General features: G+C 40.2%; 9 protein-coding genes and 2 long non-coding RNA genes across 21 annotated transcripts; 2 read left to right on the top strand and 9 right to left on the bottom strand.

The window, feature by feature from the left end:
- Positions 1–12,198: 12,198 nt before the first annotated feature.
- On the bottom strand, positions 12,199–13,700 carry LOC116054397 (GPI-linked NAD(P)(+)--arginine ADP-ribosyltransferase 1-like). Of its 2 annotated transcripts, XM_031305938.1 has the most exons (4): positions 13,537–13,700; positions 12,687–13,439; positions 12,543–12,544; positions 12,199–12,208 (listed from the first exon to the last, which is right to left on the bottom strand). In XM_031305938.1, the coding sequence occupies exons 1-2, from the start codon at positions 13,600–13,602 to the stop codon at positions 12,690–12,692; spliced, it is 816 nt and encodes a 271-aa protein (XP_031161798.1). In that variant the 5' UTR covers positions 13,603–13,700; the 3' UTR covers positions 12,199–12,208; positions 12,543–12,544; positions 12,687–12,689. The 2 variants fall into 2 exon arrangements, with proteins under 2 accessions (XP_031161798.1, XP_035852907.1); XM_035997014.1 differs by lacking the exon at positions 12,199–12,208 and having other exon boundaries at positions 12,292–13,439.
- Positions 13,701–17,083: 3,383 nt separating this feature from the next.
- Positions 17,084–33,131, top strand: LOC116054401. Its single transcript, XR_004106056.2, has 4 exons — positions 17,084–17,522; positions 28,727–28,738; positions 32,823–32,827; positions 33,120–33,131. It is a non-coding gene; the product is annotated as an uncharacterized LOC116054401 (long non-coding RNA).
- Positions 19,682–20,978, bottom strand: LOC116054400 (ecto-ADP-ribosyltransferase 5-like). The gene is made up of 2 exons (XM_031305942.1): positions 20,893–20,978; positions 19,682–20,826 (listed from the first exon to the last, which is right to left on the bottom strand). Exons 1-2 carry the CDS (start codon positions 20,956–20,958, stop codon positions 20,086–20,088), a joined length of 807 nt encoding a protein of 268 aa, XP_031161802.1. The 5' UTR covers positions 20,959–20,978; the 3' UTR covers positions 19,682–20,085.
- Positions 33,132–39,046: 5,915 nt separating the features above from the next.
- On the bottom strand, positions 39,047–55,059 carry LOC116054402. The gene is made up of 3 exons (XR_004106057.1): positions 54,924–55,059; positions 51,485–51,486; positions 39,047–39,058 (listed from the first exon to the last, which is right to left on the bottom strand). It is a non-coding gene; the product is annotated as an uncharacterized LOC116054402 (long non-coding RNA).
- LOC116054399 (GPI-linked NAD(P)(+)--arginine ADP-ribosyltransferase 1-like) lies at positions 44,397–45,699 on the bottom strand. The gene is made up of 2 exons (XM_035997024.1): positions 45,536–45,699; positions 44,397–45,438 (listed from the first exon to the last, which is right to left on the bottom strand). Exons 1-2 carry the CDS (start codon positions 45,599–45,601, stop codon positions 44,695–44,697), a joined length of 810 nt encoding a protein of 269 aa, XP_035852917.1. The 5' UTR covers positions 45,602–45,699; the 3' UTR covers positions 44,397–44,694.
- LOC116054394 (interleukin-6 receptor subunit beta) lies at positions 48,388–72,263 on the top strand. 3 transcript variants are annotated; one of them, XM_031305927.2, is made up of 15 exons: positions 61,478–61,733; positions 62,485–62,589; positions 63,872–63,983; positions 64,216–64,349; positions 64,557–64,690; positions 65,404–65,563; positions 65,779–65,861; positions 66,310–66,532; positions 67,462–67,662; positions 68,027–68,128; positions 69,244–69,384; positions 69,499–69,624; positions 70,110–70,194; positions 70,631–70,712; positions 71,332–72,263. In XM_031305927.2, exons 1-15 carry the CDS (start codon positions 61,661–61,663, stop codon positions 71,830–71,832), a joined length of 2,262 nt encoding a protein of 753 aa, XP_031161787.2. In that variant the 5' UTR covers positions 61,478–61,660; the 3' UTR covers positions 71,833–72,263. The 3 variants fall into 3 exon arrangements, with proteins under 3 accessions (XP_031161788.1, XP_035852887.1, XP_031161787.2); XM_035996994.1 differs by lacking the exon at positions 68,027–68,128 and having other exon boundaries at positions 61,477–61,733; XM_031305928.2 differs by lacking the exons at positions 61,478–61,733; positions 62,485–62,589; positions 63,872–63,983 and adding an exon at positions 48,388–48,617 and having other exon boundaries at positions 64,213–64,349.
- LOC116054398 (GPI-linked NAD(P)(+)--arginine ADP-ribosyltransferase 1-like) lies at positions 58,313–59,616 on the bottom strand. The gene is made up of 2 exons (XM_031305941.2): positions 59,508–59,616; positions 58,313–59,410 (listed from the first exon to the last, which is right to left on the bottom strand). Exons 1-2 carry the CDS (start codon positions 59,571–59,573, stop codon positions 58,661–58,663), a joined length of 816 nt encoding a protein of 271 aa, XP_031161801.2. The 5' UTR covers positions 59,574–59,616; the 3' UTR covers positions 58,313–58,660.
- Positions 72,264–74,294: 2,031 nt separating the features above from the next.
- Positions 74,295–81,813, bottom strand: nudt12 (nudix (nucleoside diphosphate linked moiety X)-type motif 12). 3 transcript variants are annotated; one of them, XM_031305930.1, is made up of 9 exons: positions 81,696–81,813; positions 81,568–81,606; positions 79,349–79,566; positions 77,728–78,031; positions 76,685–76,964; positions 76,381–76,548; positions 75,379–75,492; positions 75,079–75,278; positions 74,295–74,975 (listed from the first exon to the last, which is right to left on the bottom strand). In XM_031305930.1, the coding sequence occupies exons 3-9, from the start codon at positions 79,552–79,554 to the stop codon at positions 74,868–74,870; spliced, it is 1,380 nt and encodes a 459-aa protein (XP_031161790.1). In that variant the 5' UTR covers positions 79,555–79,566; positions 81,568–81,606; positions 81,696–81,813; the 3' UTR covers positions 74,295–74,867. The 3 variants fall into 3 exon arrangements, with proteins under 3 accessions (XP_031161790.1, XP_031161789.1, XP_035852893.1); XM_031305929.1 differs by lacking the exon at positions 81,568–81,606 and having other exon boundaries at positions 79,349–79,563; XM_035997000.1 differs by lacking the exon at positions 81,568–81,606 and having other exon boundaries at positions 79,349–79,559.
- A 2,546-nt stretch (positions 81,814–84,359) lies between these two features.
- On the bottom strand, positions 84,360–106,898 carry LOC116054393 (solute carrier family 12 member 2-like). 3 transcript variants are annotated; one of them, XR_004896252.1, is made up of 28 exons: positions 106,092–106,529; positions 104,640–104,765; positions 104,331–104,406; positions 102,880–102,975; positions 102,298–102,437; positions 102,095–102,205; positions 100,793–100,901; positions 100,535–100,662; positions 99,449–99,533; positions 98,604–98,752; positions 96,175–96,282; positions 95,488–95,611; positions 95,303–95,404; positions 94,045–94,200; positions 93,596–93,695; positions 92,984–93,095; positions 92,747–92,887; positions 92,121–92,227; positions 90,438–90,517; positions 90,213–90,353; positions 88,882–88,995; positions 87,997–88,108; positions 87,819–87,905; positions 85,950–86,085; positions 85,755–85,822; positions 85,011–85,216; positions 84,783–84,793; positions 84,360–84,748 (listed from the first exon to the last, which is right to left on the bottom strand). XR_004896252.1 is itself a non-coding variant. In XM_031305926.2 (27 exons), the coding sequence occupies exons 1-26, from the start codon at positions 106,527–106,529 to the stop codon at positions 85,081–85,083; spliced, it is 3,282 nt and encodes a 1,093-aa protein (XP_031161786.1). In that variant the 5' UTR covers positions 106,530–106,898; the 3' UTR covers positions 84,360–84,822; positions 85,062–85,080. The 3 variants fall into 3 exon arrangements, 1 of the variants encoding a protein (XP_031161786.1); XR_004896251.1 differs by having other exon boundaries at positions 84,360–84,793; XM_031305926.2 differs by having other exon boundaries at positions 84,360–84,822; positions 85,062–85,216; positions 106,092–106,898.
- Positions 106,899–107,875: 977 nt separating this feature from the next.
- On the bottom strand, positions 107,876–109,684 carry LOC116054183 (testis-expressed protein 43). The gene is made up of 4 exons (XM_031305555.2): positions 109,436–109,684; positions 108,891–108,999; positions 108,271–108,437; positions 107,876–108,115 (listed from the first exon to the last, which is right to left on the bottom strand). The coding sequence occupies exons 1-4, from the start codon at positions 109,468–109,470 to the stop codon at positions 108,070–108,072; spliced, it is 357 nt and encodes a 118-aa protein (XP_031161415.1). The 5' UTR covers positions 109,471–109,684; the 3' UTR covers positions 107,876–108,069.
- A 708-nt stretch (positions 109,685–110,392) lies between these two features.
- Positions 110,393–134,361, bottom strand: LOC116054200 (GRAM domain-containing protein 2B). 4 transcript variants are annotated; one of them, XM_031305628.2, is made up of 14 exons: positions 134,116–134,361; positions 126,500–126,616; positions 126,255–126,342; positions 124,591–124,660; positions 123,879–123,982; positions 122,763–122,858; positions 122,402–122,527; positions 121,059–121,148; positions 118,976–119,087; positions 116,199–116,357; positions 115,273–115,348; positions 114,856–114,960; positions 114,199–114,280; positions 110,393–112,007 (listed from the first exon to the last, which is right to left on the bottom strand). In XM_031305628.2, the coding sequence occupies exons 1-14, from the start codon at positions 134,160–134,162 to the stop codon at positions 111,966–111,968; spliced, it is 1,314 nt and encodes a 437-aa protein (XP_031161488.1). In that variant the 5' UTR covers positions 134,163–134,361; the 3' UTR covers positions 110,393–111,965. The 4 variants fall into 4 exon arrangements, with proteins under 4 accessions (XP_031161488.1, XP_031161487.1, XP_031161489.1 ...); XM_031305627.2 differs by lacking the exon at positions 134,116–134,361 and adding an exon at positions 129,307–129,534; XM_031305629.2 differs by lacking the exon at positions 134,116–134,361 and adding an exon at positions 129,307–129,534 and having other exon boundaries at positions 122,456–122,527.
- Positions 134,362–137,118: the final 2,757 nt, after the last annotated feature.

Below are 137,118 nucleotides of genomic sequence, written 5' to 3'. Positions count from 1 at the left end.
TATTTTTCCCTGTTTCTGGAAATACTTCACCTGCTGACAACCACTGCCTTGCAGGTAATCTTGAAGTTGAAGGCAGTGTTTGCCAGATTTGGCTGTCCAGACGAGGTTGTGTCTGACAATGGGCCTCAATTTTCATGCCAAGAATTTAAAGACTTTGCGAGAGAGTTTGACTTTACACACATCACCTCAAGTCCACACAACCCTCAAGGGATTGGACATGCAGAGAGAAGTGTTCAGACCGCTAAAAGAATCTTGAAGCAGAAAGACCCTCTGCTCGCCCTAATGTGCTTTCGGTCAACGCCTTGCACCACCACAGGCGTGAGCCCAGCAGAGCTACTCATGGGCCGGAAGATAAAGACAACCCTTCCAACACTGGAGGCAAATCTACAGTCCCGATGGCCTGATCTGGACCCGTCAGGACTAACGATGCATTGGAAAAAGGAAAGCAAGCGTTCTACTTTAATCAGCGCCATGGAGCTAGGCCTTTGCCTTCTTTACAGCCAGGCGATCCTGTCCTCATGAAGCTGGACCATCAGAAAGCCTGTAGAACACCTGCCTTTGTCTCTGGAGACAGCGTCACACCACCACGCTCCTTTGTCATTGAAACACCCCAGTGAGCAACTTTGAGACGCAACCGGCAGCTGGAGCCACACATCCTCTCTCATCCTCTGCATCACCAACCCCCAGTGTCGAACCGCCTGACACACAGACTGGACTGTTCCATACCCGGTCTGGTAGACTGAGTAAACCTGTTGACAGGTTGAATCTGTGAAGGAAAATCACATGTTCGCTGTGATGGTGTGGCTGTTTTGTTCATTTTTTGAGCCATGGATTATGGGGAGGGGAAAAGACAAATTAAGGGAAATGTTTATTAATTTTGTGGACTGACAAGTTTATTGACACTGTGAAGAGAGCTGATGTTCTAATGCTCGTTAATATAATGCACAGAGTTATGTTTGATGAGTTAAGTCAACTGATACTAGTGCCTTACTGTTTAATCAAATGTAGTACCTTTCAAATGTTCAGTTATAGGAACAGTCAGGATATCTTTTGATTCTTGTTTATCCTCAGAGAAAGAAACAAAACTTAAAAAGGGGAGATGTCATATAATGTGCCCATGTAAATGTGGCTGTATACCTTTAAGGGCATTCTGCTATGTCCCTACGTACGTACGCATGTGGCGCCTGTAACGTAAGACTTACGCAGTTGTGGAGAGTTAAGTTTTAGCACCTGCCTGTATGTTATCTGCACGTTTGCTTAATACAAAAGATTCTTTGAAGTCTAAGACTCGTATGGACATTTGAATTCTTTACACCATGAGACAACACTTCATAACAAAAGCCTTATATTTAATTTAGCTACTTATTCTGGGGCGGCCTCTAGCTCACCCAGTGAGAGCGTGCGCCCCATATAGGCTGAGTCCTGTGCAGCGGGCCTGCTGCCCTTTGCTGCGTGTCGTCCCCCGTCTCTCTCCCACTTTCCTGTTTATCCACTGTCAGTGTCTTATAAAGGGAAAAGCCCCAAATATAAAAAATAAATAAAAAAAAATATTATTCAATTGTGCGGGAGGTAGAGCGCTGTGTGGGGCTTACCTCTACGCACAGTCTTGGTTCTGGCACCATACTCCTGGATAGGGGTTGGACTCTTTTCTTTTCCGGAGTTGCCCAGGGTGTGACGTGCCGGGCGGGTGTGGGGATACTCACAAGCCCCCGGCTGAGCGCCGCTACGTTGGAGTTTAACTCGGTGGACGAGAGGGTCGCCTCCCTACGCCTGCGGGTTGTGGAGGGGAAAACTCTGACTGTTGTTTGTGCGTATGCACCAAACAAGAGCTCGGAGTATTCGGCCTTCTTGGAGACCTTGAATGGAGTCCTGTATGGGGCTCCAGTGGGGGACTCCATAGTTCTGCTGGGGGACTTCAACGCGCACGTGGGCAATGATGGAGACACATGGAGAGGCGTGATTGGGAGGAACGGCCTCCCTGATCTAAACCAGAGTGGTTGTTTGTTGTTGGACTTCTGTGCTAGTCATGGATTGTCTATAACGAACACCATGTTCGAACATAGGGATGCTCATAAGTGTACTTGGTACCAGAGCACCCTAGGCCAAAGGTCAATGATCGATTTTATAATTGTTTCATCTGATCTGAGGCCGCATGTTTTGGACACTCGGGTGAAGAGAGGGGCAGAGCTGTCAACTGATCACCATCTGGTGGTGAGTTGGGTCAGAGGGTGGGGGAAGACTCTGGACAGACCTGGTAAGCCCAAACGGGTAGTGCGGGTAAATTGGGAACGTCTGGAGGAGGCCCCTGTCTGACAGACTTTCAACTCACACCTCCGGCGGAGCTTTTCGTGCATCCCTGTGGAGGCTGGGGGCATTGAACCCGAGTGGACAATGTTCAAAGTTTCCATTGCTGAAGCTGTGGCGGTGAGCTGTGGTCTTAGGGTCTTGCCTCAAGGGGCGGTAACCCATGAACACCGTGGTGGACACCGGTGGTCAGGGAAGCCGTCCGACTGAAGGAGTCTTTCCGGGATATGTTATCCCAGAGGACTCCGGAGGCAGTTGCAAGGTACCGAAGGGCCCGAAGGGCTGCAGCCTCTGCCGTAAAAGAGGCAAAGCAGCGGGTGTGGGAGAAGTTTGGTGAAGACATGGAGAAGGACTTTTGGTCGGCACCAAGGTGCTTCTGGAAAACCGTTCGCCACCTCAGGAGGGGGAAGCGGGGAACCATCCAAGCTGTGTACAGCAAGGATGGGACACTGTTGACCTCAACTGAGGAGGTAATAGGGCGGTGGAAGGAGCACTTTGAGGAACTCCTAAAGCTGACTAATACGCTCTCTATGGTAGAGGCAGAGCTGGAGGATGATGGGGGATTGTCGTCAATTTCCCTGGTGGAAGTTGCTGAGGTAGTTAAACAACTCCACAGTGGCAAAGCCCCAGGGATTGATGAGATCCGTCCAGAAATGCTTAAAGCTCTGGGTGTGGAGGGGTTGTCTTGGTTGACACGCCTCTTCAACATTGCGTGGAAGTCGGGGACGGTGCCTAAGGAGTGGCAGACCGGGGTGGTGGTTCCCCTTTTCAAAAAGGGGGACCAGAGGGTGTGTGCCAATTACAGGGGTATCACACTTCTCAGCCTCCCCGGTAAAGTCTACTCCAAGGTGCTGGAAAGGAGGGTTCGGTCGATAGTCGAACCTCAGGTTGAAGAAGAACAATGCGGATTCTGTCCTGGTCGTGGAACAACGGACCAGATCTTTACTCTCGCAAGGATCCTGGAGGGAGCCTGGGAGTATGCCGGTCTACATGTGCTTTGTGGATCTGGAGAAGGCGTATGACCGGGTCCCCCGGGAGATACTGTGGGAGGTGCTGCGGGAGTATGGGGTGAGGGGGTCCCTTCTCAGGGCCATCCAATCTCTGTACGACCAAAGCGAGAGCTGTGTCTGGGTTCTCGGCAGTAATTGTTGTGAAAACACAATAAGCATGGAAACAAAATGCACACTTCATGCATTACTGCATTACTTCAAATACTAAGTTACTCCTCTAGTAAACTAGTATTCACATGAAATAAAACAATAAAACATAGAGACCATTCAGCCAAGGACAATGGGAAATAACAATTCAACACTGGTTGCTATGGACTTGTCACTAGGCTTCGTCATTGTATATTTTAGCACATAGGTAAAGCTGCCGAAGCTGAACATTATATTCCAAAACACATATGTTTATTTTTAAAGCAGATTTTAAGTTACATTGTAACAATTTAACAAATCGCCCTTATGAAATCCAATCACGGCACGGCTGTTTTGGAATGCAATAGACAGACGCTTAAGTTCAACTAAAATGTAACGGTGAACAATCAGTGTTGGACCTACAGTCTGTTGAGATGCCTCTCCAAACTCACCATAAAATGTTAAGACGCGTTGAGAAAAAAGATCCGTATTTTGCCGTAATCCAATGACACGAAAAAAAGTAATTCACAGCGTGTTTAACCAAGTACTTAAGTTAGAGAGGTGTTTTGTTTAATCTTTTGTTTTCATTTAGATTTAGAAATAGTCTTCCTTTTGAAGATCTCCTTTTGTTATATTCTGTTTTTGTTTTCCGCAGCACCCATCGGCCCACTTGTCCTTTTGTTTGAGCACTGTTTGTTGTCATTTGCCTGATTCTGGAATAAATTTCCTTTCTAATACCAATTTCATCTGGTTTTATGTTATGTCCTGATACCCCTAGCTACGGGGCGTAACAGATGCAAAAAGAAAAGCACACAAACCCAGAAAACAAATGCAACAATAAAACGCAGCATCAAAACGCAGCATCCAGATTACACAACGGAAGTTCTCCAGGCCTCTAGAGGGAGCAGCTAGTGAAACAGCTGGATTTTCGACGGTCGGCCCGTGTGGTTGGTGTGTCAGGGCCTTTTTTTTTAAAAGTGACAATGCAAATGCCAAAATGTGAAGTCACAACGAAGAAGATAATCAAATGTATAACCCCACTGGAATTTAAATTTAAATTCTGAAATACAAGATGGACCTCTGGAAAACAAAGTGGGTTTAAATGATGCACTTTGCCTCACTTTCACTGCATAGTTCAGCCCTACTCGACTCACCTTTGGTACCAGAACTTTTCTCTATTTCAGTTTTCATTTGGAAACCGCTAAATTCAATAAAACTTCCTCAACTGAGCAAAAAGTTTTAACGCTTGCTTCCACAACCCACAACTTTTGCTAATAGAAAACCAAATCAGAGCTCGAGTTGAGTTGAGCTGCACCATGCAGTGGAAATGCAGCGTTTGTGTCACTTTACTCAAAGAGCACTTGGAGCATTTCAGATGGTAGAAAATGTGTTAGTGCACAAACAGGAAGCACAGCAGCCAATTGTGCATTGTGACTAAAAATCAAATGAGAACTTAGTTAACATGAACACAATGCCAGACTTAATAACAAAGTAAAAAAAAAAAAAAACTATTAGGTGATGCAGGAATGTGTATCAGTCACATCTCGAACTGCAACAATGTTAGACATCAGTAAAAGTTGTCGATACTAATGTCATTTTGAACAGTTTGATGTAGTTTCATCAATTGTTACACACAATGTAATACTTTTTTTTTTAAACAAGATGATCAAACAAGGGTCTAACATAATAGGCGGACTTAATAAGTCCCATTTGTATTGTGTTGGGTGAATAAATTTAGAACCAAGCTCCTTTATCATGACATCTCAGATTATATATTTACTGTATTCCACATTCTCCTGCCTGCCTGCAGGTGTTGCTGAAACACTCAGAAATAATTATTTTTCTTCTTAATACACACAGGTTTTATAAAACGTCAACAGTGAGTCCTCTGATCTGCAGAGACTTGGAACATTTGACTGTAAACTTGTGCCACAGTCCCATACAGACACGTTCATTGTGAATATCAGTAGCTGCTCGAGGAAAATATGCTTATGTGAGCCTTCCTGAAAGCAAAAATGGTCAATTTTCAAGATATATTACTGTATGTGTATCAAACAGGCCTCCTGTCTAGTATGTGTTCTAGTTTCACCACATGCAAAGCTTTTTTTTTTTTACTGATAAATCACACAAAAGAATTTGCCAGTTAAAACGTGGGATCGTTTTGAAATGATATGAACGTTTCAAAGAGGCCCAGTGGAGACATGGTATATAGACATTATTTGGTCTCTTTCATTTCTTGTTTCTTGTCCCTTGTAAATAACAACATGCTAATGTGTGTGTGTGTGTGTGTGTGTGTGTGTGTGTGTGTGTGTGAGCATGCAGTAGCGAGTTCAGAACAAAGAGTAGCGACGAGACAAATCCTCCAGTTACTTGCAACGTTCCGGTCTGCAACACTCTGAAAGCTGCCAGTTCGCGGTGCAAACATAAACAATTCACTTCTCTTTTTTATTGCACTATAATCATCTCAACATAGACAATCATTTTCTCTTTCTATTGCACTATTTGCACATTAACATTAACACTGTACGTTTCATGTTTTATTTATTATTACTGTATATTTGTTTTTATTATATATGTTAAAAGTCTGGATAATATATGTTGTTTGTATATGTTGTGTGTGTGTGTGTGTGTGTGTGTGTGTGTGTTTGAGCTTAAGAAGCGTGTTTATTGCTGTATTTGACTGCACAGTGTGGAGAGCAGCACTGAGGCAGAGGGGAAGAACTCATCTTTCTTTACCAATCTGTACAGCATTACTTTCTTTCAATTCTTTTTTTTTGCTGTTAGTCATTTTTTAAATGTTTGTACAAGGCAATTTTTCGTTTCCATTTTCTATAAGAAAAAGAAAAAATTAGTGGAGATGAGCTGAAATTTAGCTTTTGAAAAAAGAAAGTGAAAAACTAAATAAATGAGGAACAGTTGGGTTTTGGTAATTTCCTCTCTGGTTATTTCTTAAGTGTGTGTGAACAAGAGAAAGTGTGAGACAGCAGATGGGGGTTAAATGAAGATAATATGAAAGAAGAGCCTTTCAACTACCAAACAGGTGATGTTATTTGTGCGACACAGATCACACTGTATAAAATCAAAAGATAGAGTTAAATATGAATTTGTGTGTGAGGCTTCTTACTGGAGCTCTGCTATTTTTACTTTTGACTTAATCCATGTGACAATATGCCAAGTTAATGTGCCATATTCTTTAAAGATGTACCAGTGAACTCAGGATTTATTCTGCATTCTCCCTCACTTTGAATCTTGTGAAATGCTACTCTTCATCATTTGTATTGTTTTCTACGGAAGCCCTGAGAGGCAAGTGAGAAAAAAAATTCTGGTCATTTTCTACGTCTAATCTAAATCGTTTTCCTTCTTGTGTTTATAACTTAAGAACAGGTGGGGGAAAGTTTTGCAAGGATAATTTTTCTAAGTTACTTTTATCTGTGAAAACAGTAGTTTTGATACTCATTTCAGCCACAAGAGGCTGAAGTGCACCATTGTTTTCACCTGCTGAAAGATGAAAAGTAAGGAACTCCAAATGATTATCCTGGCAAATCCTTCTTTACCTGTTGCTTAATCAGCAGAAAAAAACAAATCAGATCAGACTTAGAAATAGATCACCCACATTTTCTCACATCCATACATATTCCATAGTTTTAATTTGCATCAGTATGAGACATATCACTACCTTTGAAAAGTTAGAATTAGTTTTGGCCCCAAAAGAAGATGAATGATATGATTCAAACTTCCAGTTAGTTGATGTCCCCACAGTGTTGCATGACACGGAAGAATACTGTTGGATCTTGGATTTTTTTTTTCCAGTCCAGAAAAGTGTAGGCCTAAGTGACCCTCGATCATTACTGAAGCAAAACGGTGCAATGTTGCTCTAAATATTGAGTCGGTGTGTTTTCTTTGGGCACTCCACAGTCTACTCAGTGGTTAGATTGAAGAGGTTTAAACTGTGATTTGTAAGTCCATAGTCCACAACACATTTCCTGTTAAAGTGCTCATATTATGCTAATTTTCAGGTTGATAATTGTATCTAGAGGTTGTACCAGTATAGGTTTACATGGTTTAATTTTCAAAAAACACCATATTTTTGTTGTACTGCACATTGCTGCAGCTCCTCTTTTCACCCTGTGTGTTGAGCTCTCTGTTTTAGCTACAGAGTGAGGCATCTCACTTCTGTATCATCTTTGTTGGGAGTCGCAAATGTGCAGTAGCTTGGTAAGGACTACTAGCCAGTCAGAAGCAGAGTATGAGGGCATGCCACGCTAGCAGCTAGGCGAGCATTATAACGTGTTACAAAGTGACACACGTTCATTATGGAAGTAAAGGCTGGACTACAATAGAGCTGTTTGGAGCAGTTTGTGAACAGTGTTTTCTGTTGGAGATGGTAAGTCCCTTTGGGGTGGACTTTGGGCTTTTTTACTTTGTAAACCAATAACATGCACAAAAAAGATATATAACACTATAAAGAATAAGGAAAAAGCCAAACAGCATAATATGAGCACTTTAATTCCAGCTTGGTATATGGCTGCATTATTGTGAACTTGACACTGGAACAAGAACTTGTTCCTATTTAAATTTGCACACATTTTGATGCTATGGTTCCATGTTTCTTTTACCGATGACTGCTGATTTCTTATTTTCTTATTCATCTGTTGCTCAGACATAGGTTTACACTGGGGGCGCTGGGCTAGCTATATATAAAAAAAATAGAACACTAAAAACAGATATGTGGAATATATTTTGAATGTTAAGCAAAAGTTTTGAACATGAGCAAAACAACTTGCTCAAACACATCTGAGGGAGTCAAGGGCTTTATACATTCATTGAAATACTGTACCCAGAGCCATATAGATAGTAATTATAATTATTAAGTAAAATGTATTTCTCTATCACTCTGACTGTACCTAATTATTGATGTCAACAGGCATATTTAAAGAGGTTATTTCCACAAACAAAACACAAAGGGGAGGGAAGAGTAATGCCTTCATGTTGACTCTGCAGGGATAACATTAAATGAGAAAAGTTGCTCTACAGATGAATTAATATTTGAAAGCAACACAGAATGCCTGAGAGCCACGGCATTATATAATCCATTATATTGTTATATATTGAATTGTTACCTGCTGCATACACTTTGTGTTTCCCTTTATATTACTAAAGACATTTCCACCATAAATGTTCGCATAAAAAATCACCGGAATGCAGGAAATGAGTTTGTAACGCTAAAAATGTCCTGGAGAAGGACCCACAGACCCCCGCATAAAATGTGTCCTCCCCAATGTTGACGGTAAATCTGCGCACTTGTATGGATAACTGTTACTTTTGTATTTGGCATGTTGTGCGCGTTTAGGCCTGTTTTTGTTATGGTTTTGTACATTTTCTGTTTTTTTGTATTATTATTCTGTATATTTCTGTTCCCTGTTGTGTCGTTGTATCTTGTTGTGTCAAGTCTCTGTGTTTAGTTTATTTCTTGTTTCCTGTCGTTCCTGTTTCCTGTTTTATTTTGATATTCTGTTTTCTGTCTTGTCTTGTCTAGCTTTACTTTGTGTTTTCTCGCCTGTGTGATTGTCTAATGTGCTCCACCTGTTCCCCAGCCCTGGTGTCACCTGTCTTGCGTCTTCTCATTACCTAGTTTATTTAGCCCCTGTGTTTCCGTTGTCTGGTGTCAGATCGTTTTGTATTCTGTTGTGTCCTGTCCCTGTAAGTTTGCTCCTTTTGTTTCCTGCCCGAGTTGCCGTCAGCCTGTGTTTTTCCTGTTGCTTTTGTATTTTTCTCTGAGTTTCTTTGTGTGGTTTTTCCAGCCTCTGAGCTGCCGTTTTTTGTTAACCAATAAATCCCTGAACTCAAGCCATCTCCTGCCTGCCTGCCTCTCCCTGCATTTGGGTCCACTATTCCTCACTTCACGTAACAGTTTTTTTATATTTTTTTTATAAATGTAATTAATTATTATAATTATTATTAATTTTGAATTAGTCTTCGATCTTTGAGCTGGTTCATGACAGTGAACATGAGGTCTTATCTTCACAGTTCTGCAAGCTTAGCGTACCCATTACAATCACATTTAAATTCAAAACAAATTTGCAGCGCTCCATGTGAGACAAAGTCTCCTCCTGTTGAGAAAAGCTTGACCTGAACACATCAAATGATATGCAACCTTACTAACGGCTCTTTAAAGCTGTTTTAAATGCACAAACAGTTTCCAGCAAAGTGCAGTTAAATATTAAATATGTTTTAGTGTTTAAATGTCATGTGTTCTGGCTCCATCCGTCTTTTTACAGTCTTTTATTTCTTTTGTGCGCAGTATCCAATTAAATTTTATTTATAGTATCAAATCATAACGAGTTATCTCAAGACACTTAGAGTACAGATAGAGTAGGTCTAGACCACACTCTATAATTTGCAAAGACCCAACAATTCCAGTAATTCCCCCAAGAGCAAGCATTTAGTGTGACAGTGGCAAGGAAAAAACTCCCTTTTAGGAAGAAACCTCAGACAGACCCAGGCTCTTGGTAGGCGGTGTCTGACGGTGCCGGTTGGGGGTGTAATGAACAATGGCAATAATAGTCACAATAAAGATAATGGAACAGTAACTAGCAATAGTAGTCGTAGTAGTTCATGGCATAGCATCATGGCATAGCAGGGCACCGCAGGGTGTTACAGGATGTAGCATGACACAGCAGAGCATAGCTGGATGCAGCAGGACGCAGCAGGACACTGCAGGGCACCGCAGGGTGTAGCAGGGAGTGCAGCAGGACCACGGCGACAGCTGCAACCATGATTTTGGTGCCATCCTAATCCAATAAGCTCCCCAGAGCTAGGTTAGTAACAAGTGTGGCAGGATGAGGTTTTTCGTGAATTTTTTCGAGACGTGAATTGGTTGCCTCATGCCCAAGTATGAATGTCTATTGGTGGTGTGGTTGTTTCCTGTCTGGTGGAGACTGGGTCCATGGTGTCCATCATGACTGAGTCTCTCTTCATGGGGCAGTTTTCACCTTGGGGCCAGGATTGCCTTCACCCTTGTAACTGGCTTCAGCCTCAAGTGGCAAATGGTCTTGCAATTCTCTACATCGGCTATGTAGAATTGGATGTAGAGTTGTGCGTAAAGGTCATGCCCCGTTTGGAATTCTTGTGGTGAGGGATCCTCCCTGGTGCGGTTTTCTGCCCCTTGCATCTGGATGATGAATGTTATTTGTTGGTGCTATAGAGAAGTTTTTGGTGAGTTTAGACCTCTTTTTCTAATCACCTGCAGTTTTATAGGCACCTTGTCCTGTTGTTGTGGCATTACAGAAGTGCCAGGAGTCTGTTAATCAAGAATCAGAGTCCACTGCCGGACATCATTCAAATGTCCATCGGCTTCCTCAGCCTGCAAGTAATCAGGCTAGTGGTCTGGTCGGGAGACCTCCAGACCAAACTTTTAATTTTCAAACTGCCTTGGTCGTGACCTAAAAGGCTTTATTTATCGTCGGGACTACGATACAAAAGCGGGGGGTAGATGTGGCAGGATGAGGTTTTTCCCCTCCCCTTTACCTGTACACAGGAGCGCGTATCAGTACACCTGGGATTCACCTTGCTTGATTCAGAGAGGTGGGGGTCATTACTTAAGCCTGTGTGTGGACTTGTTCAGTTTCTGTCTTCTCCCCGTTGGATCTGTGGAGACGTGTCTGGGCTGGCATGCTGCACGTTGTCGCCGCTGCCCTCTTGGTCGTCAGTTTGCTGTGGTTTTGAGCCGACCCTGCTTTCGGCATTGGATGTCCCCTTGGAGGTTGAGATACACCTGGGCGGCTGGCGTTGGATGTCTGGTGTGGGCCGCTGTGTGCGTGCACGGAGTGCGTGCCTCCACCGGGGTCTGAGGGCGGCGTGTCCTGGAAATCGCTGGACCGGGCTGCAGCCTCGTGCATGCTGCTGTGGGGCTACCATGGTGCCACAGGTAATTAAAAGGGCCAGTACTCCCGGCGCGTTCTCCTCCCACTTCTGCTGTTCTGGATGTGTAAAGAGTGTCTGGATGGTTAGAGGGATGTCCTGGATGTTGTGGATAAATAGAGAGCCGTTCTGGAGTGATACGGCTAAGTGTTCGACCACCCAGACCTTGTTTTGTGTAAATACTGTATCTTAACTGTTGTACATATTGCTTGTGTTGATTTTGGTTGATTCTGCTATTTTAATATAATATTTATAGTAAATAAAATTGTATATTTTCATAATTACTTTATTGTCTCTGACCCCTAATTTTGGTAAACGAACCTGTGTGCTCTAAAGGTCTTGGGCCTATCCCAAGTGGCGTTGTCGGAAATCTTAAATTCCCTGAGTGTCATTTAGCCCAGTATTGCCACACAAGCATTTCTGGGACATGGATGCACACAAATGAAAGAGAGAGGAGAGAGAAGCTCAGTGTGTCAAAGGAAGTCCCCTGGCAGTCTAAAACTATAACAGCATAGCTAAGAGCTGCAGAGAAGCAGAGATAGGGAGGGGACTGTGGCTACACACCCTCCCCCGCCGGTCTAGGCGAAACGCTGCAACTCCTCACTCTTTAGTGTAAGCTTTCTATGAAGAGAAGCTGCAATTCCTCACTGCCTAACTATAAGCTTTATCAAAGAGGAGAGTTTTAAGTTTACTCTTAAACTATATTTGCTCTCCATGTACAAAACTAAATATCATCGACTTTCTACAACCTAAAAGCATCAAAGACCATTCAAACATATAGACAGTCCTCTCAGAAATCTGACTGGACACAATCAAGCTTTGTGACAGGAGACTCATCAACATGTGAACTTTTTGATGAACTCAGAGCTTCTCCTGTTTTGGCTGTTAGACACCGAGATGTTTAAACATTCAATAAACATGCACAACTTGTGAAACACGAGTGTTTAATTATTTTTTAAGACATTTTCATACAGTAACTTTGTATATATGACAGGTTATGCATCCAATTTAAATACAGATGACATGGGCAATAATACAATGTATTCCAACATTTAAATTCTTGTTATTCATTTAAACATTTTCATACAGATCCAGTTTAACAATGACACAATTGTAAGGGTCCATGTTTATGCAGCTAGTGTTAATTTCTCTTAAACACTTGTTGCACAGTAGAAAATCTACAGCTCAATTTGAGATTGTCGAGAAATGTCATTGGTAACAAATAAATCCACATTCACATTAATCTTGATTACAGATCATTTGCAGTACTTAAAATGGTGCATCCTAAATGTTACATGTTTTGTTAACTGTATGTAAAACGTTTACTGTTTACTTTGGAAAAAGAGCACAATTCAACTTGGAAATATAGCCTGTACTCTTCACTTTATAGACCACCTCACATGGAAGATCTGGCGCCATTGTTGACCTATTCTTTATCTCTATGACGTTAAAGACCTCATAGGGAGGAATCAGCACTTCTCTTTCATGCGGGTATTTAGAATAGCGGGAGATATCTGCTCCCATGCACGTGAAAATCTGAAAGCATGACTTTTCTCCGAACGTCTTTGCATCGCTGTAATGACCTTTTGAGGCTGAGGTGAAAGAGCCAAATCGAATATGTCTGTTTTTAACATCTTGGCTAAAGTACCTGTTGACTCTACGGTAGCCAGTGAGACATCGTTTTTTCCTATTGGCTCTTTTAGCTTGAATGGCAGTAGTCAAGAGAAAGTGAAGTGCGTGATACCCGAATGTGGTCTCGTACTCAGGTCCCTGGGTTCGAACTGCATTGTTGAAATCACGATAGACTTTGTCAGAGGTGTAAGAATAAATAGCTACAATCTGATCTTTTTTCAGGACTTTGGTAGACCATTTCTTAAATTTTGTGTGGACAATTTCCTCTGAGCTGTCCCAGACCGCTTTGAAGTTTGGGTTTATGTTCTTCTCATTCTCCAGGTCTTTTGTTACTCTCTTCTTCATTTTATCTTTGCACCCATTGTAGCTGTCGTCAACAGAGTTTTCAGCCATGTCCAGTGGAAGCACACTGTTTTTCCCAGGTACAGCACCAGATCGACCAGCCTTCTTCAAAGAAATAATAGACATTTTGAGAACAATTAATCTTGTTTTCTGATCATCTTACAGATGTTAGTGCACAGCAGTTACAATGAAGCAACCCTACCATTGCAATTCCTGTAGAGACTCCATAAGTGAGAAGCACTGCTGCCAAAACGACCATCATTGCCATCTTCCACCAAAGCAGAACCCGGGGACACAGCTGTTAGATAAAATAATCTCTAGCAACTTGTTGAGTCGAGCAGAAAGACCCGTCAATGGAACAACATGGTCTGGGTACAGTACACTTAAGAAGCAATTGAGGAAGTTAAAAAGTGGGTGTTAGTGTAAAGGGTGGGTTACAGTAAGACAGGTTATTAGTGTCCTTTAATAAGGAAGAGGTGGTTGTTGAAGATAGACATGACCAAAAATGGTAAAGTAATGGCTTCACAACTCTGTGACGAAAGAGAGCCAAAAAGACTCCTCTTGTTGAGAACAGCTGCCTTGAACTGGATCAAAACATAATATTAATAATGTTTTATTTTGTGAAGATGAAAGTAGGCTAGTATCTCTCAAAAAGCAGCTTCCAAAAGAGTTTCCAGTGAAGTGCATGTAAACATTGAACAAGTATTCAGATCTTTTACAGCAGTAAAAGCAGGGACGTCGTTAGGCCTATTCTACGGGTGCTGAAGCTACCGTAAAATGTTCCTAAGCCCCCCTAAATAATAATAACAACAATAATAATTTTTTTTTTTTTACAGTGCACTCTGTATCTAACTAGGATGAATAAATCTTCCTTCACTATTCATCTGTGTGTGTCGGTGTGTAGTGTGTATGTTTTAATTATATTTTACAACTGTCAGCTGGTCGAAATTAGAGGCTCAATGAGCGCCCACTTGCATGGTAACGGTATGTGGACGAGCGAGGTGATACACCGCGAACTGGCAGCTTTCAGAGTGTTGCAGACCGGAGCGTTGCAAGTAACTGGAGGATTCGTCTCGTCGCTACTCTTTGTTCTGAACTCGATACTGCATGCACACACACACACACACACACACACACACACACACACACACACACACACACACACGCACAGAGTTGTGTTTCTTTTCATCTCTTTAGAGGACATAACATTGACTTACATTCATTTCCTGGAACCTTACTTAGCTAACCCTAACCATAACTGCTACTTGCTAGTCCTAACACACACACACACACACACACACACACACACACACACACACACACACACACACACACACACACACACACACACACACACACACACACACACAAACACACACTCACTTGATGAGTTGATGGGTGTCACTTATGAAGCCACTTCCTGATCACACAGACCTCGGCTGCTCAGTCTGAGTTTATCTGCTGGCTTCCTCCTCCACCGCTCACATCTTAATCACATCACACATGAAAATAACATGTTCTCTGTCTTTAGTTCTTTAGAGGGAAAACAGCAGGTATAGAAAAGGGATGGAAGCTTTTGGATGTTTAAAATGAGCTGGTCTTTTGAGTATATTGTCATTTTCACCGTTACAGTAAGATGGACATTTGGTCTCCTAAACTGCACCTTGCTACGTGGACTGTGATGAGCTTCCTCTGTGTGTTGTCTCATGGTGAGTTGCCCACACCATGAGACAACACTTCATAACAAAAGCCTTATATTTAATTTAGCTACTTATTCTGGGGTGGCCTCTAGCTCACCCAGTGAGAGCGTGCGCCCCATGTAGGCTGTCCTTTGCAGTGGCGCGGGTTCGAGTCTGGCCTGCTGCCCTTTGCTGCGTGTCGTCCCCTGTCTCTCTCCCACTTTTCTGTTTATCCACTGTCAGTGTCTAATAAAGGGAAAAGCCCCAAATATGAAATTCGAAATTATTCAAATGTTAAATCTTCAGGGCGGTTTTCCGTTTCCCAGATATGTTTTGTGGTCGATCTGGATTCGATTAAAGGAAGGGATTTAGATTAAGCTTCCAAACATGGCGCACACATACACACACACACACACACACACACACACACACACACACACACACACACACCAGCCATTTCCTGACCACACAGACCTCGGACTAAATGAGTGTCCTTTGAACTGTGTTCTTCAAGCTTTATATTTAAAAATCCAAATTTTAAACAGTTCTAATACTAATAATATAATAATAAGACCTCTGTCTTCACAGAATGGGAAAGCAGAGAAAAATGTCTTTGCCAATCGTGAGTTGATGTTATTACAAGGACTACAAGGCTGGGAACTTTCTTAAACAACTGGCTATTTAAGTCAGCAGCATTACCTAACTCATTAGCAGACTCATTACTAGTCAAGTTAAAAAGCATGTATACTGAAGAAAAAAATAAACAGTTTTGTTTCAAATAAAAAATCTAGGACTGTTTCAATGCACACGAAAGGCTTATTTGTCTTTAATCTTGTGCACAAATGTTTAAAATCTGTGTTAGTGAGAACCTTTGCCAGGATAATCCATCAGGTGTGGCATATCAAGATTGTGGCATTTCAAGATTGCTGATTAAACAGCATATTATTACACAGGTGTGCTGGTCACAACAAAAGGCCACTCTAAAATATGCAGTTTTATCACTCAACACAATACCACAGACGTCCCAAGTTTTGAGGGAGTATGCCACTGGCGTGCTGACTATAGGAATGTCCACTAGAGGTGTTGCCTGTGAATTGAATTTTCCTTTCATTCCCAAAAGCTCTCTGTTGTTTTCTTGCAGAGACACTGAACATGTCCTGTTGCTACCAGATATCACACAGATCCACAACATGTGAGTGGAGTCAGGAGTCAAACAGCTACACTGAGTCTGACGTCTCTCTCATCTTCAGCAGCTAAACACTGACCAAAGGGAGACGGCTTACTAATGAAATTCATTTTAGAGGTTATACTCTCCAGCAGTTGGCTTTGTAGCTACTATAGCTTACTCCAGTCTTAAGAGCTGGTAAAGTGCATTTAGTAAAGTGTTTGAATAAAGATTAAGCAACAGATGTGTTAAGTGCGCTGCTTAATTCTCACACCTGTTGCAAGAAATGCTGACTCAGAATAGGCCATCTTCCTCCCTGCATCTGATTGTTTTCAAACTGTGATAATATTTCACTGGTCCCTCATATTGTGAACATTGTAGTCCTGTTTCAACCTGTGCGAACAAAGCTAATAGCTAATACATTTAGCCCTCGCTAGCTCTGCCACCACAATAACTGTAACATGTTGCTAACTGTTTGTTTCCTGTGTTAAGGGTCTACGTAAACGTGAGTTGCTGCGGGAGGTTTTACCCGTCATCGTTGAAAACCTGCGATTCCAGAGACTGTTCACTGAATACCAGGACCAGCTGGAGCTGCTGCACAACAAATAACACACACTGCTACAAACACACACACAGACTGACACAAACACACACACTCAAACTCATCATGAAATCAGTTTGGTTTGTCCCGGCTCGGCTCGGGTAAACTCTGACTGCTTTTTCTCAACTTGGGAAGCTTGAAACGCTTTTCTGGCTGAAAGCTGAAAAACACATCCTGGGTGTTTATGAGAACTTTACTAACAGCCAGTCCACAGCTTTTCAAGTGCTGGGACTTTTCAGTGCTGTTGCTCACTGGGGAGAAGTGGTGGATGCTTAGTTTTATTTTTTTCTAATCACGATCTCAGTCAAGTTCAAGTCTCGATCAAGTTTTTCTGACCTATGACCCTCTCCTGCACTCCTAATTATGAACATAAAAAGATTAACTTAAGAGAGGCGCAGATAGAAAGTTTGCAGGTTGGATTCCTGCCACGTGTGAATCCTTCTTAAGTCTGTTTCCCTCCTCAGAGAGAGAGAGAGCAGAGGTGAGACACTCATACAAATCAGAATGGATGTAAAAGAGCAATATTGTACCAAAGCGATGCCTTTAAGTGTAGAAATAACCGCACGCCTCTATCTGCAAGGTGAAGGAAATGAGGGGAATCCAGACAAAATGGTTCAACCGGCTTTTTAAAGGCTAAATCTGCCAACGGGGGATTTTTTCTGAGCGTATTGTCTTTAAAAGTGACAATGCGAATGCCAAAATGTGAAGTCACAGCGAAGGAGATAATCAAATGTATAACCCCTGTTCTGGTTGAGAAATGTAAATGTGAATTTAATTGTTCTGAGTCTGCTTTGCCAAGCTGCTGTGCATCATTGGTGGTGCGAGTGTGTCGCCTAGTGGCGAAAAACTGGTAGTGCATTTTGCAGGGACATCACTAGGATTGAAAGACGGGGGGGCTTAGCCCCCAGGGTATTTGTAACTTGCGTTTGCAAAATCTTTGCACTCACATCTTTCGTTACTGTATTAGAGCTACACTTATGTCAACCACTAGTCAAGAAACCAATATGTTATTATATTAACAAGTAAAAAGTGACAGATATATCCTTTTCTTCCATTTCTACTCTGTTCTTTCTGTCTTATCCTTTAAGATAAAACAAAATCCTGATGCTAATTTCATGACTTCGAAATGTAAATTGGTCACATGAAACAACATTAAAAATGTCCAAAAACAGACAAACAGAGGCCAGACTGCTAATAAGTTGGTAAGTTAAACAAATATGACAAATAGCAGTACAAGATAAAGAAAAAAATAGGCATCACTGCATACTTTATCATGTAAGATATTAATACGGATCCTATTTAAAGTGGCTACTGTCTAAATACAATAACCTGATGGCGGAAGGAATAAAAGATTTGGAGTAATGATTACTGTATATATGTACTGTATGTAGGATTGCTTTCATTTTATTTTCACATGTGTATCTGTGGGCATGTGCTCTCTTTAGTCTAGCCTACATTTAGGCAACATCTACATATTTATTTAAATTATCACAGCCAATGAATGCAGAAAGTTAAATTGGTTAGAATATAGCTAGCATATATAATAAATATAATGAAATAATTTAGTTTAGGCTATGCATAGTGCCTAGACCTGCCAACAAATGCTTATTGTTACAAAACAATCCTTAGACTTATAGACCACTACTAACCTCAATCACACCGGCTCCCTCAGAATCAACTGCTCTGCCAATCTCCTGCTTCTCTTTCTCTCTGCTGAAATATCTTCCAATATCCATCTCATCTGCTCAATTAATTGAAAGATACAATGGTACAATAGCATTAACAGGGACCCTATGACTTTAGTTTTCAGTGACAACAACATTCTATGGGGATTGATATTGTTTTAGAATATGCCTACTATAGGGATAGGCTATATTATTGGCAATGAATATGAATATGCAAAGCGAGTTCAGACCAAAGAGTGGCGACGAGACGAGATGAATCCCTCAGTTACTTGCAACGCTCCGGTCTGCAACGCTCTGAAAGCTGACAGTTCACACCAATGCAACGAGATGGTGCGGTGTATCATCTTGATAGCACAACGACTCTCTGTACTTCTGTCTAACTTCCGACTTTTCGGCTATATATATCATTTGTTGCGTCTAAATATCAATGAGGATAAATGGAGTTGTTATTGTTGTTCTTATTATTATTTAGGGTGGCTTAGGAACATTTTAGGGTAGCTTCAGCCCCCCTAAAATAGGCCTAACGACGTCCCTGCACGCTGCAAAGGGCGGCGTGTCGGATTGGAACCCGCGGCGCTGCAGGACCGCAGGCCAACTCAGCTAACGCTCTTACTGGGTGAGCTAGAGGCTGCCCCATCAAATCCTTCTTTACCTGTTGCTTAATCAGCAGAGAAAACAATTCAGATCAGACTTAGAACTAGATCACCCAAATTTTCTCACATGCCTCTCAGGGCTTCCATAGTTTTAATTTGCATCAGTATGAGACATATCACCTTAGCAGTTAGAATTAGTTTTGGCCCCCAAAGAAGATGAATGCTATGGTTTTTTTTAAGCTGTTTTAAATGCACAAACCGTTTCAAGCCGTTTGCAGGTAAATATTAAATATATTTTAGTGTTTAAATGTCATGTGTTCTGGCTCCATCCATCTTTTTACAGTCAGAGTCTTTCATATGAGTTTATTTCTTTTTGCGTGCAGTATCTCAAACTATATTTGCTCTCCATGTACAAAACTAAATATCATCGACTGTCTACAACCTAAAAGCATCAAAGACCATTCAAACATATAGACAGTCCTCTCAGAAATCTGACTGGACACAATCAAGCTTTGTGACAGGAGACTCATCAACATGTGAACTTTTTGATGAACTCAGAGCTTCTCCTGTTTTGGCTGTTAGACACCGAGGTGTTTAAACATTCAATAAACATGCACAACTTGTGAAACACGAGTGTGTTTAATTATTTTTTAAGACAGTTTTCATACAGTAACTTTGTATATATGACAGGTTATGCATCCAATTTAAATACAGATGACATGGGTAATAATACAATGTATTACAACATTTAAATTCTTGTTATTCATTTAAACATTTTAATACAGATCCAGTTTAACAATGACACAATTGTAAGGGTTCATGTTTATGCAGCTAGTGTTTATTTCTCTTAAACACTTGTTGCACAGTAGAAAATCTACACCTCAATTTGAGATTGTCGAGAAACGTCATTGTTAACAAATAAATCCACATTCACATTCATCTTGATTACACATCATTTGCAGTACTTAAAATGGTGCATCCTAAATTTTACATGTTTTGTTAACTGTATGTAAAACATGTGAAAGTGTTTACCGAGGAAAAAAAGCACAATTCAACTTGGAATCATTGCGTGTATGCTTCACTGTATAGACCACCTCACATGGAAGTTTTTGCTTCATAGTTGACCTCTCTATCTTTACGACTTTAAAGACTTCATAGGGAGGAATCAGCACTTCTCTTTCGTTCTGAAATTTAGAATAGTTGGAGATATCTGCTCCCATGCACGTAATAATCTTAAAGCATGACTTGTCTCCGAACCTCTCAGCTTTGCTGTAATCACCCTGTGAGGCTGAGGTGAAAGAGCCAAAGCGAATCTCTTTGTTTTGAACATCTTGGCTAAAGTACTCGTTGACTCTACGGTAGACAGTGAGGCATTTATCTTCCTTAGAGGCTCTTAAAGCTTGAATGGCAGTAGTCAGGAGAAAGTGAAGTGCGTGATACCCAAATTCGGTCTTGTACTGAGGTCCCTGGGTTCGAACTTTGTCGTTGAAATCAAGATACGCATTGTCTTCACCAAAGATGTAATAATAAATAGCTACAATCTGATCTTTATCTAGTATTTTATTTTTTATCTGTTTCTTTTTCTCTGAGCTGTCCCAGACCGCTTTGAAGATTTTGTTTTTGTTCTTCTCATTCTCCAGGTATGTTGCTACCATCTTCGTCATTTCTTGTTTGCACCCATCATACATGTCGTCAACAGAGTTTTTAGCCATGTCCAGTGGAAGCACACTGTTTTTCCCAGCTACAGCACCAGATTCATCAGCCTTCATCTAAGAAATAATAGACATTTTGAGAACAACAAAAGCAGTAGTACAGCAGTAATGAAGCAACCCTACCATTGCAATTCCTGGAGAGACTCCATAAGTGAGAAGCACTGCTGCCAAAACGACCATCATTGCCATCTTCCACCAAAGCAGAAACCTGGAGATCTAACACAGCTGTTAGATAAAATAATCTCTGGCAACTTGTTGAGTGGAGCAGAAAGACCCGTCAATGGAACAACATGGTCTGGGTACAGTACACTTATATAAGAAGCAATTAAGGAAGTTAAAAAGTGGGTGTGAGATACAGTACAACATGTCATTAGTGTCCTTTAATAAGGAAGAGGTGGTTGTTGAAGATAGACATGACCAAAAATGGTAAAGTAATGGCTTCACAACTCTGTGACGAAAGAGAGCCAAAAAGTCTCCTCCTGTTGAGAACAGCTGCCTTGAACTGGATCAAAACATAATATTAATAATGTTTTATTTTGTGAAGATGAAAGTAGGCTAGGATCTCTCAAAAAGCAGCTTCCAAAACAGTTTCCAGTGAAGTGCAGGTAAACATTCAACAAGTATTCAGATCTTTTACAGCAGTAAAAGCAGGGACGTCGTTAGGCCTATTTTAGGGGTGCTGAAGCTACCCTAAAATGTTCCTAAGCCCCCCTAAATAATAAGAACAACAATAATAATCAGATTTTTTTGTTGTTGTTCTGAACTCGCTACTGCATGATCACACACACACACACACACACACACACACACACACACACACACACACACACACACACCGATACACGTGCAGATGAATGAAGGAAGATTGATTACACTAGTGAGTGATACGGAGTGAAATTGTAAGTTGTTTTTACGACCTGCTTACCTTTAGCTTCGTTTTCTTGAGGTAAAGAAAAGGGGATATTTTGGTTTGCTATAGAAAACAATAGTCTAGCTAGAGTCAACGAGCGAAATAGAAGAAATAGTTAACCTAGCAAGCTATCCACAGCTCTTTATTCATTGCCAATTATATAGCCTATCACTATAGTATTCTAAAACAATATCAGTCCCCATAGAAAGTTGTTGTCACTGGAAACTAAAAGTACAACATTTATCTCTGAGATGTAGAGTAGTACTCGTATAAACGTGCATAACATGCAAATACTCAAGTAAAGTAGAGATCTGTTTGAGGTAATTTAGAAGTAGTGTCTTCATTACATAGTTTATCCACCAGAGAGTACTGACGACAACACAAACTTTATTCATAACTTCTTTCCTGCACACACGTAGCTCAGTGTTTTACAAAACAAAACAGATTTAAACACTGTAAAATGTCCTACTCAGTCTCAGTGCATGTCTTTAATAACATTTCAACTGTTTGTTTTCTTACATGCTTATGTAAAAGGGAGGAAAATCAGTTGAGATGTTTAATAAACTATTTACATTTTATACTAACGACTGCACTATACTCCACACTGACAATTATATTATTAAATTCTCAGATGATACAGCAATCCTCTGTCTTATGCACAAAGATAAAAGCCCAGCAGCATATCATACGGAAATTGAAGAATTTGTCCAGTGGTCCTCTCCTGGAACCATCACCTTATCGTGGTGGAGAGGTTTGTGTGTCCCTATGAACCTGAGGGCTGTGTTGTCTGGAGCTTTGTGCTCCTGGTAGGGTCTCCGAAGGCAAAGTGGTCTCAGGTGAGGGGCCAGACAAAGAATGGTTCAAAAACCCTATGAGTGACCGAGGAAGAGATGGAGTGACCCTGCCCGGAGGAAGCCCGGGGCCCCCGTCTGGAGCCAGGCCCAGATGGAGGGCTCGTCAGCGAGCGTCTGGTGGCCGGGTTTGCCACGGAGCCCGGCCGGGCACAGCCCGAAAAAGCTACATGGCATCCATCTCTCCATCCCATGGGCCCACCACCTGTGGGAGGAACCGCTGGGGTCGGGTGCGCTGCCACATGGGTGGCAGTGAAGGTCAGGGGCCTCGACGGACCAGACCCGGGCAGCAGACGCTGGCTCTGGGGACGTGGAATGTCACCTCTCTGTGGGGGAAGGAGCCGGAACTGGTGCGGGAGGTGGAGCGCTACCGGTTAGATCTGGTGGGGCTTACCTCTACGCACAGTCTCGGTTCTGGAACCATACTCCTGGATAGGGGTTGGACTCTTTTCTTCTCCGGAGTTGCCCAGGGTGTGAGGCGCCGGGCGGGTGTGGGGATACTCACAAGCCCCCGGCTGAGCGCCGCTACGTTGGAGTTTACCCCGGTGGACGAGAGGGTCGCCTCCCTACGCCTGCGGGTTGTGGGGGGGAAAACTCTGACTGTTGTTTGTGCATATGCACCAAACAAGAGTTCGGAGTATTCGGCCTTCTTGGAGACCTTGAGTGGAGTCCTATATGGGGCTCCAGTGGGGGACTCCATAGTTCTGCTGGGGGACTTCAACGCGCACGTGGGCAATGATGGAGACACATGGAGAGGCGTGATTGGGAGGAACGGCCTCCCTGATCTAAACCAGAGTGGTTGTTTGTTGTTGGACTTCTGTGCTAGTCATGGATTGTCTATAACGAACACCATGTTCGAACATAGGGATGCTCATAAGTGTACTTGGTACCAGAGCACCCTAGGCCAAAGGTCAATGATCGATTTTATAATCGTTTCATCTGATCTGAGGCCGCATGTTTTGGACACTTGGGTGAAGAAAGGGGCAGAGCTGTCAACCGATCACCATCTGGTGGTGAGTTGGGTCAGGGGGTGGGGGAAGATTCTGGACAGACCTGGTAAGCCCAAACGGGTAGTGCGGGTAAATTGGGAACGTCTGGAGGAGGCCCCTGTCCGACAGACTTTCAACTCACACCTCCGGTGGAGCTTTTCGTGCATCCCTGTGGAGGCTGGGGGCATTGAACCCGAGTGGACAATGTTCAAAGTTTCCATTGCTGAAGCTGCGGCGAGGAGCTGTGGTCTTAGGGTCTTAGGTGCCTCAAGGGGCGGTAACCCACGAACACCGTGGTGGACACCGGTGGTCAGGGAAGCCGTCCGACTGAAGAAGGAGTCTTTCCGGGATATGTTATCCCGAAGGGCTGCAGCCTCTGCTGTGAAAGAGGCAAAGCAGCGGGTGTGGGAGAAGTTCGGAGAAGACATGGAGAAGGACTTTCGGTCGGCACCAAGGTGCTTCTGGAAAACCGTTCGCCACCTCAGGAGGGGGAAGCAGGGAACCATCCAAGCTGTGTACAGTAAGGATGGGACGCTGTTGACCTCAACTGAGGAGGTAATAGGGCGGTGGAAGGAGCACTTTGAGGAACTCCTAAATCCGACTAATACGCCCTCTATGGTAGAGGCAGAGCTGGAGGATGATGGGGGATTGTCGTCAATTTCCCGGGTGGAAGTTGCTGAGGTAGTTAAACAACTCCACAGTGGCAAAGCCCCAGGGATTGATGAGATCCGTCCAGAAATGCTTAAAGCTCTGGGTGTGGAGGGGTTGTCTTGGTTGACACGCCTCTTCAACATTGCGTGGAAGTCTGGGACAGTGCCTAAGGAGTGGCAGACCGGGGTGGTGGTTCCGCTTTTCAAAAAGGGGGACCAGAGGGTGTGTGCCAATTATAGGGGTATCACACTTCTCAGCCTCCCTGGTAAAGTCTTCTCCAAGGTGCTGGAAAGGAGGGTTCGGTCGATAGTCGAACCTCAGGTTGAAGAGGAACAATGCGGATTCCGTCCTGGTCGTGGAACAACGGACCAGATCTTTACTCTCGCAAGGATCCTGGAGGGAGCCTGGGAGTATGCCCAACCGGTCTACATGTGCTTTGTGGATCTGGAGAAGGCCTATGACCGGGTCCCCCGGGAGATACTGTGGGAGGTGCTGCGGGAGTATGGGGTGAGGGGGTCCCTTCTCAGGGCCATCCAATCTCTGTACAACCAAAGCGAGAGCTGTGTCCGGGTTCTCGGCAGTAAGTCGGACTCGTTTCAGGTGAGAGTTGGCCTCCGCCAGGGCTGCGCTTTGTCACCAATCCTGTTTGTAGTATTTATTGACAGGATATCGAGGCGTAGTCGGGGTGGAGAGGGGTTGCAGTTCGGTGGGCTGGGGATCTCATCGCTGCTCTTTGCAGATGATGTGGTCCTGATGGCATCATCGGTCTGTGACCTTCAGCACTCACTGGATCGGTTCGCAGCCGAGTGTGAAGCGGCTGGGATGAGGATCAGCACCTCTAAATCGGAGGCCATGGTTCTCAGCAGGAAATCGATGGAGTGCCTTCTCCAGGTAGGGAATGAGTCCTTACCCCAAGTGAAGGAGTTCAAGTACCTTGGAGTCTTGTTCGCGAGTGAGGGAACAATGGAGCGGGAGATTGGTCGGAGAATCGGCGTAGCGGGTGCGGTATTACATTCAATTTATCGCACCGTTGTGACGAAAAGAGAGCTGAGCCAGAAGGCAAAGCTCTCGATCTACCGGTCAGTTTTCGTTCCTACCCTCACCTATGGTCATGAAGGTTGGGTCATGACCGAAAGAACGAGATCCAGGGTACAAGCGGCCGAAATGGGTTTCCTCAGGAGGGTGGCTGGTGTCTCCCTTAGAGATAGGGTGAGAAGCTCAGTCATCCGTGAGGAGCGCGGAGTAGAGCCGCTGCTCCTTTGCGTCGAAAGGAGCCAGTTGAGGTGGTTCGGGCATCTGGTAAGGATGCCCCCTGGGCGCCTCCCTAGGGAGGTGTTCCAGGCACGTCCAGCTGGGAGGAGGCCTCGGGGAAGACCCAGGACTAGGTGGAGGGATTATATCTCCAACCTGGCCTGGGAACGCCTTGGGATCCCCCAGTCGGAGCTGGTTAATGTGGCTCGGGAAAGGGAAGTTTGGGGTCCCCTGCTGGAGCTGCTACCCCCGCGACCCGAGACCGGATAAGCGGACGAAGATGGATGGATGGATGGATGTCCAGTGGTGCAATGGTGCAACTATCTTGTGCTAAATGTGACCAAAGCTGTGCATTATGTCATTGTTCAATATGTAGGCTATTGGGGTTGTGTATTGTCAGTGCATTGTGTAATTTGTGCGATATGTAGGCTTTGGGGTTGTGCAATATGTTAGTTGTGCAACACATGGGCTATTTCGGTTGTGCATTATGTCAGTACATTGTGTACATTGTGTAATTTTAACAATATGTAGGCTATTGGGGTTGGGCGATGTGTTAGCTGTGCAATATCGTATTGTGCAAGGGCTGTGCTACACTTATTGCGGAGAATGCAGCCGACAGGGTTGGTCAATTAGAAGTGCCAATGAAAGGAGTAGTTAATGTGCTTACTATATGCATTTGGAAGCATATTTGTGTTGCATGAGAGTATGTGTTGAGATGCTTTTTTTTTCTTTTCTTTTTTCTCTGTATTTTGTGTGTCTTTGTGATGTGGAGACAGGGAATAATTGACCCAAAAGCAGAGATGAGGCAGGCAGGAGATGAATGCAACTCAGGGATTTAATACAACAAAAAGCGGCAGTACATAGACTGGAAAACAGGCAAAAACACAGGCAGGAACACAAGCTGAAACAAGGCACGAGGGAGCAAAACACAGGACTCGGCAACGAACACAAGACGATCTAACAAGAGACAAAGGGAACACAGAGGCTAAATACATGAGGTGATAATCAGGAACAGGTGAGACAACAGGTGAAACACATCAGGGCGGGGCAGGACAATCAACAAAGGAGGGAAAACACAGAAAGTAAAACTAGACAAGACAAGACCGAAAACAGACTATCAAAATAAAACAGGAAGCAGAACATACACAGGGAAATGCAAAACCGAAAAATACAACAAAATATACACAGACCACAATACACAAAATACATTTACAAGACAGGGAACAGAACCTACAGAAAAAAAAGAGGGAGATAACTAAACAGAAATATACACAACAGAAATATACATACAAAAATTTAAAAACAAGGCAACTGAAATGTCCAAACCATCACAGTCTTTCCTGTATTTAGTGTTGTCTTTGTAACGCTGCAGAACGGACAGAGTCCAAAACTAATTTCCCTTCGGGGACAATAAAGTATATATTATATTATCTTATATTTAACCTCGGTAGAATCATAGCTGTTAGATAAAATAATCCAGGCAATGTGTGGAGTCGAATAAAAACCCGTCAATGGGACAACATGGTCTGGGTACAGTACACCCATATAGCAAGCAATTAAGGAAGTTAAACAGTGGGTGTAAGATACAGTAGAACAGGAAGAGAGAGGTGGTTGTGAAAGATAGACATGATCAAATACGGGAAAGTAATGGCTTATCTTCACAACTCTGTGACAAAAGAGCGCCAAAAAGTCTCCTCCTGTTCAGAACAGCTTGAACTGAAACAAAGCATAATATTAGTAACATTTTATTTTGTGAAGATGAAAGTAGTATCTCTCAAAAAGCAGCTTCCAAAACAGTTTCCAGCGAAGTGCAGGTAAACATTGAACAAGTATTCAGATCTTTTACAGCAGTAAAAGTAATACCACACTGTATAATTACTCCACTACAAGTGAAAGTCTCACTGCACTCAAAACCTTACTCAGGTAAAAGTATTTCAGTATAATCAAATAATTAAATATATTTAAAGTACTTAAAGTACAAGTATTGTTCAGTAAAGTGTTCCCTGTCAGTGTTTATTATAGCTGATGTTTCTGGATTAATATTACTGCTGCATTAATGTGTATGTTGCATTTCATTGCTGTAGATGTTAAAAGTTGTGCTAATGTTAACTCCTTATAAATACTGTTGGGTAGTTTATTCTACAGCAGCGCATCACATTCTATAAGATCATGTTTGGAGCGTTGCTGTCCTGTGAGAACCACGTATCTCTAAAATAAGGCCCTGTTTTCAGCTTTGTTACGATGCATGTGTCAGCTGATCCAAGAGGCTTTTTACAGACATTGTTTAGTTTAAGAGGTAGGAGAATTTTCTCAAAACTTAAAGGAACACTTCATCCTTCAGTTTATCACAAACTTTCAACATTAACACATCTGGAGATACATGGTTTACACTGGACTGGAAGGGGATGGAAAACTGTCATCTGAGAAGTAACTAAAGCTGTCAGACAAATTTACATTGTAAGAAAAAAATCTGTAGGAAAACGGATAATGTCCTGGCAGAAAATGACCAGTACCTTTTCTGTTTAAGTTTACTGACATTTCTGTTAATCCAAAAAATCAGAATACGGAAAAACACCTGTGAAAAATCAATACAGATTTATATCCTTATATTAACATTATATTAACACAGAATTTTAGCCCATATTTCTACAGACTTTTCTAACAGTGTAGTAGAGTAAAAAGTACAACATTTATCTCTGAGATGTAGAGTAGTACAAGTATAAAGGTGCATAACATGCAAATACTCAAGTAAAGTACAAGTACCTTAACTTTGGCAGAGATATGTTTGAGGTAATTTGAAAGTAGTGTCTTCATTACATAGTTTATCCACCAGAGAGTACTGACGACAACACAAACTTTATTCATAGCTTCTTTCCTGCACACACGTAGCTCAGTGTTTTACAAAACACAACAGATTTAAACACTTTTTTTATGTGTACACTGTAAAATGTCCTACTCAGTCTCAGTGCATGTCTTTAATAACATTTAAAATGTTTGTTTTCTTACATGCTTATGTAAAAGGGAGGAAAATCAGTCGAGATGTTTTATAAACTCTAAAATGCAGATATGTTTAAATGATCTGGTCATTCCAGTGCAGTTCAGGTTAATTGTCATGGGAGGCTGTGTGGACAAACAAAACACAGACCTCAGCTGCTCAGTCTGAGTTTATCTGCTGGCTTCCTCCTCCACCGCTCACATCTTAATCACATCACACATGAAAATAACATGTTCTCTGTCTTTAGTTCTTTAGAGGGAAAATAGCAGGTGTAGAAAAGAGATGGACGCTTTTGGATGTTTAAAATGAGCTGGTCTTTTGAGTATATTGTCATTTTCACCGTTACAGTAAGATGGACAATTGGTCTCCTAAACTGCACCTTGCTACGTGGACTGTGATGAGCTTCCTCTATGTGTTGTCTCATGGTGAGTTGCCCACACCATGAGACAACACTTCATAACAAAAGCCTTATATTTAATTTAGTTACTTATTCCGGGGCGGCCTCTAGCTCACCCAGTGAGAGCGTGCGCCCCATGTAGGCTGAGTCCTTTGCAGCGGCGCAGGTTGGAGTCCGGCCTGCTGCCCTTTGCTGCGTGTCATCCCCCGTCTCTCGCCCCCTTTCCTGTTTATCCACTGTCAATGTCTAATAAAGGGAAAAGCCCCAAATATAAAAAATAAATACAAAAAAACATTATTCAAATGTTAAATCTTCCTGGCGGTTTTCTGTTTTCCAGATATGTTTTATGGTCGATCTGGATTCGTTTAAAGGAAGGGCCTTAGATTAAGCTTCCAAACATGCCGAGTTTACTGTAACTTCAAATATTTAGTTGTATGTCAGTGTTATTTGAGGGAGGTCCAGTGGTGAAGATAATTTACTTCAGTAAAAATAACAATGCCACACTGTAAACGTATATCTTGGTTCCCAAACTTCAGGACTTCTGTCACCTTAAAACAAAACAATATGTACATGCGATCCCTTATCAGCTTAATGTGGTATGTGTCAACCAAGTGATTTTCCCTTCTAGGATTGGTACATTTAAAGTAAATATTAGAGGCTTGAAAAGCTGAGTGAACTGTACCCCTCGACCTCCTGCATCTATACAGAGTGACTGAACACACACACACACACACACACACACACACACACACACACACACACACACACACACACACACACACACACACAGACCTCGGACTAAATGAGTGTCCTTTGAACTGTGTTCTTCAAGCTTTATATTTAAAAATCCAAATTTTAAACAGTTCTAATACTAATAATATAATAATAAGACCTCTGTCTTCACAGAATGGGAAAGCAGAGAAAAATGTCTTTGCCAATCACGAGTTGATGTTATTACAAGGACTACAAGGCTGGGAACTTTCTTAAACAACTGGCTATTTAAGTCAGCAGCATTACCTAACTCATTAGCAGACTCATTACTAGTCAAGTTAAAAAGCATGTATACTGAAGAAAAATATAAACAGTTTTGTTTCAAATAAAAAATCTAGGACTGTTTCAATGCACACGAAAGGCTTATTTGTCTTTAATCTTGTGCACAAATGTTTAAAATCTGTGTTAGTGAGAACCTTTGCCAGGATAATCCATCAGGTGTGGCATATCAAGATTGTGGCATTTCAAGATTGCTGATTAAACACCATATTATTACACAGGTGTGCTGGTCACAACAAAAGGCCACTCTGAAATATGCAGTTTTATCACTCAACACAATACCACAGACGTCCCAAGTTTTGAGGGAGTATGCCACTGGCGTGCTGACTATAGGAATGTCCACTAGAGGTGTTGCCTGTGAATTGAATTTTCTTTTCACTGCCAAAAGCTCTCTGTTGTTTTCCTGCAGAGACACTGAACATGTCCTGTTGCTACCAGATATCACACAGATCCACAACATGTGAGTGGAGTCAGGAGTCAAACAGCTACACTGAGTCTGACGTCTCTCTCATCTTCAGCAGCTAAACACTGACCAAAGGGAGACGGCTTACTAATGAAATTCATTTTAGAGGTTATACTCTCCAGCAGTTGGCTTTGTAGCTACTATAGCTTACTCCAGTCTTAAGAGCTGGTAAAGTGCATTTAGTAAAGTGTTTGAATAAGGTGTAAAGATTAAGCAACAGATGTGTTAAGTGAGCTGCTTAATTCTCACACCTGTTGCAAGAAATGCTGACTCATATTAGGCCATCTTCCTCCCTGCATGTGATTGTTTTCAAACTGTGAAAATATTTCACTGGTCCCTCATATTGTGAACATTGTAGTCCTGTTTCAACCTGTGCCAACAAAGCTAATGGCTATAAATGGCCTGACTGTATTGCTTCACTTTATTGAAAATTATTTCTCCCTGTTTTATTTATAGTTTTGTTACTATGGTGTTATTTTTGTTGGTTCATTTGTAGATGATCATTTCTATACTTGAATAAGTAAGAGACTAAGTATATTGTTTGTCATAGAATCTGAAAAATTTAAATAGGTGTATGTGAGATTCTGAACACTAATAAAATACAAATTAAAAAAAAAAGAAAATAACACGTTCTCTGTCTTTAGTTAATTGGTTCGACAATAGTGGATGTAGAAAAAGGATGGATGTTTTTAGATGTTTACAATTGGCTGATCTTTTGAGTATACTGTAATGTTTACCAGTTAAGATGGACTCCTAAGCTGCACCAATTCTTAATTATGTGTGGTTTCCTTTATGTTGTCAGATCTTTGAACTGGTTCATGACAGTGACCATGAGGTCTTATCTTCACAGTTCTGCAAGCTTAGCGTACAACATTCAAATCACATTTAAATTCAAAGCTAATTTGCAGCGCTCCATTTAAGAGAGACAAAAAGTCTCCTGTTGAGAAAAGCTTGAACTGAACACATCAAATGATATGCAACCTTACTAATGCCTCTTTAAAACTGTTTTAAATGCACAAACAGTTTCCAGCAAAGTGCAGTTAAATATTAAATATGTTTTATCATGCGTCTTTTTAGAGTCAGTCTTTCATATGAGTTTATTTCTTTTTGCGCGCAATATCTCAAACTGTATTTGCTCTCCTAAAAACATCAAAGACCATTCAAACATATAGACAGTCCTCTCAGAAATCTGACTGGACACAATCAAGCTTTGTGACAGGAGACTCATCAACATGTGAACTTTTTGATGAACTCAGAGCTTCTCCTGTTTTGGCTGTTAGACACCGAGGTGTTTAAACATTCAATAAACATGCACAACTTGTGAAACACGAGTGTGTTTAATTAGTTTTTCAGACGGTTTTCATACAGTAACTTTGTATATAGGACAGGTTATGCATCCTATTTAAATACAGATGACATGATAGATGACATATAGCACGTTTAAAAACAACCATAGTTGACCAAAGTGCTTAACAAAGTTCAAAATCAAAGAGATAATAAACAGAAACAATACACAATGTACAATACAAAATAACCAACAGCACAACAATAAGGTCAAGATATCAAAGCTCAACTTGATTTGAAAGCCAAAGCATAGTAATGGGTCTTAAGCAAGGACTTGAATGTTTCAATGGTCCGAGTCTGGGTCTGGGTACAGTACACTTAAGAAGCAATTAAGGAAGTTAAAAAGTGGGTGTGAGATACAGTAAAACTGGTCATTAGTGTCCTTTAATAAGGAAGAGGTGGTTGTTGAACATAGACATGACCAAAAATGGTAAAGTAATGGCTTCACAACTCTGTGACGAAAGAGAGCCAAAAGGTCTCCTCCTGTTGAGAACAGCTGCCTTGAACTGGATCAAAACATAATATTAATTATGTTTTATTTTGTGAAGATGAAAGTAGGCTAGGATCTCTCAAAAAGCAGCTTCCAAAACAGTTTCCAGTGAAGTGCAGGTAAACACTGAACAAGTATTCAGATCTTTTACAGCAGTAAAAGCAGGGACGTCGTTAGGCCTATTTTAGGGGTGCTGAAGCTCCCCTAAAATGTTCCTAAGCCCCCCTAAATAATAATTAGAACAACAATATTTCTTTACAGTGCACTCTGTATCTGACTAGGGTGAATCAATCTTCCTTCACCATTCATCTGTGTGTGTCAGTGTGTAGTGTGTATGTTTTAATTCCATTTTACAACTGTCAGCTAGTCGAAATTAGAGGCTCAACGAGCGCCCACGTGCACGGTAACGGTATGTGGACGAGCGAGGTAGAGAGTTAGCTATAAAGAGAGCCAAGCGGCATTAAAACAAAGCAACTGTATCAAGCATCTCATTATCACTAACCGTATCCCCATTCATATTTAGACGCAGCAAATGATGTATATCCAGCTACAAAATAGCCGAAAAGTCGGAAGTACAAAGAGTAGCTGTGCTATCAAGATGATGCACCGCGAACTGGCAGCTTTCAGAGTGTTGCAGACCGGAGCGTTGCAAGTAACTGGAGGATTCGTCTCGTCGCTACTCTTTGTTCTGAACTCGCTACTGCATGCTCACACACACACACACACACACACACACACACACACACACACACACACACACACACACACACACACACACACACCGATACACACACAGAGGAATGAATGAAGGAAGATTGATTACACTATTGAGTGATACACAGTGAAATCGTAAGTTGTTTTTAATGACCTGCTTACCTTTAGCTTAATTTTCTTGAGGTAAAGGAAAGGGGATATTTTGGTTTGCTATAGAAAACAATAGTCTAGCTAGAGTCAACGAGTGAAATACAAGAAATAGTTAACCTAGCAAGCTATCCACAGCTCTTCATTCATTACCAATAATATAACCTATCACTATAGTATTCTAAAACAACATCAGTCCCCATAGAATGTTGTTGTCACTGGAAACTAAAAGTTTCAACAAGTGAATCCTTCTTAAGTCTGTTTCCCTCCTCAGAGAGAGAGAGAGCAGAGGTGAGACACTCATACAAATCAGAATGGATGTAAAAGAGCAATATGCTTGTACCAAAGTGATGCATTTAAGTGTAGAAATAACCGCACGCCTCTATCTGCAAGGTGAAGGAAATGAGGGGAATCCAGACAAAATGGTTCAACCGGCTTTTTAAAGGCTAAATCTGCCAACGGGGGAATTTTTCGGTCGTTAAAAGTGACAATACGAATGCCAAAATGTGAAGTCACAGCGAAGAAGATAATTAAATGTATAACCCCTGTTCTGGTTGAGAAATGTAAATGTGAATTTAATTGTTCTGAATCTGCTTTGCCAAGCTGCTGTGCAGCATTCGTGGTGCGAGTGCGTCGCCTAGTGGCGAATAATGGGTAGTGCATCTTGTGACATTAGGGTTAACTAGTGGATGAGTTTAGTTCCCACACACGTCAAATGGTGAAATACTGCTGTACGGCTGTTTTATACATGTCGGATCCTTGGAGCAATACGTCCGTAAATGTTCTTTTGGTTGTCGTATGCAGATATCATAATTAACACTTATGGGAATATATATGCAATAATAGTTATTAAGATGTAATTTCATGTTAGCTTAGCTCATTCTTTTTCCTCGTGTAAGTTATGCTAGCGCTAGCTGCGTGTGTATATGCACGGGCTAATGTGTGTATATGAAAATGTGAAAGAAATATTTGGCTATTAAGTAATTGTATTTTTGTTTGTATTCCTTAATTTTACAAAAGAAAACAATGCTTGGAGTGAACTGTTCAATAAATCTCCATCTTAAGAAGACGTCAAACCAGCTTCATTCATTGCCTTGTTCGCTATCTGCCTAAGCATTGTTAGGACACAACTGCTAGGACAGAATAACCCCACTGGAATTTAAATTTAAATTCTAAAATACAAGATGGACCTGTGGAAAACAAAGTCAGCAGGGTTCTCAGATGTTTAAATTATGCATTTTGTCTCATTTCCACTGCATAGTTTGGCTCTACTTGACTCACTTTTTTCTCTATTTCATTTTTCATTTGGAAACCGCTAAATTCAATAAAACTTCCTCAACTGAGCAAAAAGGTTTAACCATTGACATATAATGGACCAACATAGGCACATAGGACATAGGCACATTCTAATTATTGCTAACTAAAATGCTAGTTAACATTAGTAATTACACTTAAACAGCTAATGTGAGTCGAAACTGCCTGCGAGCTTCTCCTGTACTATACGGTAATTCCTCTACTGTGCGACAGTAAGTCGCGTGGTTATGACACAATCGTTAGCCTATTTTTATAAAAACGTCTGCTACGGAGCCATAACGTGAGGTACAAGGTAATGGAGTCTTTTATACATTGTTGTGTTTCTTTAGAAATAAACAATGGACAAATAGAGCCTTTAAACTCTTCAGATGTAAAGTTGTTAGCATCAAAATGGCGCCATAGGAGCTACCAAGGGGGTAAGCTTCTCCTCGGACCGCGAACCTCCTATGGCGCCATTTTAATGCTACAAAGAAACACGACAATGTATAAAAGACTCCATTACCTTGTACCTCACGTTATGGCTCCGTAGGAGACGTTTTTGTAAAAATAGGCTAACGATTGTGTCATAACCACGCGACTTACTGTCGCATAGTAGAGGAATTACCGTATAGTACAGGAGAAGCGCACAGGCAGTTTCATCTCACATTAGCTGTTTAAGTGTAATTACTAATGTTAACTATCATTTTAGTGATCAATAATTAGCCTGTGTCCATGTTATCTCCTTACATATACCTACGCTCTCCGTCTCTGCAAGATTGGGAATGATTGAGATTTCTCTTGGCACAGCTACCAGAAGACTTACAACTTTCAGACACGTTGCTCACGTCACATTTACGTCGTCTCTCTCAGTTGGGAGGCTGTGCAGTAACACTCAGCGCTCACCGGAAAAGTGCTTCTAACGGCCTTCACTGGTCTCCGTCCAGAGCAACGGGATCTGTTGGTCCATTCTTATATACAGTCTATGGGTCTAGGTAGTTCATTTTCTGATTGATTCTACCACCACCACTCCAGTGGAGGGGCTAATGAGCTAGATTACGATACACACAGTAGCAGAAGAATACCAGCTTCACACAACGGCACGAATGAAGTAAAAGAAAAAAACAGGAGTGAGTCGGTTCATTGCCATATGGCACTCGAGTCTCCCGGTTCAGTTCGTCAACACTAGTTAACTCCTGTATGTCATGGCTGTAAAAATAAAATGGCATCTGTATATCTTTGCTAAGCGCAAGCTAGCACATAAGGGGAGGGTCATGCTTCTTTTCCATATCATTTTGGAGGGTCATAGAAGAATTATTACTGGCGAGGGGAGGGTCAAGTCTTTTTAGCCCAAAACTCTTCCGTTGGCCCCTTAAATAATTAATGAACAGTCCCTTACATGATGAGATTTATTTAATTTGTGCCCCCCAAAAAATAATGGCATGCCCGTCCGTGAATTTGTGTCTGGAGCCGGGTCTGCTTCTAAGTGGCCTTCACTGGTCTCCGTCCAGAGCAAAGGGATCTGTTGGTCTATTTTATATATGTCAATGGGAGCTATGCAGTCCGAGGAGAAGCTTACCCCCTTGGGTTTAACCGTTGCTGTTGGAAAGCCTGTCCACGCCCCCTGCAGGTGGACGGCGATACTGCAGTCTGATGTTGGTTGAGGGAGCAGCACTGAGCTTTGATGTCTGTTTAGAGAGGCAGTGGACTTTTTAGTTATTCCTTTTCTTCATTCTGTCTGGTTTGTGCGTTCGTGAGGAAAACGTGAGTATTGTACATGTGGAGTTTGTTGTGTGACCACATGCAGGTACAATATATATGTTAGTTTAACTGTATAGTTTAACTATTTAGATCGAAGTTATGGCAGGAGTTGTCATGTAGCCTAAGCCTTACTTTCCTTTCTCCACGGCACACTCGTTAAAATCTAATTAGCTAATTATCGCCGTTAATATGTGATAACGCCGGTTTATATCACAGTCTGTGTGTGTTTATACGTTAAATTTAACTTCTATAATATAATGTAGGATATATAAAGTGAATCTCAGTTGCTGTGCTCTGTATGCTATGTGCATTTAATCACCTCGTGATTTATTCAACACTCCATGTCTGTAGCCTATTTATAACGTTGGTAACACCTACAGCTAATATTTGTGCACTTTAAGTTTAAAGCTGCTGCTTTTGGTTCCGTCCGAGGAGCCGTCGGCCTTCATTTGGGCCGACCTGACATGTTCAGTCGGAGACAGGGCAGTCGGGACTCACCCAGAAATGGGGAGCGGATGAGCCTCTCAAAATCTAAATCATGGACGCATTCACACGTCACTCAAAGAGCACTTAGAGCATTTCAGATGGTAGAAAATGTGTTTGTGCACAAACAGGAAGCACAGCAGCCAATTGTGCATTGTGACTAAAAATCTAATGAGAAATTAGCTAACACAATGCCAGACTTAATAACAAAGTAAAAAAAAACGATTAGGCGATGCAGGAATGTGTATCAGTCGCATCTTGAACTGCAACAATGTTAGACATCAGTACAAGTTGTCGATACTAATGTCATTTTTCAACAGTTTGACGTAATTTCATCAATTGTTACACACAATAATAATCTTTTTTTTAAACAAGATGATCAAACAAGGGTCTAACATAATAAGTGGATTTAATAAGTCCCATTTGTATTGTGTTGGGTGAATAAATTCAGAACCAATCTCCTTTATCATGACATCTCAAATTATATATTTACTGTATTCCACATTCTCCTGCCTGCCTGCAGGTGTTGCTGAAACGGGAAAAAATGTTTTTTCTTCTTAATACACACAGGTTTAACAAAATATTAACAGTGAGTCCTCTGATCTGCAGAGACTTGGAACATTTGACTGTAAACTTGTGCCACAGTCCCATACAGACACGTTTATTGTGAATATCAGTAGCTGCTCGAGGGAAATATGCTTATGTGAGCCTTCCTGAAAGCAAAAACAGTCAATCTTCAAGATATATTACTGTATGTGTATCAAACAGGCCTCCTGTCTCGTATGTGTTCTAGTTTCACCACATGCGCATGTGAAGCTTTTTTTATAACTCATAAATCACACAAAAGAATTTGCCAGTTAAAACGTGGGATCGTTTTGAAATGATATGAACGTTTCAAAGAGGCCCAGTGGAGACATGGTATATAGACATTATTTGGTCTCTTTCATTTCTTGTCCCTTGTAAATAACAACATATTTTTTGCTGCAACCTGTTTGTTTTCTCTCTGTTGCCGGGCAAAAACCACTGTAAAGAAATCTGTTTAATCAGGACATTTTTTCATCTTACATCCATTAACTTGACATTTTAAGCAGTCATGAAACCTGACAAAACATCATTGAAGTTCACTTCAAGAAAAAGTACTTGTGTGTAGCCTTTTTGTCCACAGCAGCAATCGTGCACTCCTCTGCCCTCCCAGTGTGTATGTGTGTGTGTGTGTGTGTGTGTGTGTGTGTATATAAATGGAGAGTGTGAGCTTAAGAAGCGTGTTTACTGCTGTATTTGACTGCACAGTGTGGAGAGCAGCACTGAGGCAGAGGGGAAGAACTCATCTTTCTTTACCAATCTGTACAGCATTACTTTCTTTCAGTTCTTTTTTTTGCTGTTAGTCATTTTTTTAAATGTTTGTACAAGGCAATTTTTCGTTTCCATTTTCTATAAGAAAAAGAAAAAATGAGTGGAGATGAGATGAAATTTAGCTTTTGAAGAAAGAAAGTGAAAAACTAAATAAACGAGGAACAGTTGGGTTTTGGTAATTTTCTGTCTGGCATTTCTTAAGTGTGTGTGAACGAGAGAAAGTGAGACAGCAGATGGGGGTTAAATGAAGATAATATGAAAGAAGAGCCTTTCAACTACCAAACAGGTGATGTTATTTGTGCGACAGATCACACTGTATAAAATCAAAAGATAGAGTTAAATATGAATTTGAGTGTGAGGCTTCTTACTGGAGCTCTGCCATTTTTACTTTTGACTTAATCCATGTGACAATATGCCAAGTATGCTCCCTCACTTTGAATCTTACTTTAACCTAACCCGTCTTGTGAAATGCTACTCTTCATCATTTGTATTGTTTTCTACAGAAGCCCTGAGAGGCAAGTGAGAAAAAAAACTAAAATTCTGGTAATTTTCTACGTCTAATCTAAATCGTTTTCCTTCTTGTGTTTATAACTTAAGAACAGGTGGGGAAAAGTTTTGCCAGGATAATTTTTTATAACTTTACTTTTATCTGTGAAAACAGTAGTTTTGATACTCATTTTAGCCACAAGAGGCTGAAGTGCACCATTGTTTTCACCTGCTGAAAGATGAAAAGTAAGGAACTCCAAACGATTATCCTGGCAAATCCTTCTTTACCTGTTGCTTAATCAGCAGAGAAAACAAATCAGATCAGACTTAGAAATAGATCACCCACATTTTCTCACATCCATACATATTCCATAGTTTTAATTTGCATCAATATGAGACATATCACTACCTTTGAAAAGTTAGAATTAGTTTTGGCCTCAAAAGAAGATGAATGATATGATTCTAACTTCCAGTTAGTTGATGTCCCCACAGTGTTGCATGACACGGAAGAAATTTTTTTTTTTTTTTTTCAGTCCAAAAAAGTCCAAAGTGATCCTGGATAATTTTGCAGCAAAACGGTGCAATGTTGCTCTAAATATTGAGTCGGTGTGTTTTCTTTGGGCACTCCACAGTCTACTCAGTGGTTAGATTGAAGAGGTTTAAACTGTGATTTGTCAGTCCATAGTCCACAACACATGTCCTGTTAAAGTGCTCATATTATGCTCATTTTCAGGTTCATAATTGTATTTAGAGGTTGTATCAGAATAGGTTTCATTTTCAAAAAACACCATATATTTGTAGTACTGCAGATTGCTGCAGCTCCTCTTTTCACCCTGTGTGTTGAGCTCTCTGTTTTAGCTACAGAGTGAGGCATCTCACTTCTGTACTATCTTTGTTGGGAGTCGCACATGCACAGTAGCTTGGTAAGGACTACTAGCCAGTCAGAAGCAGAGTATGAGGGCGTGCCATGCTAGCAGCTAGGCGAGCATTATAACGTGTGTTACAAAGTGACACGCTTTGTTTGGAGCAGTTTGTGAACAGTGTTTTCTGTTGGAGATGGTAAGTCCCTTTGGGGTGGACTTTGGGCTTTTTCACTTTGTAAACCAATAACATGCACAAAAAAGATATATAACACTATAAAGAATAAGGAAAAAGCCAAACAGCATAATATGAGCACTTTAATTCCAGCTTGGTATATGGCTGCATTATTGTGAACTTGACACTGAAACAATAAGTTGTTCTTATTTAAATTTGCACACATTTTGATGCTAAGGTTCCATGTTTCTTTTACCGATGACTGCTGATTTCTTATTTTCTTATTCATCTGTTGCTCAGACATAGGTTTACACTGGGGGCGCTGGGCTAGCTATAAAAAAAAAATATGTGGAATATATCTTCAATGTTCATCAACATTTTGAACATGAGCAAAACAATTTGCTCAAACACATCTGAGGGAGTCAAGGGCTTTATACATTCATTGAAATACTGTACCCAGAGCCATATAGATAGTAATTATAATTATTAAGTAAAATGTATTTCTCTATCACTCTGATTGTACCTAATTATTGATGTCAACAGGCATATTTAAAGAGGTTATTTCCGCAAACAAAAAACACAAAGGGGAGGGAAGAGTAATGCCTTCATGTTGACTCTGCAGGGATAACATTAAATGAGAAAAGTTGCTCTACAGATGAATTAATATTAAAAAGCAACACAGAATGCCTGAGAGCCACGGCATTATATAATCCATTATATTGTTATATATTGAATTGTTACCTGCTGCATACATTTTGTGTTTCCCTTTATATTACTAAAGACATTTCCTCCATAAATGTTGGCATAAGAATTCACCAGAATGCAGGAAATGAGTTTGTAACGCTAAAAATGTCCTGGAGAAGGACCCACAGACCCCCGCATAAAATCTGTCCTCCCCAATGATCACGGTAAATTTGTGCACTTGTATGGATAACTGTTACCTTTGTATTTGACATGTGCGTTTAGGCCTGTTTTTTATATTTTATAAATTTCATGAATTATTAGGGCCCGAGCGCCGACAGCGGCGAAGGCCCTATTGAAACTGAAGGAATTATTTTCCCGGCAAATGAATTGGCTTTTTGAGGGGCTTAACATATTCAAAAACTCACCAAATTTGGCGGTCGCATCAAGTCTGGTGAAAATTTACGTATTTTAAGGGTTTCGGGAATAGGCGCGCAAAAATGGCTCGCTAGCGCCCCCTACAATGTTAAAAAAATTGAGCCCCTGCAGTGCGTTTAACGTAGACTCACGAAACTTGGTACACATATGTATCATGTCAAGATGTACAAAAAACGTCATTGAAGCCATACCCTAAGCCCAACAGGAAGTCCGCCATTTTGATTTCAATGTTCGAAAATAGTGCGATTTTGGCCATTTCCACATGTCGTACTTTAACGAACTCCTCCTAGAGATTTCATCCGATCAACTTCAAATTCGGTCTGTGCCATCTTAAGACATTAAAGATGAAAAGTTGTTAAAAGAAAAACTTTTCGTCATAAGGCGTGGCCGTGGCGGGGCGGCCATTTTGTGCGTTTCGCCGCCGAAACAGGAAGTGGGTGTAACTCGAGTGTACATTGTCCGATTGGCTCGAAACTTTTCAGGATTCATAAGAGTCCAACCCTGAGGACAAATAAAGGCCGATATTTACTTAAAGTCATAGCGCCCCCTAGTGGCAACAGGAAGTAGGCCTAAAAGTCAAGGTGCTATACTTTAACAAACTCCTCCTAGAGATTTCATCCGATGTACTTCAAACTTGGTCTGTATCATCCCAACACCTTAAGATGAAAAGTTATTAAAAGAAAAACTTTTCGTCTGACGGTGTGGGCGTGGCGTGGCGGCCATTTTGAGTGTTGAGCGATGAACAAATAAAGTGTTGTAACTTGAGTGTACGTTGTCGTATCTGCCCGAAAATTCTCACGATTGACAAGGGTCCAGGCCTGAGGACACCTACAGGCCATATTTGACTTTTGGTCATAGCGCCCCCCGCTGGCAACAGGAAATGCGCCTTATATGACAAACATCATCCGATTTACATGAAACTTAGAATGTGTGGTCTACATGTGATAATGAGCCGGCCCCTATAATATAACCATGCCCACTTACTCAGGCCACGCCCCCTTTCATAACATTTGTACCGTTTAAGGTAGAGTCTTGTGTGAGGTGTCATTGAACTCAGCAGAGAGTTGCTTCTTCATTGGTGATGGTTTGGCCCGCCCCCTATGCTTAAGCCACGCCCCCTTTCATAACATTTGAACCGTTTAAGGTAGGGTCTTGTGTGTGGTGTCATTGAACTCAGCAGAGAGTTGCTTCTTCATTGGTGATGTTTGGCCCGCCCCCTATGCTTAAGCCACACCCCCTTTCATAACATTTGAACGATTTAAGGTTGACCATTGTGTGAGGTATCAGTGAACTCAGCAGAGTTGCTTCTTCATTGGTGATGGTTGGGCCCGCCCCCTGTGGTTAAGCCACGCCCCCTTTGATAACATTTGAACGATTTAAGGTTGACCATTGTGTGAGGTATCAATGAACTCAGCAGAGTGTTCCTTCTTCATTGGTGATGTTTTGCCCCGCCCCCTATGCTTAAGCCACGCCCCCTTTCATAACATTTGAACCATTTAAGGTAGAGTCTTGTGTGAGGTGTCATTGAACTCAGCAGAGAGTTGCTTCTTCATTGGTGATGGTTTGGCCCGCCCCCTATGCTTAAGCCACGCCCCCTTTCATGAATGCTGATCCATCTAAGGTAGAGTCTTGTGTGAGGTATCATTGAACGCAGCAGGGAGTTCCCTTTTCATTGGTGACGATTTGCGGTGTCTGAGTGCCGCGCAAATGCACGGTCGCAAGGAGCGGCGACCGCCGGTGACCCCGACGCGCGCAGAGGAGCGAGGGCCCGTCCATCGCTGCTTGCAGCTTTAATTATAATTATTACTAATTTTGAATTAGTCTTCGATCTTTGAGCTGGTTCATGACAGTGCCCATGAAGTCTTATCTTCACAGTTCTGCAAGCTTAGCGCACACATTACAATCACATTTAAATTGAAAACTAATTTGCAGCGCTCCATGTGAGACAAAAAGTCTCCTCCTGTTGAGAAAACAATAATAATAAAGAAAAGATAATGTATCTGTCACAAAGTGTAGCCAGGCAGCTAGTGTTTTCTTATTTTTATTGTATATAGTGTGGTGTTTAGCTTTTTGTTTGTGTTTTTGCTTGCCTGCCACAGACACTGAAGACTCCTCCTAACACACCTGAGGCACATCTCCTAATCAGGGGAGATGCTGGATTGGCACGAGGACGCTCTCCAAAAACACCGGTAGCGCATCTCCTAATGAGGTGAGATAGGAGCTCCATATGTGTTCTGAGGCGGAGAACGAGAGGGAGATGTGGAAGAGACCACTTGAGGTGGTGCGGGGCTAGTGGGCGGTCAGGAACTTCGGAGGCACCATTGGGTGCTCAAGACGACGTGCAGTGGCTGGCTTTACGGCGGAGCCGGACCGAAGACAGGACCTGAGGTGGTGCTGGTCTAGATGGTGGTCGAGACCTGCGTTCGACACTTGCGGAGACGCCCTTTGGGGGTTCAGGACGGCGTGCAGTGAGACGTGTGATGGACATCGGAGCTGGACGAAGGATAAAGGGGCAGGCTGTCAGACGGCGAGGAGTAGGCCTACGCCTGGCCAACGGTAGGCTGCACCGACCAGGAAGAGTCAGCAGGATAACACCAGTGCCACTGTCCCCCGTCCCCGCTTGACAGGGTAAAGACTGCAGTCCCTCTAAAATAAACCGACTGTTTTAAAGCTGTTCTTAACTGACATATTACCGTTTATGATCTGGATATTTCCGTACTGTACACTTCATTTTCATGGGAGGCTGTTTGAACAAACAATGTAATTATAATTGTAATTTCATAGGAAATTTAGATTCTAACACACTTGCATTTTGTCCCCAAAAGAAAGCTGAGTCCTCACAATGTGACTGTAAACAAATGTATGTCCCCAACAGGAATAATCCACATTTGATGTTCTGTTGGATGTCACTTATGGAGCAACTTCCTCACAACACAGACCTCAGCTGCTCAGTCGGAGTTCATCCACCGCTCACATCTTTAACACATCACACATGAAAATAACGACAATAGTGGGTGTAGAAAAAGGATGGATGTTTTTAGATGTTTACAATTAGCTGATCTTTTGAGTATACTGTAATGTTTATCAGTTAAGATGGACTCCTAAGCTGCACCAATTCTTAATTATGTGTGGTTTCCTTTATTTTGTCAGATCTTTGAGCTGGTTCATGACAGTGACCATGAGGTCTTATCTTCACAGTTCTGCAAGCTTAGCGTACAACATTCAAATCACATTTAAATTCAAAGCAAATTTGCAGCGCTCCATTTAAGAGAGACAAAAAGTCTCCTGTTGAGAAAAGCTTGAACTGAACACATCAAATGATATGCAACCTTACTAATGCCTCTTTAAAGCTGTTTTAAATGCACAAACAGTTTCCAGCAAAGTGCAGTAAAATATTAAATATGTTTTAGTGTTTAAATGTCATGTGTTCTGACTCCATCCATCTTTTTACAGTCAGTTTTTCATATGAGTTCATTTCTTTTTGCATGCAGTATCTCAAACTATATTTGCTCTCCATGTACAAAACTAAATATCATCGATTTGTAAAGAGGACTTTCTACAACCTAAAAGCATCAAAGACCATTCAAACATATAGACAGTCCTCTCAGAAATCTGACTGGACACAATCAAGGTTTGTGATAGGAGACTCATCAACATGTGAACTTTTTGATGAACTCAGAGCTTCTCCTGTTTTGGCTGTTAGACACCGAGGTGTTTAAACATTCAATAAACATGCACAACTTGTGAAACACGAGTGTGTTTAATTATTTTTAAGACAGTTTTCATACAGTAACTTTGTATATATGACAGGTTATACATCCAATTTAAATACAGATGACATGGGCAATAATATAATGTATTCCAACATTTAAATTCTTGTTATTCATTTAAACATTTTGATACAGATCCAGTTTAACAATGACACAATTGTAAGGGTCCATGTTTATGCAGCTAGTGTTTATTTCTCTTAAACACTTGTTGCACAGTAGAAAATCTACAGCTCAATTTGAGATTGTCGAGAAACGTCATTGTTAACAAATAAATCCACATTCACATTCATCTTGATTACAGATCATTTGCAGTACTTAAAATGGTGCATCCTACATTTTACATGTTTTGTTAACTGTATGTAAAACGTGAAAGTGTTTACTTCGGAACAAGAGCACAATTCAACTTGGAAACATAATTCTCTGTACTCTTCACTTTATAGACCACCTCACATGGACTCTTCGTAGTTGGCCTCTCTATCTTTACGACTTTAAAGACCTCATAGGGAGGAATCAGCACTTCTGCTTCGTTCAGATATTTAGAATAGCGAGAGATATCTGCTCCCATGCAGGTGAAAATCTCAAAGCATGACTTTTCTCCGAACATTTTATCGGCGTAACCACCCTGTGAGGCTGAGGTGAAACGGCCAAAGCGAATCTCTTTGTTTTCAACATCTTGGCTAAAGTACTCGTTGACTCTACGGTAGACAGTGGGACATTCCTTTCCCTCAGAGGCTCTTAACTTTTGAATGGCAGTAGTCAGGAGAAAGTGAAGTGCGTGATACCTGAATGTGGTCTTGTACTGAGGTCCCTGGGTTTGAACTGCATCGTTGAAATCACGAAACACGCTGTCGTCAGTGTAAGTACGAACAGCTACAATCTGTTTTTTTTTCAGTACTTCGGTAAACCATCTCCAAAATGGTATGTGTACATCGCTCACTGATTTGTCCCAGATATCTCTGAACGCTTTGTCGGCTTCCTTCTCATTCTGCAGGTATTCTTTTTTTACCTTCTCCTTCATTGCTTGTTGGCACCCATTGTACATGTCATCAACAGAGTTTTGGGCCATGTCCAGTGGAAGCACACTGTCTTTCCCAGCTACAGCACCAGATCGACCGGTCTTCTTCAAAGAAATAATAGACATTTTGAGAACAATTAATCTTGTTTTCTGGTCATCTTACAGATGTTAGTGCACAGCAGTTACAATGAAGCAACCCTACCATTGCAATTCCTGGAGAGACTCCATAAGTGAGAAGCACTGCTGCCAAAACGACCATCATTGCCATCTTCCACCAAAGCAGAAACCTGGAGACACAGCTGTTAGATAAAATAATCTCTGGCAACTTGTTGAGTCGAGCAGAAAGACCGTCAATGGAACAACATGGTCTGGGTACAGTACACTTATATAAGAAGCAATTAAGGAAGTTAAAAAGTGGGTGTGAGATACAGTAAAACTGGTTATTAGTGTCCTTTAATAAGGAAGAGGTGGTTGTTGAAGATAGACATGACCAAAAATGGTAAAGTAATGGCTTCACAACTCTGTGACGAAAGAGAGCCAAAAAGTCTCCTCCTGTTGAGAACAGCTGCCTTGAACTGGAACAAAACATAATATTAATAATGTTTTATTTTGTGAAGATGAAAGTAGGCTAGGATCTCTCAAAAAGCAGCTTCCAAAACAGTTTCCAGTGAAGTGCAGGTAAACACTGAACAAGTATTCAGATCTTTTACAGCAGTAAAAGCAGGGACGTCGTTAGGCCTATTTTAGGGGTGCTGAAGCTCCCCTAAAATGTTCCTAAGCCCCCCTAAATAATAATAAGAACAACAATATTTCTTTACAGTGCACTCTGTATCTGACTAGGGTGAATAAATCTTCCTTCACCATTCATCTGTGTGTGTCAGTGTGTAGTGTGTATGTTTTAATTCCATTTTACAACTGTCAGCTAGTCGAAATTAGAGGCTCAACGAGCGCCCACGTGCACGGTAACGGTATGTGGACGAGCGAGGTAGAGAGTTAGCTATAAAGAGAGCCAAGCGGCATTAAAACAAAGCAACTGTATCAAGCATCTCATTATCACTAACCGTATCCCCATTCATATTTAGACGCAGCAAATGATGTATATCCAGCTACAAAATAGCCGAAAAGTCGGAAGTACAAAGAGTAGCTGTGCTATCAGGATGATGCACTGCGAACTGGCAGCTTTCACACACACACACACACACACACACACACACACGCACACGCACACACACACACACACACACACACACACACACACACAGAGTTGTGTTTCTTTTCATCTCTTTAGAGGACATAACATTGACTTACATTCATTTACTGGAACCTTACTTAGCTAACCCTAACCATAACTGCTACTTGCTAGTCCTAACACACACACACACACACACACACACACACACACACACACACACACACACACACACACACACACACACTCACTTGATGAGTTGATGGGTGTCACTTATGAAGCCACTTCCTGATCACACAGACCTCGGCTGCTCAGTCTGAGTTTATCTGCTGGCTTCCTCCTCCACTGCTCACATCTTAATCACATCACACATGAAAATAACATGTTCTCTGTCTTTAGTTCTTTAGAGGGAAAACAGCAGGTGTAGAAAAGAGATGGACGCTTTTGGAATGTTTAAAATGAGCTGGTCTTTTGAGTATATTGTCATTTTCACCATTACAGTAAGATGGACATTTGGTCTCCTAAACTGCACCTTGCTACGTGGACTGTGATGAGCTTCCTCTATGTGTTGTCTCATGGTGAGTTGCCCACACCATGAGACAACACTTCATAACAAAAGCCTTATATTTAATTTAGTTACTTATTCCGGGGCGGCCTCTAGCTCACCCAGTGAGAGCGTGCGCCCCATGTAGGCTGAGTCCTTTGCAGCGGCGCAGGTTGGAGTCCGGCCTGCTGCCCTTTGCTGCGTGTCATCCCCCGTCTCTCGCCCCCTTTCCTGTTTATCCACTGTCAATGTCTAATAAAGGGAAAAGCCCCAAATATAAAAAAATAAATACAAAAAAACATTATTCAAATGTTAAATCTTCCTGGCGGTTTTCTGTTTTCCAGATATGTTTTATGGTCGATCTGGATTCGTTTAAAGGAAGGGCCTTAGATTAAGCTTCCAAACATGCCGAGTTTACTGTAACTTCAAATATTTAGTTGTATGTCAGTGTTATTTGAGGGAGGTCCAGTGGTGAAGATAATTTACTTCAGTAAAAATAACAATGCCACACTGTAAACGTATATGTTGGTTCCCAAACTTCAGGACTTCTGTCACCTTAAAACAAAACAATATGTACATGCGATCCCTTATCAGCTTAATGTGGTATGTGTCAACCAAGTGATTTTCTCTTCTAGGATTGGTACATTTAAAGTAAATATTAGAGGCTTGAAAAGCTGAGTGAACTGTACCCCTCGACCTCCTGCATCTATACAGAGTGACTGAACACACACACACACACACACACACACACACACACACACACACACACACAGACCTCGGACTAAATGAGTGTCCTTTGAACTGTGTTCTTCAAGCTTTATATTTAAAAATCCAAATTTTAAACAGTTCTAATACTAATAATATAATAATAAGACCTCTGTCTTCACAGAATGGGAAAGCAGAGAAAAATGTCTTTGCCAATCACGAGTTGATGTTATTACAAGGACTACAAGGCTGGGAACTTTCTTAAACAACTGGCTATTTAAGTCAGCAGCATTACCTAACTCATTAGCAGACTCATTACTAGTCAAGTTAAAAAGCATGTATACTGAAGAAAAATATAAACAGTTTTGTTTCAAATAAAAAATCTAGGACTGTTTCAATGCACACGAAAGGCTTATTTGTCGTTAATCTAGTGCACAAATGTTTAAAATCTGTGTTAGTGAGAACCTTTGCCAGGATAATCCATCAGGTGTGGCATATCAAGATTGTGGCATTTCAAGATTGCTGATTAAACACCATATTATTACACAGGTGTGCTGGTCACAACAAAAGGCCACTCTGAAATATGCAGTTTTATCACTCAACACAATACCACAGACGTCCCAAGTTTTGAGGGAGTATGCCACTGGCGTGCTGACTATAGGAATGTCCACTAGAGGTGTTGCCTGTGAATTGAATTTTCTTTTCACTGCCAAAAGCTCTCTGTTGTTTTCCTGCAGAGACACTGAACATGTCCTGTTGCTACCAGATATCACACAGATCCACAACATGTGAGTGGAGTCAGGAGTCAAACAGCTACACTGAGTCTGACGTCTCTCTCATCTTCAGCAGCTAAACACTGACCAAAGGGAGACGGCTTACTAATGAAATTCATTTTAGAGGTTATACTCTCCAGCAGTTGGCTTTGTAGCTACTATAGCTTACTCCAGTCTTAAGAGCTGGTAAAGTGCATTTAGTAAAGTGTTTGAATAAAGATTAAGCAACAGATGTGTTAAGTGCGCTGCTTAATTCTCACACCTGTTGCAAGAAATGCTGACTCATAATAGGCCATCTTCCTCCCTGCATGTGATTGTTTTCAAACTGTGATAATATTTCACTGGTCCCTCATATTGTGAACATTGTAGTCCTGTTTCAACCTGTGCCAACAAAGCTAATAGCTAATACATTTAGCCCTCGCTAGCTCTGCCACCACAATAACTGTAACATGTTGCTAACTGTTTGTTTCCTGTGTTAAGGGTCTACGTAAACGTGAGTTGCTGCGGGAGGTTTTACCCATCATCGTTGAAAACCTGCGATTCCAGAGACTGTTCACTGAATACCAGGACCGGGGGGCTGTTTCACAAAAGCAGAATTTATAAATCCAGGATAACCGATAAAGCGAGGCTTGACCTAGTCTAATCTGTGCAGCCTGGCTTGGTGCGTTTCATGAAGGCCAAGCCAGGCTGAGGAGGAGCGACTAGGTCGAGCCAGGATGAAGTAATTCAGATAGATGCGCGCTCTCAGCTTTCCTTAACAGACCACAATGTCGATAACAGATTTACTGATGCTAAAATGGAGAATACGCATTGTACATACTTTATACAGAGTGGGCAGCAGCTTCTTATGGAAGTATGATAACGTGAAACACATTATTTGTTTAAAAAAAAAGAAAAGAAACACGGCCACTGTAATAAATATATACATTAACTGACCACTGCTCTGAATTGAAACCGTCATAATCATTCCATTCAAGAATTAGGCTACTAATCATTAGCACAAATTAACAGTTGTACTCTTTGCCTTAAAAGTAAGCAGAAGATAATGTTCCTCAGGAAATTTACCATCAAGATCAACTTTCTACAACACTAGGACATGATGCGTAAATATATCTTTCACTCTGTTCCTCCCTCTCTCTCATGGTTTTACATATAAATTACCTAAGTCATTAACTTCCACTGCTCACTTTTAATGCAAAGTGTACAACAGTTTGTTTTTGCAAATGACAGTGACTGAATGGTTTCAGTTAAGAGCAGTAGTTTGTAAATGTAAATTCATCATTCAGTCGGTCCGCTATTATCTACCACACGTTTTTTTTTTGTTTTTTGTTTTTACAGAGGCAGAGTTTCCTTCTTTACATATTATATGCTTTGCTCCCTCGTATATATGGACATAGAAAAGAAAGACACTGAAGAAATTTGACTCTAAAATCTAGAAACTATAAAGATAATTAAGTGATGAATTCCATGCACATTGTAAACATGAATGTAACAGAGTGATATTCATCAGTTATTTCCCCCAGGCAAACCATAAGGTCAAAAACCATTGAGGTGTCCTCTCCCTGTTGTTACATGAATGTACAGTAGCCTACAACACTAGATAGTTATTGGTTCAGTGAACTAAGTCTATAATTTGGGAGGATTGTACAATTAGGATATGTTCTTAAAATTGTACAATCCTGTCAAATTATAGTCCCAGTTTACTGGACAACACAAATTGTGTGCTAAGAATGTCAAATACAATGCCCATGGAAGAGGAACAAACATGATCCTTTATTGTTAAAGAATTTAAAAAAAAGAATAATCAACTAAAATAATTTAAGGTGCATTAGTCCACTACAGAAACACACATGTACAGCATTGTATGTATTGCCCTTAGTAACAGACTTCATTTAAAACACATTTGACATTTTATCAGCCTTTACTAATTATCTCAACTACTGCTGTAATATATTCAGCAAACTTTTAACAACAATATGAACAGCAGTTTTCATACAGCAATAACAGGAACAATGTCACATGAATAATTATAAAAAATAATGGTCACAACTTTAAATAATAACAGTAGTTAACTGAACAGCAATATGCACCTGTTGTATTTTAATGCAGACTGATAATAATAAGGTAACACCACTGCTGAGTGAACAGAAGAGGCAGCAGGATGAATAAATCCTGGCTGTTAGCCTGGTGAGGACCAGGCTAGCTGTACAGAATAAATCTCCATGGTAACTTAGGTGCCTCTGCTTTTGTGAAACCGAGTCAAGGCTAAATTGAGCCAGGATAACTGGTAAATCCTAGTTTAATCCCTTATCTTGGTTTTGTGAAACAGGCCCCGGCTGGAGCTGCTGCACAACAAATAACACACACTGCTACAAACACACACACAGACTGGCACAAACGCACGCTCAAACTCATCATGAAATCAGTTTGGTTTGTCCCGCCTTGGCTCGGGTAAACTCTGACTGCTTTTTCTCAACTTGGGAAGCTTGAAACACTGTTCTGGCTGAAAGCTGAAAAACACATCCTGGGTGTTTTATGAGAACTTTGCTAACAGCCAGTCCACAGCTTTTCAAGCGCTGGGACTTTTCAGTGCTGTTGCTCACTGGGGAGAAGTGGTGGATGCTTAGTTTTATTTTTTTCTAATCGCAATCTCAGTATGAACTTTCGTCTTTTGTCTTTTTTTCCTGCTAAAAGTGTTTTTTTCTGACCTATGACCCTCTCCTGCACTCCTAATTATGAACATAAAAAGATTAACTTAAGAGAGGCGCTGATAGAAAGTTTGCAGGTTGGATTCCTGCCACGTGTGAATCCTTCTTAAGTCTGTTTCCCTCCTCAGAGAGAGAGAGAGCAGAGGTGAGATGCTCATACAAATCAGAATGGATGTAAAAGAGCAATATGCTTGTACCAAAGTGATGCATTTAAGTGTAGAAATAACTGCACGCCTCTATCTGCAAGGTGAAGGAAATGAGGGGAATCCAGACAAAATGGTTCAATTGGCTTTTTAAAGGCTAAATCTTTCAAAGTGACAATGCGAATGCCAAAATGTTAAGTCACAGCGAAGAAGATAATCAAATGTATAACCTCTGTTCTGGTTGAGAAATGTAAATGTGAATTTAATTGTTCTGAGTCTTTTTTGCCAAGCGGCTGTGCATCATTGGTGGTGCGAGTGCGTCGCCTATAGTGGCGAATAATGGGTAGTGCATTTTGTGATGTTACTGTTGTTAACTAGTGGATGAGTTTAGTTACCACGTGTCAAATGGTGAAATACTGCTGTACGGCTGTTCTATACATGTCGGATCTTTGGAGCAATACGTCCGTAAGTGTTCTTTTGGTTGTTGTATGCAGATATCATAATTAACACTTATGGGAATATATATGCAATAATAGTTATTAAGATGTAATTTCATGTTAGCTTAGCTCATTCTTTTTCCTCGTGTAAGTTATGCTAGCGCTAGCTGCGTGTGTATATGCACTGCTAATGTGTGTGTATGAAACTGTAAGTAATTATAAAGTAATTATATTTTTGTTTGTATTCCTTAGTTTTACAAAAGAAAACAATGCTTGGAGTGAACTGTTCAATAAATCTCCATCTTAAGAAGACGTCAAATCAGCTTCATTCATTGCCTTGTTCGCTATCTGCCTAAGCATTGTTAGGACACAACTGCTAGGACAGAATAACCCCACTGGAATTTAAATTTAAATTCTGAAATACAAGATGGACCTCTGGAAAACAAAGTCAGCAGGGATCTCAGACGTTTAAATTATGCATTTTGCCTCATTTCCACTGCATAGTTTGGCTCTACTTGACTCACTTTAGGTACCAGAACGTTTCTCTATTTCATTTTTCATTTGGAAACCGCTAAATTAAAAAAAAAACTTCTTCAACTGAGCAAAAAGGTTTAACCATTGACATATATATATAATGGACCAACAGATCCCGTTGCTCTGGACAGAGACCAGTGAAGGATATATAGAAGCACTTTTCCGGTGATGGCCAAGCATTACTGCGCAGCCTCCAACTGAGAGAGACGACGTAAATGTGACGTGAGCAACGTGTCTGAAAGTTGTAAGTCTTCTGGTAGCTGTGCCAAGAGAAATCTCAATCATTCCCAATCTTGCAGAGACGGAGAGCGTAGGTATATGTAAGGAGATAACATAGGCACAGGCTAATTATTGCTAACTAAAATGCTAGTTAACATTAGTAATTACACTTAAACAGCTAATGTGAGTCGAAACTGCCTGCAAGCTTCTCCTGTACTATACGGTAATTCCTCTACTGTGCGACAGTACGTCGCGTGGTTATGACACAATCGTTAGCCTATTTTTACAAAAACGTCTGCTACGGAGCCATAACGTGAGGTACAAGGTAATGGAGCCTTTTATACATTGTTGTGTTTCTTTAGAAATAAACAATGGACAAATAGAGTCTTTAAACGCTTCAGATGTAACGTTATTCGCTGTCAAAGTGGCGCCAAAATGAATGGCAGTCAATGGGATGCTAACGGGAGGTGATGGCTTATTAGCATCAAAATGGCGCCATAGGAGCTATGCAGTCGGAGGAGAAGCTTACCCCCTTGGGTTTAACCGTTGCTGTTGGAAAGCCTGTCCACGCCCCCTGCAGGTGGACAGCGATACTGCAGTCTGATGTTGGTTGAGGGAGCGGCACTGAGCTTTGATGTCTGTTTAGACAGTCCCTCCAGGATTTCGCGATGTTGCGATCGCGCCAATTCACGCGAATTCAACCAATCACCGCGAATTTGGTGCGACTCGCAATTTTGACCAATTACCGCAACTTTTCCGCACATTTGACCAATAACCTGAAGTTTCCCGTGACTTCAACCAATCACAGCAGTCCCACATGCACTCTGAGAGCCAATGACCAATCGGGAGTGAGAACGGGTTGATAATTTCCTTGTTTTTGATATGAAGACGAGACGTGTGTGTGACTCATTTACCAACAAAACGTACAGCGAAAGACCGTGCATAACATTTCAGACCGTCCGATACATTTTAACATCAATGTAGACTTTAACGATTTAAAAGTCGCTGAAGTTGCTGCCGTTTCCATCCTGGCTGTCGGCTCTCTGCAGTGGGTGGGGCTACTGCTCCGTACCCCCCTGCAACTGACGCTTGCACACACACGAACACACACACAGACACCCACACAAACACACACACAAACAAACAACACACACGGTGGATGCAGGAGAAAAAGGAGATGAGACGACACGATGACCTAAATTGAGGACAGCTGCGCTCGTTATTGTAAGTGCAATGATAAGTTAAAGTCAGTACTTTATCAAACCGTATGAATGTGTGTCCCAGCCCAGGATAGGAAAATAACTAACAATGTAAAGATCAACAAGCCACTGACATATATGTTCAAATTTGATTGATTCAATAAATTATTATTTTTTGTCTTAAATCCACCAGCCATTTTCATATTATACCAACATTTGCAGCATCCTGAGCCTTTTTGGTAAGGTTATTAGGAAAACTCAGCCCAGAGTAATTTTATTCTCCCCAAAACAAGTTTCCTTTTTATTTTTTAAAGAACTATACAAAAAAAAAAAAAAATCGCAACTTTTTTCTCAAAAAAAAAAAAATCTCAAAAAAAGGCCGCGAAATCCTGGAGGGACTGATTTAGAGAGGCAGCGGACTTTTTAGTTATTCCTTTTCTTCATTCTGTCTGGTTTGTGCGTTTGTGAGGAAAACATGAGTATTGTACATGTGGAGTTTGTTGTGTGACCACATGCAGGTACAATATATATGTTAGTTTAACTGTATAGTTTAACTATTTAGATCGAAGTTATGGCAGGAGTTGTCATGTAAGCCTTACTTTCCTTTGTGATAACGCTGGTCTATATCACACTTTGTGTGTGCTTTGAGTGTTTATATGTTAAATTTAACTTCTATAATATAATGTAGGAGGTTATGTGAAGTGAATCTCAGTTGCTGTGCTCTGTATGCTATGTGCATTTAATCACCTCGTGATTTATTCAACACTCCATGTCTGTAGCCTATTTATAACGTTGGTAACACCTACAGCTAATATTTGTGCACTTTAAGTTTAAAGCTGCTGCTTTTTGTTCATTTAGTAACTATATTAACCACTGTTGATTCCTATACCATTCATAATTATTAGTATAGTTCCTTTATCATTGATATTCTTATACTGCAGCTTAAAATGATATTCTTATTGTATGTATCTTTGTTTCTTGTAGACCACAAACACCAACTCAAACTACCAATGCAACTCAAAATAAAGCTCTGTTAACCAGACATACTTCCTCTGAAGCCTGATTCTTTGACCGGAGTCAAGTCCATATCTGCCGCCTCAACCAGTTAAATTGTGGGAGGTCACACCCCTCCGTTTCACTTGCTTCCACAACCCACAACTTTTGCTAATGGAAGACCAAATCAGAGCTCGAGTTGAGTAGAGCTGTACCATGCAGTGGAAATGCAGCGTTTGTGTCACTTTGCAGCTGATTCTAAATCACGGAAGCATTCACACGTCACTCAAAGAGCACTTAGAGCATTTCAGATGGTAGAAAATCTGTTAGTGCACAAACAGGAAGCACAGCAGCCAATTGTGCATTGTGACTAAAAATCAAATGAGAAATCAGCTAACATGAACACAATGCCAGACTTAATAACAAATAACAAAAAAAAACGATTAGACGATGCAGGAATGTGTATCAGTCCCATCTTGAACTGCAACAATGTTAGACATCAGTACAAGTTGTCGATACTAATGTCATTTTTCAACAGTTTGACGTAATTTCATCAATTGTTACACACAATGTAATAATTTTCTTTTTAAAACAAGATGATCAAACAAGGGTCTAACATAATAAGTGGACTTAATAAGTCCCATTTGTATTGTGTTGGGTGAATAAATTCAGAACCAATCTCCTTTATCATGACATCTCAGATTATATATTTACTGTATTCCACATTCTCCTGCCTGCCTGCAGGTGTTGCTGAAACGGGAAAAAATATTTTTTCTTCTTAATACACACAGGTTTTACAAAACGTCAACAGTGAGTCCTCTGATCTGCAGAGACTTGGAACACACGCCCTGTGTGTGTGTGTGTGCATGTGTGTGTGTGTGTGTGTGTGTGTGTGTGTGTGTGTGTGTGTGTGAGTGTGTGAGTGTGTGTGTGTGTATATAAATGGAGAGTGTGAGCTTAAGAAGCGTGTTTACTGCTGTATTTGACTGCAAAGTGTGGAGAGCAGCACTGAGGCAGAAGGGAAGAACTCATCTTTCTTTACCAATCTGTACAGCATTACTTTCTTTCAATTCTTTTTTTTGCTGTTAGTCATTTTTTAAATGTTTGTACAAGGCAATTTTTCGTTTCCATTTTCTATAAGAAAAAGAAAAAATGAGTGGAGACGAGCTGAAATTTAGCTTTTGAAAAAAGAAAGTGAAAAACTAAATAAATGAGGAACAGTTGGGTTTTGGTAATTTCCTCTCTGGTTATTTCTTAAGTGTGTGTGAACGAGAGAAAGTGAGAGCAGATGGGGGTTAAATGAAGATAATATGAAAGAAGAGCCTTTCAACTACCAAACACGTGATGTTATTTGTGCGACACAGATCACACTGTATAAAATCAAAAGATAGAGTTAAATATGAATTTGTGTGTGAGGCTTCTTACTGGAGCTACGCACGTACGCACTGGTAGCTAGTCAGAAGCAGAGTATGAGGGCGTGCCATGCTAGCAGCTAGGTGAGCATTATAACGTGTTACAAAGTGACACACGTTCATCATGGAAGTAAAGGCTGGACTACAATAGAGCTGTTTGGAGCAGTTTGTGAACAGTGTTTTCTGTTGGAGATGGTAACTCACTTTGGTTTGGACTTTGGACTTTTTCACTTTGTGAACTTATAACATGCACAAAAAAACTAAAAAACTAAAAAATAACACAATAAAGAATAAGGAAAAAGCCAAACAGCATAATATGAGCACTTTAATTCCAGCTTGGTATATGGCTGCATTATTGTGAACTTGACACTGAAACAAGAACTTGTTCCTATTTAAATTTGCACACATTTTGATGCTAAGGTTCCATGTTTCTTTTACCGATGACTGCTGATTTCTTATTTTCTTATTTGTCTGTTGCTCAGACATAGGTGGCATTTACACTGGGGGCACTGGGCTAGCTATAAAAATAAATAATAAAACACTAAAAACAGATATGTGGAATATATTTTGAATGTTCAGCACAAGTTTTGAACATAAGCAAAACAACTTGCGCAAACACATCTGAGGGAGTCAAGGGCTTTATACATTCATTGAAATAGTGTACCTAATTATTGATGTCAACAGGTATATTTAGAGAGGTTATTTACGCAAACAAAAAACACAAAGGGGAGGGAAGAGTAATGCCTTCATGTTGACTCTGCAGGGATAACATTAAATGAGAAAAGTTGCTCTACAGGTGAATTAATATTTGAAAGCAACACAGCATCATATAATCCATTATATTGTTATATATTGAATTGTTACCTGCTGCATACACTTTGTGTTTCCCTTTATATTACTAAAGACATTTCCTCCATAAATGTTGGCATAAAAAATCACCAGAATGCAGGAAATGAGTTTGTAACGCTAAAAATGTCCTGGAGAAGGACCCACAGACCCCCGCATAAAATGTGTCCTCCCCAATGTTGACGGTAAATCTGCGCACTTGTATGGATAACTGTTACTTTTGTATTTGACATGTTGTGTGTTTAGGCCTGTTTTTTATATTTTATAAATGTAATGAATTATTATAATTATTACTAATTTCTTTTGAATTAGTCTTTGTTCTTTGAGCTGGTTCATGACAGTGACCATGAGGTCTTATCTTCACAGTTCTGCAAGCTTAGCGTACAACATTCAAATCACATTTAAATTCAAAGCAAATTTGCAGCGTTCAGTGTAAGAGACAAAAAATCTCCTGTTGAGAAAAGCTTGAACTGAACACATCAATGATATGCAACCTTACTAATGCCTTTAAAGCTGTTTTAAATGCACAAACAGTTTCCAGCAAAATACAGTTAAATATTAAAGGTGCTCTAAGCGATGTCACGCGTTTTTGAGGCTACAACATTTTTTGTCACATACAGCAAACATCTCACTATCTGCTACCTGCCTGTCCCCTGAACACACTGTAAAAAACGCGGTCTCTGTAGACAGCCCAGGCTCCACAAACGGCACCAAAAACAAACTGCGCCAACCTGCACTATGAAACATAACAAACAGTGTTCCAGCCAATAACCGAAAAGAAGGATTTGGGGGTGGGGGTTGAGTGGTTAGTGCGCGGAAGGGAGGGGGAGGGGACGGGATGTGGAGGAGGGAGGGGCGAGCTAGCTCCGTTTTGTTTGAAAATACTTAGAACGTCAACAAGAAGTGACGTCACCCAACATCGCTTAGAGCACCTTTAAATATGCTTTAGTGTTTAAATGTCGTGTTCTGACTCCATCCGTCTTTTTACAGTCAGAGTCTTTCATATGAGTTTATTTCTTTTTGCGCGCAGTATCTCAAACTATATTTATGTACAAAACTAAATAGCAGCGATTTGTAAAGAGGACTTTCTACAACCTAAAAGCATCAAAGACCATTCAAACATACAGACAGTCCTCTCAGAAATCTGACTGGACACAATCAAGCTTTGTGACAGGAGACTCAACAACATGTTAACTTTTTGATGAACTCAGAACTTCTCCTGTTTTGGCTGTTAGACACCGAGGTGTTTAAACATTCAATAAACATGCACAACTTGTGAAACACGAGTGTGTTTAATTATTTTTTAAGACAGTTTTCATACATTAACTTTGTATATGGGACAGGTTATGCATCCAATTTAAATACAGGTGACATGGGCAATAATACAATGTATTCCAACATTTAAATTATTGTTATTCATTTAAACATTTTAAAACAGATTCAGTTTAACAATGACACAATTGTAAGGGTCCATTTTTATGCAGCTAGTGTTAATTTCTATTAAACACTTGTTGCACAGTAGAAAATGTCATTGTTAACAAATAAATCCAGATTCACATTAATCTTAAAATGGTGCATCCTGATTTTTACATGTTTTGTTAATTGTATGTAAAACGTGAAAGTGTTTACATCTTAAAAAGAGCGCAATTCAACTTGGAAACATAGCCTGTACTCTTCACTTTATAGACCACCTTACATGGAAGGTTTGGCTGCATTGCTGACCTCTTCTTTATCTCTACGACTTTAAAGACCTCATAGGGAGGAATCAGCACTTCTCTTTCTTGCGGGTATTTAGAATAGCGGGAGATATCTGCTCCCATGCACGTGAAAATCTGAAAGCATGACTTTTCTCCGAACGTCTTTGCATCGCTGTAATGACCCTGTGAGGCTGAGGTGAAAGAGCCAAATCGAATATGTCTGTTTTTAACATTTTGGCGAAAGTACCTGTTGACTCTACGGTAGCCAGTGAGACATCGTTTTTTCCTATTGGCACTTTTAGCTTGAATGGCAGTAGTCAGGAGAAAGTGAAGTGCGTGATACCCGAATCTGGTCTTGTACTGAGGTCCCTGGGTTCGAACTGCATTGTTGAAATCACGATAGACTTTGTCAGAGGTGTAAGAATAAAGAGCTACAATCTGATCTTTTTTCAGTACTTTTTTAGACCAGTTGTTAAATTTTGTGCGGACAATTTTCTCTGAGCGGTCCCAGACCGCTTTGAAGGTTGGGTTTATGTTCTTCTCATTCTGCAGGTAGTATTTTACCACCTTCTTCATTTGTTCTCGGCACCCACTGTAGCTGTCGTCAACAGAGTTTTTAGCCATGTCCAGTGGAAGCACACTGTTTTTCCCAGCTACAGCACCAGATTCACCGGCCTTCTTCAAAGAAATAATAGACATTTTGAGAACAATTAATCTTGTTTTCTGATCATCTTACAGATGTTAGTGCACAGCAGTTACAATGAAGCAACCCTACCATTGCAATTCCTGTAGAGACTCCATAAGTGAGAAGCACTGCTGCCAAAACGACCATCATTGCCATCTTCCACCAAAGCAGAAACCTGGAGACACAGCTGTTAGATAAAATAATCCCTGGCAACTGTGTGAGTCGAGCAGAAAGACCCGTCAATGGAACAGCATGGTCTGGGTACAGTACACTTATATGGGAAGCAATTAAGGAAGTTAAAAAGTTGGTGTAAGATACAGTAAAACAGGTCATTAGTGTCCTTTAATAAGGAAGAGGTGGTTGTGGAAGATAGGCATGACCAAATATGGGAAAGTAATAGCTTATCTTCACAACTCTGTGACGAAAGAGAGCCAAAAAGTCTCCTCCTGTTGAACAGCTTGATCTGGAACAAAACATAATATTAGTAACGTTTTATTTTGTGAAGATGAAAGTAGGCTAGTATCTCTAAAAAAGCAGCTTCCAAAATAGTTTCCAGCGAAGTGCAGGTAAACACTGAACAAGTATTCAGATCTTTTACGGCAGTAAAAGTAATACCACACTGTATAATTACTCCACTACAAGTGAAAGTCTTGCACTCAAAACCTTACTCAGGTAAACATATTTTAGTTTTATCATTACAATATGCTTAAAGTACTTAAAGTACAAGTATTGTTCAGTAAAGTGTTCCCTGTTACTGTTTCTGGATTAATATTACTGCTGCAGTAATGTGTATGTTGCATTTTATTGCTGTAGATGTTTAATGTTGTGCTAATGTTAACTCCTTAATATACTGTTGGGTAGTTTATTCTACAGCAGCGCATCACATTCTATAAGATCATCATATGTTTGGAGCGTTGCTGTCCTGTGAGAACCACGTATCTCTAAAATAAGGCCCTGTTTTCAGCTTTGTTACGATGCATGTGTCAGCTGATCCAAGAGGCTTTTTACAGACGTCGTTTAGCTTAAGAGGTAGGAGAATTTTCTCAACACTTAAAGGAACACTTCATCCTTCAGTTTATCACAAACATTCAACATTAACACATCTGGAGATACATGGTTTTCACTGGACAGGAAGGGGATGGAAAACTGTCATCTGAGAAGTAACTAAAGCTGTCAGACAAATGTACACTGTAAGAAAAAAATCTGTAGAAAAACGGATGATGTCCTGGCAGAAAATGACCAGTACCTTTTCTGTTTAAGTTTACTGACATTTCTGTTAATCCAAAAACAGAAAATTCTATTGATTTAAAGTATGTCCTCTGTACCTGTAAACAGACATTTCTGTTAATCCAAAAATCAGAATACAGAAAAACACCTGTGAAAAATCAATACAGAAAATTCCTTCATATTAACACAGAATTTTAGCCCATATTTCTACGGACTTTTCTAACAGTGTAGTGAAGTAAAAAGTACAACATTTATCTCTGAGATGTAGAGTAGATTCAAGTATAAAGGTGCATAACATGCACATACTCAAGTAAAGTACAAGTACCTTAACTTTGGCAGAGATATGTTTGACATAATTTAGAAGTAGTGTCTTCATTACATAGTTTATCCACCAGAGAGTACTGACGACAACACAAACTTTATTCATAGCTTCTTTCCTGCACACACGTAGCTCAGTGTTTTACAAAACACAACAGATTTAAACACTTTTTTTATGTGTACACTGTAAAATGTCCTACTCAGTCTCAGTGCATGTTTGGTCTTTAATAACATTTAAAATGTTTTCTTACGTGCTTATGTAAAAGGAAGGAAAGGAGTCGAGATGTTTTATAAACTCTAAAATGCAGATATGTTTTAGTGATCTGGTCATTCCAGTGCAGTTCAGGTTAATTTTCATGGGAGGCTGTGTGGACAAACAAAAATAGTTGTCATTTCATAGGAAATTTGAATCCTAACACACACACACACACACACACACACACATTTGATGAGTTGATGGGTGTCACTTATGAAGCAACTTCCTGATCACACAGACCTCGGCTGCTCAGTCTGAGTTTATCTGCTGGCTTCCTCCTCCACCGCTCACATCTTAATCACATCACACATGAAAATAACATGTTCTCTGTCTTTAGTTCTTTAGAGGGAAAATAGCAGGTGTAGAAAAGAGATGGACGCTTTTGGATGTTTAAAATGAGCTGGTCTTTTGAGTATATTGTCATTTTCACCATTACAGTAAGATGGACATTTGGTCTCCTAAACTGCACCTTGCTACGTGGACTGTGATGAGCTTCCTCTGTGTGTTTTCTCATGGTGAGTTGCCCACACCATGAGACAACACTTCATAACAAAAGCCTTATATTTAATTTAGCTACTTATTCAAATGTTAAATCTTCTGGGCGGTTTTCTGTTTTCCAGATATGTTTTGTGGTCGATCTGGATTCGTTTAAAGGAAGGGACTTAGATTAAGCTTCCAAACATGCCGAGTTTACTGTAACTTCAAATATTTAGCTGTATGTCAGTGTTATTTGAGCGAGGTCCAGTTGTGAAGATAATTTACTTCAGTAAAAATAACAATGCCACACTGTAAACGTATGTGTTGGTTCCCAAACTTCAGGACTTCTGTCACCTTAAAACAAAACAATATGTGCATGCGACCCCTTACCAGTTTAATGTGGTATGTGTCAACCAAGTGATTTTCCCTTCTAGGATTGGTACATTTAAAGTAAATATTAGAGGTTTGAAAAAGTTAAACTATCTAAGACAACAAAAATAATAAATAAAACCCATTGAAAAGTTGTATTCCTGACCACTAGGTTGAGAACCACTGAAATAATCCACACTTAAGATGTAATTCAGAGAGATATTCCACTAAATTATTTAACTTGTCCAGCAAATTGGTCCTATATATTAAAATAAAGACTCCTGGATGATGCACTTACATTTATGTGGTACATTTTAGTGTTCCTTAATCCAAAACAAACACAAGTTGCAGACACTGATTAGATTCAGCTGAGTGATGGTTTTGTTGTACTGTCTGGTTTTCTGTGTGTTTGTGTGTCAGAGGTGACAGTGAGGGACTCTGACCTGAAGCTGTGTGAGACGGACGAGCGAGTGTGTGTCACTGACCTCAGAGCCTGTGCCCCTCGACCTCCTGCATCTATACAGAGTGACTGAACACACACACACACACACACACACACACACACACACACACACACAGCAATTTCCTGATCACACAGACCTCGGACTAAATGAGGTCCTTTGAACTGTATTCTTCAAGCATTATATTTAAAGAACACGCACTTTTGATAGCCCCAGTGATGGTGAATGTAAACTCCCATGCTATAAACAACTGCACCAAAACATAGACATATCAATGCATAACCCCAATGCATAAAAAAATTAACAAATCATCAGAGCCAGCCGCTCCATAATAAAAAAAGTTGATCTGATCCTCTGAAGTAGGCAGCCACACTACTGTTCCTGTTGCTACACTCCCTCCTGCAGCATTGGTCTCCATCTCTGTTGTTTCTGGTAATCCACATTCAGACCCACAGCAGGCTTGTTGTTCTGTGTTGGTTATTTCCATAGATTCGTTATCCATGTCTATCTCTTCATCCTCCTCTTGCTCGTTTTGTTCTTCCTCTTCCTCATATTCCTCACTGTCCTGTCTTTCTCCCTGGTGTGCTGGCTCAGATGTGTCGCTAACATTAGTGCTAGCAGTATTAGCGCTAATGCTAGCTGAAGCTGCACTTGATTTTAAAAACAAATCAGTCAGTTTGCAGCATTTTTCACCATCAGCCAACAGGGCTCTCTTATATTTCTCTCTCTTGTTCTCCACTTGATGCCTCGATTAATTTTTTTTGTCAACAGTATAGCTTCCAACTTCCAACTTCCAACAACCACACTGACGCAGACGTGGTCTACTTGATTTTGTCTCAAAATTCCCCGAAGGCATTGCTTCATTTTTACTTTTGCAATCAAATAAAAGAAATGCAGGTAGATTTGTTTTATTTCAAACCATGCACGTTTTTGAACATCTGATCTGAATAAGTAATTTCGCTACAAAACAATGCAGACTGATGTAAAAGTCCGTGACTGTAGACGGTAGAGAATAACTATGACTGTGATATTGAGAAACTCATATGTGGTATAAAAACTGATCAGATTAAAATTCTGGTAAGTTTGAAGGATTTGGAGAATTTTGGCTATCATTGACCAAAGAATGTTATTATTGACGCTTGAAAGGGGGCCGAGAGAAATGGTATGGGTCACTGTTTACAATTAAGGGGCTCCTCTGGCATCTTCCCAAATTCCAGATTACCAGTCCGTCATTGTTTGATCTAGTATGCCATCGGAGTGCTGACTATAGGAATGTCCACTAGAGGTGTTGCCTGTGAATTTAATTTTCTTTTCTATGCCATAAGCTCTCTGTTGTTTTCCTGCAGAGATGCTGAACATGTCCTGTTGCTACCAGATATCACACAGATCCATGACATGTGAGTGGAGTCAGGAGTCAAACAGCTACACTGAGTCTGATGTTTCTCTCATCTTCAGCAGGTAAACACTGACCAAAGGGAGACGGCTTACTAATGAAATTCATGTTAGAGGTTATACTCCTCTCCAGCAATTGGCTCTGTAGCTACTATAGCTTACTACAGTCTTAAGAGCTGGTAAAGTGCATTTAGTAGGGTGTTGGAATAAGGTGTAAAGATTAAGCAACAGATGTGTAACGTTAAAAAACAAATCCCTCAGGCCATAATCTTTGTTTCTCTTTCTCTTTTTTCTTCAGCGCAGATACAATCATATCCTGTCAGGGAATCTTCAACCCTGCAGCTGTCCTCAATGTAACAGCTAGGATCAAAAACTACATGATGGAGAGGGAGGTCTGGTCCCAGCCTCATACTGTATTTCTTTATGATGCAGGTAGGTGGCCCAGAACTCTCATCACTCCATTACCCAGTACTGACTGTCATACCATCTAACTGTCTATATTTTACAGTATAAGAATTTGTAGATTTGAGAACTGACAGACTGCCTGCAAGAAAATTGTGAAATTATGATCAAGTCGTTAAATACTCCCTGTGTCCGTATCTCATCTCCTCTCCTTGTTTCCTTGTCTCCTCTCCTTAGTCAAACCCTCTCAGCCTGTGTTAACTGTACTTGGCTCCACTGAGGACTCTATTGTTGTGTCTTGGAGAAGCAACGTTGGTGACGGCAGTTGTCGGCTTCACTACAGAGACGACAACACTCACACATGGACCCAGGTCAGTATCATACAAACACTCTTGTTATTTATGAGAACACTGTTGGCTAACATTTAATACCTGGAGGCTTGCCTTAACTACTGTATAACCACAAGCAAATTGTTATTCAACACAATTTCACCCACAATTTCATATTTCTTGTGCCATTTGTTTGAGACATGCTCTACAAAAAAAAACCTTTAACCCTAAAATAAAGTTAAACTTATCAGGATCAGCTTGTCCCCAGGTTTAATGAGTCCCCACAATGTGAGTGTGTGATTAACGTTGAGTCCCCACAATGCTGTTAGTACAAGAACACACACACATTGAAAATTGCATGTCTTAGCTAAGCCTTTTTGTATTATGGAAATACCAGCTTTGTCCCAGTACTCCTCCAAACCCTTTCTTTTATTTCAGTGTTGCCTTTGGTTTGGACTTTGGATCCATCTTTTTCTAGAGCTAGATGTTATTAGACCAAAATTAGAGAAATGTCTGGGTGGAGGAAGAGCAGAGAGCTTAACAGTTGCTTCACAGAGCAAAGTTGTAAATTGGGGCTTAGTTTTAATGCAAATGATTTACAATCAGAAAGTGAGAGGTTGAGTAAAAGGCAAAGGAAAAAAATAGGACACAGCTGATAACTCTGAAATTGCAAAACGGCTCAAAATGCCCTTGAGCAAATCCACTGAATACCAAAAGTCAAATTCTCTCTTGCACTCTTTGCTGTCTGTTTCTAGGCTCCAGATTATGTCCCTGCACATCAAGATCAGACACTGACCTATGCGATCAGAGACCTCCTGACGTTTACGGTCTACAGAGCTGCTGTGGCCTGCAGAGAGGACTCCGGCATCTGGAGCGACTGGAGTTCTGACGTTAGCATGAGGACACTGGACAGGGGTAACACTTTACATTCAAACTGGAATTAAATTATATGCTGGGGACTGAATTCATAGGAAAGAAATGTGGTGAGAAACTGAGACGAAGACTTCATGAATTCATATTAAATACTTTCTCAGGATACATGACACTACAATAGACTAAACCAATGACATCAAACATTAAACCAGTATTTTTAAAGAGCTGTAGTTAACTAAGGTTTTTTCCTTCGCTAGTGCCCTCCAGGCCACCAGAGGTGTGTTACAGAGTGGAGACAACAGACTCTGGTGGATCTTTTCTCCTTCATCTCATGTGGAAGGTACTTTGAAATACTTTTTATTATCGTATTAAACTATAAAAAAAAATCCTGATTAGTACAACTGAATGCCCCTCCGTGCAGAAATAGCCAATCTTTGAAAGGTGATTGAGCTGTTAGTGTCATTTTTGCACCAATAAGCAGCATCTCACATTTCAGAAATGTTATGTCTCTGTCAGCAATGTTCGCTAACGTTACCGGTTCTTGTAAAGAAAGATAGCAAATTTAAGAACGAATTAAGAATGCATGACAAAAATTACTTCAATTTCAACTGTGGACCTAAATGTTTTTGTTGATGTTGACAAAACTCAAACTAACCAAAACTAATTTAATTTTATGTCAAAAGACAGAAACTATATCAAAATCAGGTGGCAGTCTTAAAATTCCAAACAAATGTTTCCAAACAAATGTGGTATACAATGTATTTTGAAAACGTCTTGTCTGTCTGCAGGACCTTGACCTCCGTGATGGCGGAGGTCGTATCCTTGGATACCAGGTGAGCTACAAGCCAGTGAAGAAGCAGCAGCTGCAGGACAGAATAACTAAAAATGTCACAGATGTGACGGCGCTCCTGGTGGTGGAAGAGGGGAACTGCAGTGTCACAGTTACTGCCTGCAATACGGCCGGCTGTGGACCTGCTGCACATCTCAGCATTGACACACAAACACAGAACAGTGAGTGGCACACTGGTGTTAAGGAAAAACACTTAGGAGCAGCACAACTCATTTCACATATGTGAAGAAGGTTCAGGAGACCTTGATGACTTATACAGGAGCATTTAATGAACACTCAATTGAGGAGACAATAAAGCTTAACCACAATGTGTTATTGTGCAGTGTCATCCCCCCAAATGTTGTCTAAGCTTTCCTTTAGTCTCATCATAACACAACATGGTGTTTCTGAAAATTCCACCACAACTGGCTATTGCATGGAAATACTGAAATAGACAGAACTATGTTTTATCTATTAGATTGCCAATCATGGCTATCAGCACTTTCCACTTATGTAATATCCTGTGTGTGTGTGTGTGTGTGTGTGTGTGTGTGTGTGTGTGTGTGTGTGTGTGTGTGTTTTCTATCAGAGAAGGAAGCAACAGAGCAGTGTCATGATGTTCAGATAACACTTATTGCAACACATCTTTTCTCCAGTCAAATGTTTACTTTAATTATGAAATATTTGCTTGTTTCATGTGTTTCAACTTGTCGCTATTTAAAAGAATGAATCTTAGACTGTGCAAGGTGCGAGACAGTGTGAGATGTCACTTAACTCACGGCTGTGTGGTTAACGGCTTAAATCTGCATAAGTGTTTTGCTAAATATTGAGATGATTGAGTTAATTTATGGATCTCTGTGAACAACCTGTCCAGGATAAAACCCACTCCTTGCTCAGTGTCAGCTGGGACAGATTCCCCTGTCGTCACCCTGCAAAATGATAAACAGATTTACATAAGGGATGGATGCAGTGTGGTTTGTTCATTTGCATGTAGACATTTACAAGATAAGTCACATTGTGTTAGTATGTTGGTGTTCATGCTGATCATGGTGATAAAAATGCATGATGATAATCTTGTTGTTAATCACAATCCTGTTGTTGTATTCTGTAGCTCTCCCGTCAGTCAGAAGCTTGTGGGTGTCCAGTTCTTTCCCGGCTATGAAGGGCCTACTGGTCCAATGGGAGAGCCCCACAGCCTCGCCCTCTGTCCCGCCTGTCAGTCATCTTGCTGTTCAGTGGCGCTCTGGGACTCGTCCATCCACCAGCCGCTGGACCACAGTGGACAACAACACCACCTCCACTGTCATACAAGGTACAACTATGTTGGAATATCCAACTATGCAGAGGAGATACTTGTCATTGTGTATGTTTGGGTGGTGCATGTTTTAATCAAAACATGCATCAGTTTGTGTGATGGTGTCACAAATTTAGCAGGAACATGCACTGTTTTCTTTGTACATAGCTCTATATAGCTGCACACTTTGGGTTTTGTGCTTCGCAAACAGGTTAAAAGGAAAGTAGAAATTTAAAAAGCTAAAACAGTCAGAAAGGCTTTTACTTAAAAACATTTTTTTATAAAAGCCTGTCCCCAATGGAGCCTGGTTTACTCTATGAGGTGAGTATATGTCATATTTCATGTACAGTGTGTACTTACAGTGTATGTGGTATGTTTACAGATGTTGACCCTGATGAGTCCTACCTGATCAGTGTGTTCCCCATCTACCCCCATCAGCAGTGTGGATCGCCTCAGTTGCTGTCTGCCAGTCTGCAGCAGGGAGGTAAACATGCATCCAGCCTTTCAAAGCACTAAATAATAACTTCATCCAGTTAAACCTGCGACTTCAACCCTCAGCTAAGACCTTATCATCCCAGTTGGCATTATTACGTTTACATCAACACCTTACTGGTTGGATAAGATGGAATAATGCTTGCCTAAGATTAAACTGACAATAGTTCCTATGGCAAAACGGTCCCAGTATGGACGGATTACAAAATGGCCTACCGGGCACAGGCTGACTTACAAAATGTTGCTGAAAAAAACACAAAACTATCACAAAGAGACGCTAAATGACGCGGACATAGACAAAACAACTTCAAAAGACACAAATTGACTATAAAGAGACACAAAATTACTACAGAAGTAATAATAAAAAAAACAAAGAGATGCTAAATGACTGAAAATGGGCATAAAACTAGGGAGGCAACACAGTTTTACATTATTGATAAATCTGTTGATTATTTTCTCAATTAATTGATTAGTTGTTTGGTCTATAAAATGTTAGAAAATTGTGAAAAATCTGTGTTTCCCAAAGCCCAAAATGATGTCCTCAAATGTCTTGTTTTGTCCACATCTCTAAGCTATTCATTTACTGAATACTGGAATCTGAGAATTTTTTAATTTAACATTACTTAAACCGATTAATAGATTATCAAAATAGTTGGCGATCAATTTAATAGTTGACAACCAATCAACGAATCTCATCAGTTCTACATAAAACAATCAAAGACATACACATAACGACTACAAGTGACCTAAAATGACTACAAAGAGACACAAAACGGCCACAAAGACATGCAAAACGACTAACAATAGAAGCAAACCACTACAAAGGGATGCAAAATGACTCTTTGAGACTCTCTGAGTTTGGGTATCTTGTTTCTATACTGGGGGGGGCTCTTACCAGTCTGTGCCCAACGGTATGCCCACATGTTTAGACCTTATTATTAAGGAACTTTGCTGACATTGGAATCGGAGATTAAATTATGTTTATTGGGGATTTACTGGGTAACATTAATTCGGTCCATTGTTTTAACTGGAAATATTGGGCACCGCCACGAGACAGAAAACCTTCACATAGACGTTTACAGGAAGATTTCTTGTGTGTTTTCTCAGCACTGATGGAGCCTGTCCAACTGAAGGTGGGGGTCGTGACCAAAACCACAGTAACAGTGGTGTGGGTGTGGCAAAGGAAGGCTGGACCAATCAGAGTGAACAGATACAGAGTCATGCTGACAAAAGAATCAGAGAGTGAAAGTAGGTTTTCTCACTGCTGTTAGAAAGTTAAAAGTGAATCTGTTGATGCATTAGTGAAGAGTTGTTGTTTTTTTACAATCAGTCTAAGTACAAAGAACGTCCACTCTTCTCCAGCGCTGTCTTTGTGGCCGGACCAATGGCAGCTCACCTTCAACAACCTGAAACCCAACACTGAGTATTCTCTTCTCCTATTGGCTGATGATGTTTCCAGAAACATCATCCTTGTGAGGACAGACTTTAGTGAGTTGAACTGGTTTTCTAAAAGCAGAATGTGATTTAATGATCCCAGCGTGGAAAACATTTTAACTGTTGAATATTGAGATGTAATCACCTCTCGATTAACAGGAATGAGACAATGATTTGTTTTTTGATGGCTCTTGGGTGTGATTTTCTAACTTTGTGGTAGTTTTTTTTTTTCATCATGCTTACAAGAAATAATTCATTTGACATCTAAATTTGAATACTGGAAAACTGAAATATGATATCTTACATTATGAATTAAAATAGAATAATCACTAATATTATTTGTATCTTGTATAATCAGCCTAAATAAAATATAACATAAAATAACATATAAAATCTAAATAAATGGATTCTACAAGTTCCCAGTGTTTCCCATCACTAATTTACTGTGTTATCGACAGTGTGACTGCAGGTAGAGGAATAAATGCATTTACACACAATAATCCTTTGATTCTGAGCTAACTAGGAATGTTTTATTTCAGATGAGATGCCAGTGGTGGCTACAGCAACTCCTCTGCTGCTGCTGGCTGTCACTGTGTTCATCATCTCCATCCTGTCCAGGACTGTGTGAGTCAACACACACTCATGGTCACATCTGAAGGCTCATGCACCTACACTGTTCTGTTACTGTTGCTGCTGATTGGTTGAATCCATTATTTAACCACATTTTGTGAACTAACTTAGCATAGCTGTCCAAAGAAAGTTATGGAAGGTAGAAATATGTCAAGAATGACGACAGTATGTTAAAAAGCAAATCAAACACATGCCTTACGTCATCTTTCGTTCCAAAAAGCCCTTGAAATCAGATTAATGGGCCTTGACTTTCTTAGTGTTTCAGCTGAATTAAATTAAAATTCATCAATAATACCATTACTCACAGAACAGTGTGAAAACCAATGCATTCTTTTTGAATAAAAAGTGAATAAGTCTTTATTGATACGGCTAATGCATAGCAAAGAGTAAAAAAAAAAAGAGTTATAGCAGCAATACCATTACTGTGCAGGTACAAGTCGTACTTCTTCCCGCCCATCTCCACCCCCCGGGACAGTACGATAGGCCAGTGGCTGATGGACCCAAACCACCAGGTGAGTTTGGTTTTCTTTAAACTAGGGTGTTATTGATGTTTTGGCTTGTGTATTCCCAGGTCATCAAGTGTTCTGCTATACTCATCTTTACAGATGAATTCAACTTGGTCACAGAAACAATCCTGTTTATTCTGTTGCTTAATCTCATATTCAGTTTTAAAGAAAAAAATCTGCATCTTTTCACTCTGCAGTTTCACTCCTTTCAGGAATTTTCAAGTGACAGACAAGTGTGATTGAAGAAACCTCTCAAAACGAGTAGATTTTATATTTGAAAAATTTAAATGATCTCATCTGATTGGCAGTTACCTTTATTTGTTTTAACATGGTTTAAGTCAGTCATTGTTACTGTTATTTGTGTTATCATGATGGTTCCCCTCTGATTAATATTGGTGGCAGATTATGGAATCCATCTCTGAAATCTGACAATATTTGACTCTTTATTTTCATTAAACTTAGGGGGGACTGTTTACAACTCTTCATTGATGCTTTATGATGTTCCATTCACATATTTACAGTAAACCCGTAAACTCAAAGATTGCTGTTTTTAAGGCTTTAAACTTTTCTTTATATCCAATGACTCTTTCCTGATTAAAATCCAATCTATTATTCCCCACAACAGAAAACTGCAGAGAGAAACCTCCTGGATATTGAGGACTTCCAGGTGACAGATGTACTCGGAGAGAAGAGTCTCATCACGGTCTGTCCGAACTCCCAGCCCTCCTTAGAAGAGGACCTACATGAAGACACCTCTCTGCTGTCGATCAGCCACCTCATCATCAAACCGTCAGCCCTAGAACTGGACCCAGAGTATATTTCTGATGCTCCAGTGATCACAGAGCACCCACTGGTTTCTCTCCAGTCCTACCATGCTGACTCAGTTTTCCCATCTGAGGAGAGCCGTGAGGCTGACGCTGCTATGCTGCATCAGACACATGAAGCCAACAGTTGCTTTCCTCAGAAAGAGGAAGAGAGTGACTTTTCTGAGAGGTTACATCAGAAGGAGAAGGAAACTGCACTGAAATGTCATTTTCGTGAATTCATGCCAAACAGCCACTGTGCTTATCAGATAACCTGTGAAGCACAGTATGTTTCTTCATTTCTGGGGAAAGCGGATGTGTAAACAGTGAGTGGACACTGGTCTTATCTGATCTGTGAGACTGATTATGCACAGCGTACTTCAGGGTAACAAGTCGACAACCTACTGTATCCTTAACCACTGGAGGGGCAAAGCACATTGCTTTGGCTGGTGGGTGGCACCTGAATTAAAAGAGTTTATTCTCTTATTTGTGGCCATTTTAAGAACTCTCAGATGCAGGCTTAGCAGGCGTTCAAACTGAAACCAGACCTGCGTTAAAACATTGGTGGGGGCTTGTTACTTCAGATTCCAGCGAGATGTAAAATATCTTGGTTTGTTTCAGATGCCAAAACACTGCACAGTGGTTTGCCATATTTTATCTTTTGTCACAAGGTAAACAGTAGAATTATGCCATTCCCGTAACAAAGTAACAGGAATATGTGCTTCCACGTATTTGGCCACAGCAGCATCTTGCTAAATGACACAAAAAAAAGTTTGACTTTGTTTCTGGACGATTCTGTGTTTAGCTGGAGCCTTTGGTGTTGGCAGTCCAATGGCTTCATTCAAATGAATCAAATGGCTGCAGGGCTAAAACTCTGAACACAGCTTTAACTCTACACTGTCAAGGTGTGTTCAGACTCAGTACAAAGTGAACTTTGTCTAGCTTTATTTGCATGAATTTGTGTTTATCTTGGTATTTTAATACAGTGGTTCCCAACCTTTTTTCCTTGGCGCCCCCCCTACTTGTGTCTAAGAAAAGCTGAGCCCCCCCTCCGAAACTGAAGTTGAGGTAACTTTCCCTTACTTTCTTTTTTGATACAGAGGAGTTATCAGCACTTTTACGTTTCTCCGCCATGTTTCGTTCATAAAATAGTGATGCCGTGGCGGCAGGAAAAACGAGGATAATAGCAGCTAGCAGCTGACTGACGACAGCAAGGGTCACAGGTTAAGAGGTCCCGGAGTTTTGGCCTACTAAGTAGCCTGCCTACAAGTTTAAGCGACAACAAAAATATATAGTTTTTATACAGACTTTTGTATACATTATATATTTATCATAATTTGTTTAACATGTGCAAATATTTTTTTTTTACCTCAACCTCGAACCAGATAAAGACTTGCGCCCCCCTTGTGATCTTTGCCGCCCCCCTTAGAGGTCCCCTAAGGTTGGGAACCACTGTTTTAATAGATGAATCTCTTTCTTTTACCCTTCATATTCAGCAGCTAGCAAAGGGTTTTATTTCAGAATGAAATCCTGCCTTTCGTTCGAATCTAGAAAGAGGCTGGTTGCTGCCACTTTTATGTCTATACTTGACTATGGTGATGTTTTATACATGCATGCTTCATCTCAGAGTTTACGTGCACTGGACATTGTATACCATGGATCTCTGAGGTTCATCACTGGTTTTAAAGCCCTCACCATTGTGAACTGTATGAACGTGTTGGATGGCCTTCTCTATCAACACAGAGACTTCAACACTGGCATATCTTCACATACAAGACTATTTTAGGTCTACTTCCATCCTACCTTCTGACCTATATCAGTGTAAATAGTATTGGGACTTACAATCTTTGTTCCCAGGATCTTTTCATTCTGTCTGTTCCAAAGATTAGAGCTAAGCTGAGGAAAAAGGCATTTAAGTTTGCTGCTCCCTCTACATGGAACAAGTTACAGAAATCCATGAAACTTAATGAGCTAGTCTCATTGGTCGCTTTTAAGAGGATGTTGATTGACTTGGAGGCAGCCACATCTGGCTGTAGATGTTTTGCCTGATGTGTTTAGGATTGCGGTTGACTTTGAAGGATTTGCTATTTCAGTTGTTTTATGTTTTTAGTGTTTTTGTGTATTTTGTGTTTGTATGCATGTGTGGTTGTACTTAGGGCTGGGCAATATATCGATATTATATCGATATCGTGATATGAGGCTAGATTTTGGATATCATAATATTGTGATATGACATAAGTGTTGTCTTTTCCTGGTTTTAAAGGCTGCATTACAGTAAAGTGATGTACTTTTCTGAGCTTACCAGACTGTTCTAGCTGTTCTATTATTTTGCATTTACCCACTTAGACATTATATCCACATTACAGATGATTATTTATCTAAAATCTGTGTGAAGATATTTTGTTAAAGCACCAATTGTCAACCCTAGAGTATCGCCGCAATATCGATATTGAGGTATTTGGTCAAAAATATCGTGATAATTGATTTTCTCCGTATCGCCCAGCCCTAGCTGTACTGCTGCCTGTCTTGGCCAGGACACTCTTGAAAAAGAGATTTTTAATCTCAGTGAGTCTCTTCCTGGTTAAATAAAGGTAAAAAAAATAAAATAAAAAATGTCCAGTTCATTTCAAATTTCATTTCATTTTATAGAAATTTATTGTGCGTCAATTATCAGCGTGAGTGATCGGCCATTTTGTTGTTTTGACCGCACAGTAGAAAATAATAATAAGCTTCCATCACTGCACATTAACTGCAGTTTAACATGGGAGAATTAAACTTGTTTTGATTTTATAATCAAACAATTTATCTTCTTAGCTTAGATTTCTTTGACTACATTTAATACATCAGTCAAAGCTGAAACTTCAGTATTAGATGCTGCGATACTGATGGATGGTGGAGTTTAAATTGTATGTCTAGATTTGCTTAAAACTGTGGGTGGAATAGTTTAATATCGCAGTATATATGTATACCATATATATGTTTTTGTCTAACTGCAGATTACATCTTTCTGCAACAGTGTCCTTTAACTTTGCACTATTATTTGATCCATCGTCACACTGCAAGTGTAGGTTCTAAGCTGAGATCAGAAGCAGCTGTTGCTTTCAAGTAAGAGTGAATTGTTTGTCCTCTTTTCCATTTTGCATGATTCTGCCTTTGCCTTTATCTGCAGGCTGTACCACTCCACATACAATAAGTGCATTTAAAGGATTTGTATTTAACAGTAAATACAAACCACATTAAAGCACAGCGTTGTGTACAACCTGAAGAATCTGGTGATTCCCTCGACTGGCAGCTGCTTTGTCATAATAAAGCAGCAACAGATCAGATAGCTGCTGTTTTTTTAGACCCATCTGGAGGGCTAAAGGTTAGAGTTCATGCCGATCCAGTGTCTGATCAGCTGGTGGGCGATGGTCTGTCTCGGAGGCATGGTCAAGGCCGGATGGGCTCCTCTGAATGAGTCAATCACCTAAAACAAAAAACAAGAGTTTAGATTCAGAGTTTGACTAAACACCAGCATTCTCAGGTTGTGCCTCAGTGTCCTTAAACCATAGTAGAATTTATGTTTGTACCTGTTGTCGTGGGAACCACCGAGCTTCCTCGATCTCATTCTCGTCTACTTTGATGTCAGTTGATATAGCGACAGCGAGGCAGCCAATCATGAGGTTAGAGGGCATCGGCCAGGGCTGGCAGGAGACGTACTGAACCGGTCCCACCTTCACGCCGCTCTCCTCCTCCACCTCCCTCCTCACCGCCTCCTCCATCGCCTCCCCTGCAGGAAAGGTGAGGTTTGGGTTCAGGCATTTAGATGCTGTGGTCACGGTCTGGGTAAGTCAATGCAATGTGTGTGTTTCTGTGTCTGTGTTGGTTACCAGGCTCTATGAATCCAGCCAGACAGGAGAACATGCCAACCGGAAAGATCTTCTTCCTTCCCAGTAAACACTGGTTTCCATCAGGGTGGATCACTAGCATGATGACCACTGGGTCTGAAAAAACAAGACAGAGGAGATGAATGAACCATTGATATTTTAAGGGTGCTTTCACACCTTTGGTCCGTTGTAAACGAACAGTGGAGCGTTTCGTCGGATAGTCCAGTTCAGTTTGGGTTGGGGTGTGTGGTCATATGCGAAAAGTGTCTTTGCTAGTTTAAGACCGACACAGTTGTCAATTTCCCGTCCAGCGCCCACGTCGTTTAAATAGCAAATGCACCTGCACCCATCTTTGCGCCCGTGGGCGTGCTAGTCTTACAGGGAGGTGTGTTCAGGTGCATTCTGGGTGTATTGCTATCTTGAGGCAGCGGGAAGTGATCGCGCCATTGACCAACAAAAACCTGATCTAAAGTCAATAACGCAGCATTTCATCATTATTTTAACAGCGAATTAGTAAAATGCACCTAGGCTCGTGCACAGCGTGCACCCACTATGCTTGTTACACGCAGACACAGGTAAGTGCAGCAGCACATAAACATGCAAAAGATTACAAATAAAAATATTACGGTGCAAATCCGGCATCATAATAGCAATGCGCCAAGGTACAAACGCGCCTGGCTTTTAAAGGGAATGGGAGATGACACTCTGATTGGTTTATTGCATGTTACGCCCAAAACACACCTCTGAATTAATGAAGACACAAAGTACTACCGTTTTGAACCATGCGTCCGGCGCACGGACCCTTTTTTCCGCCGTCAAACTAGCAAAAGTGGATTTGGACACGCCCTAAATGCACTTGAGCCATGTGCTTCACGCCGTGCGCTTAGATTGTTAAAATAGGGCCTGGAATGTTTAAACACAGCTGTTATACTGCTGGCTTCTACGCCCAGTAATGATATTATTAATGGAAGGCAGGTAGGTGAGGTGGGGGGTGGAGCTCCGTACCGACTCGTGGATAGCACGTATTGTGAACCCCCTTCAGACTCTTGCAGTCAAGGTTTAGGCAGCTCCTCTTGTATCCTCCCTCCTCCAGCGTGGTGCTACTGCCACACGTCGGACAGAAGCTGTAGCGGCTGTGCCAGGCCAACACCGACCGAGCCTGAGCCACAACTCCTGCAGGACCAAGATTACTCAGTTAGTTGATTTAGGAATAGCGAATGAAACGTAGGAGTCATATAAAAGCAGTTGTATTAATCCAGACCAGAGAAAGATGCCTCTGGAAAAAAAAAAAAAGAACTATCTTCCTTACCGGCCTCTTCCTCGTTGAGCTTCAGCAGGTCTCTGTTGGGCGTCTTTGGGAAGGAGCAGTTCCTTTCTCTGCAGCGTTTAAGAAGTTCAGCAGCGACTTCATCTGTGTTGATGGCAAACCAAGCAGGAGGCTCTTGGACGCCGTCCACTGTCTGAGAGGAGGAGGAGGAGGAGGAGGGTGTTTTCCTCTTCTCCACTCCGAGGAAGATGAGCACAGTCGCAGGTTTCTGGAGAAGGTCTTTGACCGCTTCATATCTGAACCGACACAGCTTGGTCTCACCCTGTTAAGAGTTAGAATCACAATCATTGGACAACTTGAATCTTTGAAAAATAATTTCAAAAAAATCTGACTGGCCAACAATGTCACTTTTAATAGCTGTGGGCGGCAGACTAATAACATCACACCACTGAAATGACAGGAAGGTTAATTTGTCCAAGCGTGCATTGATTTAGAACACAGGTTTAAATAAGGACTAATGCACCTAGATCTCCCCAAGCATTTCAATCTACGTATCCTAACATTATCTTACATTCTATTCCAAATTGGATTTGACACTTTTGTTAATATATTACATTTCCTTATCAATCACGAATACAAGGCTACTGCTTTACGCAGATACTGTTGCACTTCACTGTTCTGGAAAATCCCTTTGCTTAGATGTTCCATCTGCAGCTAGCTTTTTAAGTCCTTTTAGTTCTTAGATCTTATTTATCACATGTGACTTAAATGATCCCTTCTGTATGTATCCTTAAAAATTGGCTGTCCATTTCCAAATGTTAGGAGAATTTCTTTTGATACCAATTTGTTTACGAGGCACTCCTCTCGAAAATTACCATACGCATTTAGTATTTCCCACCACTGAGTCAACTTTAATGTTGATAATATTCTGCTTGTTGCTTCCGTGATGCTTGCTGATTGTTTTTTTTTAGATGTGTACAGCTGAATGCTCTGAAATCTAGACTGATCATCAGAGCTCATTTCTAAACATGGTGATGGTTCAGCAGCTTAAAATAAAAAAATTAGATTTGTCCTCAGCCACGCACCACTGCGTTGTCGTCCTCCTGGGAGCTGCGGACCATGGGGCTGAGGTTGGAGAACAGGAGGTAGACTGTGTCTGGGTCACTCTGCTTATCCTCCAACCAGACCGTGTCTGTCCTCTTGGCACTCAGCCGGTCCAGCGTCTCTCTGCTGAAGTAGTTCTCCTGCTGGTGGGGATCAGAGCCCGGCAGGACTCGCTGGCTGCCGTCGTCCGTCCGGCCCAGCAGGTTGGAGATGTGTCTGTGGCCCCAGAACTTGGCGATATCGTATGCGGTCTGTGACGAGCTGTTCACTGAGAACTTGTCGCAGCTTGAAGATCGAAAACAGAGAGGAGATAAGAGATTTTAGGAGAAGCAAGAAGTCCATCTATTCAAAGGTAGAAAGTGAGGGGGGAACACAATGCTACTGACAACTAGAGCTGGGCAATATATCGATATTATATCGATATCGTGATATGAGACTAGATATCGTCTTATATTTTGGATATCATAATATTGTAATATGGCATAAGTGTTGTCTTTTCCTGGTTTTAAAGGCTACATTACAGTAAAATCATGTCATTTTCTGAATTCACCAGACTGTAACTGTTCTATTATTTGCCTTTACCCACTTAGTCATTATATCCACATTACTGATGATTATTTATCAAAAATCTCATAGTGTAAATATTTTGTGAAAGCACCATATTGTAATCAACATTACAATATCGTTGTGGTATCGATATCGAGGTATTTGGTCAAAAATATCGTGATATTTGATTTTCTCCATATCGCCCAGCCCTACTGACAACTATGTATTTACATTTATATTAACCTGGCAAATAAAAAATTATAATTAAACTGGTCAAACAAAAGATTCAGAAATGTGACCTGAAATTCTTTGTTAACGCACTTACCTGGAAAACTACTTTCAAAGTACTTTCAAGATCTTGCTCTATTTACATCACTAACCCCAACCACACAAATGATGTTCTTATATACTATGATCTTTTCACATATAGAGTATTGTTTTACAAACTGATCATTAACTAGCATAACTACTCTTAAAAGCATTGACTCTCTATTTAAGAAAGCCATAACAACTTTTGATAAAAAGGCATTGTCATTTCCCCATTGCGATATCTTAGACAGACATTCTTTTTTAAGCTTTGACAATTTCAAACATTTCAAGTATGCTTGTTTGGTATATTAAGGGTTACATAATTTTGCCACCCCTCCCCTGCATGGCTTTTTACTGCTGGCTGTCTTTATGTTAGTCCTATGTCACCTGACTGCAGATGAAAAGTAGTTATTTTTACTAATTCTGGCATATTTACATATTATACAACAATGTTCATAAATGTGCATGGTCCCTATCAAATAAACCAATACAATAAAAAATAAAATAAATAAGACAGAACTTTATATGGTGGTGAGTTTTGGAGTTCTTCTGCCCTCTAGTGGCCAAACATCTGCAGTATTAATGCAGCTTTAAATTGATAATCCAATAAAAGTCAAAGTGGATTTAAAAGGGTAACTTTTTACAGTCCTCTTTTACATCTCTAAGGGCTGAGTGTTTTTTACTCTAAATCACATTGGGAGTAAAGTAATGTTTTTATTTGTGTCTCTTTATCTCAGGTCTTTGTACCCGTGCGACAGCAGCGCCTCCACCACATCGTAGTGTCCGTTGCGAGCGGCGAGCATCAGCCCCGTCCAGCCACTGTATCCCGTCTGGTTGATGAGCGAGGGGACGTGGGACAACAGCGTGGACACCTGGGTCAGATCTCCTCTGGCTGAAGCATCCAGAAACCTCTCCAACATGTCCTCCTTCGCACTCAGCTGGAGACTCGTCATTCTGCCTGCCTGGAAAACAAACGGGATCAAAAACAAAGACAGATTTGGGAAGGTATGTAAAGAAAATAATTTAAAATTAAAAATATATATATTGTCCGTGTCCGTTCAGTCTTTCTAAACTGTTTAAAACTACAATGTATAGATTTGAACAGTGGCAGAAGAAGTATTCAGATCCTTTACTGCAGTTAAAATACTAACACCACACTGTGAAAATACTTCACTAAAAAGTACTGCATATATAATCTTACTGAATTAAAAGTATGTAAGTATTATCAGCAATATGTGCTTAAAGTATGACAATTAAAAGTACTAATTGTGCAGTAAATGTAGGTGTGTTCCTATTCTATCTGATGTTTCTGGGTTAATATTACTGCTGCATTAATGTCTATGTTGAATTTTACTGCTGTAGATGTTTAAGGTTGTGCTCATTTTAACTCCTTCATATACTGTTGGGTAGTTTAATCTACAGCAATGCATTATGTTCTATAAGATCATCATATGTTTGTAGCGTCGCTGTCCTGTGAGAACCACGTATCTCTAAATAGTTTGAAAACTTTTTTTTTTCTTTTTTTTCAGCTTTGTGAAGATGCATTGTCCAGCTGATCTAAGAGGCTTTTTAAAGACTTTATTTAGCTTAAGAAGTAGGAGAATGTTCTCAACACATAAAGAAACACTTCATCCTTCACAAACATTCAGTGGCGTTTACTATCTACATAAAAATTACCACATAAAGTGCATTCAGAAAGAACTCACTGTTTGTACGAAAACATGATTTCAGAAATGATTGCAAATGAATCAAAAAGAAAAAAGTGAAATATCACATTGACATAAAAATTTAGACTTTTTGACATTTGAAGTCCAGCTCAGGTGCCTCCTATTTCTCTTGATTATCTTTGACTTGTTTCTACACCTTGATTGGAGTCTAGCTGTGGTCAATTCAACTGATTGGACATGATTTGGAAAGGCACACACCTGTCTAAATAAGGTCTCAGACAAAAACCAAGGACTGCCTGCAGAGCTCAGAGACAGGATTTTGTCAAGGCACAGAAAACATTTCCATTTCTGTTGCATTGAAGGTTCTCCCAAGAGCTCAGTGGCCTCCGTGATTCTTAATTGGAGAAAGTTTGGAACAACCAGGACTCCTCCTAGAGCTTTATGGTTAAAAGAGGTGACCAAGAACCTGATGGTCACCCTGGCTGAGCTCCGTAGATGCTGTGTGGAGAAACTTCCAGAAGGATGACCATCACACAGACTTTTAGAAACAACATTCTCTGTTCTGATGAAGCCAACATTTAAACAGTTTGGCATCGATTTTTTTTTAACGTCATATCTAAAAAAATATCTAAAATTTTTGTTTTGCTTTGTCAGTATTGGTATTTATGCCTGATTATCTGATTTTTGGAGTGATAAAAGATCTCCAAAATTCCCTCTGTAAAAACCTTAGACTTAATACAATAATTTGGAATGTTCAGTTTTCTGTTCTGGAGATGTATGAAACTTAGCCCATATTTAATAGATGTGCTTAATTTGCATATTTAAACATACATTTCAGAAATCTTGTAATTGTCTAAATTTAAGTATTACACTGGGAAAGTTAAATGATTGTTAGTTATCATTCACTTGAAGTGTGTTTAAACTGTTAAAACTAGGTGGACTCTGCCTTTTTATATCCTATTTTCTCCTTCCCTCTATTGGTGCAACAGCTGTCAATCATTCTTGCATTACGCCTATCAAATCGAAAACTGTTATAAAACACAGCTTACCGTAGCCTAACTAGAGACGCTAGCTTGCAAAACGTGTGTTCGTTACTGTAAGTCTTGCAGCTTTCGATACAGCATTCTGGTGATTTTATAGGCTATGTTTAGAGTCAATAGTCAGTACAAAGTCTACAGCAGGTAAAGCAGCTTGACTGTACTCCTGTGAGGACTGTTATATTATGCATCTATCTGTCCCAGCTGGAAATCAAACTGACATCAGTGTGGATCTTTGTAACGTTACAGTAACGTAACTAGTTTTTGAAGACTGTTCTCGCTCTCTGGCTCCGTCTATGTCCTGGAAGTAACGTCAACATTTATTCGTAATCAAAGACAGACATTAAAACATAACAATAATAAAGAAATATAATTTTTTTTAAAAACAACCTTGTCTGCAGCTCCGTGCTGTTTGTCCTCTGTCTGAAAAGCAGTTTGTTTGTTGTGTTTGATCAAATGTGACGAGCTGCGTTCAAGAGCAACAGCAACGACCTCTGCAACTGTGCTGCCTTCAGGTGCTCATTAAACTAGAGTATTTCTGTGTGTTACAGCGACAATACAATATATATTGTGTATATTATATATTGTAACGGGTAAGTGGAAAATGTCAGCTATTAATTTACTGTTTGTTTTTGTTTCTACTTTTAGGCGTGCATTATTTATTAAAAAAACAGTTTAAAAGAAACATTAACTCCTTAGACCCCTTTGTAACTTTTTTCTTGCATTTCAATCTCAAAACCCACATTTCCGAGATTTTTTTTATGTAAATTACCTCACGGATACATCACATATTCATTTTACTTGGTGCATTATTCTTTTTTAATTTTTAATCGTTTTGTTTATTTTATCGTCGCAATCGTTGCCACAAGTAAGTTTATTGTTTCTAGGTTATTTGAATATATAATGTCTCTTTTGTTCAAGTTCAAAATCTTGGAAGTTACATTTTCCAAGAAACCTCTGAATGCAGCACATTTTGCACTTTGCACTTTTTCTGCTGCCTGCTGTCGCTGCTGTTGTTGAACGCAGCCTGCAGGCTTTCTGCTCTCATTCTGTGCAGATGTATCTGGAAACATCAGCGAGGTTGGAAGTTCCGAGAAATTAGTTATGATATTTAAAGCAGCCATATTATGCTCATTTTCAGGTTCATAATTGTATTTTAAGGTTGTAGGTTTACATGGTTTAATTTTCAAAAAACACCATATTGTTGTTGTACTGCACCGCTCTCTCTCACTGCTGCAGATCCTCTTTTCAGCTGGTCTCTGTTTTAGCTACAGAGTGAGACCTCTTTTCTTCTTCTTCTGTACTATCTTTGATTGCACTGCACATGTGCAGTAGCTCAGATGTAGATCATGTCAGCTAGCTAGCTCCATAGACAATAAAAGAAAGGCTGTTTCTACAACTTGGGTCAGTTACAAGGCAGGATTAGCTGGGAGACTTCTAAATGAGGGCGCACATGTAAGTAGTTCTTTTGTAGATTATGGTGAACTTGTGTGGTGTTGTAGCAGTGCTTTGCTATTGAGAACGAGGTAGCATGCTAGCGTTAGCATTAGCGTTAGCATGCTAACGCTACGACCTAATGGTTGCGGTTAGCCAGCTCGTTTCGGCTTGTGTTTCAAAGTTTGTATGTGTGTGGAAGCACCAGAGACACTACATAACAACCCAAATCCCAGAAAAAGTGATTTTTTTTCATAATATGGGCACTTTAAAAGGTCCCATGGCATGAAAATTTCACTTTATGAGTTTTTTTTTTAATATGCGTTCCCCCAGCCTGCCTATGGTCCCCCAGTGGTTAGAAATGGAGATAGGTGTAAACCGAGCCACGGGTATCCTGCTCTGCCTTTGAGAAAATGAAAGCTGGGATGAGCAGATGGGTGGTGATGGCGCAGTAGATATGACACATGCCTTTGGTGTGGGAGATCCAGGTTCAGTTCCCACTGCGATATATAAACCAATGTGTCCCTGAGCAAGACACTTAACCCATAGTTGCTCCAGAGCCGTGTGACCTCTGACATATGTAGCAATTGTAAGTCGCTTTGGATGAAAGCGTCAGCTAAATGACATGTAATGTAAAGATGGGCCAATCTGGAATCTTCCTTTATGACATCATAAGGGGAAAGGTTACCTCCCCTTTCTCTGCTTTGCCCGCCCAGAGAATTTGACCCACCCATGAGAAAGAGAGAGACATCATGGCTTGCAAACGAGCAAAGCATGGCAGTTGGTCAAGGCCACACCCCCACCCTCCACTTGCCCCCCCCCCTCTCTCCTCCTCAATAGCATTTAAAGCTACAGACACAGAAATGGCACATCCTAAGGAAAGCTCATTGTGGGACTGGCTCTAGTGGCTGTAATTCTGCACCAAGGCTGAATTTCGGCCTATATAAGAGACTTCAGATACAGTATTAGGGGACCACTAAGGCCTATATAAAAGAGACTTCAGATACAGTATTAGGGGACCACTAAGGCCTATATAAAAGAGACTTCAGATACAGTATTAGGAGACCACTAAGGCCTGTATAAAAGAGACTTCAGATACAGTATTAGGAGACCACTAAGGCCTATATAAAAGAGACTTCAGATACAGTATTAGGGGACCACTAAGGCCTATATAAAAGAGACTTCAGATACAGTATTAGGGGACCACTAATATACTATATAAAAGCATCCAAAAAGCAGCATATCATAGGACCTTTTAAGCTGCTTTTAACCTGTAACCAAATTAGCTGTTTTCCATTTGTTTTTTTATCCTGTTTCTATGCTGTTTTGCTGCACCTTTTTAATATTCATCTTTAGTTATTGTTGTTGTTGATCTTGTTATTGTTTTTCTTTGTCTTTACTTTGTAAAGTGCCTTTGAGTACCTTTTTAAAGCGCTATATAAAATAAATGTATGGTTGCTATTAGTTACATTCCACCCCTGCATTCAACTTATTTCATGTTATCAAGTTACACTTTAATATTTTGGTGTGAAACTACTTTTTGAGATCCAAAGAAGCTGAAAATATCCACAAATAATTCTAAAAAAGCTGACAAGAAACATATGTGACAGAAACATGTGGTTTAGTTAATATTTTAATAAAATAATTTACAAAATAATGTTACCAGAGATACAGTTTGTCTTGCTACTTGAAAACAAAATACCACTTCATGATCACAGGTCACCTGAATACCAGCAAACATTCTGAAATCATGACTCTATCATTATAAATAAACATTAAAGTTAATATTTACTGTAGTTCACATAAAAACACACAGAAGCCAAAGAATATACAGCCGGTTATTGTTGAAGATAAAAGTCTAAATGTTGATTGGGTTGATTGGGTTGTTTAATTTGTTATTGAGGCGGAGAGAGTTTCAGAACCGTGACACAAAATTTAAAGCACGATAATATTTCTGTTCTTGTGCAGCTGTAGGCGATGTAATACTGTAACACACTGTGTGTGTGTGTGGTGTGGGGTGTGTTTGTGTGTGCGTGTGTGTGTCTGTGTGGAAACTGTGTGTGTGTGTGGACACTGTACGTGTTTGTGTGTGTGTGTGTGTGTGTGTGTGTGTGTGTGTGTGTGTGGGGACACTGTATGTGTGTGTGTGTGTGTGTGTGCATGTGCGTGTGTGTGTGTGGGGACACTGTATGTATGTGTGTGTGTGTGTGTGTGTGTGTGTGTGTGTGTGTGTGTGTGTGTGTGTGCGTGTGCGTGTGTGTGTGGGGACACTGTATGTGTGTGTGTGTGTGTGTGTGTGTGTGTGTGTGTGTGTGTGTGTGTGTGTGTGTGTGTGTGTGTGTTAGGAGTAGAAGGTGAGGACACTCTGGTGGTTTCCTCGGACCAGTAGCAGAGGTGGGAGGTCTTTGGACAGAGTTTCCAGCCAGCACATGTAGAGAGCGCTCGACACCGTCCCCTTTCTGGCCAAAGGCATGCTCCTGAGAAAGGAAATATCACAGAAAATACAGAAAAATGCATTTATTATTATTTAACTTGGTTTTTAGGAACCTGGATATGCTGCAAGGATTACTCAGATTCAAACCACTTGTCATGCAGTGATAACATGTAACTACATTTACTCTACTTACACTACAGGTCAATTGAATTTAAAATTGAAATGATAGATAGATATTAGCATGAAACCTCCCCAGTTGATTACTGACATTAAGACTTTATTTTTGTATTACAAGTTATTACAAGTTTTCTGAAGTTGTATGTTTAAATATGCAATATTATGCTTTTACTTTAATGCTTGAGGAATAATAATCTAATTATATAATATTTAATAGTATAACAGTCAAGGGGATATTTTTATACTTTAATACTTTAGCTAGCCTAGGAACATTTTCACTTTACTTGAGTATTTTTACAGTGTGGTATTAGTACTGTTACTTCAGTAAAGGGTCTGACATTGAATGTGAAGACATTGATAATGATAAAGACAAACATCAGGAAACAAGAATGTAGAGTTCATACATGACGATGAGCTTCGCCATGCTGGAATGTTCCTTCAGCAGCTCGTTCAGTCGGATCTGACGGTTGCTCTGAAAGTCACAAACAGCATGTTGACATGTTAACATTTCCTTTTTAAACAGCTCTAACATCACAGTAACACTTCAGCTGAGCATTGTGATTGGTCAGAGTTGCCATGTCTGCAGTGTGTAGGCGGACCTTGGCCTTGTAGAGCTCCAGTTCGTTGTCAGTGATCCTCCAGGGCTCCTGGGCCTTCAGCCTCTCTGCCGCCTCCTGTTCCATGTCGTCTTCCTTCAGCCTGTACGGCTCAATCAGCTCCTTAAAGCTCAGCTTACTGCACAACCACACAGAGACGTCACTTTATATCACAACACGTCACCTTCCTAAAATAATGGCCTAAGTCATTTTTTCAGGTTTTTCAGAAAACACAAAAAACTGAATATATATTCATCAATAATTTCACTCAAAAATGTTATGACAATAGATGACTATTTACATACTTATAACAATGTCTGTCAATTATGCAACATAAGAGGAATAAATGCCTTTGTGACTTAGGCAATTTTAAACCTTCAACTCTGTCAACAATCAGTGTGTTTACATACACAGAAACCTCATCACTTACCAATTGGGGACGAGCCCTGAATCATGGAAATAACTTAGATAGATAGATGTTCTCTGATTAAAAAAATCATAGATAGATAGAATGGTAGATTTTTGTTCTTCTTGTAAAATTGCCTAAGTCACATTGTCTTTTGACTTAGGCAAAATAAAACAGCCTAAGTCCCACTCTTGACATTATACTAAAAGGTGTAGAATCACATGACCTGTTCAACTGAGGATATATGCAAGTGGGGCCAGCACCATGAGGAGATGATTTAGGCAAGAAAATCATTTTTGTCAAAAAATGACATAGGCCATTATTTTAGGAAGGTGCCGAACAGTGTTATCAGATTTAACTAGTATGCTACAGCGCGTTCCGTGTTTTCCCTAGCTTTATGAAAGACTTAGGTGCACATATTTGGAGGTTTGAGGGTTTACGGTTCATCCTTCAAGAAAACGTTTTTCAATTTAAAAAAAAAAAGGAAGTAGTTTCACATCATTTTGGAGCCCTATTATCACCATATCTGTGTCTAAAACCTTGGAAAAGCTAGAGCAGAAAATAAATAAATAACGCTCAAAAAGCTTAAGGTTAAAGAAGTCCACTGGGGACCAACTACAACAATTAGATCGGAGGAGTATTTTAGTTAGTTTTTTAAAATTCATTCGGCTTAGGTGCTGCCCAAAACTTCTCGGTTGCTTTACCTAAAAATTATAATGGTAGGGAAAACCCTGGCATTTCAAGCCTTTTTTTGCATGTTGAAACCATATTTATTTATTTATTAGTTTTATGTTCAAGTCTGTTCTGGGTTTAACCTGGCTGGGAGATAATAAATAAAAACCCATACTCAGAAAAGCCACTACAATCACATAGGATCCCATCCACCCGCTTCACCTATCCTTTAAGTTACTGCCATCAGGTCGACGCTACAGAGTCCCAAAACTAAAAATCTGAATCCCCACGGCCATCACCACACTGAACAGTCATACATACAGCATATCCAACAGCTCCATTCAGGCTTCTTTTTGCAATGTTTTGCATTCTTGCACATGTTTGTACCGTCAATGTTTTTACACTCTTTCTATATGTAGCTTTATGTTCTTAGATGTATTTTATGTCATCTAAGCCTGCCCTGTCAAAGACAAATTCGTCGTGACAGACAAAATTCTTATCTTATCTTGTGTGAATTTCTCTGTTGTGGGATTAATAAAGGATTTTTTTTTTAAATCTTAAATTTGAAAGTTTAAATTAATGTTGCACAATGTTGATCCATGAAGCTCGTCAACTTTAAGGAACCAGTCCATTGAGGGTTTTTATTTACTGTAGCTGTGGCCCTTTAAATATCCTCGTCATTCGGGCTGAAAATCTTACTTTAACGCCCTTCACATCATCATGTAGACTCACTGAATGCAAATCAATCACGATAAACCAAAGTGAGCTGAGGCCGACTCCATCGGAGGTCGTACCTGTGTTTCTTGGGTTTGGTGTTGATATCTCCAAGGACGTTGATGTCAGAGAAGTCGATCCTGAACCTGCTGAGCAGCGTGGCCATGCTGATGGGACACACACACACACACACACACACAATAATCAACATACTTGAATGTATGAAGTGTAAACAAGATGATAGCTGATTTAACTCACGCTCGGCGGTCGTGATCGATGCGGTTGATCTTCCCGCCGATGAAGACTCTGATCCTGCAGTCGCCCCACTTGCTCCCGTTGGTCAGCAGAAAGGGGATCAGCAGAGTCAGGCCTGCACACACAAACATACACAACCACACTTTAGTATGAGAAGCCGCCTAGGCCAAAATTGAATACTTCACTTGGACATACATATATACTTCACTTGCACATACAGTACATATATACTGGTACTTAACACTTGCACACACATATATACTTCACTTGCACATACATATATACTGGTACTAACCACTTGCGCATACATATATACTTCACTTGCGCATACATGGTTCAGACAATGCAAAATAAAGTCGAAAAGTACAAAACTTCCCACATGATACTTCTGTATTTTTCAACCTGGATCCTATTTCCCCATGTTTTTGTGTCTAAGTGACTAATGGGACTAATGGGAATTGAGCGAGAGCGCTGCAGCCGGCAGCTGCAAAACGGGCTGCAAAGGCAACAAGTAACCTCTCACGTGATTTCATAACGAGACTTCTCCTCTCCTCCTTATAGGATCCTTTACCACAATGTTGTCAGTCACTTATAATAACAACCTGAACCTGTCAGTGATAAAAACAAGCACTTTTAGTTGACGTAACGTTACATTTATGCTGCGCAATTGCCCTTGCTGCCCGGCGGCTGCAGCACTTTGTCTCAATACTGGACCAATTTCAAAAAGTGTTGCCCCCACTAGTCACTTACACACAAAACATGTTACAGGTTATAGAATACATAAGTTTCCCTTTAAGACTTAAGGTTTGAAACATGTTTTAAATTAGTCTAGAGGTAAACTTTGGTGCGCAGCAAGCCTTTGTCTTTGGATTAGACATAAAAACTGACCTCCGTCATCAAACAACCACCAGACATCTATGGTTCCTTTGCCCTGCTTCTTCTTGAACTGCTGGCTGGTCTCCAGCAGACGCTGGTCGGTCAGACTCAGAGGAGACTTGGTCTCTGTTGATACGACACAAGGTGAGGTTAAAGAAACACTTGACAGATGAGAAGTGTCATATGAGAAGATGAATGTTTGTCAGTCTTTCGGAGTCTTGACTTAAACATCACACCTACACTGCTTAAGACACTGCACTGGCTACCTGTATCTTTTAGAATTGATTTGAAAGTTATTTTACTTGTTTATGAAGCTTTAACTGACCTCTCACCTCCATACATCAGTCCTTTTCTTGCATTTTATGTTCCTTCCAGATCACTAAGGTCCTCCACTGCTTTTTTTACTTACGTGTCCCATAAAAGTACCAGGGAAAGTGCATTCTGTTTTTACACCCCTAAACTGTGAAACTCACTGCCTTTGGATATTAGAATGGCAAGCTCTCTCTGTATTTAAAAATAAAAAAAAACTAAAATAGTTTTGTAGTATTGTAGTATTTGGCTTTTAATTTGGGGTGATGCTATTGCATTATTTTAGTGTTAAAAATAGTTTTTTAAATCATTTTTTAACCCTGGTGTTTGATTTTATTCTGTTGGTTTTAACACTTGACAAGTGTCTTATTGTTGTTTTAGTCTTGCTTTTTTTCTCATCTGTGTTTTAATTTTGTTATTTTTGTGATGTTGTTCTGTGAAGCACTTTGGGCTGCATGCTTGCATGAAAGGTGCTATATAAATACATTTTAAAAAGTTAAAGATAAGGTTAGTTATCTCATGCAGGGATAAAGATAGTCTGGCCAATCCACCCAGTGTTCCGGGATGGGAGAAAAATGTGCTCTGGTTTATTGGCATTTCTTTAAACCAATCACAAATGTGTTGGGCGGCGCTAAGCGCCAGACAGAGCCCCGGTGCCGCTGCAAAATAGCCTTGGAAAGGAACTTGTTTTGGTGGAACGTGTGCACGTTCAAAGGTTGTTTAAGTTGTGCAACAGAAAACTCAGATTGGACAGATAGTCTAGCTAGCTGTCTGGATTTACCCTGCAGAGATCTGAGGAGCAGTTAACCATAGTGCTCATACAACAAACAAAGTTTAAAATTCCAACATAAAGAAACGGAAGGTAACGGACATCTGCCCGAAACAAGGACATCTGGCGAAATTTCCGGCGGTACCGGAGTAATTCCAGAAGTGGAACGTCGTTGATGTAGACTAGGATAAAGATTAGCTGGTATAAACTGCAATGTGAAGGTTGTGAAGAGTGTTCACGTTGACCTGTGCCATGATGACTTTACCTAACATGATGAGTGGGCTGCTCTGGTTGGTAGTGATTTTTGGAGGACAGGAGTCCGACTCTGAGTCTTTACCCAGACTGACAGAAACCACCACCTCCTTACTGCCAACTGGGGGCTTCTCGCTGGACGACAGCAGCTCGTCTGCAGGGTCAAACATGGAGACAGATGCTGTGTAGCAGTATACTGTAGGTAGACAGACAGATACTCAGAAGAAGACAGATATACCTTGTCCCTGGATGTGAGAGATATCCAGTCCGTCCTGCAGTCGAAGGAGCACCACCCCAAACTGCAGGTCGAAAGCATCGCTGCAACACAGAACACACAATCAAACCTTTCTGTCCGGCACAGGAAATCTGATAGATCTATCTTATAGATAGAATGTCAATGTATCCTACCAAGAAAAAAGAAAATCTTCCAGTTTAGTCTGTGAATTTCTTCTTTAGAAAAAAAGAACACCTTACAATTCAGACTTAATCATTTTTATTATTTTATATATTTAGCATGTCCACGGCAATAGACACCAAGACAATTCTCTAGGGTTGCCCTCGACTAAAGAAAATCTTAGTCGACTTAGTTGCTTTAATCGACACATCTGTAAATAAATGAGTTTTTCCACAAAGATTCATGCAAAAGAACCACTTTTTACCAGAGATGTGCTGATAAGTTTCTTCGATACAAGTCATTCAGTACAAAAAAGGATTTAAAAAATGACTAATCAACTAAAGCAATCTTAGTCGATTAAGACTAAAATGAGCGGTTAGTCGACTAAGAGGGAGCAGGCCTACAATTTTCAGCCTTCTTTTATTCTGAATTTGTTTTACATACATTTTAGGGACGGTATAGTCAGATGTTCTCCTTTATTTTGCACTCATTTACTTCTCGACACCTCTGAGTATACTGGTCTTTATTTCAAGTGGGGAAAAGAACTTAAAAGTCCGAACATAATTTTTTTCAATCAGTCGAAACTCCTTCATCCTTCAATCTAGATAAAACAAAATAAAATAGCAGTAGCTAGGTAAGGACTACTAACCAGTCAGAAGCAGAGTATGAGGGTGTGCCATGCTAGCAGCTAGGCGAGCATTATAACGTGTGTTACAAAGTGACCACGTTTGTCTCTGAAGTAAAGGCTGGACTACAATAGAGCTGTTTGGAGCAGTTTGTGAACAGTGTTTTCTGTTGGAGATGGTAAGTCCCTTTGGGGTGGACTTTGGGCTTTTTCACTTTGTAAACCTATAACATGCACAACAAAGATATATAACACTATAAAGGAAAGGGAAAAAGCCAAAAAGCAGAATATGAGCACTTTAAAGCTTTAGTGCGTTTTAGCTTAAAAACTTTTTGATATTAATGAACGTCCGTTACATTCAAGTCATTGCCAAATGAGTTGCTACAAAGCTAAGACTATCAGCTCCACACAACTCTCTCTGTATTTGTCAGTATGACTATGTTCAGAAGATTGTGGTGTCCAGTGACATTCCTGTGCAGAAGATTGCGTGAAGATAATTACCTCTTCTGAAGAGTCCATCATGTTTTTTTGTGTCCTCCTTGGCTACTAGCAACTGCGATCACGGAAGGCTTGTATCACGTGGACGCGTCAACAGTGTTGTTGTCATTACTTAGAAATCCTCATGGGGGAGAGAGAAACTACGCACTATAGCTTTAAGATTTCATTAAATTATTTTTACTGTATGAGATTATTAAAGAGTTTGTGTTGGCTTGATTAATACATTTTTGGTGATCTATGTTTTCCAAATAAAAAAGCAAAAGTAGTGAAACTGATACTTTCCAAATTAAGACACTAACTCGGCAATGGCATAAATCCCAAACTTCAACTGTGTTTGGGGCAAAAAGAAAAGTACCTTTGTAAAATGTTAGAAGCTCATTTTAAAAAGACACATCAGTCCTTACTGTATAGTGTTGATGTAAACCTCCACATCTCTCATGTCTCCATCACTCCAGTTGTTCTTAAAACCCATAACCAAGGTGTTGGGCTTCAGACGACCCAAACCGACAGCCTGAACATTACAGAACACAGATGTGACAATAATGATTTTTTTTTTTTTTTTTTTTTAATCAGAGAACAAAGTTATTTTTTTAATTTAATGAGAAAGGTTTGGTATAAAATAAAGCCAGATGGAGTTTACATCCCCCCACTACAAACACACTAGGAAAGCAAATCAACACAATCAAAACTGTAATAGACAACGTGGTATTAAAATGATTAAATAACAAGAAAATTAAATAATCCTGACCCAGAAAATAAAATCTTCAAGAATAGAAAGTAGGTGTTTGTAGTATTAATTAAATATGAGTAAATCAAATTTGTATTGAGTTACAAAAGGAAACATTTGCAGTAGTTTGGTACTTAACCAAGTAGTGTTGAAACAAATATAATCCATGGGGAAACATTTTTCCTCAAAACATAATTGACGTTGTATGGGAACTTAATATTTTAGGAGACAGGGTTGACTTGATAGACCTGACATTCCATTGCTGGAGGTTTGGGAGTTTAATTTCAATCCAGGTGTTCATACCTGCATGAGGAACTGCGCCCCGTGCCTAAGGTTGTCAGAGAACACATGAGTGTAAAAGGCCTTGATCCGTTTCTTGTTGAGCCAGCGCTGACAGCGGGCGTGTTCCTGAGACAGCTCCTTCAAGTTTGGCCGACGGGTCACCTGAACACAAGAAAGACACCGGCGATGACAGGAGAAGGCAAAGGAGAAGTTTGCAACCGTGCAGAAAACGTTTCAGCGATGTTAATCTGTACGTACGGTCCTGACGTGAGCGCAGACCATGAGGCCGACATTCTTGGTGAAAGAATTAACCAGTTGAAGCAGAGCAGGACGAGAGTTTGGATAACCAGCCATCACCAAACACTGTGGCCTGGAAACATGGATTTTACACACACTTAGAACAACAACTACAAAGAGTTTTGAAAGGACTTTCAGTTTTGTGTTTGATGGATATCACAGCGTGGTCTTGTCAAATCAAATTCTGGTAAAAATCATTTTATAAGTGACAGTTTTTTTGTTTCCAGGGTTGTCCTTTTTTTTAAATGCTCCAAAGTTTAATTTTTCTACAATCTTAAGATAAGATAAACCTGTATTGATCCCCAGTGGGGAAATTCGGTTGTTGTAGCAGCAGGACAGATAAGTTTATACAGATAAATAGAAAAAGTGGCAGGATTTATTTTTTATTTTTTATAAAAGATGTATACAAAACTAAAATAAGAATAAGTTCCACATTTGTTTTACTGTTACTACAAGTTTTCTGCTGGATGCTTTAATCTAAATTCAAAACAGCAGATATTTGGCATTAGGGGACTGAGTTGGTATCAGTTGCTGAGTTGGAATCACAGACCAAATCTGAAAGCTCGAGCTGACCTGAAGTTTTTAACGTGGTCCTCGACTCCAGTGAGGTTTATACAGTGAGTCAGAGCCTGGTTGTAAATCAGAGCCTGAGTAGACGAACCCCAGTTCACATCTACAGGAAACAGCACACACACACACACACACACACACACACACACACACACACACACACACACACACACATAGTTAGAACAGTGTAGATGAAGGGATTATTGTTAAGTGTCTGTAAAGTGAAATAAAAAAGACAGTAGGGCATATAAGAGCCAGTTGGAGCAGTGCTTACCAGAATACTGTAACTGCGCTATATACTGTAAATGATGTTTTCTGACTTTTGTCCAATCTTTGCTGTTTGCATGTAATTGTGAAAAAGTGAAACAAGTGCAGAAACAAGTGGCCGGTATCTGATCAGTTTAACTGTTAGCAGCTAGTGAAGATAACATGTGAAATCATCGCATTCTCACCAGGTTTCTTGTAGCTGACGTAGATGTAGAGGGCAAGGACAATGAGCAGAGTGACCAGAGCTGCCCACCAGTTGATGACAAACATCACCACACAGCACAGGACCGCCCCGGCAAGAGACACCCACATGTTGTAGTACTTGAAGCTGGGACGCCACCCTGTGGTGAGACACCAGGAGAAAATAAAAAGAGCCATAGATATTAACAGGCCATGATACAAGAGCAAATGTTTTACAAAATCATTTCTATATTTTGCAGAAAAAAAACAATAGCAGAGGATAACCAGAATTGAAGGGTTTCCCACATGTTTCCCAAAGCCTTGATGGAGGCACAATTTATCTTATTGGTTGAATTAAACACACTTAGCCTTTCAGGCCTTTTTAAACTAACATTGCAAGTAAGTTGGCATGTAAGAGGTTACCATTTTTTTACACTTTCTTCTTCGTTATTTAGTTTTAACTCAATTAAATTTTATTTATATAGCCGAAAATCACAAATTTTTCCCGGAGGGCTTTACAAACCACACATTTGACACCCTCTGGCTTCGTCCTGAAATTAATGAACAAATTAAAATGGCCGGTTAGCTAACTTTTATCACAGCAAATTACATTATTTCCGGTTCAAGTGCAGCTCTAGCTTCCAAAATAAACTTGTGACCAATAAAGTTTTAATATACAACATAGACTATAAACATTGTTGGCAAACTTGGTCAGATTGAGTCACTCCAAAAATAGTCTCGCATTGCCAGACCTTCCTCTACGGCGCTGCGGAGGAGGGTCTGGCTAGTCCACACAGCATTCCGGGATGGGAGAAAAACGTGCTCTGGTTTATTGGCAATTCTTTAAACCAATCACAATCGCCTTGGGCGGTGCTAATCGCCGAGCGGAACCACGGTGCCTCTGCAAAATATCCTCGGGAAGGAACTTGTTTTGGTGGAACGTGTACGTTCAAAGGTTGTTTTAGTCATGCAACAGAAAACTCAGAATGGACAGATAGTCTAGCTAGCTGTCTGGATTTACCCTGCAGAGATCTGAGGAGCAGTTAACCATAGTCCTCAGAAATCCACCGGAGTTTGAAATTACAACACAAAGAAAGTGGAAGGTAACGGACATCCGGACTTTTAGAATGGTATTAAAAAATTCAGAGACCTTTTTAAGTCAACTCTAACGTTACTAGAACTCAATTCATAGCAAGTCTCTAATAAATCTCTTCATATCAAGACTGAATCAATGAAACGGCGACTTTAGTTTACAGAGCTTACCTGGAGAGTTGGCCAAGGAGGCGTGGAAGACAGAGAAGTTAATGAGAGCGTACGAGGCCAGGAAGAAGTTGGAGATGATGGGAGCGATGATGTTCAACTCCGCTAACACACACCAACAGAGAGGTTCAATATTCAAGAAGCTTTAGCTCAAAGAGTCAAAGATAAAGTTTGTGTTTGGAGCCTACCAATGAGAATGAAGGCAAGGCCGATGCAGAAGGTCAGGACGTAACCACGGAGAGGCTCGTTGTTCTTCCCATAACCCTTTGCAAAAACACCCAGCCCTGGATAGATGTTGTCCTTGCATAGAGCCTACAATGACAACCGCTTTTATTCATTCATTCATTTTATTTCATTTGTGAAGTTTATCATTTGTTAATTCAGTTTTGAGAGACAGAGATTTGACATCAGGTTTGGGATTAAAAAAAATACAGGCCTGTGTAGTGCTAAAGTTGAACCTATATGATCCTAATTTTGATCTACCAAAATATAAAGTGTACATTTTTCATTCTTGATCTTGGAAACTGTTCTACTAGCTTCTTCCTGTGCTTTCAACCACATGTTGAGGTCTTCATCAGTGATGACAACTGAGAAAACTTCATCCACTGATGAGGGCCATGAGATGCTATTGAAAGCTATGAAAAAAGCGAGTAAGTGGAACTTGATTTCAGGGTTTTTTCTCAGAACACAATGTATTTCAAAGTAATAATTTTCCTTTTAGCTTTTTTGTTTTCCCATTCACACACTTCACACACAGTCAGTATTTTTCTTGCTGATGATGAAACTGATCTGTTCAGTTTATAGATATAGTTCTACATGTGTCTGTGTGATGTTGTTTTTGGTTATCTTGTGATAAATAAGATAAACTCTCTGACCTGGAAGACTTTGGGTGCGCTGACCAGCGAGGCTAGAGCCGAGGACAGAGTGGCTGAAAAAATCCCTGCAGAGATCAGAGGGCCAAAGCCCGACACCAGACTCATCACCTGGACAAAACACACACACACACACACACACACACACACACACACACACACACACACACCATTAGGTTCACACTGACCAATCACAATCCATAATCCCCTCAATCCTTATCCTTACAAGTCAACGCAGACATATGCAGCCGTAAAATATCTTATCAAGAGTGCAGGTTGTTCAAGTTTACCAAAATGCAGCCTACAACTCCCCCACTCTGTTTGTTTGCAGTTACATAATAATGTTCTCTAATTCTCTGTGAACAATATTTGTGTCTGGGACAGAATTTGTCACAATATCACAATCATTCGCTCCAGTCACAGCTTTTTCCAAATAGGGCAGCAATTATGAGATTTTGACCGTTGTGCGGTCTGAAGCAGTCGTGAGTCAACCCACTGAGCTGAGACACAGTTAGCAAGAGTATAAGTAACTTGAAATTGTGTACATTTAGTTTTAGCACTTTATTGATAATTGTGTTGGTTGTATTTTATATTGGCACTCTTCCCTCTTTGTACAGCAACTGCTGTACAACAGTTTCCCTCTGGATAAATAAAGTTCTTACTTATCTTATCTTATCTTATCTTATCTTATCTTATCTTATCTTATCTTATCTTACTGTGCTGACGGGTGAGAAACAGCTAACCCAGTGCTGCAGGTCAGTAAACAACTTAAGACACTGTACTTTAAAAATAAATGATGGCAAATTCATTCTTGTTTGTTCAAGCTGAACATGAAAATCATCTCATAACGTAATATTTCTATTACTGACTGAACTGGAGGCAGCTCTGTTCTCAAACATCGACACCTACCAACATTATGTGACGTCTGTTAGCGTGTGAGAGGATGAGAAACACACACAGATGTTAGATTTACATTTACATCTGCTTTATATAGACACATTTTAGTGACAGAGCAGAACTTAAAATAAAGAATTATAATACTGTAAAACAAGAACAAATGTTTCTGTCTGTTGAGATTCAGCAATCTCAACAGACAGCAATATCAGTGTGTGTGTGTGTGTGTGTGTGTGTGTGTGTGTGTGTGTGTGTGTGTGTGTGTGTGTGTGTGTGTGTGTGTGTGTGTGAGTGTGTGAGTGTGTGTAGGTGGATGTTGTCAATGCTCTCATTCAGCTCTGGTTTCAACCAGCAAGAACCTTGTGACTCAAAACAACAGTCACTATTATCACTGCTGCACTTTGTTTGGGAACAGCTCCGTCACACACACACACACACACACACACACACACACACACACATACACACACAGTGCAGGCATATGACAGCATACAGAGAAACAAGATCAGAGCAGCAGTCTGACACGATTCACACTTGTATTAAACAACCACAAAATAATCTGCAGTTGTTTTTTTAGTTTGTTTAGTTAGAGTCTGTTAATACCAGTTAACAGGTATAACTCATACACCTGATTTCCATCACACACACACACCACATGTTTGCTTGTTTTTGCCTTAGTTGTAGTTGTAACAAGTAAATAGGTTTATTGATTGAAGAACTATTGATTGACAATTAATAATTTGGTTAGTTAAATCCATTGTATTATACTTTAAAGAGCAGTTGTTTGTGATTATTTGTGTTTATATTGCAGTAACAACTGATTGAACAGGCAGTGCTCAAATTTCACCCTTCCCGTTCACTTTATAAATATGAGATAAATGAATCAAATTAATTAAGATCTGTATTTTCAAAGAGAACACCACCTATGATATTGGTATATATGTTTTCACAGTTCAGTTATTGGTCCCTGATTCCAGGGTGGTGCCCCGTTTTGATTGTTTGTCAATTTGGTAAAGTTATGAATACACATATTCATAACTTTATTAATATTGATAAAACATCTTTGTTATCCTAATCCCCAACACTATAAAGAGTATTGGGACAAAACAGTCACAAATAAAGGAGAGACGGAAATCACGTTTGGACTGTTCTGCTATGAATGCTTTGTTTTTTTGTGTAATGAGCACACTGCACCAAATTCCTAGCAACTTAGTAGAGTATTGTATCTTGAATCTTGTCAATCCAAGTAGCGAATGTGATCTAACTGCTGCTTTTGTTGACTGTTGGTGTGTGTCGACGATGGGAAACAGGACAGTGTCGTATCCTGACACGACATCACCGTCAATGTGACCGTCAATGTGTAGGCTTCCATAGAAACAATAGCTGTGGGTGTTTCAATGCACGTCACACTCTGCCAGTGTGTGTTGTTGGCCCTTATGTAACACACATTCCTGAGGTTGTCTGAGTGTGTTGAGTGAAATAAGCAGTAAATGCCCCTCATCATATCATATCCACATTATCAAGTGTGTGTCTGTTACCTGGAAGTCGTTCATCAGGCCGTACTGACAGCCCCCCTCCTTGCAGATGGAGAAGTCGTAGCCCAGCGTGCAGGCGGCGTCGGTGCAGTTCACCGTGTCGCTCACCGTGTCGTTGTGGTCGCCGGTTGCATCCCTGACAATGCAAGAGCCTGCAACACACACTCTTAATATTGTAACAACAGCAGAGCGGAATCATCACGGAGATTTCATCAACCAACCTCTCTTTTGGTTTCTTAGGTTATATTTTGGTTTGGTTGCTGCTGCACCAGTTCTTTTCTTACTCTTATTTTTGCCTTAATTCGACTGTGAGCAACTGCAACTTAACAATTTCCCTGAGGGGTTCAATAAGGTATTCTGATTCTGATTTACATCCCCACAGAACCTTTTCCACTCATTAATGCATCATACACACACCACTGATTTGATTCTTTTTGCAGATTTAAGTTTATTTTCTCTTTTTAATTTAATCAAAATTGAGCTTTATAGTTGCACCACGTGTTCTCTGTCTTGAAGCCAGTTGAGTGCACATTCAAACATGAAAACCGTAACTGATATTTCTACAAAACTATGAAAACATAACTCATACATCTCTTTATGTTTGCCAGATATTTGACTTCAACAGCACTTTCATATAATGTATTATAGGGTGTGGAACAACATATAACAATAATTTAAAAGCATTTCATCACAGCTGTGCCTCAGTATTTCGTGACAGCTGCAGTCAACAAGTCTATATGATTTTTAGAAGTCTACATCTACAGCTATCTAGAAAAACTCAACAGAATATAATGCATAACTGACAGAGTAACTTGGGTGTTAATCACAAGTGTATACAGTAATATTACCTGCAGAGATGGTGACAGCCACGTAGGTGATTCCGGTGATGACGATGGCCAGCAAAGTACCTTTAGGGATCGCTGACTGAGGGTCCTAAAAAAGGAGATATGATGAGATTCAAGTTTATTGTCTGCTCAGGAATATTAATACCAAGTAATCCATAAAGTATCTATATATTTAGTCAAAAATAATAATAAGCTTTTCATACAAAAAGAAGCAATACAATGTGCTTCGCAAAAGACATAAATACACAAAAAAAATAACAGATGCAAGAAATAGCATTAGACTAAACATTAGATTAAACTGCATTAAGGATTTTGAGTCAAATCAAAGAGCGATTAAAACATAAAATATAAATTCATGACAATTAATATTGTATTTGAAGGTTAAAATATAGTAAACGTTTCTATGTAAAGGTGTGTTTGAGAAGTTGGGTTTTCTTTTAAAAGTTGTAAGTGAGGTGCACATTAAGACTGTTCCAGAGTCTGCGGCTGTATGAACTAAATGCAGCAGTGTGACCATGGCATTGTTCTTTAAGTGGTAAAAGGTAATTAAAAAAAGACATTTTTGAGCCACTCAGGAATCAATGATTCCTAAAATGCAATTTACAAGAGTGTCGACAAGGCTCAGGTCATCAGATGATGTAAAGATATAAAGTGCCATGTTTGCAGATAATAGAGAAAGAATTTCAGCGTGTACAAAAAGAAAATAATGGGGCTTGGGACTGAACCTTAGGACTCGCCACAATATTTACTCATTCTGAACATGAACTTCCCAAAGGAAACTACAGTAGATAGGCATTGGGAGAGCGCAGACCTTAAGCCCAAAACAAGTCTATAATTGTGGCAGAGATTGCAAGTTTTAAATCTGCTACCACTGAAATCACCCAACAGTGAATAAGTGTACTGACCCCTGACTACATGGAGAAAGATGAGAGCTACATCCCATTACTGGATGTCAGCAAAAACAAGATTTTCAGCACAATTTTATTTTGTCTTGTTCAGAACTACTCCACATTTTCTTATCCCTTTAACCATCAATCATCCATGTTTAGATTGTCAAATACTACGCAATACGCGAAATGTGGCACTCACCGTGAGGTCTCCAGAGATGTTGGCTCCAGCCAGGATCCCTGTGGCTGCAGGGAAGAAAATGGCGAACATGGAGAAGAATGTCTCCTCCTCTCTGAAGTCTGGACCCAGGTTCTCTAAGAAGATGGCAGCTGTCGGAAGAGAGAGCCAAACCAGAGGAATATATACTTTTCATTTAAATCCTATCACTGCAAATTTTAGGTTGGCGACACTTCTGAATGGACCAAAAGTTTGGACAAAAGGAAGAAAGTGCAGACTGACTGTTGTAGCCGAAGAATCCTTTGGGCTCTTTGCTTTCTATGGCGATGAAGCTTCCTATGAAGTAGTTAGCGATGGCTGCGAGCAGGATCACCAGGAGGACAATCTGAGCCTGACAGACAGAGAAAAAAAGAGATAAGGAGGGGGATATGAGTAAGGATATTTTTATTTTCTCATTACTAGTAAGAACATTTTTTTCAAATCTACTTTACAACTGGAGAGAATCAATGATCAGGGTCTCATAGACAGATTGCACTATAAATGTTCACATTTTGATAATCCTATCTGTCAACAACAGGTGCCTTGAAGTTAGTAAATTGCACATAGCATGCTCATACGATACTTACACCTTAGATATTGTCTGATTGGCTTATAGCAGGAACAAGAGAGCAGCAACAAGACATAGACTCTACAGCCATACTTAGGCACAGTGGTGCCAGCATGCTAACATGGGGGTCATCCTTATGTTCCCAGGGTCCCCTTATTGTAAGAATCTAATTTGCAGTTCAAATTACAAAAGACTTAGGGGGATGGACGTTTCAAGTGCAGTTTGAATGGTAAAAATCTGTTTAGCCACTGTGAAGATATCCATGTCTAAAGTCAAGAAAAGGGTCTGTCTGCAAGTTTGAGGGCGTAAGTTTCCAGGAGTATTACATCAGAAGGCTGTAAGCTGTAGGTGGATGATTTCAACATTTTGACCCAGGGAAACATACATTGCACATTTGACCTAGGTAAAAAAGCATTGCTAAGAACATAAAACCTTTTAAAAGGTCTACTTAATGTCATATTAAGAAGAAATTGAGCTGGGGAACATAGGACCCTGGGGACAGAGATACACCCCCTTAACATGCTTACAGAACCAATGCTAACATGTGGATGTTTAGTGGGTTTAATGTTTACCATGTTCACCATCTTAGTTTAGTGTGTAACATTTGCTTTTTAGCACTAAACACAAAGTACACCTGAAGCTGTTGGGAACGTTCTGCAGGTATTTGGTCACAGACCATATTGGACAAATTCACATTTTGACCTGATGATGATGCTAGATGAAAAGTCAGAGGATCACCAGAATTATTACAATTCATCCTCTGAGGAACATGAATGTTTGAACAAAATGTCATCTTAATCCATCCCACAGATATAGCGATATTTCAGTCAAGACCTGAAGGCTGTTAGAGGCTGTAACGTCAACTGCAGAACCTCAACAGTTTACAATGAACATCTTGTGCCAGTCTTCCAAGATGTCAGCAGAGGATTTGTGGTGTCCACTGTTTTCTCTGTGATATTATTAGTTCACAGACCTACCTTGGCTTCCCACTCCATCCCAGCTACAGAGATTCCCAGCAGCAGGATGACGGTTAGAGTCCCAACAATACGAATGTCATTTAGCTCATCAGTCATCAGAGCATCAACATCCTGCAACCAACAACCAAACAAGGAACAAGATCCCTGTCAGAATCAGTGCTGATAGGCAGATGTTTGAATGGTCATACCAAAGTATTTCTTACATTAAGCATCTCCACGACTGTCTCTGCGAAGCCCACGACGTACATGGCCACAGCCACGGCGTTGGCAAAGGCAAAGATGAGACCGATGGAGCCTCCGAACTCCGGCCCCAGACTCCTGGAGATTAGGTAGTATGCTCCTCCTGGACAGCAGTGATACACGGTATTAATCATTGTTTCCTCATAACTATAGGGATTTAGTTTATTTCACAGGGACACTTTAATTTTAAGTATTCTGGTAAAGTAATCACTTTTAAAGGATGTTGACTTACTGGAAATATTGGTACATGTTTTGACTGAGCCTTAGTGCAGCTTTAGCTCTCAGTATTTCTTCAATCATTTTTGTGATCCTGTAGTTTGAGCTGATTTACGATACAATTCTAAACATGTTTTACTTGTCTGACAGTCGTTTGTTGAATGCTAATATTTTCACAGGCAGTTAGGGTTTTAAAAACATTTATTTGGTTCTTCTTAAATAATAAGAATCCTCTGTATTTCAGCAAAACAAGCTGATAACTAATATAATCCCCTCAATAATCAGAAAACATTATCAAAATAAAAGCTTGTTTACGGTGGCTGTCTCACCTCCTCGAACGAAGCCATTGGTTGCTATAGCAGAGGTAGACAGACCAGTGATGGTGGTAACCAAAGTGGCCATCAGAATTATCACAATGGTCAGTCCTGTTACACACAAACAAATAGAGCCAACCAAAACAAACAGTGAAATTGCGAAAGATTTTAATAAGACAACTTTGATTAATCACATCATCTCCAGAGCGATCACAGTAGCCAACCATGTTAAACAGTTTGGTCCGTATATGTTTCAAGTTGCAATAAGTGTTTTTAGCATTTTAGCAAGAAAGCTAGCTCAACTTTTATAGCTTTCAACGTTACTCAAACACGAGGAAATAGTAATTTTTTGGGGATTGTTTTCAACGGCAGATTAATCCACATTTGGTGCTCTAGTGAGTATTTGTGGCAGCAGGACGATGTATGAGGGATTGAGTTAAAATAAACTACAGTGTGTATGTTCATGCAATGGTCACGTTATTTTGATCTATTGATTCGTCAACAGGGACACGATTTTCTCGTTTATTTCGTGGTGGTCACCATGAAATGGGAATGTGACCATTTCACAACGCAACAACGGGGAAATGAAACGCCACACACAGTAGACGGTGACAGTGGCCGCCGGGACACGATCCGCGGTCTGTGGGGGAGGCAACAACGGGGAAATGAAACGCCACATGCCGGCGACAACTGCCATGACACTGGGCTGCTCTGGTGGACGCAACAACGGGGAAATGAAACGCCACGCGCCGGCGACAACAACCGGACGGACCGCCACACGCGGGACGGTTGTGGTTAGGAGAAGAAGAACGCGGAAAGGAACTGCCACACGCGGGATGTGATCCCCAGTCTCCGGGGTGAAAGTCCTGTGTTGTTTGACTCATCCACCACCCCAACCAACCTCCTTACGCAGATTTTCGGCTTTTCAATACTACTCCCTACCGTAATCGTGCTGTTATCACGAAAGATGCTTCCCATTGAAATGCACTAGTTTAAAATTCATGCCCACCACCACGATAAAAACGAGAAAATCGTGTCCCTGCACACGAATCAATACATTAACTAACGTCACCATTTCACGAACTGCCATGAGACTGGGCCCGTTCATGGTAATGAAGGAAGATGTCACCCAGTGCAACAGTGTGGCTCATTGATGTTTTAAAAAAAAAATTGACAACAATGCAGCTCTATGGCACAGAGGAAGAAGAGATATCAGGCTTTGATATTTTATAAACAGCACTTGTTAGTGGATACATTCACTGTTGGTGTGGGTCTTTTCATGGGATTTGTTGATGAAGAAATATAGAGCCTTATCCTTTACGTATAGCTGCCAAATAATGCATCTAATGAGAAAGGCTTCACTCTGATTGGCTGGTCTGGAGACAGGGAGAATCCTGAAGGTGGTTGAGCTCACACTTGGAATTTTTTCCTAAAGTCAAAGTTAAACTCAATGCATTTGCACCTACCGATTCCAGCCTGTCCCACAATCCAGGTCATTCGAATAAAGAGCATCACACCCCAGATATTCAGCATGCAGCGGATCTGCAACACACACACACACACACACACACACACACACACACACACACACACACAAAACAGATGGTTAATCTTGTGGGAACCAGCTTGAATCCCCTGATGGAAGGTGAGTCCCACAATGTGATTATCAAAATAACAGGATAAACTATTTATTTGAGATCATTATTATTATCAGATCACATTAAATATCACAGGCAGAAACAGATAAATGCTTCGTCCATGTACAGAAAACTAACCAAGACTCCTTTGACCCAACCAAACTTGATAGTTCCTCCTTTCGCCTCCTTTGCCGCCAAGGCCGCCGCCGCTTCCTCAGCCGCTGATGGCTCTTCTCCATTGGCCAGACCGTCCTCAAACGGCTCCTTACAACCAATCACAGCCAAGAGGGAAAAGAGTGAAAGACAAAGAGACAGACAAGTGAGTAATAATGAAAGTCTCACACTTTTGTTGGTTATGAAAAGTTGCATATATCATTATGAGTTCACTATAAAAATGTGGGTTTTTGGCTGTTAAATTATAAGATGAATGTTGAATCAAAAAATGAAATAAATGTATGAAAAGTTTGCTCTGGTAACTTTTGATGATCAGTTGCCACTTTTTGACACTTTAAAAAGTGCTGATTTTCATTCATTATTCACTTTACATTTATTTAAGGGTGTTTAGGCTGTTCACATCCATTTACTGTATAGCTTACTGTACTAGCGGAGACTTGTGGGGCATGTATGAAATGTGTAAGTATAGTACGATATAAATATCATAAGGACTATCATAAGAATTATTAGGACTATCATAACCCACAACACATAACACAATCATGCCAACCACACAGTCACATGTATTGTATATATGTGTGACATTACCATCAGAGTCTAGTGAACAATTTTTGGATTTTGGCCCCATGAAATGAGGAAAATGTTGTTTCTTTAACTATGATATACAACAATACATAGGCTATAACACGAAGTCTGCGCTTTGTGTTTTTTCCCCTTCAGGAATAATTTTACAGAGAGCTTAAACGTCAACCAACGTCCTGCTGTCAGAATACTTTAACTGCTGCATTATCAATGTACAATGTATGTCTATGTTACAGCTACCTAGTTGTATCCGAGGAGTGGGAGCGTGGCAGGGGATGCCTGCAGGGTCATGAGAGGCAGCATTGTGTGTGTGTGTGTGTGTGTGTGTGTGTGTGTGTGTGTGTGTGTGTGTGTGTTGGGGTCATGCCTCCAGTGATGTCACTGAGCCCACTCAGGGTCTCTCAGGTGGGAGTGAAGAAGGGAATGCTTTGCACACCTCTAAATACCTCGCATAACTAAACTCATGAAAACAGGAGGAAGTGCAGTGTGTCCAATCTTTAAATGACTGAAATGAAAAATGAGAAAGCAAGAAAGGACTTACAGTGTGCATAACAGGCCTACTACGTTTGTATATCTGTATCATAATCCTACAAGTGTGTTTGTGCTAGGCCTTCTGACTTTTGCATACCTTTCTTTAACAATGTTATTCGTTATAGGAACTTATCGGAGGAAAAATAAAGATTGCACATGCCATTAACAATAGTACTTACTAATAATAAATGTTTTGAAATTGTGGTATTGCTACTTTCAAACATCTGAATTGGATCCTACTTCTTTCCCCAAAGCGTTGGTGAAGTTATTTTAAGAGATTAATTTAATGAAAACAGATTTTACTTTATCGAGTTCATCGTGCAGCTCCGACAGCGACGGTCTGATAAGTTTCTCCCCGAGAGTCGCAGCAGTGTGCCGGTAGAAGTCGATGTTGGGCACTGCGTCTATGGTGTTGTGTCCGAAAGTCCTCATGTAGTAGGTGTTGGAGTGGGAGTCGGACATGTGCGTATGTCCCGTGCCTGTCGAATGGAGGCTGACGGAGTCGCTTCTTGTCGTGTCCGGCTCGTGGAAGACATCAGGCGGGAGCCCGATGTCCATCGCGCTGCCCAGCGCGCCAAAATCCAGGAACCCCACCACCCTGGGCCGGCCTTTGGACTCCTCGGGCGGCTTGGATCCATTGGTGGAGGCCGGGGTTGCAGAGGATGCCTCTGTCACCACATCCACCTGGAAGCGGCTCTGAGGGGAGCCGCCGCTCTTCAAGGACGGTTTCTGTCCCGACATGTCCACCCGGATAGAAGCTAAACCCCGTCCAAAGAATGCACCGAGAGACAAACTGTTACCGTGAATAAACACCTGCTCCAAAACTGCCGGGGAGGTCCAGGCAGCAGGGCCGCAGCATTTAGTACCAAGCAGTCAGACTGAGGAATAAGTCATAAAACTGGAGTCCAGATGAAACATTCAGATACAAACGTTACACACAGTCACTTACTCCTCAGTAAACTCTGGGTACTGGACGCGCCTGGACGCACAGCAAAGATCTGCGCGTAAAGGACACAATCTCTCTCTCTCTCTCTTTCTCTCTCTCTCTCTCTCTCTCTCTCTCTCTCCCTCTCTCTCTCTCTCTCTCTCTCTCTCTCTCTCTCTCTCTCTCTCTCTCTCTCTCTTTTACGCTGTGTCTATTTCTCCCTCTCTATCTGTCCATCCATCCACGAGTTGGCGAGCGTATCGTCCCTTCAGATGGTGACTCAAACGGTTTATTGTCATCTCTCTCGTTCTCTCTCTCTCCTCACTTTGGACTCTCGAGACATCCCAGGATGTCGGGAGCACGGTGGAGAGGAGGAGGAAGGAGAAGAAATGATGGATCGGTGTCCATTACGCACCCAACTTTGGCACGCGTCTAGGCGCATCCGAGTCGGCAGAAAAGGAGAAGCAGAGACAGAGAAGAGGACACTTGAAGTAATGAGAGAGAGACAGGGCTGTTATCTCATCATAACCCTGGAACATGAAGCTGTTTGTACAGTGAACCAAAATGCCTGACAGCAGAACTGTCTTAGAGATCAAAATGAAAATTCCAGAAGCTGCAGAAATGTCATAAAACGCTTAGAAATATAAACATTAACCTAATGTGTGTGTGTGTGTGTGTGTGTGTGTGTGTGTGTGTGTGTGTGTGTGTGTGTGTGTGTGTGTGTGTGTGTGTGTGTGTGTTGGGGTCATGCCTCCAGAGAGAGAAAGAGAGAGAGCATAAAACAATGAGATTTGTCATCACTGCTGGTGACACACTGAGACATTCACACAGAGGCCTGGAGATGCAGCAGGGAGGTGAAGGGTGTGTGTGTGTGTGTGTGTGTGTGTGTGTGTGTGTGTGTGTGTGTGTGTGTGTGTGTGTGTGAGTGAGTATGTGTGTGTGTGTGTGTGTGTGTGTGTGTGTGTGTGTGTGTGTGCGTGTGCGTGTGCGTGTGCGTGCGTGTGTCCGTGTGCAGACATGCAGCAGCAGCATCGTTTGCATATAGGAAACAACAGCTGCTTTATCTGGAAAAAGTGCTTGATGCTGAAGCCAAACACTGAACAATAAATACAAAGACAGAATGACAGGAACCAGTTTGACCAATTTAACCAGTTTAGCTTTATTCAATGTAAAAGTTAAAAATAGATTTTGTGAGGTGGAAGCACCATATCATCATCAAGATGTCACCAGTTTACAGTTGTTTTACCAAGGTACTTTTGAGATACATTTGATGATGTTATAATGAAATGATAACTGTGCCACTTGAATAATTAGATTAATTTACAGTGTTTTACATAATCACTTAGCGATCTGTCTTCAGGGTTGGTAAATCCGCCTGGTCGTCACCACAGAGCTGTTGTATCTGCGGGAGAGTTAAAAGATGTCATGACTGATTTGTTTCGTGTCACAACATTCAGAAAATCATCAAAAATGTTAGCCTACAAAGTGTACAAACTGGTCTTGTTTTTTTCATCCTTACATGACCTGAACGCAGCATCAGTCTCTGAGGTGTTTTACCTGGAGAAGTGGGAGGAGTGATGAGCTGTCAGTCCTGTCTGGCTGAGATGAGCAGAGGAGGGGGACAATGAGGAGCTGGAGTCCTGACTGTGGCAGAGACGCTCCCGACCACAAAAACACAAGGACTCCTCAAGAGGAATCACGGGGATCTCTGCCAGAGCTGCGTTCTGACACACACACACACACACACACACACACACACACACACACACACACACACACACACACACACAATCATTTTATTTTATTGTAAGCTAGGTCTGGGGCACTCTGTTCAATCGTGACAATAATTTATGAGGATAAAAGGGCGTCAACTTCATAGTTATTTGATACATTTGTCCAATGCATTAGTAAGTAAACAGTTTTAAATGTTGTTGTCTATTAAGCCAACAACAACAACAACACAATTTACAGTAATAACTTAAGGTCTGAGAATTTTTTAATTTGTTTGCAGAGTATGAACAAATTCCGGTAAGGAAATATTGATGAATCTTTTTTGCGTAAAACGCCCTTGCGCACGGTTTAGGCACAGATTTGTTTGTACGCAGTTTGTAAATTCAGCCCAATGTATGTGACTGAACAGTTTGCAGTGAGCTGCTGTTTCCTTCACTGGTATCTACCTTCATCAGGATCCTCTGGTTCTTCATGTCCTGTTTCCATGGCATCACATACAGTTTGGGGATCATGGGATGTCGGGCTGAGAATGTTGGGATGTGGGAGCAGGATCGCCTCCGAGTGAACAGGAGAAGATAGTTTACTTTGTCAGGTTTCCAGCAAATGTTTTATCATGTCTTTTATCTCCTCTAACTTCAGGCTTAGGTTTCAGATTTTATTTCTTATTAGCCTTATTACCTTATTAAACTAAGCAAAGTTTAAGTTTGTCAGCAGCTGGGGAAATGAAATGAGGACCAAAACTACTGTATGTGGAAAGTGATACATACATTTTATTTTCCCAAAGTAAGGACAGGTGTTATTATCTGTTATTATCCAAATTAACAAGAACCTTAGCTCCCTCAATTGTATCGTAACTTAAGCTCTCACTGTACCTCAGTGTGTTTGTGCTCTCAATTTTCGAAACTGTCACATTTCTATTTAGTAAAGGTCAAATTTGCTATTTGTTTCTGTTGAGCACAGTTCAGTGTTCAGTATAAAAATCATTACTCACTCGTGTTGGTGAGAGCTCCTTGCAGCATCAGCCATGTTTGTTGACTGTCAGGGTCGCCTTAGAAACCTCCCAGTGCATGGTGGGTAGAGGGTAGGATTACAAGAGGAGACTTTGGGAATGAATCAGTGAAGTGATGGTTTTAACTGACTGGGTGCCTGGGTAGCTCACCTAGTAGAGCGTGCGCCCATATATAGAGGTTTACTCCTTGACGCAGCAGCCGCAGGTTCTACTCTGACCTGTGTCCCTTTGCTGCATGTCATTCCCCCTCTCTCTCCACTTTCATGTCTTCAGCTGTCCTATAAAATAAAGGCCCAAAATGCCCAAAAAATTATCTAAACAAAAACTGACTAAGGTGTAATTTAAATTCTACTGCACATGATTAGCTCTTAAAGGTGCTCTAAGCAATGTCACGCGTTTTTTAGGCTACACCATTTTTTGTCACATACAGCAAACATCTCCTCACTATCCGCTAACTGCCTGTCCCCTGAACACACTGTAAAAAAACATGGTCTCTGTAGACAGCCCAGGCTCCACAAACGGCAACAAAAACAAACTGCGCCAACCTGCACCACAAAACATAACAAACAGTCTTCCAGCCAATAACCGACAAGAAGGATTTGGGGGTGGGGGTTGGGGGGTTAGTACGCAGAAGGGAGGGGGAGGGGACGGGATGAGTAGGAGGGAGGGGCGAGCTAGCCGCCGTTTTGTTTGACAATACTTCGAACATCAACAAGAAGTGACGTCACCCAACATCGCTTAGAGCACCTTTAAAAAAGGATTTCAATGTTTGAAAAACCCAGGAGGCACAAACTGGAGTTAACTAACTCCCATGTGACCTGAACACAGCATAAAAACAACAGCAACAATAGGTAAATGACAGGTTGACAACTAACAGCACCTTAACAGAGAATGTGGCATATACAGTATAACTGAGAGAAACAAAAAAATGCTGAAACATTACAGCAAAAATATAACTTTATCCAACAGAGGAAAATCTGTGTATAGTTTCTATATTTTACAGTCATTCATATCTCTGTAACAGTCAGCTTCATGATGTTTACACAAAGTTACAGCTGCATGTAAATGTTCCAGTTGATGCATCAAAACATACAGTTAATTTACCCAGTAGAAACGTTCTGTGTAAGAATTGAAACTTCTTTACTGTGCCATCCGGTGGTCAAATCAAGAATGACGCTGCGGCAAGCGGCCGTACATGCTGCTTGGATTTTCTCATTTCTTCACAAACGAAAATGTCTGCATAAAACATCAAAATAATACACATACTAAGTTTAATAATGGTTGCTGTCATATATAATTTACTGTCAGTGACAATATGGGGGAAGCACTGGAAGCTGTAGCAAAATTGTTGAATGCACTTTCTGAATGCATCAGGGATTTTATTCAGAATGAATGACTACAATACATCTTGCAAAAATAGGGATACAACACACAACCAAACAATGCAGGGGGGAAATGTAGAAGATTAAAGGATCACGATGCTCACAGTGAAGCAACAATGTGAAAAACTACAAGGTGGTTTGACCTGCTGGACCACTGATCAGCTTGTGTTGTGCTCAGCAGGGACATAGACGCAATGTATAAACCTGTGTCTTATGTTCACATAAACGTGAAAGATAAGGACTATTAGAGTCCCCATAAAGGCAGAGGTAGCAGCTAACGTCCTCCTTAATTGCACTGTAGGTTTTAAGCTGTTTTCATTTTTATTTTAGAAATTAAGTACAGCTTGAAGACAGCATGAGATAAACATGAGGAAACCCAGTTAAGGGTTATGAAGAGGGTTGAAGTCCTGCACTGGTTTTTAGTCTTAAATGTAATCATGTAGACAGAAATAGGTCAGCCATGAAACTGGGCAAAAGTCAAAAGATAAATCCAGACCTTAGAACACCACGTTGATCCCTTCAGATTTGCAATACTGTAAACAGAAGTGAGTTCAAAGTGACCGAAAAACAGCCGAGGTCAAAAACTTGTTCTTTAAACTTTAAAAATAAATACAGCAACATGAGCTAAACATAGGTTTTGTTCCACTGAGAGACAGATTTAAAGTACTGTTACTGCCTTCCAAAACGGATTACTTAAAATGTCAGCGCCTTTAATACTGATATTTCTACTAGATTTCGTCTGATGTACATCACTCAGATGCAGTACTATTGTAATATTATTTTATCATGTTTCAGCCAATGAAAAGTTAATCAGATTGGTCTGTAACTGCCGCTGGTAGTTATGTGCTGTTGTTGACCAGTGGTTCAACTTCCTCAGCGATGTAGAAGTGTATACTCCATGATGTGTCAGTAGGCTACACTGTGACATCACTGCTGGACCTGGTTTTTCAGGTGAAACACTGGACCCTTCAACAGAATATAAAGTGTTTGTGCGTATTATCATTTTCAAGCCCTTTATGTTAATGTGTTAATACATCTCAGTATTGCCTGTTTATCTACCAAAGTAATCAACATATTTACAGTATATTTACAGAACTGTTTACAGCACAATATACTGGTTTCCAGTACATTCAGGCAGCTTCGTCCAGCAGTCTCTGCAGGTTCTTCTGCACCTGAAAGAACAGATGTGTGTTATTTTTACTGTTGCTTTATTACATGAAATTAAATGCACATAAATATATCTGATGACCAGACCCAAACAGAATCTGGGATTTTTAAAAAAAAATAGTTTTTAGTTGTTGTTTTTTATACAGAATGAAAATCTGCAGAATATAGCAAACAGTTTTTTCTGCTTGGGGTAGAGATGTGTTAATTATTCTATTTTCTAGTTTTATTTTATAATCTGTTTAAAATCTGCGGGATTACTGCGGAAAACGCTGCAGAATTCTGCGTCCACAGATTCCGTGTGACCCTGCTGATGACTTGGCATTCACCATCCGTCCACCATATGTCCTCAGACTTTCCCACCAGTCTCCTGAGTCCTACATCTACCTGATCACCTGTTGCCCATTCCCCAATTACCCATCTCAACTTGCTCCTGACCAGGTTGTAAATAATGCTCTTTGCTTCCTAGCCATCTGACCCCAAATATGAATCTAATAGTACATTCCATTTGTACTCGGAAGTCAGATTTTCCATGGTCAAAGTCGGAAACACGCCCCCTGACCTCGGATTTCCAAGCTCGGAACTCGGACAACTAAGAAGTACCCTGAGGTCAAAATCCAACATGGATGCCCCATGCATCAACAGTAGTGAGAGCTGTAGTAACATACAGTTATTAGCACTTATATCTTATTTGTGTCTCGCTAAATAAGTCGTACACACAGTACTGTCCAACTTCTATGTGTGGACATGTTGTTACACTGTTTGTATGCACAAAAAAAAACGCAATGCGTTGTTATCAACTGGTATTGCTAACAATGGCTAACCTGGCTGATGCTAACCCCATGTTGCCAGCTGGTAAGCCTGTTCCTCACCCTTGCCTCTAATGCATTTCCTTTCATCCTACCTACTTGTCGTATGGTGTCTGTCTGCATTTGAGTCCTCTAAATACATATAAATAATCACATTTCCAATTGATTAGGCTTCTATTTTTCAATATATAATACTTGCAACCAGGTTCAGTGGATTTCGAAGTGGACAAGTCAGTTACAATCTGATCCAATTTTGAGTCTGGATCCCTTTTTTGTGATGATACTGCACTTTATTAACACAATTTTAAACATGGCTGTCACCTGCTGCTGCTGTTTGTTTGTAAGGAGACGAGTGTCAGCCTGAAATTTTAATGTAGGTCAGACACACCGAGTAGAGACTGATTGATGAGCGAGGACGAGCTCTTCTTACAGATAACGTTGACGCTTCTCTATGAACAGATCACTGACTATAAATGTTTGATTAACGGCAACAGTTGCAAGCTGCAAGCTAGCATTGTTTCTGTTTCTGACACCAAGTGTGGTGTCACATGTCGATAAGGGGAAAACATCCCTACCACAAGTTTACCCGCTGTCAAATTTGTAGTAGTTGAGTTTAAAGTCTTTTGTGGCCAAGTTAAACAAAGGATACTTTAACTGCATCAGCTTAAACCATCGTGCAAGAATTGGATAGTTAGGGCCTCAAACATTCATCATTAATTGACTTTTTCCCTCAACTTTTTGATGATATTTAAATATGAAAAAGAGATTACTATGTACACAAATAAAAAAAACAATGGGACTATGGTAAAAACCAACCAATATTTATGGTTATAGAGAATGAATTCAGCTGAATACGGAAAGTATACGATAAGTTCCAAGATATTTTAGTCTTATTCACAGTCTTCCGAGCTTTTTTGTAAACTGATCAAAAAGCCTATTGGTTCAATCAATTGGGTCCCACAAATCCCCAAATTTCTTCCCAGTTAAAGCTATAGTGCATAGTTTCTGTCACCCCCATGAGGAACACTAAGTAATGACAACAAAACTGTCGGCACGTCCACATGACACAAGCCTTACGTGATCACGCACGCAGTTGCTAGTAGCCAAGGAGCACACGGAGGATTAAAAAAACATGATGGACTCTTCAGAAGAGGTCATTATCTTCTCTCGAGCTTCTGCGCGGGAAAGTCGCCGGACGCCACAATCTTCTTAATTAGCTTTGTAGCAACTCATTTGGCAACGACTTGAATGTAACGGACATTTATTAATATCAAAAATGTACTAAAGCTTTAACTGTTGATGTTTGGAAATATAAATTATCAACACGATTTGTTAGAATTTACTGATGTTAAATTTAACCTGGAGGACACAGAAAGACGGACTGACCGACCTTCTCCAGCTTCATCAGGTTGATGGTCAGTAGTTCAGAGAAAAGCTCCGTGTTAACGTCACTTCCCCGCAGAAAGTCGTTTCTGGGGAAAATAAATATGAAATTCAAGATAAAGAGCAAAATCATATCATCTTATACTTTACAGTAACCAGGATCTGATTTATAACACTGTGTATGTGATCCCAAAAGTCGCATTTAGACAAGTGTAACCACAGCCTCTTTCTCAACAATATGTACTGTGGCTCACTTCATATGTTTAGATAAGACTGTACTTGAAAAATAACAACCTTATATTTTTGTTTATTTAATATTTCTGTTTTTAAACACCATTTCCCAGATGCTAGCGTGACATCATGATGTATATAGTAACCTATTTGTTTGTAAGGTTAATTATGTACTGTATGCATATATTCCTACTGTTTCTTTTGCTGCTGTGACACTTCCGTTTCCCTCCATGTAAAGTAAAAAATATCTTATATTAGTGACCAACCTTGGAAGATCTACATTTGGGAAATTTCCAGCTATTTTTCAAGCTAACAGACTGGCGGGTAACTAAGGGGTTTCAACAAGTAGGAACATAAATTATATTTTCTCAAACTCTTTCAATTCAGTTTGTATAATTTCATGTTTTCCAGGACTTTTCCGTTGTGAACTCACTCGTGGTGGGTGAACTCGGCGACAGAGCCGAGCGTCGTCAGTCTCTGCTCCAACGAGATGATCTTAAAGGCCAGGTAACAGGAAGACAAGACCAGGACGCACACTCTGAGGAAACACACACACACAAAATCAATCAATCAATGAAGAAAGGATTGCTGGACAGATAAAAAGAAACTTTGGATAAGTGAGAGAAGTGAGTGAAAATGAGTAAAAATAGTTCAAATAACAAATGGAGGAGTGTGTTAATTAATGCATTATTAGATTAATAAATAGCTGAATCAGTTCATCAATGTAGGCCTGAATTTGCAAAATGTTTCATTGAATAATTTCATGAATAAATGGCTGAATAATTACACAGTTGGATGAACAAGTGGACAGATGAATGAATAGGATGAATTCTTGGATTCTTGGACTCACAGTAACAGGTAGATGAACAGCAGAGTGTTGAGAGAAACTGGTTTCAGAGTCCGGCTGTCAATCACCAGCCCTGAGCCTGACAACAGAAAAAATCAATTTGTTCAACTGACATACATGTTTTAATTGATCGAAGATTAACATAAACTTCATTGGTCCTTTGTTGATTTTGAAGAAGAAAAAATCGGATTGTTATTTGTCAACAATTACGATACATTTGAAGGCATTGTGTACATTTGTTTTTTCACCTTATTGATAATCTGTATTGTTTATAGCTTGTTTTATTTGCAGTTTTTCCTACTTTGTGCTGCAACAACAACTTCCCTCGGGATAAATTGTTCTAGCTCTTATCTTAATAACAACAAAAGAGTCATCAGGGAGGGAAATTAACTTTATCATCTCAAAATAATAAAGCATACACATAAAAATTGCGGGTTTATAAAAACATTCAGCATGATGCCTGGACTGTCAGATCAGGACATTTTGGAGGAATGTTAGATACAAACTTTATAATTATATAATAATTATATATAATATATTGTTGAGTTTAGTGCTGCAACTAATGGTTTATTTTCATTCTTGAAAAGGGAAAATAGTCCCTCCCAGTTTCTCAAAGACCAAGGGGACGTCTTTAAATGTCCTGTTTTGTTCAAAACCCAAAGATATTCAGTTTAATAAGATATAAAACAGAAAAGAGCAGGGAATCTTCCTATTTGGGAGGCTGAAAACAGCATTTGCTGACATGATTTTTGCATGAAAAATTACTCTAACTATTAACAGATTTTCAAAATAGTTTGCGATTATTTTTCTGTCCCTCCACTAAACGATTAGTTGACTAATCGTTGCAGCTCTGAGTTCTATAAAGCTGGAGGATTACAGACATATTATACGGTCTCGTGCAGGTACTGCACACAGGACAGCATTCGTACCAGCGTGGCGTGTGTCGTTCTGCTTTTTTTCTGAGCTCTGCTGGTTCTGCTGCTGGTTCTGCTGCTGGGTCTTCACTTTGTGTTCATGGTCTGGATGATCAGTTGAGGCTGCATTGTCTTTGTGCTTCAACACATCCAGGAACTGAGGAACGGGGAACTCTGCAGCGTTGGAGAGACAGGAAGCAGTGTGAATGGGAAAACTTGTCACTAGGAAACCTGCCTGTGTCCTTGAACATGACTCCGGCTTTGTTTCGTTTTTGCTGGTACATTAACTCCACAGCGTGATAAGACCCAATGGCCTTTTTTCATTTTCCTCCCCATTGTTAAACAGTGGGTCATGTCCAGGTGTCAAATTACATTCCTCTATGCTTTATGTCTTCACTTGAGGTTTTCTCAGGTGTAATGAATGATCCTCAATGCCTATGGCAGCGATGAATGAAATAAAAAGCAGGGGGGAAAAGTAAATAGTTTGCCTGGGAACCAGACAAATCTGTGAGCTCATGTTTTATTTGCTATGGCAGATAGATAGAAGATAGGCAAGACAGCTTTATTTGTATTGCACATTTCAACAACAAGGCAATTCAAAGTGCTTTACATAAAATATTAAAAAGCAGGTAAAAACAATTATAACATTTGTTAAAGAGAATATAAGGTTACACTTTACTTGAAGGTATCTATATAAGAGTGACATGACACTGTCATGAACTGGTGAACATGAGTACGTGAAACATTATAAACAAGTCATAAACATTTATGACATAACGCTTCAGTTATGGTTATGGTTAGGGTTAGAGTTAGGGTTCATGTGTCATGACTGTGTCATGTCACTCTTATGTAGATACCTTCAAGTAAAGTGTTACTGAATATAAAAATAGAATAAGACAGGTATGAAATACAAGAATAAAAGTTTCGGTGCAGTGTAAGAAATTGACAATAAGGTAGCATCAAAAACAAGTCTTCGGCCTTGATTTAATAGAACTGAGAGTTGCAGCGGACCTGCAGTTTGTTTGTTTGCTTTTGTTTGTTGTGCAAAAAAACTGAACGCTGCTTCTCCAAGTTTATACAGAAAGCAGACCTGTCCCGACGACATGAGAGGTCTGGATGGTTCATAATGTAGCAGCAGATCAGAAATGAATTTTTGGCTCTAAACTGTTCAGTGCTTCCAACAGTAGTGTTTTGAAATCCATTCTTTGAGAGACAGGAAGCCAGGCTAAAGACCTCAGAACTGGAGCGATGTGATCCACTTTCTTGGTCTTAGCGAGGACTCGAGCAGCAGCGCTCTAAATCTCCTGCAGCTGTCTAAATCGATTTTTTAGGGAGACCCGTAAAGACAGTTACAGTAGTCGAGTCTACTGAAGATAAAGATAGAAAGCCTTCATTATCATTGTACAGTGTAGAAGAAAATGATGACCTAAGAGTTTTGGTTTATTCTTTTCCTAATATTCTCTTTCCTGTTCACTGATCAAACTCCTACTCTTCTGTATGATATTTCGACTGTGCTTAAACTATTTTACCTAATCAACTACCTTTAGTGTATCTGCCTTTTCTCTAGCTTAGTGTTAGAGGAAGCATTTCACCTTGATCACTGAGTGAGACCTTTTGCCCAGGTTGGCCCAAAAACACCTTTTGATTAGTTGGAGCAGACAGTATTGAGCCTATGCAAATCTACTCAGACAGACTTGTGAGTAGGGTTGGTTACCAAAACCTTCCTACGCAACCGGTAGGAATCGGACCAGATTAGAATGCAAATTTCGGTTCCTCATTTCGGTTCATGTGTCGACTGAAATATTTTCCCTCTGTCGCTCTGAAACGAACGTAAAAAATATCACACAGCTAGCTACCGTAAATGTAGGCTACTTTTAAAATGCCATATTTTCCCTCTGGGCTCACCAAAACGGATGTAAAACCATATTAACCATTCACTGCACGTGATTGCTAGTAAACATATTACATCTTTGATGTCATTTTTCAGTTTTTCAAGAATCGGTTTAGGAATCGGAACCGTTTTAAAAATACCGGTTCAGCATCGGAATCGTAAAAATCCAAACAATACCCAACCCTACTTGTGAGCGGAATGTCTTATTCTGTTGCTTTCTGTAAGCGTGTATAAAACTCTGGTCAGAGACTCAGCCTGGTCAGGGAGAATTCTACAGCTTCTTGTGAACTTCAGTCTCCACTGCGCAGCAATTAAAACTCATCTGAACCAGCCACTGTATTGGACCTGGGAGAACTTTTTCTTTACAATGAAATTAGGAGCACTACTCCTACTGCATTAAAATGACATTTGTCCGCCGCTCAGCGCCACGTCACATTTCATTGCTCTGATTGGTTGTAGGTCCATCCTACTGTGTTCAAAAGCATCTTGGCCTACAGCCACTGATAACGTTCCCTTTGCTCAAAAAAAGAACTGAAAGGTTCCCCACTAACTCACATTTGTGATTTGGTCTGGCGATGTCAGGCTCGTCAACAGCCCCTTAACAGAGTGAAACTTTGAAACTGGACAAAACTGTATGTTTCTCATGTGAGCACAATCAGTGGAGGGAGGGTACAGGGAGATGGAAGTGAAATACTGAAGGAAGAAAGGAAGAAAACTGAATTAAATAAAGAATGAAGACAGGAAAATTAAGCAGAATCTGAAGCAGCAAATGTCTGAGCCCCTGTTTCTGCTGCTGTTTGTTAATTTAGTAAAAGCTGTTCAGTCATATTTGTGGATCCTCAAAAATAGGAGTTGTAATATGTGACTGCTATGCTGCTGCTGATTGGTTGGTCAGAGATACCTGCTATCTTGTCGTAGTCAGGGGTCTGGGAGTCCGAGCTGCTGCTCTCCTCCATCTCCTGCCTCTTCTTACTCACTGCTACGTCCAGATCACAGAAATCACCTGGAAAACTCTGCAGAAATCCACAAACACACACAACATGTTGCCTAGTGGGTGAGTCACTTATTGAGCACCAGAAATCCAATTTCCAGTCCTCTTACATATATGTCAGCAGGAGGGATAAATAGATAGGTAAATGTCTAAAAAAAAAAAAAAAAAGCTGAGCAATACAATATGAAGTCTGGGCTGATGCTAAAAGTCAGAGAGGAATACACTGACAATTACCCTTGGATACAGTTTTGTTGGTTGTATAAAACAAATATAACTATATGCAGTATGAATAGTTTGCAGTTCTTGCATTTCTCCTCTCTTCCCCATCTGCTAGCTCACCTCAGTGGATTTTCCCACAGAGGATGTGTTTCTGAAATGCAGTTTTAGGTCCATATTTTAACATACATTCCTCCAAAAATCAAGTATTTTGTTAGCATTTTACAACTACAGTTCCCATAACGCTTCACCTCCTGTACGCTGAGTGGACTGCTCGAGAAAAATATAAACATTCTTCTTAGCTTCGTTGAAAACAAACCACTGGTCCTCTTTGTTTTTATGTTGTCACCTTTGTCTCAGCTATTATGTGAGTGTTTCTATGACTTCCTCCATTTTGTAATGCTTCTGATTAAGTGGGAAGAACATTGTAAAAATGCAGTTTCAGTAGTGTGTATATACACTCACCTTGAAGATTATTAGGAACACCCTACTAATAGCGTTTTTGACCCCCTTTCACCTTCAGAACTGCCTTAATTCTTCGTGGCATTGATTCAACAAGGTGCTGGAAGCATTCTTTAGAAATGTTGGCCCATATTGAGAGGATAGCATCTTGCAGTTGATGGAGATTCGTGGGATGCGCATCAGGGCACGAAGCTCCCGTTCCACCACATCCCAAAGATGTTCTATTGGGTTGAGATCTGGTGACTGTGGGGGCCAATTTAGTACGGTGAACTCATTGTCATGTTCTAGAAACCAATTTGAAATGATTTGAGCTTTGTGACATGGTGCATTATCCTGCTGGAAGTAGCCATCAGAGGATGAGTACATGGTGGTCATAAAGGGATGGACATGGTCAGAAACAATGCTCAGGTAGGCTGTGGCATTTAAACGATGCCCAATTGGTACTAAGGGGCCTAAAGTGTGCCAAGAAAACATCCCCCACACCATTACACCACCACCACCACCAGCAGCCTGCCCAGTGGTAACAAGGCATGACGGATCCATGTTCTCATTCTGTTTACGCCAAATTCTGACTCTACCATCTGAATGTCTCAACAGAAATCGAGACTCATCAGACCAGGCAACATTTTTCCAGTCTTGAAAGGTCCAATTTTGGTGAGCTTGTGCAAATTGTAGCCTCATTTTCCTATTTTTAATGGAGATGAGTGGTACCCAGTGGGGGTCTTCTGCTGGTGTAGCCCATCCGCCTCAAGGTTGTGTGTGTTGTGGCTTCACAAATGCTTTGCTGCATACCTCGGTTGTAACGGTTATTTGAGTCAAAGTTGATTTTCTATCAGCATGAATCACTCGGCCCATTCTCCTCTGACCTCTAGCATCAACAAGGCATTTTCGCCCCCCAGGACTGCCGCATACTGGATGTTTTTCCTTTTTCAGACCATTCTTTGTAAACCCTAGAAATGGTTGTGCGTGAAAATCCCAGTAACTGAGCAGATTGGAAAATACTCAAACCAGCCCGTCTGGCACCAACAACCATGCCACGCTCAAAGTTGCTTAGATCACCTTTCTTTCCCATTCTGACATTCAGTTTGGAGTTCAGGAGATTGTCTAGACCAGGACCACACCCCTAAATGCATTGAAGCAGCTGCCATGTGATTGGTTGATTAGATAATTGCATTAACGAATAATTGAACAGGTGTTCCTAATAATCTTCAAGGTGAGTGTACATACAGTACATACATATACATATATATCAGTACTACTACATCCGTCATGTTGTAGCTGGTGCTGTACACTGTTGTGTTTGTGTTGGACTTACCAGAGGGAAGTGAGGCGACTGAGGTGACCTCTGACCCCTGAAGCTGTTCTTCGCTGAGGAGGGGACGGGGCTGCTGCACGGACTCTTCTCCTGTACACATATACAATCACATGTAGTATTCTAGTATACAATAGAGTATGTTTTTATTTAAAAACAGCTGGTTGATATCACAAACATATTAAGTCATTGCAATTTGACTTTCAGATCTGCAGTGATATTCAGAATCACAAACAGTACATTTTACATTGCTCATGTTGGCAATCTTTTGTTTTTTAAGAAAATGAGTAACTAGTATAAGTGTTGGCATGATAGAGAGGAACGCAAAATAGCTTTTTAAAGATGGTTTTAACAACCTTGAAGCTATTAGGGTAAATTAAATGTCTGGATTTTAGGAGGTTAAAACCTTTTAGTCAAGTTAAGTCAAGTGCATCTGTTTTGTTACCTTGCACGGCAGCTGGATTCTCGCAATATCACAAGATAACACAAGAATAACTGGATGACATATCGCGTGAAAATCCATCTTGTTAGGCTTCACGTAAATGCATTTGTGTCTGAACATCCAGCCCACCAAACCAATCAGCGTCTGGCAAGGAGCTACTGGCAGCTATGGCCGTGGTTTAGGTGTGTGACGGCCGCGACTGTTTGTCCAAAACAATTGTAGACGCAATAGACAGATGGTTCATCCAATCACCTGCCAGGTATTTTTTGAAAGTGCCTTGCCAACAACAGTTTCCAATGACGGCTTCTCAGGTGGCTCTGATAGTTAACAAACTATCTGGATCCTCAGGTTATCTGTTTTCCCTAGTCTGTATCCTCGATATTCCACTTCCGGGATCACTCTGTTGCTGATGGAAATTCCATCGGATTTCACTCATTTAGGCCGGATATCCGTTGCCTTCCGCTTTCTTTGTGTTGGCATTCTAAACTCCGGTGGATTTAAATCCAGACAGCTAGCTAGACTATCTGTCCAATCTGAGTTTTCTGTTGCACGACTAAAATAACTTTTGAATGTACACATGTTCCACCAAAACAAGTTCCTTCCCGAGGCTATTTTGCAAGCGGCACTGTGGCCAATAAACCAGAGCCCGTTTTTCTCCTATCCCGGAATGCTGTGTGAACTATAGCCAGAACTATGCGTGCATAATGACAATAAGTTCTTGAACTCTTCAAAAAAGACTTTTTAAAAAACTAAGAAAAGCTCATGTGATTTTAATTTCATCATCATGTATCTCTGAGTTTACATGTTTATGTTTGACAACACAAAAAACGTCACAGAAATGTATTTTAAAATCAATAAAAAAACATGAAAATAGTGTCTTTAATTGCATTTTATAGGTTTCTACCTGGCAAAAGCTGTCTAACAGAAAAAGATATGACTGCATGTGGACAGTCTGTACCTCCAGGTGAAGACAGATGGACATCAAGAACTTGTAGGTGTTGTCTCTGGACATGAAGGACACAAAAACATACTGCAACAGAAAACACAAACATTTTACTGTGTGACAGATATTTGAAGCTGACAATGTTGACTGACCAAAACTACTGAACCTGTTAAAAGCAGACACAAACACACAGATAATTAAGATAAGCCCTGCTGGTTTATTGTGTTGTTATGTTGGACAAAATACTTTAGATGTGAAAGGAGGAATTCATGTGTGAGCCATAAAATGATGCTGAGGTGAGACAAAGAGTCTTCCTTCTCACCCTGTCATTAGCGGTGGCGATCACCAGAGCGTTTGGCAGCAGGATGGCAGTTTTGGTTTTCTTGATGTGCGTGACGGACATCACTGGGATGGCAATCTGGGACGGACAAACAGCAGGATGAACAGTCAGCCCAGCAGGGACTACTTTTTACATGCTGTTGCTACAGAAGCACTCATCCTGTGGGAAGTAGTGGTCACACTGTCATTGAAACCTCATCAGTCAAAGAAATGGAATCCTGTGAGATGATTTAGTTTCACAGTATGAACAGAGAAAGCAGGGAAATACTATTCCCTATAACATATCTTTCAAACATAACAGTTGCTATAAATTGTGTAAACTGTGCTGCCATGTTGGCCAGGACTCTCTTTTAGGCTTTTATATTGTGAAAGTAGAGAGGTCGAAGAGAAAGCTATCAGAACAAAGGATAGCGCTCTGACAAAGTGCTGAAACGTGAAAACAAGTATTAAAGCAGAGGATCTGTCTATTTAACAGTGGTGCTGAAATGACTGCTGACTTTAACAAAAGGCATTTTTTTGTGCAATAACCTCAGGAGTGCAGTGGATTTATGGAAGCCCATTTCTGCCAATGTGATGAAAAAAAGATCCTGTAAGTCATTATAATAAGAAACTTTTTCAAAATAATGACTTAGGCCGGTTAGGCAGGTGTTTCTCCTTTTTTATTCTCCTTCATTTTGAATGGGGCTAGTGCGTAGTAGGCTATGTAAGAAAAAAAACGTAGCTGCTTGCGGCGAAAGGTTGAGACAGATTGTCTTTTGGAGAAACACAACCTGACATCACTCTGCAGTGGCCAATCATGTAACCGGTGATCAGACTTGTCAGCTCGTTTTGAGGCAGTGTGAGAGTCCCGTACAGTAAACAGGAAACATCACTGCCTCTATTGCTGCCACAAGAAAGTTTTAAAACATTATGAGGGAAAAAAAAACGAAACTCAAGCACTTAACTTCCCAGGAGTTTGTGTAACAGCTGACTATTCCTTGCAACAAGCTCTAGCACAAAGCACTGTGTTCACCACAAACTGACCTTAAGTATGGAAAACTGCATTTTCGACATAAAGAAGACAGTACTTTACAGAAACAGTCATCTCAGTTCACTGTACCTTTGTGTCTTTGCCAAACACCTTGGAGTGGAAACAGATCCAGTGGTCAGAGACAAACATCCGTCCCTGGTAGAGGATGTCTTTCTGCAGAGCACAGGTGTAACCTGACAAACAGGTGAATAACATCAGGTTACTGAAGGGAACACTTTATTTTTTTAAATGATAGTTTAGTGGGGGGGAAAGATAGAAACAACAAAAAAAGCATTGGGATCTGAAAAAAGACACATTTATATATTGAAAACATTAAAAAAAAAAAAAAAGTTATTCAAACAGATTCAATTCATTTAAATTATTTACTTTAATTTTTTATTAGATTTAGTCCTGTAATTCTGTTATAAGCATTAAAGGATATCTTAAAACCATACTTTCATGCCAACATGTAACACTCAAATAGTTTTTGGTCACTGTGATTATTAGTCATGTTCATACTGGCTGTGACGAAGCAATTTCAGTAAATGTCCGTGCAAAAAATACATAATAAAGTTGAATTTTACATTACATAAGACTGTAACTTTGGAAGCTTTCCACCTGATTTGTCAAACGCAAATTGCTGCTATCTATGTCAGTATTGTTTTAAGATAGTTAACCTATCCTTTAAATCATCACCTAGTGTTGAACAAAAATCTCTGCAGATATAAAATGTTCGGCAATGATCTAATCCCTCATCCAGTATTTAAGGTGGAGCGGAAAGTTGTGATCATTAAAGACTTACTCTGTCTCAGCTGTTCCTCTTTGCTGATCTCCTTAAATATTTTATGGTACTGGCAGTTGCTCTTCGAAAGCTGAAACACAACACACACGCACGCACGCACGTGCACACACACACACACACACACACACACACACACACACACACAATCCATAATGCACAGTGAAGCTTGCACATTGCTAAACTGAACAATGTAAATATTAATTTTGAGATTTTGGGCCTTTTTGTTTTCTAATGGAAAGAAAATACACTTATTTTGATTAACTTTGTCTATTTGTGTCTGTCTTCACGCCTATCTAGTGATTATTCTGAAGGTTTCTACAGAGGACTTTGTTCATGTCTGTAGCGTAATTTATACAACATTTTGTTCCTAAAAACATGGGGAAAATTAAAACATTTTATGGCTGTTGACAGTGTTTTCTGATTTATGGAGTGATAAAAAGAGATATCCAAAACATTTTTTACAACCTTTGACTATAATATGTCAACAAAACGAAACAAGAATTTTGAACCTGGCTTTATCCAATGTTCACATTTCTGTTCTGGATATTTATGCAAATTAGAGCATGTTTCAGTTAGGGATGAGCGAGTACAGCATTATCTGTATCTGTATCTGTATCTGTATCTGTTAACCATATGAATTATCTGTATCTGTATCTGTACTCGGACTGGGCGGGGCCTAACCCCGAAATACAGCAAGAAAGTGTCAGACGCTCAGTGCGTGAAGTAAAAAAAACTGGTTAGAGCCAGCTGACGGTTTAAAAAAAACCTCCGACAGGCAGAGATGCAACGCGAGTCGCATTCTACCAAGCACCACGTCTGAACAAACACCACGTTTACCAGAACTCTACTGGTTAATAAGTAAGTACTACAAACCGAAGTAAAAAACAAACCTGAAGCTGAAGAAACCCTAAACGTTAACGGAAAAGACCTGCGAACCTGAGTGACTGAGGGAGAGACAGAGAGAGAGAGAGAGCTGTTCTGTGTGAGTGAGCAGAGCGGGACACAGCAACACAATAAATCTGTATGTGTGTAGGGGAGGGGCGCTGTGACGACTAGCCTATCACAGAACGCAGACACAGTCAGCTATCCAATGAGGATTTTTATTCAATCCGAGCATATTGACTCGTATTACTCGTATAATACTCGTACTCGGCAAAAGTGCTTTATCCGTACTGGATACTCGTTTCAGCCGAGTATCCGGCTCAACTCTAGTTTCAGTAGACGGTGCCTCATTTGCATATTTCAACATCAAATTTCAGAAAACTTGTGTAATGTAAGTATTCAACTGGGGAGGATTTATGCTGATATGCTCTACTCCTACCCTCGTTTTTAGTTTTTAGTATTTAGTATTTATTTATTTTCGGATATGATTAGTATTGACTATGTATTGTTATATGTTGTGTCTGAATGTGCCTGACCACATATGAAGTTCCCTCACGGGAAAAATAAAGTTCTTTTGATTTTGATTTGCTTTGATATATTAGTTAAAAACCGTTACCCTATTCAACGCAATGTAGGATTTGCTCACCAGTTGCATTAACATCAATGAAAGTAAAAGGTCAAGTTATATCTGATATCACTCACTGTTGGAGATTTGTCCCCGTGCTGTAATGTTTATAGGTGTTATAAAATATGTCATCAGAGTTGACTTAATGAACGCTCACCTGGCTGTAGTGAGACTTCTTCCTCTCTATCTTGGAGTCTAATTCTGGCTGGACCTGAGTCAGCAGAGAGTGGTCGAAGGTCTTTGATCTGCAGAGGAATTATATCATATAAGCTTACATCACTGTCTGCTGCTCTGTGATCCTTTATACTCTAATATATTTATATAACAATGTTTATTTAAGGTCACCAAGTAAAATTGCATAAATTAAATCAACAACAGACGAACAGTTACACTGCGCTTTACCTGACTAAAGCTGGTTTCCTTCTGCCTGACAGCTCCTGTTGCTCAGGATCATTGGCCTGCTGCTCGTTGACCATCCTCTCAAATCTCTGACGCTCCTCCATGTTGTCTACATCGGAACTGCAGACAGCAAGAAAACAACATTCAAACAACAAAACAACAAACATCCAAGATATTTGATTTAGCAGCAACAGGCAGCCAGCAGGAGCAGCTACAGAGAGAGAGAGAGAGAGTAGGTTATGGTGGAATAAATGTACACTTTAGTCTGGGTTTAAATCCGCTTAGTATCTGACTAAATAAAAGTCATAGAAATAAAAGTGATAAAAACTCCACTGTATCTTTTTAACACCACAGTCAACATGTTTTGTTTTTGATATTTAAGAGATCTACCGCAAGCCAGACAGTATATAAATGACTTCACTCGGTCTGGAGAAACTGTATCAAGACATACGGTAATACCAATTATAGATATCAGGTTGCTGATTAGAGTGAGCCTAATACTAATATGAATGTTTGAGAGTTAAAAAAATCCAACAATTTATTTTCATCCATTTATTTATTTGTAAGGACAACGCACATTAGCATTTCTGTGGCAGCATTTCTGTAAATGTGCCAGAGTTCGCCAGCTGGCTATTATCAGGAACAAATTAAGCATTCTCAAGAAGCCATGTTTTTGTCAGATAATATTATGTTTTAGCAGTTACTACTAAAATATGTTAAAGCTTGAATACCCTAAACAGCTTGGGACTTCTAAACTAGTTTTTCTATTCTGAAACCAGTTTAAATCTTACTGCCACTTGCCATATGTCTCTATTACTTGTACCTTAACCAATGTATAGACTGTTGGAATCATTTCATAGTTATTAGGGTTAGGGTAGTCAGTTCTTAGGGTCTTTGTTTAGTCTCAGGTGTTTTGTAGGTTGTAAATGTTACTGTTTAACACACAAACTTTTCAAATCTAGACGTGTTAATTAAGACACATTTTAAAGGTCCTATGACATGCTGCTTTTTGGATGCTTTTATATAGGCCTTAGTGGTCCCTAATACTGTAACTGAAGTATCTTTTATATAGGCCTTAGTGGTCCCTAATACTGTATCTGAAGTCTCTTTTATATAGGCCTTAGTGGTCCCCTAATACTGTAACTGAAGTATCTTTTATATAGGCCTTAGTGGTCCCTAATACTGTAACTGAAGTATCTTTTATATAGGCCTTAGTGGTCCCTAATACTGTATCTGAAGTCTCTTTTATATAGGCCTTAGTGGTCCCCTAATACTGTATCTGAAGTCTCTTTTATATAGACCTTAGTGGTCCCCTAATACTGTATCTGAAATCTCTTTTATATAGACCTTAGTGGTCCCCTAATACTGTATCTGAAGTCTCTTTTATATAGACCTTAGTGGTCCCCTAATACTGTATCTGAAGTCTCTTTCCTGAAATTCAGCCTTGGTGCAGAATTACAGCCACTAGAGCCAGTCCCACAATGACCTTTCCTTAGGATGTGCCATTTCTGTGTCTGTAGCTTTAAATGCTATTGAGGAGGAGAGAGGGGGGGCAAGGTGGAGGAGGGTGGGGTGTGGCCTTGACCAACTGCCACTTTGCTCTTTTGCAAGCCATGATGTCTCTCTTTCTCATGGATGGGCCAAATTCTCTGGGCGGGCAAAGCAGAGAAAGGGGAGGTAACCTTTCCCCTTATGACATCATAAGGAGCAGATTCCAGATCGGCCCATCTGAGCTTACTTTTTCTCAAAGGCAGAGCAGGATACCCAGGGCTTGGTTTACACCTATCACAATTTCTAGCCACTGGGGGACCATAGGCAGGCTGGGAGAACTCATATTAATGTTAAAAAACCTCATAAAGTGAAATTTTCATGCCATGGGACCTTTAAATACTACTGTATCTGCTTCGTGTCTGGGCCGCTATTCTCAAGCTTGAGATGGCTTATCAGGGAGTGCCATTTCACACATCTCCATTAGGTTTCATGATTGTACTTGTATTTTGACTGTTTTGTAAATAAACTGAACTGAACATGCAGAGCAACAGGAAGCAGCAAGACATTAGTACAGTGATACAGCAACGATATCCACTTTTCAGTACATCCAAACAACAAAACACAGCCAATAAATAATCAATAAGGCATTAAAAGAAATACGAAAATCATCATATTGATCTTGATAAATTGTTAAAAGATGCAGTTACAAGTTAGTAAAATGGTGACATCATGCACCTGAACACACAAGCCATGCAGCACAGAGTTATAAGTCCCAACTTTAGACAATCATGCAAACATTTCTGATAATAGTTCTTTAAATTTGATTCTTGAAGAATATATTGAGTGTAACTTTGTCACAAAAATAAACCTGTCAGTGCTCTCTTGTGGACAAACTCTGTAACGGAGGAGACTCTGTTTCTAAATGACCTCAAACATATCTTTGACATTTCTCTAACTTATTTCTGTTATCGGTCAACAGAATGTAAACACAGATCAGGATTATTATCTTTGATAAGAAAGAAAGAAAGAAAAGCATTTGAGAAGCTCAAACCAGAAAAAAGATTTGTAGTTTCTTGTCAATCAACCAAGTGATTAACATACTAGTTGTTCCAACACTCATAGAGGTACTATTACTGCTATAACAACTACTACTTGAACTCATTGTACAACTGATGCCAGCATGCAAAAACTACTATTAGGCTACAACAACAACAAAAAACAACAACAACAACAACAACAACAACAACAACAACAAGTATTATTATTACCAATATATTGCTTTATATCTTCCCTTTGACTGTTTGCATTCACAAACTCACAGATCTCTGTCCTCATGCTTTGCAGTTCCTCGGTTACGCCTCCTGGCGTCTTCCTGCTGGTTCACACACTGTTCTGTCATCCCACTCAACACCTTTTAAACTTTTACACAGACCAAACACCCGTCTGTCCTGTCTGCCTGTCTGTCTGTCTGTCTGTCTGTCTGTCTGTCTGTCCTGAACACGAGAGGTGAACTGACCCTGCAGCCTGATCCTCTGCTACCTCACCTGCCTGTGGGAGTGTCTGCTGGGCCTCCTGGTGTCACATGTCACAGCCAATCAGACGGCAGGAAGGGGTGGGGTGTGTGTGTGTGTGTGTGTGTGTGTGTGTGTGTGTGTGTGTGTGTGTGTTAGAGAGAGAGAGAGAGAGAGAGAGAGAGAGAGAGAGAGAGAGAGAGAGAGAAAGAGAGCATTTAAAACCTTTGATCAGTGACATTTTAGAGTAAAGTTACATTCTTGCTCTCTTCTACATTGCTATACACTTTAAAATCGTAATATTTTCTTTTCTTGTCACATAAAATGTTCACAATAGAACAATATGAGATATTTGGTGTCAGTAGGAACATGGTACGGCGGTTTCCCAGGCAGCTCTTTCTGGCTCAGTTTACACAGGAACAAAACTTTCTTCTCTTTTCTACCAGCACAAACAGGATGAAATCTGATCTGTTCCCTTTGTTGTCATAAACGTTTTATTGTTTAATTATTTTTACTGTTTAGATTGGTATAATGCAGGACAAGAGGTCAGATAGATAGAATACATGTTGTATCACTTTACACTGACTGCAGTCCAGTGAACCAATGCTTTCTTCATGGAAAAGAATACGATGTGCATGAAGTTTGTGTTGCAGGGAGAATCTGGTGATTTAATTTTGCCTTGCCAACATCAGATAATATATATTCTTTATTATAAGTCATTTCTGGTAGGTTTATACTGTAATACATCAACTTTCCTTTATCTCCGGAAGAGAAGAAGATGCAGAATGAGGATATATACAGTAACTCTGCCTATTATCCTGCTTCTGTATGTGTGAAAAAAACTAAAGGCCTAAAAATGAATCAAAGGGTGTGTGTGTGTGTGTGTGTGTGTGTGTGTGTGTGTGTGTGTGTGTGTGTGTGTGTGTGTGTGTGTGTGTGTGTGTGTGTGTGTGTGTATGTGTGTGTAATATCAGCTGAGGGTCACTGGGCCACAATGACAATCAACAAACATGTTATGAAGTTTCTGTCAGTGTTCTCGTGCTCTATCTGTCCCTACAGAAATACATGTATATGAGACACACACACACACATACACACAAACACAGTCCAGCACACACAATTATACTTCTTCAAATGTGAGGACTCTCATTGACATAAGTCTAACCTTAAAGGAATAGTTCAACATTTTGGGAAATCACTTTCTTTCTGAGAGTGAAATGGGAAAATCTAGAAATCTCATGTCTGTGCTTTCAGTACAGAGATGGAGTCAGAAAGTGGTTAGCCTGTAGCTTAGCATAAACACTGGAGGCACTGGGGAACTGTGCTGCATTATTTCTTGTTAAACAACAGTTTGGGAACAGTCACTGTGTGCAGCTTATAAAAACTATTCGTCGAACCTAAATCCTTCACCTTTAGACCAAGCCTGAACCCTCAATCAGATAAAACTTGATCTGTGTTACTGACAGATCAGTTTCTTTTATCAGATATTTGTTTTGTCGCAGGGTCACTTTCTTTACAAACTGGCAAGCACACACACACACACACACACACACACACACACACACACACACACACACACACACACATACACATACACACACACACACACACACACACACACACACACACACACAGACACACAGACTGGCAGACACACACACACACACACACACACACACACACACACACAACACACGTGTTGAGTTGTTTGTCAAATCTATTTGTTCATTTTCAATTCATCTTTTTTTCAGTTTTCTCATTTCCTTCATTGTTTCAAAGTGAATATTTTGTAATGACCAGATGAGTATTATCAGTTATTGTCATTCTGCACATGTTGCAGTTTTTATTTGTCTCTGTGTTCTTTACACTCTTATTTAAAGTGACTATATGTAACTTTTTAATGTTTCTGAAGCTCTGTCATTTTTTCATACAATGGTCTTAAATGACCTGTAACAGCAAACCAGACTAACAGTGAAAAGAACGCTATTTTTATATAGTTTTTCAGTCTTATGTAGAGTACCTTCAAAGGTATATCTACATAAGAGTGACATGACACAGTCATGACACATGAACTTTAACCCTAACCCTAACCATAACTTGTCATGACAAAAACAGAATGACACTTACTAAAAGAAGCGTTATGTTATAAACGTTTATGACTTGTTTATAATGTTTATGACACGTTCATGACAGTGTCATGTCACTCTTATGTAGATACTTTCAAGTAAAATGTAACCATTTTTAGTAAAGCATTGGCCCGGGTCCGATTATTCACGATTTTTTTCAAAGTCACAGAATGATTTGCGGCAGGTAGACGGCGCTACAGTAACACATTCTGATGGGTCACAGATTTCGGCTGAACACCGGAAAAGCCTGCTTTTACCTAACAGATGGAGACAATTAAAGTTTTTTTAGTTCTAAAATAATTTTAGATTGCGTGATGTGGTTGTACGTCAGTAGCCAACATTAAATTACGTCCCCCTTCCATTTAGCGCAGATGTTTTATTCATTTTAGTCAGTGTTTGTGTTGGCCTACTATTTTCTTTTCTCTTGTCCCCCTGTAACATTATATGTGTAAAGCGTCCGTGGGTTTCATGAATTGGTATATATGAATCTAAGTTATTATTACGTTGGTTGCTATAACAATCTCTTAATGCTTTGGCCCGTAACACAGTGACAGTGATACCCGGTTTAGCTCACGAGACATCCAAAGTAGGCTAAGTTACCATATGCAACACTTGCAACGATGCATCTGTAACTTATTCTTTTATTGTAAATTAATGATTTTCTGTCCAAGCAAAACATTCATCGCAACTATATGACCTCCCGGTAATGCTAACTCAGTGCCGCTAGAATCAACACAAACCAAAAGTTACATAAAGTCACTTTAAGATGAAGATAAGACAAACCCTTGTTTAAGCCCCAGAGGGAAAATTCACGATTCATTCATTTAGTACTTTGCAGACTATCTATCTGTGCTCCAAAGTCTGATTACGTGAATACTAATGAATATCTTTTTGTAGTACTTACAGTAATATCCCATGGTGTTTATATTATATTTTTCCTTGAAATGCCAAATGCTACACCAGGATAATCTACTCTGGAAATAAAGTTGAAATGTAATTTACTTAAGTTGCTTGTGTTAATTATATTAAGACTAGTGCAGTGCCTGTCTGACAGACAGACAGACAGACAGACAGACGTCCCTGCAATTTATAGATAGATGTAGTGACACACAGTGAGACAGGGAACAGTGCTGAGTCTCCTGCATGCTGTGGTGGTGTGTAAACAGAGACCTTTGAAACACAAACACAAACTGGATGAACTGCAGCTCAGGATTTGTTGTCAGTACCGTTTGTCTGACAGGATATCTGCTTAAAAATATATGTTCCTCAAGTTGGAAATGGAAATGCAATATTACATCCCTAGTACCCCTTTATGCAATTTCAGACAATATTGGAAATTCATTCAATATTTGTATCTGCAGAAGGGGAGCCTGGGAGAAGAAGTTTGGGAAGCTGTGCTCTAACAGGATGTTTCTGCAGTCACGTCTGTGGAAAGACTTTGATAGACGCTTTCTACTGAATTTATTTCTTTTTTTGGTATCAGGTTGAATTAGCTACAGGAACAAGAGCTACATTAGCTGCTACTACAACACCATAAAAACCTTTGACCGAACTGTTGCACTGTGGGTAATGCAGGCGTCAGTTTTTGACAGGAAGAAGGACGATATCTCAAGTTCTGCTGTTTCGTTTCTGATAACTTTTTCTTGACTGATAATGATATGCATGCAATGCTGAATTGACGGAAGGTTACAAACACACTATGCAACACTCTCTTGCAGTAACAAGCTTACGTGGTAACATAACTATTAAAAAAGAACATCTGCTGTTGGAAAGACATGATCTAGACCAATCTCACGTTTTTTTTGTTTTTTTTTATGTAATTTCCAGTAACAGAAGAAGAATCAAGTATTTTATTTTATTTCTGGATAATATATGTTGTTTGTATATGTTGTTTGTATACCTGGAGTGGTAACAAAAATAATTTCCCCCTGGGATTATTAAAGTATTTCTGATTCTGATTCTGACTTGCATGGATGGAAAGAAGACATCTCCACCTAAAGAAACTTGACAAGGAATTTCTGGAAGTGTTGTGCCAAACACTAAACATCCAAAATGGAGAGAGTTCATTTGCAAAATAAGATAAAAGCCATTCTTTAAATGAATACATCAGCAACAGTTTGATTGGCATTCTCTTGAGTGAACAAAAAAAACCTATTTATGAAAATAATTGAGATATCTTATCAAAACAACCCAACACCAGTGTGATATTCCCTGGATGCATCCATCAAAAATACGTTTATGGGTGTTTCCCAACGTCTCCCAGGCAGCGCTGCCTGGAAGGCACTAGGATTAGGCAATGGTTATGGTTAGGGTTATGGTTATGGTTAGGGTTAAGGTTAGGGTTAGGTGCCTTGAAGTCAACGGTCACAGCGCTGCCTGGAAGCAGCCATTGGGGGCTTAAAACACCATCGAGCCAAAAATACACAATTTAGGAAAATAAATTTAAACGGATATGTCTCATTTTGCAAGTAAACCCTTCGTGTCGTCTTACCGGTGATTTGCAGTTGTGTTGGCCGGAGCACGGGAATGTTTGGACATCGTGCTCTTCCTTTTAAATTGAAGAGTCGTCTGCTCTGAAGTTCTCCATCGCAGACAGAATCACTGGCTGACACTTTAACACAGCTTTTCGGAGCAGTTAGCAGTCCATGTTACATTGTTTGGGAATAGTCTGTGTGTCTGTGCTCCACTCCCTCAAAATATATACTGGAGGGGCCTGTCTCGACCCCTGCAAAATAAACATCATAAAACTGTCTGTGACTGCCTGTACATTGACTCTGTTTGTTTGGTTTCACGATAGTCATACTGTCCTGTAGACATTTCAATGAACCCTCTTCCTCCTCTTACTGCTCCAAATCTCTTATCAGGGACTATGGTCAATGACTGTGGTTTGTGCTTTCACTGCAAAACATTTTGTTACATGTCAAAGTCATTTTAAAAGGAGTCCTCCAAAATTTCAGGAGGGAGGCTGTTGGGAAACAATCCGATCACTGTTGCTATTGTGTGGTTTGTATTATCTACTGGCTTGGCCATCTTCATTCTGAAAGCTGTGGCGAGCTTGGAGAACAAAGTGACACAAAGCAGGGTTCAGTTCACAATGTTCTTAAGCAGAGATCTCCAACAGGGGGTTCGGGACCCCAAGGGGGTCCTCAGAGTGAGTGCAGGGGGGGCCGCCAAATTATGTAAAAAATATATTTGTTTGAAAGAATCTTATTTCAAAAATTAAAATAAGTCTGAAAATATAAATTAATATGAATGGAAAATTTTAATAGCAAAGATCAATTGGACTATTTGTTAAAAGAAAATTGTTTACACATTGAAAATAAGCTTACTATGGTAGCCATACAGTTAATCTTAAGGAGTCACTGTGCCTTCCATTCCAGATGCATGTTTAACATTGAAACATGATGCATAAATAATATCCATGTTTATTTCATCCATACTGCCTAGTTTAATATGCAAATTAATTGTCTACAATATATGCGGTAGGGGGTCCCTACTCGATCTCTCTTTCAGCTTAGGGGTCCCTAGCCTAAAAGACGTTGAAGACCCCTGTTCTAAAGGTTTAATAAGACACACAAGGATATATACATGTTCTAACAATCGCTCCATTCACTTCGATGACGTGAGAGTAGATAGATAAGAAAGAGGCTCCATAGAAAGGAGGATTAGTTCAAGGTTGGTTCACACCGATACATCTTTAAGAAGGGAAACAGTGTTAAAAGTTATGATACAAATTAACACGGATGAGAGAGGCTTTGTTCAGAGTTTTTACAGAATGGATGAAATGTAACATATTCACAACAGATGATTTAAAGGTCCAGTGTGTAACGTGTTTAGTTGTTCTTTATCAAAATATGTGTTGCCCGTTCACAAACTTGTCCTTTTTCATGAATATTTACCACAATTCCAAGTATTCCTTTTGGCTTGAAATTTTACATTTGCATTTGCATGAACTGGGGTAGACGCTCCATATTAATATTCATATACAGGACATACTGCTCCACCTTTCGTGTTTTTGCTGTCACATGATAAACTCACAGGTGCTGCTAATGCTGCTAATGGGTATCGTAGCTTCCCAGCCCCGGCAAGTTTGAAGAAGGAAACATGGAGGACCACACGTATCCAAATTTCAGGAACAGGAGTCTTCTTCTTCTTCACCCAGAAAAAGAAAAAGGATATTGAAAAAAACAAGAGACCGGCTTTTTGAAGCGTGAAGGCTACCTTAGCTGTAATACGTACTTTGAACTGCGTGGCGCGAGAGAGTTGATTGCGATATATGATCTCAACGCTAGATGGGAGAAATTCCCACACATTTGACCTTTAATCTCTGTGCATCCAATACAAGTGGTGGAATGTAACTAAGTACATTTAGTAATTATGAATCCACCCAGTAGAATACAAAGTATCTAAAATCCATCTATAAGGTACAAACAAATGCTCTTACATGTATTTATTTATGATAAAAACATATTAATATAATATTCTATAACAATATAATTTTATTTTTAACACTTAAAAGAGTAATTCTGCACAATGAGTACATTTTGCTGATAGTACTTTTAGTACTTTTACTTATGTAACGTTTTGAATTCAGGCCCTTACTTGTAGTATTTTTAGACTGTAAAACAGTTAAGTAAAGGATCTGATATACTTCATCCACCACTGTCCAATACAGAGATGGGTGAAGGATGTGTTTAAATAAAATGCTGGTTTGTGATATTATGATAATATCTTAAATTGTGCTTGAAGGTGTGCGTATATTTGCTTTGACCACATTTGTCGATGTAACTGAAAATATTTTTCCAATGACACACACCTTATTCAGTTTGATCCCTTTGTACCTGATGGAGAACCAATTTGGGCTCAAATGTACTTTTCTTAGTGTATAAATTCTAATAAGAGCAGATGGCAGAGGAATGTGTCCTTTGGGAGATAGAATAAATGAGGTCCAAGCCAAAAACACTTCTGAATGCTGGCACAAAATACTCGCTCCGAGATTTTAAATATTGATATATCAGTCTCTGCCTTCAAAACCCCACAATGAGCATTTCAGAAATGAACTGTCAAGAGCTTCTGCAAAACCAATAACTTCCAATAAATTCCTGCATCTAATTCATTCGCAACAGCTACTGTGTGTGCAGTCAATGTAATTTCTCCAGGATGTTAAAAGTTTAATATTCTGTTACCAAATGGCTTTGTACTGAATGTTGACTCCTGGTGTATTTATTGCATCACTCTAAATCCTCATTTATCATATATATTCCCCTTGTCCATTTAGGTGACTGATAATGAATTCCTGTCTGTGTTGACTGCTCAGGTTTGCAAAACATGATTCCTTCGTCACAACCACACAGCCACAGAGAAAGGTAGGATTTATTTGATTACATTTTCCCCACACCAACAGCAGTAACATTAATAATTTGTGGATGTATACACTTTTAATTCAGTTAAGTCAGTTTATTCTGCTTTTTCACTCTTTAATCTGTCTGTCTGA

The sequence above is a fragment of the Sander lucioperca genome, chromosome 2 (genome assembly GCF_008315115.2).
Source record: "Sander lucioperca isolate FBNREF2018 chromosome 2, SLUC_FBN_1.2, whole genome shotgun sequence".
In the NCBI taxonomy this organism is placed as follows: domain Eukaryota; kingdom Metazoa; phylum Chordata; class Actinopteri; order Perciformes; family Percidae; genus Sander; species Sander lucioperca.
Note: the sequence above shows the minus strand (reverse complement) of the source record. Positions and strands in the feature narration are given on the sequence as shown.

What these genes read in the sequence shown, in the direction of transcription:
- LOC116054400 (XM_031305942.1), bottom strand. Translation starts at nt 20,958, where the DNA reads ATGGCAATGATGGTCGTTTTGGCAGCAGTGCTTCTCACTTATGGAGTC. An exon ending in TCTCTCCAGGAATTGCAATG is followed by an intron (nt 20,827 to 20,892) that starts GTAGGGTTGCTT and finishes ATTATTTCTTAG; the next exon opens with ATGAAGGCTGATGAATCTGG.
- LOC116054398 (XM_031305941.2), bottom strand. Translation starts at nt 59,573, where the DNA reads ATGGCAATGATGGTCGTTTTGGCAGCAGTGCTTCTCACTTATGGAGTC. An exon ending in TCTCTACAGGAATTGCAATG is followed by an intron (nt 59,411 to 59,507) that starts GTAGGGTTGCTT and finishes ATTTCTTTGAAG; the next exon opens with AAGGCCGGTGAATCTGGTGC.
- LOC116054183 (XM_031305555.2), bottom strand. Translation starts at nt 109,470, where the DNA reads ATGGCTGATGCTGCAAGGAGCTCTCACCAACACGA. An exon ending in ACCAGAGGATCCTGATGAAG is followed by an intron (nt 108,438 to 108,890) that starts GTAGATACCAGT and finishes TGTGTGTGTCAG; the next exon opens with AACGCAGCTCTGGCAGAGAT. An exon ending in CACTCCTCCCACTTCTCCAG is followed by an intron (nt 108,116 to 108,270) that starts GTAAAACACCTC and finishes ACTCTCCCGCAG; the next exon opens with ATACAACAGCTCTGTGGTGA.
- LOC116054394 (XM_031305927.2), top strand. Translation starts at nt 61,661, where the DNA reads ATGGACATTTGGTCTCCTAAACTGCACCTTGCTACGTGGACTGTGATG. An exon ending in TGACACACAAACACAGAACA is followed by an intron (nt 66,533 to 67,461) that starts GTGAGTGGCACA and finishes TGTATTCTGTAG; the next exon opens with CTCTCCCGTCAGTCAGAAGC. An exon ending in CACCTCCACTGTCATACAAG is followed by an intron (nt 67,663 to 68,026) that starts GTACAACTATGT and finishes GTATGTTTACAG; the next exon opens with ATGTTGACCCTGATGAGTCC.
- LOC116054200 (XM_031305627.2), bottom strand. Translation starts at nt 129,386, where the DNA reads ATGACAGAACAGTGTGTGAACCAGCAGGAAGACGCCAGGAGGCGTAAC. An exon ending in AGAGGAACAGCTGAGACAGA is followed by an intron (nt 123,983 to 124,590) that starts GTAAGTCTTTAA and finishes CCTGTTTGTCAG; the next exon opens with GTTACACCTGTGCTCTGCAG. An exon ending in ACCTGATGAAGCTGGAGAAG is followed by an intron (nt 112,008 to 114,198) that starts GTCGGTCAGTCC and finishes CTGTTCTTTCAG; the next exon opens with GTGCAGAAGAACCTGCAGAG.
- nudt12 (XM_031305930.1), bottom strand. Translation starts at nt 79,554, where the DNA reads ATGACGAGTCTCCAGCTGAGTGCGAAGGAGGACATGTTGGAGAGGTTT. An exon ending in GAGGCGCTGCTGTCGCACGG is followed by an intron (nt 78,032 to 79,348) that starts GTACAAAGACCT and finishes TCGATCTTCAAG; the next exon opens with CTGCGACAAGTTCTCAGTGA. An exon ending in GGCTGGATTCATAGAGCCTG is followed by an intron (nt 75,279 to 75,378) that starts GTAACCAACACA and finishes CCTTTCCTGCAG; the next exon opens with GGGAGGCGATGGAGGAGGCG.
- LOC116054397 (XM_031305938.1), bottom strand. Translation starts at nt 13,602, where the DNA reads ATGGCAATGATGGTCGTTTTGGCAGCAGTGCTTCTCACTTATGGAGTC. An exon ending in TCTCTACAGGAATTGCAATG is followed by an intron (nt 13,440 to 13,536) that starts GTAGGGTTGCTT and finishes ATTTCTTTGAAG; the next exon opens with AAGGCTGGTCGATCTGGTGC.
- LOC116054393 (XM_031305926.2), bottom strand. Translation starts at nt 106,529, where the DNA reads ATGTCGGGACAGAAACCGTCCTTGAAGAGCGGCGGCTCCCCTCAGAGC. An exon ending in AGGATTCTTCGGCTACAACA is followed by an intron (nt 100,663 to 100,792) that starts GTCAGTCTGCAC and finishes CTCTTCCGACAG; the next exon opens with CTGCCATCTTCTTAGAGAAC. An exon ending in GGGCGCAGTTCCTCATGCAG is followed by an intron (nt 92,228 to 92,746) that starts GTATGAACACCT and finishes TGTAATGTTCAG; the next exon opens with GCTGTCGGTTTGGGTCGTCT.
- LOC116054399 (XM_035997024.1), bottom strand. Translation starts at nt 45,601, where the DNA reads ATGGCAATGATGGTCGTTTTGGCAGCAGTGCTTCTCACTTATGGAGTC. An exon ending in TCTCTCCAGGAATTGCAATG is followed by an intron (nt 45,439 to 45,535) that starts GTAGGGTTGCTT and finishes ATTTCTTTGAAG; the next exon opens with AAGACCGGTCGATCTGGTGC.